The 106,688-nt window shown below is 58.3% G+C and overlaps 1 protein-coding gene across 1 annotated transcript; it reads left to right on the top strand.

Moving 5' to 3' along the window:
* The first annotated feature begins 8,763 nt into the window (after positions 1 to 8,763).
* KCNB1 (potassium voltage-gated channel subfamily B member 1) lies at positions 8,764 to 105,907 on the top strand. Its single transcript, XM_062202391.1, has 2 exons — positions 8,764 to 9,330; positions 103,898 to 105,907. The coding sequence occupies exons 1-2, from the start codon at positions 8,764 to 8,766 to the stop codon at positions 105,905 to 105,907; spliced, it is 2,577 nt and encodes an 858-aa protein (XP_062058375.1).
* The last annotated feature ends 781 nt before the right edge of the window (positions 105,908 to 106,688 follow it).

Raw genomic sequence — 106,688 nt, 5'->3', positions numbered from 1 at the left:
AACGCTTCCCAACAGGACGTCTGCCCAGGAGGCGTGGGCAGAGAACTTGAGAGTGGGCTGACCTCTGGGCACCACTGGGTCCCTGTTGCCCTCAGGGAGGTTTTCACCTCCCCCGTTCCGTGAGACGGAATGGGAGCAGCGGCCCTTCTCTGCCCAGCACTCTGAGTTGTGACCGTCCTTTGGCCCTGGTTCTGTGCTTCACAAGGAGACGCGTCTGTGGGTTGAGCCCTTTGGGGCATAGTTGACAGAACGAGGACTCAGTCTGGCTTAGGTTAAAGGGGCATTTATTTCCTAGTTCACATAAGCTGGAACATCCAGTAGTGCCGCCTTCAGGCACGGCTGCATTCAGGGGCTCCAGGGACGTTTTCAGGACCTGGCATCTCCACCTCTGGGCTCCGCCTTCCCCTGTGATGGCTTCATTCCCGGGTAGCTTCTCCTCTCACGATGCAGAAAATGGTGATAAAGAAGGCCATGTGCCTTCGAATAACTTACCGTTTTTTTTTCAGTCAGGAAATAAAAATTCTAAATCAGGTATTGGGGCAGAGCCGGGGGATCGTGCCTCCGCGTGCCCGGTGCTCGGGCTCAAATCTACGCCAGGACCAGGAAGGAAATGTGACCATGGGACAGAGACTTGAGAGAGAGGAGAGCACACGCTGGCAGCTAACCGGATCCACTCAGAGCTCAAGAGGAGCCCCAGATCCGTATTTTTACATAAACTCCTCTGATGCTTCCATATTGACTCAAAATTTCAAGAACGCAGTCTGCCGACCACTGGCTCATGACCTCTGCTGCGCGGCCCTGACTGTTACCCAGGCAGCTGGACTCTGCCCGCACACCAGCCATTTCCTGTACAGCAGGAGTTGTCCCTTAATAACCAACCAGACGCTCTGTAGAGGAATAAAGACCCATGAGTGGCTACGTCTGCCCTCAAATAGACAGCAAAGAAGGGAGGCCTGGCCACGCAGGTGCACAGCCCCCTGCAAAGCCATCCCCAAAGAAACAGGATCTTATCAGCACCAGCGCGAGGGACTCAGCAAGTTCATGGGAAATGGAAGTAGAAGACCAGCTGATTTTGGTGAAAAGTTGTTTGTTGAAATCCATGCAGCTTCTCACCATATGCATTTCCAACGCACTTTTTTGTAAGAAAAGATTTACCTATTTATTTGTTTGAAAGACAGAGTGGCAGCCGGCGCCACGGCTCAATAGGCTAATCCTCTGCCTGCGACGCTAGCACCCTGGGTTCTATTCCTGGTCGGGGAGCCGAATTCTGTCCCGGTTGCTCCTCTTCCAATCCAGCTCTCTGCTATGGCCCGGGAGTGCAGTGGAGGATGGCCCAAGTGCTTGGGCCCTGCACCCGCATGGGAGACCAGGGGAAGCACCTGGCTCCTGGCTTCGGATCAGCGTGGTGTGCCGGCCGCAGCGCGCTGGCTGCAGCGGCCATTGGGGGGATGAACCAACGGAAAAGGAAGACCTTTCTGTCTGTCTCTCTCTCACTGTCCACTCTGCCTGTCAAAAAAAAAAAAAAAAAAAAGACAGAGTAGCAGAGAGAGAGAGAGAGGGAGAGAGGGAGAGAGGGAGAGAGGGAGAGATCTTCAGCTTCTGCTTCAATCCTTAAAGACCCGCAGTAGCTGGGCTGAGCCAGGCTGAAGCCTGGTGTCCAGAACTCCATTCAGGTCTCTCCCATGGGTGTCGGGAACCCAAGTACCCGAGCCATCACCTGCTGTCTCCCAGGCACATTAGCTGGAACGCTGGTTTGAAAGCAGAATAGCTGGGGCTGGAACCCAGACCCTCTGATACGGAGCTGGGCTTCCCGAACAGCAGCTTACCCAGCTGCACCACGAGGCGCACCCCTCCCATGAACCGTGACTTCCTGAAGTGCTCACACACAGACAGATCAACAGAGCAGAGTGATGACCTCGGGGAGCTTCATGTGACCAAGGAGGCCCCACAGACCCCTGGGGGCAAGGACAGATTAGTCAGAGATTTTCAGAAAACTCACTAACAGGGAAAAAGCAATCTAAACTCTCATGTAACTAATAAGTCATATAATTAATAAGTCATATAATATATGTCCTATAATTAATAATCAAAGAAGGGGAAGGGGATGACTCAGATGAAACTTTAAAAGCACACACTGTACAGCCAAAAGCAAATTACCTGGATCTCATTCAAAGAAAGGCTTTCTGTTTTACGAGGGTCACCATGGACAAAGTTAATGATAGGGGACGGAAAGGAGGAAGATATTTTCAAAGTCTAAAATCAGAAAGGGACTCAAAGTGTAGAATATGCAAAGCAGTCCAGAAAACCATGAAGAAAAAAACAAACAGGACCCAGTGGAAAAATGGGTGATTACGTGCACAGGCAACTTACAGAAGAGAACAGCACGCTGATGAACAGCGTCTCACGCATCAGTATCAGAGGCAGGCAAATCCAAACACCCTGAGTGTCACTCTGTACAAGCTGGACTGCCAAGCTCACACAACTGGATAATACCGGTTGGCAGGATGTGCAGCTGTGGAACTCCCAGGCACTACTGATAGCTGCAACCAGGATCAGGTCTGTGTAGCAGACCTGGCTGCACTTAGCTGAAAGAAGCACACACACATCCTAGGATGCATCCATTCAAAAGCTGCAGAAATCCTTTCCTTAAAATTTTATTAACTTATTTGCATTGTATTTGAAAGGGAGACACACAAAGAGAGTATGGGAGGGTGTTGGAGGGGTAGAGAGAGAGAGAGGTCTTCTATGTGCTTGTTCACTCCCCAGATGCCCACAACAGCCAGGTCTTTGTCAAGCTGAAACCAGGAACTCAATTCCTGGAGCCGTCACTGCTGCCTCCCAGGGTCAGCATCAGCAGGAAGCTGGAATTGGAAATGGAGCCAGGGCTTCAACCCAGGAACTCCAATATGGGTGTGTGACTCCCAGGTGGGTGTCTTAAGTGCTGTACCAAGTGCTCACCTCCCCAGAAGTGCCTTCTAAAAAATCTGTTTTATTTATGTGAAAGGCAGAGTTACAGAGAGGCAGAGGTAGAGAGAGAAATGTCTTCCATCCGCTGATTTACTCCCCAAATGGCCACAAAGGCCGGAGCTGGACCGATCTGAAGCCAGGAGCCAGGAGCTTCTTCCAGGTCTCCCACATGGGTGCAGGGGCCCAAACATTTGGGCCATCTTGTTGCTTTCCTGGGCCATAGCAGAGAGCTGGATGGGAAGTGGAGCAGCTGGGACTCGAACCGGTGCCCATATGGGATGCCGGCACTGCAGGCGGCAGCTTTACCCACTACGCTGCAGTGCTGGCACTTGTAGGTGCCTTCACAAAGTCGTCACACTGGCCAGAAGCCGACACGCAGGAGGAGGCTGTGGGTGCCTTCATTGTGGTGGCAGAAGTTTGGCGGTCACCCAGTTACCTTGCCGGGGGTGGACAGTGAAGAGGGGACACACAGCATCAAGGACAACCCTGCAGCTATTAGGAGCAGCAAACTGGTGTATCCACAGCAACGAGATGGATCTTAGAGAAGAATAAACAGAAGGAGCTCTGTAACACAAGGCACGGATGCAAGTTTAACAATGCACGCGGGGCGGGTGTCTGGCATAGCAGGCAAGACACCACTTGGGAGGTCCGCATGCCATGTCCGAATGCCTGGTTCAAGGCCTGCTTCTGCGCTGGATTCCAGCATTGTGCTCACACACATCCTGGGAAGCAGCAGGCGACGGCTCTAGTGTTAGTGTCTCTGCCACCCACATAGCAAACCCGGATTGAGTTCCAGGCTCCTGGCTTCAGCCTGGCCCAGCCAGCCCTGGCTGTTGTGGGTATTTGGGGGAGTGAACCAGTGGATGGAAGATTCTCTCTCTCTCGCTCTCGCTCTCGCTCTCGCTCTTGCTGTCTCTCTCTCTCTCCCCCTCCACTGTGTGTGCCTTTGCCTTTCCAATAAATAAAAATAAATAACACTTTAAAAGACTTGTTGGTTATTTAAAAAACCAGATACACACCCAACCCCCACAGTGTTTTCCAAGGACTCACACAAATGAGACAACACACAGTCAGTGCGCGTTGTAGCCCCCTGGAGGGAGGGTAGTAGGAGGCAGGCAGGGATAAAAGGGCACAAACAAATTAATAAAACGGCGGAGAGGAAGGGCATCCGGAAGGGCCCCGCGGACTGCAGAGGCTGCTCTGGCCCTCGGCGGCCGCTTGATTTCGGGCTGGGCCGAGAGGCTCCTATTCCGCCTCTGCCGACCACCCTCCAGCCAGGCACTGGGCAAGTTCTGTCTCTCGGAGCTTCGGCTTCCTCATCCGCGAGTTCCCCCGTCTGCCGTGAACCTCAGGGCTGTTTGCAGTGGGTTCTCAGCCAACCCTCGTCCCCTGCTCCTTGGCTCAGCAGAGCGGGGAAGGAAGGCACTTCTGGCCGTTCTCTGAGACAGACACTCATGCCCAGGAGTTTCCCGGTCATACAGTCGGGTGTTCCTCTCATCAGGAGACCTCTTGTGGAAATGCTCCAATCTCCTTAGCTTAGCTCCGCGGAGGGGTGGGCTGAGAGCCATGTCTGACCGCAGGAATGCCAGCCTGAAGCAAAAAGAAATCCAACTGCCGTGTCTCTCATGCTCCAACTCCAAACCACGGGAAAACCCCGACAGGGCTCCCTTAGAAATGCGGGCAGAGCCTGGCCATGCCTCCCCCTCTGCTCTGCCACCTGGAGCCCCACTGCCCTCAGCTGCCACCTGGCAAACGACACCAGCCTCCTCTCTAGCATTCCCGAGGGTGGTCTCCGTCTAACCCAGGGCAGCCTCTGCTGAGGACGTCTAAGGGCTCCCATCGCCCTCACTCAGACGAAAAGCCCGAGTCCTTGCCACACCCCCGTGAGCCTGCACGATCCCACCCTCCAATCACGATCCCTCCAGTGCCTCCATGCCAGCCACTCCCTTGTCCTGCTGTTCCTTAAGCACAACCCGTCCTCTCTCCTCCCCAGGGCATTTGCACCTGCTGTTTCCTCTGCCTGGAACTCCCTTCCCTCATTCTCTCCATGGCAGGTCTCTTCCTATCTTTCAAGTCCCTGAGAGGGCCTCCCTGACCATGCTGTGGTATGGCTGGCATCGGGGTCTCTGCACCCCATCAGGATGCACGTTCCCTTTATACCACTTGCCTGATCTGAAGCTTTTCAACTTAAGAACGCTTGCTCTATCAGCTGCCTGTCATCCTCCACTGGCCAAAGACTCAGGCCAAGGTCAAGGGCATCAGGTCACAGGTCTAGGTTTTAGTCTAAAGCCAGGAGCAGTCCTGGGGAGGTTTAAGCAGGCGAGACATGTGATCCCCCTGGATGACACGTGACAACGGTTCTGGTGGCCGTGGGGAGAGTGAGCTATAGGAGGCAGATCGAGAACAGTGAGGCCAGACGGGGGCTGCAGAGAGACAAGACTATGGTGTCTTGGATGAAGAGAGCAACAAGGGAAGTGAGAAGTGGACAGAGTGAAACTTTGTAACAGGGCTGGTGTTGCGGTGTGGTGGGTTAAACCTCTGTCTGGGACGCCAGCCTCCCACATCCCAGTGCTGGTCACCTGGCAACCCATCCGGCTCCCTGCTAATGTGCCTCAGAGACAGCAGGTGATGGCCTGAGCCCCCGAGTCCCTGACACGCACGTGGGAGACCCGGATGGAGTTCCTGGCTCCTGCCTTGGGCCTGGTCCAGTCCTGGCTGCTGTGGCCATTTGAGGAGTGAACCAGCAGACGGAAGATCAATCTCTCTCTTACTCTTTAAAGTAAATAAATCCTTTAACAATGACAATAATGGCATGTGCAACTGGATGGAAATGAAATCGCTTTATTTTAGAATTGGAGGAAAAGAGCCAGAGAGGGAAAGGCCTCATGGGAGGGCGCTGTCTTGTGCAGCTTCTCCCCTCCAGGGCAGGGGGCTCGCTGATGTGTCCCAGCCCCAGGGGAAAGACAGACGATGCGTAACAGGGGGCCCAACTGTGGCATCGTGGGGAGGCCTTGTCCACTTCTCCAGATGAATCTTCCCATTTTTTTTTTATTACTTTTCCATTTTATTTGAAAGGCGATGAGAGAGAGAGAGTGCTTCAATAGCCCTGCAGTAGCCAGGGCCAAGCCAGGAGCCAGGAGATCCATCAAGGTCTCCCTCGTGGGTGGCAGGAACTCAAGTACTTGCACCAACCCCTGGCGCTCCCGAGGGTGCCTGTTAGCGGGGAGCTGGAATCGGGAGTGGAGCCAGGACTCCGACTCGGGGCCTCTGATGCCGGATGCAGGCGTCCCAGGCAGCTTCGTGGTCACTGGGCCAACCACGGGCCCACTCTCGGGGTGTAAGTCGCTTCTGCGGTGACTCCACGACTTCCACCTCCCCCAGGAGACAGGTGCTCCCAGGGAAGAGCGGCCCTTCTCAGAGCCTGCAGGGCCTGGCACACAGGAAGCTTGCATGACCCCCTGTCCCGCCTTCCACGAGTGAGTGGCCCAATCACCAGGCTGTGTGAACCCGCTGGCTGCTCACTGCCCTTCCCTCCCCCTCGCAGCCATCACGCCCACTGCCCAGCTCCCCACTCTGGGACCCATAATTCCATCCTGGAGCCGGGTTTTAGGCTCAGAATGGAAGCCCACGAAAGCAAGGGCTGTTTAAAGCCGCCGTCCGCCCGGCCCGGCTCTCCGGCCCCCTCCTCAGCTTCCGCACTTCCCCAGAGCGCGTCCTGGTGCTGTCTGCCGCCTGTGGGCAGCTCAGCTCGCAGGGGCAGGACGTGGGTCTTTGCTCGCAGCCCCGTCTCCGACGCCTGCGTGGTGCCTTGCACGCCGTAGTTCTTAGGCTGGGCACTGGACGGAGGCAGCGGGACCGCGGCCGGGCTGCGGCTGCGGCCCAGGTGCTGAGGGCGGGACCGCGCTTCTGCCGGTGCGCGCCAGCCGCCGGCGCGCCCCGGCCGCTCCCGCAGCCCCGCCGGGCAAGCAGGAGTTAAGCGGCGTGCGCGCTTCCGACCCGCAGGTGGCGCCGTCCCGCCTCGGTGCCCGACTCCGCGCGCTCCGAAGTGCGGGACAGAATCGCAGCGCCGAGCCGGAGCTCAGCCCGACTTGTTGATCTCGCCCAGGCAGCCGCCGCCGCCGCCGCCGCCGCGAGGGCCAGAGGGGGAGGCGGCGAAGGAAGCGCCGCCCGCTCGCGGTCCTGCTCCGCGCGCCCCCCGGGCCCGCCCGCGCCCCTCGCCTCGGGGAGCGCGCCCCGGCCCCGCGGCGCCTGCAGCCCGGGCGCATTGCCTGCCCGGCCCGGGTAGGCCGAACCCAGCCCGGCCCCGGGACCGCCGCTGCCCGCGGGCGGGGGCGCCCGGGAGGCCGGGACGATGCGCGGCCCCTGGCCCCAGGAGGCGGCCGCCCTGGGGGTGAGTGTTGGGGCGGTGGCCCGCCGCGGGGGCCCTGGTGGTGGTGGTGGTGGAGGGGGGGACACGGGCCGGGGGCTTGCCTGCCGCGGCTCGGCCTGTTGGTCTGCCCGGGCTCCGCGGTTCCAGGCTGGGGGGTGGTGGGGCGGGCAAGGGCTGGGGCCTGGAGAGGCGCGCGGTCCGCATTCTGGGGCGAGGGCGCGTTCCCCACACCGCCGAGGGCTCGGGGGAACCCCCCGAAATCACCAGTGCCCGGCGGGAGGAGGGCGCATTTTGAAAAGGCCAGAACATTGAGCTCATTTCCCCGCCTCCCACCTCCCCCCACCCCTTCCGTTCCGAGCCGGAGGAAAGGCGCAGAAACCGGAGTTATAAAAAGCCATCACCAGAGAGGAGCGAGGAGGAGGAGGAGGAGGAGGAGGAGGAGGAGGAGGAGGGAGAGGGGGGGAGGGGGAGGAGGGGGCGGGGAAGGAGCCAGAGGAGGACGGAGCAGGCGGATCCTGCGGTAGAGTAGGGGGCGCAGAGGGAGGGGAGGGACCCAGGCCAGAGCCTGTGCGTCTTCACCGCTCACCTCGTTTCCGGAGCAACCTCGGGGGAGGGGCTCTGGTGGTATGGGGAGAGGGGTCGCCCCAGGACAGAGGGGCTGTCGTGAAGACCCCGTCCGTGGTGACCTCTGACAGGTGCACACCCCCAGGATTCCCCCAAACCCTTTATGGTTTAGGAAAAGCAAGCTCTCTGCCATCTCCCTACACTCCCCCCCCCTAAATTGTGATGATCTCGAATGGGGGTGTGTGCGCGGGGGGGGGGTTGGAAATGAGAACTCGTTTAAAAAAAGAAAGTTTCTCCTGCAGTGTCCCCGTCTCCCCAGTGCGGGGCCAGGTTCGGGACACGCCCGCTGGGGAGACCCACAGAGAAGCGAGTTTCAGCACTCGAAGGGGCGGACAGCGCCCCGGGCGGCCGGGTCGCGCCGGGGCTGCGGAAACCGGGGTGGGGCGTCCCCGGCTCCAGGGGCACCTCTTGGGGCTCTCTCCCCGCCCCCAAAGGCGGCCCCTCCCCGCGCGCACGGAGTGGGGCGGGCTTCAGCACCGGCGGGAAGGACAGCGCCCTGACGCCCTATCCACCCCCTGAGCCGCTTAAGCGCCGCGAAGGTCAAGGCCGGTGGGGACCCCGGTGCAGAGGCGGGGAGGGGCCGTGCCCCGCTCGCCGTGTGCTGACCCGCGTCCGCTTTCGCTTTGTGCCTCGCAGCCGTCGGGATGGAGGTGAGAAGACGGCCGTGACGCGCGCCCGCGCCCCGCCTGCACGCCAGCGGCCCGCAGCGCTCCCTGCCCCCCTCGCCCGCCGCAGCAGCGGGCCTTGCCGTCGAGTGACAGCGGCCTGGGGGGGCGGGGGGGGCGGGGGCGGCCGGACCAGCGATGCCGGCGGGCATGACGAAGCATGGCTCGCGCTCCGCCAGCTCGCTGCCGCCCGAGCCCATGGAGATCGTGCGCAGCAAGGCGTGCTCGCGGCGCGTCCGCCTCAACGTCGGGGGCCTGGCGCACGAGGTGCTGTGGCGCACCCTGGACCGCCTGCCCCGCACGCGGCTGGGCAAGCTCCGCGACTGCAACACACACGACTCGCTGCTCGAGGTGTGTGACGACTACAGCCTGGACGACAACGAGTACTTCTTCGACCGGCACCCGGGCGCCTTCACCTCCATCCTCAACTTCTACCGCACTGGGCGGCTGCACATGATGGAGGAGATGTGCGCGCTCAGCTTCAGCCAGGAGCTTGACTACTGGGGCATCGACGAGATCTACCTGGAGTCCTGCTGCCAGGCCCGGTACCACCAGAAGAAGGAGCAGATGAACGAGGAACTCAAGCGCGAGGCCGAGACGCTCCGCGAGCGCGAGGGCGAGGAGTTCGACAACACGTGCTGCGCCGAGAAGCGCAAGAAGCTGTGGGACCTGCTGGAGAAGCCCAACTCCTCCGTGGCCGCCAAGGTGAGTCTGGGGGCTGCGGGCTGCTGGCGGGACCAGGAGTGGGGGAGGGACTCTGGCCGAGTCCCCAGAGGTGAGTCCGGAGGGCATCGCACCCCTCCTCCTATCGCACCGTACGTTACACCCCTGCTTCGTTGGAGAACGTGGCTCGAGGATGGGTAAAGAGCTGCCACAGTGGAAACTAAGGGAGCACACGGAGAGAGGATGGAGGCTCGCTGGGACGGAGGAGCGCCCGGGTCCCCGTGACGTCCACCCCCAGGCTGGGGTGGGTTGCCCTGAGATTTTACTAGGCATCTCCCCAGTGAAGACCCCACTTTGCCCCGCGGAGGGAAGGCAGGCAGCTTGCGATTGTGCTTGTTGGATGTTGACATGCTGGCAGGTAGTTTTAAGGTAAGGGAGAACCCAGGCAAAGGGACTCTGTTGGGTGGGTGTGGCCATGCCAGTCGCATGCTGTCCTCAGTGGATGCCCATGGATGGGGGTCATCCCCGTCTGGATTTATTCATCTGTTGGTTAGCTTATTCTGACAGTGGCTTGGTGCGGGTTGTACAGAGGCTCTGACTGTTGGGAGAGGATGCGGGTTTCACAGTAGGAGAGAAAAATGAGGCAGTGGGGGGGGGAGGGGAGTGACCATTCAGAGTGGGCTGCCAGGGGAGGGCAGTGGCTGGGGCTTCCCGGAGGCCACTGGGGGAGGAGCCACGGCTCTGAGTCAGGCAGGGGCTGAGGGGTGCTGGGAGAGACTGGGCCCCTGTCTTCGCGTGGCCATTGTGCTGGACACCGCGAGTCAGTGACAGCACAGTGCGTTCTGGGCTATCCCAGAGGCCAGGTGAGGCCCAAGGAGGGCCCGGGAAAGAAGAGCATTGATGTGGAAATCCAGAAAGACTAAGTTGGGGGGCGGAACTCGCTCTCTGAGAGTGCGGCCCAAAATGGGGGGAGGGGTGGAGTGGGGGACGCGTGCGCGTTCAGTCTCAGCGCGTGAGCCAGGCTGGCTCGGGTCCAGCCTGGCCTTGTGGTGGGGGCTCGGGGCTCAGTGGGCTTCTCCTGCGGCAGGTTACACCCCGAGGGGACGCAGTGGGGCCTCCAGCTAGGAGAGGCCCCTGGGAGGGGCTGTGGGAGGAGCTGGCCTGCGAGGTGGGGGGAGCACTTATGTTTCTTTTCTCCATTGACCCTAAAGAGGATGTGGAACTTCCTGTGCGTGGCTTCCTCCCCTGAGGCCATGGGCTGCAGTTGGTACATAATCCTGCCCAGGTTGGGCTCCTTCTTAAGAGCGAGCCACTCACCCTTAACCGGCTTAGGATCAGCAGTTTTAGTTTGCTATTTCCAGCCCCTGACACGGGTTCCCCCACTCCACATCCCACTTAGGCCCAAACGTGACTCTACCTCCTCCCCGTTCTGTCCCACAGCCCTGAGACTGGGAGGCGGGAGTGGGAGGGGCTTGCCCTCGCTGGGAAGAAGCAGGCGAGGGGCTGTGTTGGGTCGGCATCCGGCTGCAGAGCCTGGCGCTGGGGCTCTCCGGAGGCGCTGTACCGGAATAAGCAGCCGCCCTGCTCCCTTGGGTTAATCCGCTCTCAGGGACGAGCTCCGTGACCTCTCTGCGATCCCGGGCTGGGGCTGTCAGCTCGCATTCCCGGCAGATGGACCGCCCAGGGTTTTTTGCAGCCAGAGCTGAAAAGGGGAGGCAGGCAGGCTCTTTGGCTCTGGGCGTTGAAATCCTGGCTGGCGCCGATCACCTATGGTGCACAGGATGTGATAACACACATCTCCATAAACAGTGAGGCTCAGAGAGGCTAAACACCTTGCCTAAGGTCACACAGCAGGCAACGAAAGTGGCTCAGTGCCCTGCTCTCCCTCCCGCGATGATGAACTGCCGCAGGCTGCTTCTCCTCCCCCCTGCTTTCCACTCTTGCCCCCTGCAATCCATTGCCCACTCGGCAGCGGCAGCCAAAGTGAGCTTTTCACAGTGTGAATTGGACCACATTATTCACCTGCCTAGCATCCCCCGGAGGTTCCCATCATATCTAGAATGAAGCAGAGTCTTCGGCATGGTCCACGAGGGCCTGTGGAATCTGGCCTCCTGGGCCTGTCTGAGCTCACCTCTTCCACTCTCTGGTTCACTCGGTTTGGCCCCCATTGGCCTCTGCCGTCCCCTAAACTGGCCAGAGTTGTTCTACCCCCGGACCTTTGCACTGGCTGTCCCTGCTGCCTGGGTTCTTTTTCCAGATGGTCCCCACAGCCGCCCCTTCTCCTCATTCCTCACTGGAGCAGGTCCTGCTCCATTCCCCTGTCGCACAGGGTCTTTCCTGCATAGGCCTTCAGCACCTTTGGGAATACTGTTTGCTTCCTGTTTCTCTGGTTCACACCCACAAGAATGCGAGCGCCAGGAATTACAGTCGCTGCTCTGTTCCCAGCACCCACGGCACAGAGGCACTGCACCTAACTCCGTGTGGTGACGATGAATGGACCCAGCCATGAGTCAGTCACTTGGGGACCTGTCACTGCCTCCTCACTGTCCACCTGCGACCCAGACCCCTGTGCCGCCGGCCCCTACTTCGCCTGCCGTCCCCCCAGCCTGGGCGCCTCGCTCGCACGTCAGAACAGCAGGGCCCGGGGAACTTTGTCCAGACTGCAGATTGGGAGGGGTCAGTGGAGGATCATTTCTGGATGGTGTGGGGGCAAAACCGCCCATCTCTCGTTTGTTTAAGAGCAAGGGGGGGACCTGGGCTCCAGGCTCAGCCCTTCTGCCTCCCCAGTTCTCCTCTGTGGCCCCAGCATCTCACCTGCAAAATGGCATTGCGAAGCCCCCTTGCAAGGTCATCCCGAGGTCTTGTCGGTTAAAAGGTAGCTCAGTGCCTAGCGCATCACAGGCGGGGCTCGCTGGGATGAACGCCAAGGAGTGGAGTCCTTTTCCCCAAGCTGGGTGGGCTGAGCGGCCACAGGCCCTTTCTTTCTGATAGCGGCAAGCCGATCCCGTGAATAATTGATGGGCCGTTCTGGCAGCTGCGAGACAGACCAGAGCACCGGCCCTGGGCCTCACCGTCAGGGGAGCGAAAATCAAAACCCATTAGGCAAAGGCAGCGTGATTGATTCTTGTTTGGAGGACGGGGTCAGCCCCGTCGGGGTGGCAGGACGGCGGGCCGGGGCCACCACTGGGTTTCCGCTTTCCCGGAAAGCGTGTCGGCCTTTCTCAGCGGGAGAAGTCGCTTCCAAGGCCTGGCGTGGCTGCCTTCCCTGGAAAGGCCACAGGGTTAAAGCCCCAGACAACCGCTCCTCCGTGAGCCTGGCCCCGACCAGTGGTGGTTGGGATCCGCTCGCTCACCGAGATCCCTCCAGCAGCCCCTCGCCAGCGTGCCACTGCTTCAGGCAGCAAGTAAGAGACGAGAAAACTCGAAGGCGCTTCATAAAGGAGGGAGACGCGTCCCCTCCCACAACACGGGGCTTCACGTGGCTGGATCGAGTTGAATGAGTTCAGTGATGCCATCAGGATTCTAGACTCTTTCCATCCCTCAGCTCCGCCAACTCCGGCAGTTGGCTTGGTTCTCAAGCTGGCTGCCTCCTGGTACAAGGCGGCTGCCTGGTTCCAGCCTCTAGTGCAGACACAATGAGGTCCAGCGCATGAAGCAGGACATGCCCTCCGATGAGCCATGTTCTTCTTCTGAGAGGAGAGCTTTCCCCAGGAGCCCCTAGCCGACTTCTTTTTAAATCCAAAATCATCAGGTCACACCCTCACGCTCTAGCCGCAGGGGAACCCGGGATGGCAAGTGTTTGGCATTTGGGGCGTGGATTTGATGAGTGCTGTGGAGATGTTTTTACACAAGAGGAGTGGAGACTCGGGTGCCGTCACTGACCCAAGCTCACACGGCCCCCCGCTCAGGAAGTGATTGTTGAAGGAACGGAAATGGCAGAGGCAGGATTTGAACCCAAGTTTGTGTGGCTCCTAAGCCTGTGCCTCCGGGTCCTGGAGTTTCGGGTGGGTGAGCCAGCTCCGGGCCTAGGCGAGCTCACTGCCCGCACGCAGCCCTTGGGGCCGTTTGGACGACTCGGTGAGATTTCAGATGGGAACACAACTTGCACCGGGAAGGCGCTTTCCTGAGGAAGAATTATTCTTGCCGTAGCTCTTATTATCCCTGTGTCCAAAGCGGGGCGGCCCACTGTTAGGGGCAGTGGCCAGGCTTCTGCCTACACAGATCTGTTTGAGAGTCACCTCTGAAGCTCAACTGCCAGGGGTCCTTTCCCGTCTCATCAAGGCTCGCCAGGAACGTGACCTCGGGCAAGCTCCTCTGAGTCCCAGCTCCCTCATCCGGGAAATGGGACTGATCATGGGGGCAGCCGTGGAGGGCCGCTGGGGAGGAGTCCTTGGCAGGAGCACCTCATCCTGAAAATGGTGGTGTGGCTGGGGCTGCATCGCTGAGCCCCTCTCAAAGCTGCAGCACCGGCCACCCGCGTGGACGGCAGCGTGGGCTCACTGCCCCATGGTGCTTTGGGATTTCGTGTCTCTGGGGGGATGAGGCTTCTGCTTCCTGAGCTGGGGGGATGCGGGGACCAACTCGGAATCCCTGGCCCCGTCAGTGCTCTGGGCTGGCCACACATCTGTCAATCCAGGTGCCTGTTTTAGCCCATGGAAATCCTAGGAGGACCTTCCAGAAGTTCATGGAAAAGGTGTATTGTGAAAGACGTAGGCATGGGTTTCAGAATTTATTTTGCAAAATTAACTTCCCCTGAACTTTGTGGAGCCCCCTTCCCATGGCAATGACTCGGAGTCCTGGCTGTGGGGTCACAGGGATGTGAGTTTGAATCCCGCCATCTCTTTTCCTGGCTGAGAACTTTGTACAAGCAGCTGCGTCAGCCATGGCCTCCTAGCCTGAGAGTGAGGGTGGGGATAAAGCCCACCCCACAGGGTGGTCGGAAGGGGTCAGTAGGGGAACGCACGTGTCGGGCTGAATCCCAGGGCCCCATTGAGAAAGGGCAGCCCACAGCAGGGGCCCAGGCTGCTTCGTGACTTGCCTGTCTGTGAGAGATCAGGGACCAGCCCCAGGACTTCTGACTCCACCCCCTGCCCCCATCCAGGCTCAGGGATCTTCTCCTTGCTCCGGGAGAATTGACCGTGATCGTATCTTGCCAGCTGGTCTCTCCAGGGTTTTGAAAGGCTTTGATGGGCTGGAGAAGGAGAAAATGCTTAGTAAGGAAAAACGCTGGCCAAAAAGGAGCAGTTTGACCAAAGCTTAATTAACTGGAAGAGAAGAAGCACGCATTAGGCACCAACTCGATACCCAGCACTTTGTGCACTGCCCATCATCGACAGCGTTGTGGACGGGCACCCTGATCTTAGAGCCGGATCGTCCGCTCATCATGTGGTTTGGGGCCACCCGCTGCGGCGTCCTGGGCCCTGGTTCCTTGAGCCAACAGCAGTCCCGGGCAGCAGCAGCACTTGTTCTGCCACGTGAGCACTTAGAACTGGGCCAGGCACAGAAAGCCCTCAGCCACTGTCCGGTTGTTTTCTGTTTTGTAATTGTCATCACATGGGCTCCTTTGCAAGGAGTGATTGTTCTTATCACGCGAGGCCTGCGTGGTGTGAGCCTAGCGGCCAAGAGAGTCCAGTGGAAGCAGGGAGCTTGCGCCCGTCCTGCCCCCCTGGCCGGGGCGAGGGGAAGGTGTAGACGTACTGTGCTCCTCCTTCTTTTCCCTGTCTCACGTGTCTCCTCTCCCACCAGGGGTTTCTGGGATGACTTCCCACACAAACCGCTCGTACTCAGATCCTTGTCTGAGGAGATGGCCATGGAAAAACCTTCCAAAGAGCTGTGCAAAACTTCATTTCACCAGCCGGTTCTGGTGTTGTGGTGAAGCTAAGGAGGTGTCTTACCGCCAAGCCCCTGTGAGGGATTGCCTTCAGACAGGAAATGCTGGAGCCGGCTGGCTGGTGCCATCAACAGCCACAGCGACAGCACCACTCTGAGCACCGGTCCACAGCCGGCACCGTGCACAGGGTCTTCAATGCACTGCCGTGTTGGATTTCCACGGTCTCCCTGTTAAGGAGGCATCATTATCCTCATCTCACAGTTGAGGCCCAGAGAGGGGAAGTGGTTGGCCCAGGGTCACGCAGCAAATGGGAAGGCGAGACGGATGCTACCCAGGATTCCCTAACCGCCAAGTCCATGACTTTGGCCTCCAGGAAGTGTGGAGTGAGGTCCAGGATGCCGTCCCCAGGGCTGGGGAAGCACGGAGAGGTGACACATCTGTCCCTGGCTCCCAATCCAGCCTGGCTTTGCCCCCAGAGGCTGCTGGATGGGGCTCTTAGAGATGCAGGTTTAGCACCGGGCAGGGTTTTCACAGAACAACGAAATGCTTGAGGTCTACAGTCTCCCTAAGGTGGGGCACTCCTGGTGTTCGTGAAGTGGACATGACCAGGTAGGGCTGGGGCCAGGAGGAACACCCTAGCCCCCATCTGGGGGGTGCGGGGGTCAGGGTGTTAACACCCAGGGTGCCAATTTTCCTTATATGCCCCCCAGATACCAAGGAAGACATGGTGTTGACTTGTGAGACGTCTCCCGTATCCGGGTGTGGTCAGGGCTCAAGCCGTGCCTTTGCTGCTTCCTGGCTGTGTGGCCCCAGAGGTACCCTCTCCTCAGTGAGACCTCACAGGGCGGGGCTCCCAGCCCTGGCTGCGCACTGGGCTCACTTCCGCTTGGAAAACGCCCAGGCCTGGGTCCCTCGGCTGAAACACAGCCCCTGGGAGGTTTTCTAGAACTTAGGGTAAGATACACACAACCCAAACGTCAGCATCGCGACTGCTGTCATCCTCTGGTTCAGGAGAGTTAAGCACAGTCACACTGCCGTGCCGCCAATTCCAGAACTTTCCACCTTGCAAAATGGAAACTCCGTCCCCACGAAACACCTGCCCATTCCTGCCCCAACCTTGTCGTCCAGCCTTCTGCTTTCTGTCCATGAACTTGACTCTTCTGTGAGTGGAATCACAGCCCTTTTGTGACCTTTTGTGACCAGCTCATCTCAGTGTCGTGTCCTCAGGGTTCACCCGTGTTGTAGCGTGTGTCAGAATTTCCTTCCTTTTCAAAGGCTATGCAGAGGCCACATACGGTTCACCCGTCCATCCGTCGATGGGCACTCGATTGCTTCTTCCTTCGGGCTGTTGTGAGCGATGATGCTGTGAACATGCGTGTGCAAGCGTCTCTTCAAGCCATTGCTGTCAGTGCTCTGACTGTGCACCCTGACACGGAACATGAGCGTTCTATTTTTAATTTTTTGGGGGAACTCCTTGCTGTTTTCCTAGTGGCTGTGTTATTTTGTGTTCCCGTCAACAGCGTATTGGCGTTCCAATTTCTCCATAGCCTTGTCAATATTTATTATTTTCTATTTGGGGTTTTAGTATATATATACATATATATATATATATATATATATATATGTATATACACACACACATTAAATTTTTATGTATTTACTTGAGAGAGAGAGAGAGAGTGCATGTCCATCTGCTGGCTCAGCTCCCAAGTGGTTGCAATGGTCAGGGCTGGGCAGGGCCTGGGACTGAGAGCCAGGAGCACCGTCCAGGTCCCCCATGTGCATAGCGGAAGCCTTCACCCCTGCTTCCCAAAGGGCTGTGTTAGCAGGAAGCTGGAGTCAGGAGCTGCAGGCGGGAATTGAACCCTGGACCCTGATGTGGCACCTGGGCATCCGAACAGTTGTCTCAACCACTGACCAAGCTCCTGCTCCCGGTTTCTTTGTTTGTTTTGTTTTCTAGAAATTAATTTCCAAAATGGCAGACACACCACACTACAGAATTTTATTTTTTAAAAAAAGATTTATTTATTTATTTGAAAGGCAGAGTTAACAGAGACAGAGAGGGAGAGACAGAGAGAGAGAGAGAGAGAGAGAGAGAGGTCCACCAACTGCTGGTTCACTCCCGAAATGGCCACAGCAGCCAGAGCTGGGCTGATCCGAAGCCAGGAGCCAGGAGCTTCTTCCGGATCTTCCGTGTGGGTGCAGGGGCCGAGGACGTGCGCCATCCTCACTGCTTTCCCAGGCGCATTAGCAGGGAGTTGGGTTGGAAGTGGAGCAGCCGGGATTTGAGCCGGCGCTGCAGGAAGCCCGTCCTCGGGGGTATGATCTGCATCTCCCTGATGGCCCCATGCCTGTTGGCCGTTTGTCTGTCTGCTTCAGAGAACGGCCTGCTCGAGTCCTTTGCCCATCTCCGAGCTGAGTGACTTGGTTTTTCTGCCTCTGTGCTGTCTGTGTCGGTTCTCTGTTTTCGGGACTCGACCCCCATGTCAGATACAAGATTTGCAAATACACCCTCCTGCTCCCCAAGTCCCCTTCTCAGTCTGTCGATGGTGGCCTTCGAGGCACAGGGGTCTTATCTTGATGAAGTCTGATCTGTGCATTTTCTCTTCTGTTATCGATGCGTTTGGTGTCACATTGCCAAATCCATGTCATGACGCCTCTGTCCAGTGTTTTTCTTTTTTTAAAGATTTATTTTTATTTATTTGAAAGACAAAGTTACAGAGAGAAGTAGAGACAGAGAGAGAGGTCTTCCATCCGCTGGTTCACTCCTCGGTTGGCCACAATAGCCAGAGCTGCACTGATCTGAAGCCAGGAGCCAGGAGCTTCTTCCCGGTCTCCCACACAGGTGCAGGGGCCCAAGCACTTGGCCCATCTTCTACTGTTTCCCAGGCCACAGCAGAGAGCTAAATCGGAAGTGGAGCAGCTGGGACTTGAACCAGTGCCATATGGGATGCCGGCGCTGCAGACGGCAGCTTTACTCCTGTTTTCTTTTAAGAGTTTCAGAGCTTCTGAGCTTCCCTTTTGATCTGTGGTGGAGGGTGGGTGGGGGGGTTAAGGGACCAATTGCTTTTCTTGGCGTGTGGCTGTCCCATTTCCGAACACTGTGCTGTCCTGAGTGTTCTGGGCAGCCCTGGAGAGCCCAGCCACGGAGGACGGCCGTGGGTTGCTGAGGATCAGAGCCGTGTGGTGCGTGGTGCTGGCACCCACTGTACCCACGGTTGTCATTGTTGGCAGCAGTGGACAGCCCCCAGCACACCCAGCTCTGTGCCACCCTTCCTCTTCCACACGTGCGAGGGAGTGACACACACGAGTGATGCGTCCAGAACCGGACCCCTTCTCAGCACCTCCCTGCCACCTCCCTGCCCCTCCTGTGCTGCCGGGACTCCCGCGGGAGGTGCCTCCTGTCGGCTGCTCCCGCCACCTGCCCCGTGGTCTCCCCACTCCCCCCCACCCCGCTCAAAGCCCTCCTGGGCTCCCATCTCAGAGAAAAACCCAAATCCCCAGCCTGGTTCCCCAGCCCTCTGATCGGCATCTCCCTTCTCTCCCCAGCACCATCCCCACCAGCCTCCGCCCGCAGGACCGCCCGGCTCTTCCTGACCCCCAGGGCTCCCTCCTGCCCGGGGCCTTTGCACGGCCGTTCCCCTGCACCGTCCAGGTCTTAGCTCGAATGCCCTTCTCAGCAAGGCTGGCCCTTAGCCCTGGCCCGGCCCCACAGCATGGCGCTGCTCAGCCATGTCGTCCTGTCTCTCCCCCACCGGACAGAAGCTTCGAAGGGCTGGGGTTTTGTCTGTTCCCTGTCGTGGTTTCGGTGCCTGGATCAGTGCAGTGGAGCAGGACTGGAGATGTGTGCTGTGTGAAGGATGTTGTCCGAGGATACGATGTTGGGAAAGGATTTTCTTTACAAAGTCGGGGCCTCCCGCTGTCGCACCACTGGACACCCGATGCTCCGCCGCCACCCTGGCCACGCTCTCCGTGAGGAAGGTGCCTGGTTTTCCGGCCAGTCTGGCCCTGGACCTTAGCACGTGTGATGAGTGGGGACAGACAACTCTTTGCTGGTGGCAGGGCAGTGGCGGGGGTGCTGTCCAGTGCCCTGCAGGGTGGCAAGCAGCACCCTGGCCCCCACGCACTGCCTGGTGCCTGGAATGGGCAGAGAAGTTAGGGGTGCCCGGCTGCCCGGGATGCTGCATTTTCCAGGCAAGGGGAGATGAGGGCTTGGAAGTGGGTGACGTAGGTGAGTCAGAGGAGGGTGGCTGGATGGGGGATGTGTGTGCCGTGGGGGCAGGGCAGTCCCTGGGAAGCCACAAACCCCTAGCCTCCATCAGTGGCCACAGATGCCCAGTCTGTTTAATGGGTCTTGGCCCTGGCTGATCTTGAGCTGTGAGTTCTTGGGTCAAGTGGCTCTGTTTCCTCATCTGTAAAATGGGTCTAATCCCAGCTCTGGTCATAACGAACAATAACAACCAAACCAGGGGACTTCAAAAAGTTCATGGAAAATGGAACCAAAAGATAAGCTGGTTTGGGTGCAAAATAACTTGGCAGTCCATGCGTGGATTCATCCTGTGAACCTCTTGAAGATCCCTCGTGTAAGAGCTGGAACGGACGGACTGAGCGCCGGGCTCTGCCCTGGGTGCTGGGGACACAGCAGAAGACCAAGCAAAGACCCCGGCCCCGTGGCACTGATATCCAGGAGGTGAGGGGGCAGAGCGGGGATGAGACTTTGCTTTGGAGCCGTTGACTCTTAGAGACGCAGACGGACGCGTCTGCTGGGGGGAGAAATGACAGGGCCTGGCAGGTGGTGCTGGGCGGGGTTGGCGGCAGAGGGGGCGGGGCTTGGGGCGGGGCTAACAGGGTGCTCAGGAGAGGTGCCAGTCACACAGAGACCTGCAGGGAGGGGTGTGTGGACATCGCAGGTGGGGAGAGAGCCGCATGTGCTAAGACCCCGGGGCAGACTCAAGGACCGTTCAGGTGGCCAGTGTGGCCAGAGCGGAGTGAGGCCAAGGGAGGCGGGGAGGACGCGAGGTCCGAGGGGTGACCCTGTGGGCCACTCGCAAGCCTTGGTCTTTCCTTGGAGCCCCTGAGCCTCCGCCCTGGCCTCCCTGCCTCCAGCACCCTCTGCAGGGCACCCAGAGCCATTTTCCACGGATGTGATCAGCTCCTGTCAATCACCCACTCCCAGGAACTTCTGTGGCTCTGGCCGCCCCGGGGTAAGGGCTGAGCTGCTCAGCCCAGCCTTGAGGACCCAGCCAACCTCCCCCACCCCCATTCAGCTCCTCTCCTTCCCTCTGAGACCAGCACCCCCACCTTTCTGCCTTCCCCCCGGTTCTGCAGCCCTCCCTGGTCCTGCACCCACTTTCCCCCACCTGCCACCTCCTCCCTGAAGCCTTCTTTGACTGCCACCACCACCCACACCCACTTCCCTCCCCAGGGCTCCAGAACCCTGACATTCAGACCTGGAACAGCAGTGGCAAATCGCGCACATTAGGTTGTGAGTTGTTCTGCGGATGCCAGGCCTGGCCTACAGGGAGAGACGAAGGCGCTCGGCCCGCCTCCCCGGTTCAGCGCCCAGCTCAGCCACTTTGGAGCCGTGTGTCCTTTGGGGGAATGGCTTCACTTCCCTGGGACTACAGTTCACCTGCCTGAGATTTCGGGAGCCTCACAACAACCGTTGATACCGTGACAGTTCTGTGTGAGGTTACTCTTGCAGTTCTGTGCTAGCAAACGTTTGCTGAGTGAATACATGAGCACACGGGACGATCTTGTGACGTTTGGTCTAAGGAGCCTCCCGAGTGTAGCCTCTCCTTCTACCTTCCTTGTCTCTCACCCGCCTGCTACCTAAGCACTCGCTGTCTGCGCTCCATTCACAGAGGGGAGAAACGATGAACTTGGACACATGAGATATCCCCTCCCACACCGGCCACTCCACCCTTGCTCCACGGTGAGACTGGTGTCTACCGTAACGGCTCACCGTGGGCTGGGGGCAGACACCGGCTCTGAGCGGGTGACACTGCCTCGGCTGAGTCTACACCGTCATTGCCTCCGCCAGGTAACGGACCTGGAGTCAAACCGCACCTAAAAAGAAACTGTCACGGTTCACTCATTGCAACCCACGGCCCGTCTCTGAGTGTTTCAAGGCCGGTGCTTCGGGGGAGGAGGGGCTTGACCTTGACCTTGGCCAGCCTCTTGGAGTCTGTAGACCCAACTGTAGCAAAGAGGGAGCTGGAGATGGCCCCACAGTGACGGATGAGAAGCAGAATGAGGGTGGAGCAGAGGCTGGTGGGCCAGCCTTCCTCTTTTTTAAAAAATTTATTTATTTACTTGAAAGCCAGAATTATAGACAGAGAGAGGAGAGGGAGAGACAGAGAGAGGTCTTCCATCCTCTGGCTCACGCCCCAAATGGGTGCAATGGCTGGAGCTGTGCCAATCTGAAGCCGGGAGCCGGGAGCTTCTTCTGGGTCTCCCACATGGGCAGGGGCACAAGGACTTGGGCCATCTTCTACTGCTTTCCCAGACTACAGCAGAGAGCTGGATCAGAAGAGGAGCAGCCGGGTCTCAAACTGGTGCCCATATGGGATGCCGGCATTGCAGGCGGTGGCTTTACCCGCTACGCCACGGCGTCAGCCCCCAGCCTTCCTCTTGCCCATCGCGTGTCTGCAGTCACCACCGTCCCCTTAAAGAGGTCGGCTGCTCTCTCTCCTTTGCGGCAGTGGCCGTGTGTGCCCGTTTGTCCCCTGCGCTAGTGGCCGAGTTGGATCAGCCCATCCCTCCCGTCCTTGGGACAGTGTTGTCCACGTGGCTTCCTCTCTAGGTGTCTCCGGCCCGTCCAGCCTCACGAGGGCTTGTGCGCCTGCTTCCGGGACCTGTTCCAGGGCTGCTTGTTGTTCCTGGGACAAACACGTAGGGTGCGTTCCTCTAAGCCAGGCGTGGTGCCGGGTGCAGGAGAAGCCACCGTGTATCTGTTAGCCAAGATGCTTTTGGCTGCAAGTGACCGAAGTGTGGCTCAAAGGGATTTCAGCAAAGATCTAACTGAAAAGCCCTGGGTCAGATACGGCTTCAGGTCCGATGGGATCCAGGCACATAAACGTGGCGTTAGGTCTCAGGCTCAGCAGGATCCGGGCTGCTTCCCACAAGCCCCTGCGTGCCCCGGTCTCTCAGCAGGGCCTGGGTCACCTGTCCACGGGGTGGGACAGACAATGGCAGAGAAGTGATTCTCCCAGGAAACATGGGTGCGCCGCCACCAAGAGAGGGGAGGAGAAAAATCGTCCCCACGTTTCTGTCCCGCTGGAGGGAGAAAGGCTTTCAACCAACGGAAGGGACAGTCACAGCGAGTGCACGTGTGCTCCGTGCGGCAGAGCCGGGTGCGTGGCCAGAGCTGTGGCCGCGGCGGGATTCTCTGGATCCGAGTCCTCCTGAGCCGCCGAGGCACTCTGTCCGCCCCTCTCGTTGTGTTCTAGTTCCTTCTCAACTCGCCTCATCATCGGCCCAGAGTAAGCTGGACGCTCCCCAAGCCTGGGACGGGGTCCGGCTCATTCCTGTGTCCTAACACGGGCGGGTGGGCTGTGTGATTTGTTAACAGAGTTTTACTGGAGCGCAGCCCGGCCCTGTCGTGGACAGCTGCTGGGAGACACGTGGCGCCAGGCTTAAAACACGCGTGGTGTCCAGCCCTTTGCGGGGAGGGTTTGCCACCTGGGTTCTGAGGTTGTCTTCAGGCTTGGTGCTGGGAGGGAGCAAGGGAGACACTAGCCGGGTGCCCTGTGCACGGCTCTGAATCTCTCTGGGGCCGCTGGGGCCATGTGTGACCGGGCCAGCCAGCTCCCCCCTCACGCTCCTGGTCCCAGCCGTCCAGCACCCCCTCAGAGGGGCCCTCCCTGGCCTTGAGTGGCCTGTTTGGACCGGGTGGCATTTCTGCTGTGTCCACGATACAATGCCTCTCTGCTGTGGTCTGAGTTCAGGCCGCCCCCGTCTACGCCAGCATCTCCCTCCCGTCCACACCAGCGTTTCCCTCCCGTTCTGGGAGGGGAGGAGCTCTGGCTTCTATGTCATCCCGACACTGCCTCGCGTGCACCACAGGACCCTGGGCAGACCCTGCCTCTCTTCGGCCTCAGCATCTTCATCTGACAATGGGCATGATGGTGTCACCCAGCAGGGCTACCGGAAAGACCAGGGGACTCACCTGAGCTTCTGCGCCCTCGCCACCAGGCTGAGCGCAGTGGCTCTTTCCTTCCCCCTGCCTTTGCTCAGAAAAGCCCTCCCCACACCTCACCTTAACCCAGCCCCTGATGCAACTGTGCGGGCTCGGACTTGTCCAGGTTGGCTGTGCCCTGGAGTAGCTGGGGGAGCCAGGGGTTAGACCCTGCCCCCGCCATCTCCATCACATGCCCCCATTCTCTGATGGGCACCGATGCTTCTCTCTAGGGTGCCACTGCCAATCCCTGCTGTAATGTCGGGATCCTTGCTGGCCTCGTGGCTGGGAGGGCTGGCCGAGCAGAGGGCTGGTGTAGCAGGCACCCAGGGCGCTGGAGGGGAAGCCCATGGTGGCCATGTGATCGAGACCTGCCACAGCCGGCATCCTGGAGGGTGGACAGCTGGACATGGGGGCCCATGGTCAGCCCTGGGTGGGCAGGGAAAGGTCCCAGCCAGAGGAGGGACGATGACCTGATTGACTGGACTGGCCATGGGAGGTGAGGCCACAGACTTAACGAGCAAAGTAAGTAGGGCAGAGGTCAAGTTCTCGGGAAGCGTCTTAGCGTCCTGGGGCTCAGTCACTGACCCCCGATAGTCCTTCTCAGGTGGAGGAAGCCGATACTGTGGCCGGAGGCCTGAGCCTTACGGGGGAAGGCCATTGACCAGGAGCCCATTAGCCGCTTCTCCAGGGACGTCGCCCCTCCCCACGCGATCATCAGACCAGCAGCTGGGTCTTTGCAGCTGTCAGCTGCTCCCTCAACTCCAGGACCTGTCTTTGGGCCAGAGCCTGCCTGTGCCAGGGCTGACACTGGCCCTGGAGGTGCTGGACCCGGCTGGGCCCCCTCCTGGACAGCAGTCTGCACACGGCCCAGGGGGTGGCAGGGCGGGAGGTGGTGGTCTTCGCCCTGCTGAGCCCCCATGGCACAGCAGTGAGCTAAATGCACTGACGTTCTTAAAAGTGGAGTTATTTTCCCTTTATAGGAGGAGGGGGAGAGAGAGTGGAAAGAGAGAGAGAGAGAGAGAGAGAGAGAGCTCCCGTCTGCTGGCCCGCTCCCCAAATGTCTGCAACAGCCAGGGCTGGGCCCGCCCGAAGCCAGGGACCACTTACTCAATCCGGTCTCCTATGCAGGTAGCAGTGACTCAAGTACTTGATTGTCCCCTGCTGCCTCCCAGGATGTGCGTCAGCGGGAAGTGGGGTCAGGAGCAGAGTGAGGGCTCCAGCCCAGCAATCCGATCCGGGGCACGGATGTCCCAGGCAGCGTCTTAATGCACCAGGCACCCGCCCCATAAAAGCACTTTTTGCACTAAAGCAAATAAGCACGTAAAACTACAGGGAGGTTTTCCAGACTGGCTGAGGGGGTCACTGGGGGCACAGTGTGTTGGGCTGGAGCCCCTGGCAGGGCCAGCTGCAGATGTTGTGGGTGCAAAACAGAAGGAAAATGCAGCCCCTTGTTCAGAAGTGGGAAGATGGCGGCGGCCGAGCGCTAAGCCGGCTGTGGAGCCCTCCTAAGGTCACTCTGTGCATGAGGCCGTGAGACCAGCCCTGCCCTGGGCACAGTGACTCCGATGCCCCTCGGTCCCAGGGAGTCTGCCCGATAAAAGGGCCCGTCGTGCTTCTGCCCAGGGACACGGGGGCCAGAGCCAGGGGGCCACAGGGGCCAGGCAGGCAGTCAGCAAGGGCAGTGGCAGCAGCCAGCTCAGTGGGAGCGCCCGTTCACTCCCGGCCTCAACCTCACGGAGAGCAGCAGGGAGGGGCGGGGCCCGTGGAAGCTGGGGCGCACGGTCGAAGTTCCCGGCCCAGCCAGCAATCTTAGTTTTCATCTGAGACCTCTCAGTTTTTCAATGTTGGAAAATAATTTTAAAACATTAGAAACACTTGGATGGGCCAAGCAGAACCTGTCTGGGGAACACATGCAGTCTTTGTCTTTTTTTTTTTTTTTTTTTAATTTATTTGAAAGGCAGAGTTATAGGGAGAGAGATAGATCTTCCATCTGCTGGTTCACTCCCCAGATGGCTGCAATAGCCAGGGCTGGACCAGGCTGAAGTCAGGAGCCAGGAGCTTCATCCGCATCACCCACGTGGGTTCAGGAGCCCAAGCACTTGGGCCATCCCTTGCTGCTTTCCCAGGTGTATTAGCAGGGAGCTGGATCGGAAGTGGAGCAGCCAGGACTTGAACCAGCGGCCACAGGGGATGCCGACACTGAGGCAGTGGATTCACCCACTATGCCGCAGCGCCGGCCCCCAGGGGTTCAGGTTTTGATTCAGATTCAGATGACTATGAGTGGGAGTCATTCTGGCCTCTGAGGCCCTCCCACCCACAAGTGGGGAGAGGGCAGAAGCCACAGGTGTCCTGTATGAGGGTTCCCCAGAGAAACAGACTCAGTAAGATAGATAGAGGATAGGTCCATAGATAGGTAGATAGATGGATGTTGATTTTTTTTGAAGATTTATTTTATTTATTTGAAAGGCAGAGTGACAGAGAGAGAGAGAGATCATCCATCCACTGGTTCACTCCCCAGATCATCCACTGGTTCACTCCCCAAATGGTCACAATGGCTGGAGCTGGGCCAGGCCAAAGCCAGGAGCCAGCAACTCCATCCTGGTCTCATATGTAGGTGCAGGGGCCCAAGCACTTGGGCCATCCGCCACTGCCTTCCCAGGTGCGTTAGCAGGGAGCTGGATTGCAAGTGGAGCAGCCGGGACTCAAACCAGTGCTCTGATATGGGAACACCAGTGTCACAGGTGGTGGCTTCATCCACTGGACCAAAATGTTGGCCTGAGACTGACTGATTTGTTTGACGAGGAGCTGGGTCACATGATTATAGAAGCCGAGAAGTCCCTGAGTCTGGAGACCTAGGGAAGCCGGTGATGTAATTCAGTCCAGTCCAAAGCCCTGAGGACCAGGGACCCAGTGGTGGCCGTCCCAGCCCCCGGCAGGAAGAGACCGTGTGCCCATTCCACAGGCAGCAGGGCCACAAACGACTCCACCCCCACCTTGTACATTCAGCCCCTCAGCAGAGGGGGCGACGTCCACCCACCGTGGTCTACCTTGTCCACCCACAGCCACAGCCAGAGGAGGATCACCGGCCACCCCGGCACAGCCACCTTGCACACGATATCACCCATCCCATCCGTCTCCCTTTGCTAATTCCTGGCATCGGGCAGCGCCCAGGGCGGCAAGTTCTTCTTGCATGAATGACTGTCCCACCAGGTGGGCCTTGGTTCCCGCCACCAAGGCAGTTTGTGCCTGTGGATGTCCACATGAGTTAGGGAAATTCAAGGTAAAACCTGGTGCGTTCCAACCAGAGCGGTCCTGAGTCATCAAACTGGATTGACTCCAAGCCCCAGCTCCTCATCCGGAAAATGGAAATTATAGATTCCTGGGTGGTCCGGAGAGTGGAGTGAGATAAAGCAGTAGAGCCCTCGGCCAGGGGCCTGCGTGCAGGGTACCCCATACTATGGGCCGCTTCGTCTTCATCATCGCCTGGGCATGGGGCTGATGGGGGGGGCTGTGGGCCCGTGGAAATTCTTGAGTCAGACTGAGCTGCGCAAGCTTGCAGGGAGCCTGGGCTGGCTGGCCGCGGTTCTCAGGTGAGCTTAGGGTGCCCAGATTCTGGGCTTCAGACCATCGTGCGAGGTCTCAGCTGTGGGGTCAAGGTCGGAAGGCGCTGTCTGCGGTCAGAATCCTGAGCTCTGTTATCGGACCCGAGGAGTTTGTGGCTGGAGCCTGACTGAGGCTCGGGCAGGCAAGGTCAGAATGCTGGCGATCCAGGCTGGGTCATGTGCAGAGCCGGAATTCTGAGGGCCACGGTCAGGGCACTTGGGCAGCAGTCACAATGGGGGTGCTGGCCCACACGTCCTGAGCGCTGGTGTCAGAGTCCCAACTCTTTTTTTTTTTTTTAAAGATTTATTTATTTACTTAAAAAACAGTTATAGAAACAGACAGAGGAGACGTCTTCCATCCAATGGTTCACTCCCCAAATGGCTGCAACGGCCAAGGCTGGGCCAGGTTGAAGCCAGGAGCCAGGAGCTTCATCCTGGTCTCCCACATGAATGGCAGGGACCCAAGCACGTGGGCCACCCTCCACTGCTTCCCCGGGTGCATTAGCAGGGAGCTGAATTGGAAGTGGAGCAGCCGGGATCCCAACCGGACTAGGGCATCTTGCCGCCTCTCTCCCGGCCCCCTCGGCCTCCCAAACCCACCCTTTAGGGCTCTGCCTGCCCAGCCCTCCCCTGACTGCCCGAATGAGATGCCATTCCCTCCCTGCTGGGCCCTGTGCTTCTCAGGAGACTCCCATGGTCACTGCTGTTTGGTTCCAGACTTCATCACCCTGGCGCAACCGTCCCTGAACTGGGGTGCCTGACAAGGGGCGTGGCCGGAGCCCCTTCCCTTTCGCTCAGAAAAACCCAGACTTTGGCTGCTTCTTCCAGAGGCCAGCTGTCCTAGCTTGGGGCGGGAGAAGTTCTGTCGCCTGTCCCCTCAGTTACCTGGAGCCCTCCACAGTTCAGGCTGAGCCTTACAGATGTTAACTCATGGGGCTGTCACCCCGCCCTATGTGATCCCATTTTACAGACAAGGAAACTGAGCCCCAGAGAGGTGAAGCAGCACATGCAAGGGGCAGCTAGGAGGTGGCAGCGCGCTGTTCCCCCGCATCTCTCCCGCCTCCCCTCCCCATCTTCCTTCCCGCCCCCTCCCACCTGCCTCTCCCTATTCTGCTCAATGACTCCAACCCCCGAGGCAGAGAGACCCCCAGTTGTGGGGACGTTTTGTTGTCCTTTCCAGGCTGCAAAACCCCAAGGGCAGTGGACTTTTTCACATCTGTGGGTAAGGGAGGGGGAGGCAGGGAAGTGTGGGGGTCTGCAGAACGGGGTGGGGGGCGGTAAGTCTCACTGTGGCCCCCAGGGCTCCGTGGGGCCAGGCCCTCGTCTCCTGCTGCCATCGCCAGCCACGTGGGTCTCACACTCCTCCACTCCTTCCTGCCTGGGCCTTTGCACATGCCGCTGCCTTGGCCTTCTCCACGCAGTTATTGTCTTCCTCATCCTGAAGCTCCCAGATCAAATGTCACCTCCTCCGGGAAGTTGTCCCCACTCTCCACATAGGTCAGATTCCCCAGGGGTGGGTTTTCAGGGATCCGTGTGCCTCTCTTAGATGCCCTTGGTTCCTTTTGTAGTTTCTCAGAGGTGCCGCTGTTGTCCAGTGGCACCTGCCTCCCTGTGTCTCCCCACACCCAGCTCCCTGCCGTCTTCCCTGTCAACCGCCGTGGAATTCTGTGCACAAATGGACGAGTTAATGAATTCAGACGCTTGGCAAAGATGGCGGAAAGCGAACGTCAGAGCGTCTGGGTGGGAGGGGGCGAGAGGGCCCGAAGGGGCTTGCCATCCACCGGACACGCAGGGCCCTGGGTTCTTGGCCGGACTCCGGTTGTGTGATGGTGGCTGACGCCTCCCGTCAGCCCTGCAAAGCTGCCTGCGTGGATCCGACGTTATGGGGTGCCAGTGAGCTTCACTGAAGCAAACCCCACAGATGAAGACTCCAAACCCAGGAAACAGAAGTTCTGAGGGAGGCTTATAAATGAGGGATTCCAGCAAATTCTCCCGAGATCCGGCTTCCTTGGGAGCTGCGCCGCCTTTGGGGGCAGCTGAGTGTGACACAGATCCCGGCTGCGGCCTGGTGCCTGTGGCCTCAGATCGGTCGCCCCCTCTCAGCGACGTCTCCTCCAAACCGCCATCCATTGGAGACCTCCTTTCCCAGCCCTGCCAGCCGAAGCCCCGCGTCGGCGAGTTGGACACTCTCAGGTCATGTAATCCTTCCTCTTTTTTTTTTTTTTTTAAGATTTATTTATTTGAAAGGCAGAGTTACAGAAATACAGAGAGAGGTCTTCCATCCGCCGATCCACTCTCCAAATGGGCACAATGGCCAGAGCTGGGCCAGGCCAAAGCCAGGAGCCAGGAGCTTCTTCTGGGTTTCCCACATGGTGGCAGGGGGAGCCCAAACACTTGGGCCACCATCCACTTCTTTCCCAGGCCATTTGCAGAGAGCTGGATTGGAAGTGGAGCAGCTAGGACTCGAACCAATGTCCATATGGGATGCTGGCATCGCAGGCCACGGCTTTACCTCCTACGTCACAACCCTGGCCCACTGATCCTTTCTAACCTATCCCTGCGGTTGGGGGCGGGGCCAGGGCAACAGCTTGGGTCCCAGGCTGCGATGCAGTCCAGGGGAGACACCTGAAAGAGGATTTGTTGAATCTTCTTCAAAATAATTCATTTATTTTACTTCACTCAATCTGTTTCCAGTGGAGATTTGTGACCCTGCAGCAATGGTGCCATTTGCCGTAAATCACGCTGTAAACTTCCAGGCGGATGCCCAACACTGTTGTCTCGCTGGTGTGAGGGAAGCGCTCCAGTCCTGTTAGCTTTGTTCTGGGACAAACAAGTTGCAGGACTGGAGTGAGCCGAGCCTTCCTGCTCACTGGGTCTGGCCCTGCACGGGACCCCAGGCTTGCCTGCCCGTGGGGATCTTAGCACCCATCCATTTCCCCCGTCTCGACATCTCCTGGGAGCCATTCCTGCCTTCCCTGCCCACCCATCCTCTCCCTGTTGCATCTCTGTGCAAACCCCAAGGCCCTGCTTCCAAAGCGTGGACACACTCCAGCTTCTCGTCACCCCCCGGGCACTCCAGCTTCTCGTCACCCCCCGGGCACTCCAGCTTCTCGTCACCCCCCGGGGACTCCAGCTTCTCGTCACCCCCGGGGACACTCCTGACCCGAGTCAGCCCCTCGATCTGTTAAGATGTATTTATTTATTTATTTGAAAGGCAGCATTACGGGGAGGGGGGAGAGAGATCTTCCATCTGTTGGTTCACTCTCCAAATGGCCACAAGGGCCAGGGCTGGGCCAGGCCGAAGCCAACAGCCTGGAGCTCCATCTGGGTCTCCCATGTGGGTGCAGTGGCCCAAGCACTCGGGCCATCCTCCGCTGCTTTCCCAGGTGCATTTGTAGGATCAGAAGTGGAGCAGCCAGGACTTGAACTTGTATGGGATGCTGACGTCACAGAGGCAGCTTACCCCTCTGCACCACAGCCCTCTGCCCCTTTGTCCTCTTTTATTTCTTTAAGATTTTAAGATTTATTTATTTATTAGAGAGGGAGAGAGAGAGAGAGAGAGAGAGAGAAAGATCGATCGATCCTCCATCTGCTAGTTCACTCCCCAGGTGGCTGCAGCCACCAGTACTGGGCCGGGCCAAACCCAGGAGCTGGGAGCTTCCTCCGGGTCTCCCACATGGGTGCAGGGGCCCAAACACTTGGGCCGTCTTCCACTGCTCTTCCCAGGTGACCAGCAGGGAGCTGGATCGGAAGTGGAGCATCCAGGAACTGGTGCCCATATAGGATGCCAGTGTCACAGGCGTTGGCTTTACCAGCCACACCACAATGGCGGCCCCGTCCCTTTGTCTTAAAGGGCCAGAGCGTAAACAATTGAAGTTGGCAGGCATGATCATCATTTAGGAAATAACCACTCAGGGGCCGGCATTGTGGCACAGTGGGTTAAAGACCCAGCCTGCGGCTCTAGCATCCTATATGGGCGTCGGTTCAAGTTCCGCTGCTCCTCTTCAAATACAGCTCCTCGCTAAAGCGCCTGGGAAAGCAGTGGAGGATGGCCCAAGTGCCTGGGCCCCTGCAACCATGCGGGAGACCCAGAGGAAGAAGCTCCTGGCTCCTGGCTGCGGATCAGCCCAGCTCAGCTCCGTCCATGGCGGCCATTTGGGGAGTGAACCAGCAGATAGAAGACAGAAGAATCTGTCTCTACCTCTCCCTGTAACTCTGTTTCTTTCAAATGAATAAAATAAATGTTAAAAAAAAAAAAAAAGAAGAACCATTCAAAACTGTGAAGTCACTTGTTTGCTGAAGTAGCCCGGTGCCTGGCACCCGAGGGAGCTTCATGGACACTTGGCAATGACAGGAGTCACTGCTCCGCCCCAAATCTCGGTTCCCGTGTGCAGACTCACCCACCCGAAAATGCCGAGTTGACAGCTTTTCTGCCCGCTGTGGAGTGCGGTGCCCAGAGGAGGGGGTTGCAGCGTGGCAAGGGTGAAGTTGAAGTGCAACCTCCTCTTGGCATTGCTCAGGCCCGGAGGGCCCAGCGCCTTTTGCAGCGGAGCTGGGGGCTGCACGCCAGGCCCTCGCCTTCCCCCAGGACCTGTCTTCAGTCCTTGGTCCCCCGCCTCCCCTTCTCCCCAGATCAGGTGTCAGCGTCCTCCACAGCCTGTCCTGGGCCCCCTGGGAGGCCCGGGAGAACGCCTCGTCTTTCTTCACCTTGTAACTTCATATGCCCAGCTCTGCCCTCGAGCCCGCCGCCCTGCCTTCCCAAGGGCCTGTCTGCCTGGAAGCTATGATTCCGAACTCCACCCTCGGGGCCCTGCAGCTCCAGCTGCCGACAGACGTAATGAGCACGGCCTGCAGGCTGCGAGCCGAGCCGGAGCAGTGTCTTTTCTTCTTCTTTATTCAGTGCTGCCATGGAGCGGGTGGAAACGCAATGTTGGCTCCCCTGTCTTTCCCCTTCCTTCTGGTATTGCCTGCAGTCGGCGAGATGTAGCAAGTGATGAATCAAAGCAGTAAGACGGCAGCCAATGTGCTGGACACTGGAGGAGCCTCTCCTGTACCCCACTGACCAGCAGGTGCACCCCACCAGCACCGCTGAGACCTGCCGGCTGCCCCTGCCTACAACTGCCCAGAGGGTGACAGCCTGTGGCAGCCTCCCAACCGTCACAGGCAGCCTGTAGCAGGTGGCCCACTGAGTTAGGGGCACAGACCCTTAGGTGAGAGCAACTCTGAAGCACAGAGCACAGTCTAGGGCCCCCGGGGGATCCGGCCGCAGCCAGGCTGCAGCCGCGTTAGCATCCTCACTGCCCTGTGCTGCCTCCCATCCTCCCTGGCTCCTGGAGGCACCTCCTCAATGCATCCCATGCATGAGGCCGGTCGCCGTCCTGATCGGCGTACTTAAAACTGACAGCCATGCCCGCGTGCCCGGGCTCAGAGCCTCCCCCATCTCCACCCTGTCCCCACAGGCGGAGACTCCAGGCCTCTTCCATTGCCCTTGCTGGACTGAGGGGTCGGGCTTCCCTGACTTGGTGGGGACGAGGGCCAGAGGGGGCTACAGGCCGAGCGTTGGTTCGCAAAGCGCTTTTAAAACCGGCCCGGCCCCGCCCCGCTGCCTGCCTCGCTGGCTGGCGCGCTCCCCGTGCCCAGTGTGAAAGCCCTGGCAGCCGCTGCCCGAGGTTTAGCTTGGCAGCCTTCCGCTCTGACCTTGGATGGTTTAATGAAGTTGAGAGGGACTCCGTGCCAGCTCCCCATTAGCGTGGGCTTTGAGAGCGCGTCCGGTGCTGCTCAGGTCGGGAGGCAGAGAGAGCGATCCGGGAAGGGGAGTCCAGGGTAGCTCCGACGGCGCTAGGACGCCATGTGACCTTGGACAGGTCACTCTCCCTCTCCGCGTCTCGGCCCCTCCCAGCTCCCTGCTCTGCCCATTCACTGGGAAAACACTTGCTGAGTGCCCAGCGTGTGCCAGGCGCTCTTCCAGGTGCCGGGGCCTCAGCGGTAGCAAAACCAAGAAGCTCCTGCCTGGGGAATAGAATGTCCCATTGGGGGAAGAGAAGAACGTGTGATCTGGGTTCGCGGGAGGCGGGGAGTTGTTCCCTGACCTGTGGTTTGCTTGTCTTTCGCTGGCGCACAGTAACTGCAGATGTGCACCAGGCAGAGCGTGATGTTGTGACGTGCGTGCACCCCGTGTGGTGGCCACATCAGGATAGTTTACATCCCCGTCCCCTCAAGCGTTTACTGCCTCTCTGGTGAGGACTTTCAGCGTCCTCCCCCACAGTGCAGTACAAGGGCGGAACGGTTGCTCCCGTCTCTCTGTGGCTTCGCACCTGCTGGCCCGCCCTCCCCACGTGGAGGTGGCCATGTTCAGAACAACCGGGCAGGCTCTCGTGGCATTTCTGTCCGAGTGCCTGGTTCATTTCACGTGGCACCCCGTCCTCGAAGTTCTCCGTGTGGCTGCGATGGTCTGAAACGCTGGAGAGCGCCCATTGCGCATGTAGCCTTCCTTGGTCCGCTCATCTGTCGACGGACACTTAGTTGTTCCCACTTCTTGGCGACTGTGAACGGTGCTGGAGTGCAGATGTGTCCCGGGCAGATTGGTATCCCCCAGCAGTGGGATGGCTGGATTGTAGGGTAGATCCATGTTTAAGTTTTAAGGCATCTCCGTACCGTGCTCCATAATGGCTTTACTAATTGACATTCCCACCAGCAGGGTGTAAGGGTTCCCTTTTTAAAAAATCTATTTATTTGGCCGGCGCCGTGGCTCAGTAGGCTAATCCTCTGCCTTGCGGCGCCGGCACAAAGGGTTCTAGTCCCGGTTGGGGCACCGATCCTGTCCCGGTTGCCCCTCTTCCAGGCCAGCTCTCTGCTGTGGCCAGGGAGTGCAGTGGAGGATGGCCCAAGTTCTTGGGCCCTGCACCCCATGGAAGACCAGGAGAAGCCCCTGGCTCCTGCCATCGGAACAGCGCAGTGCGCCGGCCGCAGCGCGCCTACTGCGGCAGCCATTGGAGGGTGAACCAACGGCAAAAAGGAAGACCTTTCTCTCTGTCTCTCTCTCTCACTGTCCACTCTGCCTGTCCAAAAAAAAAAAAAAATCTATTTATTTGAAAGGAAAGAAAGAGAGAGAGAGAAAGAGAGAGAGAGAGAGAGAGCTGGTTTACTCCCCAGATGGCCATAACAGCTGGGGCTGGGCCAGGAGCCAGAAACCCCATGGGGGTCTCCCACGTGGGTGGCAGGGACCCAAGTACTTGGGCCATCACCTGCTGCTGTTCCAGGCACATTAGCAGCAAGCCAGATCGGAAGGGAAGCAGCTGGGACTTGAACTGGCATCCACATGGGATGGCGGCATTGAGGCTTACTCCACAGTGCCACAGCGCCAGCCCAAAGGGCTCCCCTTTCCCCACCCACATCCTCGCCAACACGTTTGTCTTTTAGACAATAGCCGCTCTAACTAGAGTGAAGTGGCCATTGACCTGGGGCCTCCGTCTCCTCGTCTGGAAACGTGGTGTTTGAGGCATCAGTAAGATTTTGTCAACATTCTCTCTCTCTCTCTCTCTTTTTTTTACTTGAGAGAGTTACAGACAGAGGGAGGGAGAGACAGAGAGCAAGAGATCTTCCATCTGCCGTTTCACTCCCCAGATGGCCACAGTGGCAGAGCTGGGCTGATCCGAAGCCAGGAGCCAGGGGCTTCTTCTGGGTCTCCCACAGGGGTACAGGGGCCCAAGGACTTGAGCCATCTTGTATGGCCTGCTTTCCCAGGCCATAGCAGAGAGCTGGATCGGAAGTGGAGCAACCGGGACTCAAACTGGCGCCCCTATGGGATGCTGACACTGCAGGTGGAGGCTTAACCCACTATACCACAGTGCTGGCCCCAACATTCTTGGTAGTAGAAACATCTACCACTTATTATGCACCCACTGTATGGCTGGACTCTCCATGAGGGAGGACGCTGAGCCATGCTGGATTCAGATCCCAGCTGTCTGCCCTGCCACCTCCTAACTGCATGGCCTGGGAGAGCTGCTGGGTTGCCGTGTGCCCAGGCTCCTTCCCCGTGTGAGGGGAGCTGACCATCCCCGTTTGCAGGGTCACTGGGAGGACAGCATAGGTTGGGACTTGCACAGCCCTGGGAACAGCGCCTGCCCCACAGCAGGTGCCCGAGGCAGAGGCGTTATCGTTATGGTGACAAGGGCGGCGCTCATCCCATTTCACGAGGAGCAACTCTTGCCTGAGGTCAGCCAGGACCTGCAGCCAGGGGAGCTGAAGGGGAGTGGAATGAGCCCCCTGCACCCCCATTAGCCACCTGCACCTGGAGAGGGTGGGCTGAACCGCACACCCAGGCCAGGGGGTTGTTTTTGTTCTATTTGAAAGGTAGAGAGAGTCAGAGACAGAGACAGAGAGAGATCTTCCACCCTAATACCTGCCATAGCTGAGGCGGAACCAGGCCCAAGCAGGAACCAGTCGCTCAGTCCAGGTTTCCCAGGTGCCAGAGACGCAGGCACCTGCTGCCCCCAGGGACGCACATCAGCAGAAGCTGGAGTCAGGAGCAGAGCCGGGGCTCGAACCCGCGCTCTCTGGACTAGGGTGTGGTGTCCCAGGCCTGCAGCGCCTTAACCGCCGCACCCAGTGCCCACCCTGAGGAAAAAAAAAAAAAAACTTTTCTAAGTGTGTGTGACTGAGCGTCCATGCACCTGTGTGCACCGTGTATGGCTGCCCGCGCCCGGTCGCACCCCCCCGGGCAGGTGTATCCGGAGAATGGCTCCATTTCTCTGAGCTTCAGGAAGAGGCACAGCTAAAGTGAGAGAAGTCAGAGCAGCCGTTGCCTCCAGGGCTGTGGACTCCAGGGGGCCCGAGGGGCTGTGCAGGGGATAGGACGTCCTGTGCCCTCCCTGAGGCGGTGGCCACACAGGTGTGAGTCCACGGATCTAAAGGCTTCGTCTGTGCACGCTGAACACTTCAAACCTGTGCGTCTCATCGTGTGTAACTTACGCCTCAGTAAATACAGCGGCACCAGCAACGACTAATCAGTAAGAGACGCCATTCAGTGAAGGCTGCCTATCCACACGCCGGCCACTGCGCCCACGCCCTGCGGGTGCACTGTGGTTCAGTCCTCACAGAGCCCCACGCCGTGTGGCTGTGCATACATACACGCGTGCACCCAGTCCCGTGTGTACGTGTCTGGCACTGCTGCTGAGCAGACTGCTGGGGGGTCTGCACGTGTGCACTGATTTTCCCCCACCTGGGGGCCTAAGCAGCTTCTCTGGGGAGTGCATGTGTGTCCAAGGTTATGCCCTTGGGACGAGCTGCCCACTGGAGCACTTTCCCCCGGAGCTTTCCCCCGGAGCATGCATGAACCGAGCTCCCCGCGCTGTGCTGGCTGGCAGTCAGATGCCCACGGCGAGCACGCAGGGCCCTGGTGTGCGCAGACGAAGCAAGCACTGTTATCAGCAAGTAATAGCTGGGATTGTGGGCCAGGGAAGGGAGGGGCCGCACGGGCACCGGGCAATTAGCATCGCTAAAGGGAGGCTTGGCTGAAGGCAGCTGATTTGCAGACAGGGGACATGGCCGTATCCGCCAAGTGCGGCAGTCACGGAGCTCGGAACGAGGAGCCCCCCGAGGAGCTGGAGTCGAGCGGCTCTTGGCTCTGGGCCCTGCCCCGGAGGAGCTCACACTTTAAAGAGAGTGACTGTCATTCAGCCCACGCTGGCCCTGCTCTATCTCGTCTGCTCCCTCTGAGCCGGGTTGGCCTCGCGAGCTGGGGTGGACATGGAGGCTCAGAGAGGGTGAGCAACTTGTCCAGGCCAAACAGCCGGTTGGGCACTGACCCAGGAACGGGTTTTGGGTTTCTGATCTTGTAGGCATTGTGGGTCTCCCGACACCGTCAGTCATTCACAAAAGAGCTTTCCTGCCCCCCACCCCCAAGATTGATTTATTTGAAAGGCAGAGTGAGAGAGAGAGAGAGAGAGAGAGAGAGAGAGAGAAAGCTTCCATCTGTTGGCTCACTCCCCAGATGGCTGCAACAGCCAAGGCTGAGCCAGGCAGAAGCCAGGAGCCAGGAGCTTCATCTGGGCTTTCCATGTGGGTGCAGGGGCCCAGGCACTTGGGCCATCTCCCACTGCTTTCCCAGGTGCATTAGCAGGGAGCTGGATCAGAAGTGGAGCAGCCAGGACTTGAACCAGTGCCCATCTGGGATGCCAGTGTTGCAGGCAGTGGCTTAACCTGCTGCCCTGGCACCCTCACAAAGAGCTCTCATGATTTTTTTGCCATTTCCTTTTACCAAAGGTACTATTATTTCTTAGTATTTTCCCTTTAAGCAACTTACTTTTTAGATTTAAACGTTTATTTTTCAAAGGAACCACCATTAATGGAAAACCAGGGTTGGGTACCCATAAACTGAGGTAGGGTGATCAGCCGTCCCTGCTGCCTTGGCCTGGGACTGGGGTGGTTTGTGGATGGAACTTTCCATTTGAGGATGGCAGGAGGGCATTTGGCCTGGCTATTAAGATGCCTGTATCTTGTATCAGAGGGCCCAGGTTCAAGTCCCAGCTCTGATCCCAATTCCAGCCTCCTGCTGATGCTCAGCCTGGGAGGTGGCAGGTGATGGCTAAAGTTGCTGAGTCCTTGACATCTATGTGGGAGACACCCCCCCGCCAGCCCCGCCCCAAGACACAGAGCCACTAGCATGGGAGAGCACCTGTCTCCCTGCTGTCCCTGGGAGAGTGCCAGGGTTTACTCTGATTGGCCTGATTTGGGTCACATGCCCAGACTGAGCCAATGGTTGCTTCTAAAAGAAGGCGTAGTTCTGATTGGTCAGTCCTGGAGCCAGAGGCGGGGCCAGCATCACCCAAACCAGAAGGCTTGGGAGTGAGTTTGTTACCATGGTTTGTTACCCTGCCCCTGCAGGAGCCATCTCCTGCTCTCCCCAGCCTGGCTTCCGGTCTGCCTCCCGTTCCCTGTGTCCCTTCCCTGATCTGGTCCCCAGAGCGTCGGCCAGGCTCTGCCACTGTGAGGCTGGGGTCGGTGGGGTGGCTGCTGCCGTGGGCTCCTGGCGCTAGCCCAGAGGAGGGTGAGGATACGGCAAGCTAGGGAGCCTGATGAAGAGAGCGTGGGACGCGTCCCAGCCCTGAGACGGTGGGGAGAACATAGGAACTGCCGAGAAGGATCCCAGTGGGGTTCACAACTGGCAGAGGGTCTGTGGGGCACAAGACGGCCAGATCGGACTGGCAGAGGCCACCCAGGGCCTTTATTGGGTAACATAACCGAAGAGTCTGGATGAGGCAGGGTGGGCGTCAGGGTCCTGATGTCCTCGCAGTGTCCATGGCTTCCTCCGCCTCGTCCTCCCCTGGGGGTCCGTCTCGCCCTTGGACACAGATGGAGCAGGTCCGACTCCACACCTGGTACCCCGCCAGCCAGCGAGAGAGGGCTCCCCGCATTCCCAGCCTCTGTCTCTGAAGTCAGCGAGCTGGCGTAGTGCAAGTCGCAGGAGTAGCCCCACAGCTGGCAGAGGCACGGGGCAGGGGGCAGGGGCCGGGGGGGGGGAGCCCCAGGGAGCCCCCAGCAGAGCAGAGAGGCTGGGAAGGGAAAGTGCATGCTGGGAGTGGTGGTTATGATCTGGGGAACGAGACCGTGATGTTGACACTCACGCCTCTCGGGGGTGCCACCTAGGAGGGCGCTGCCGTGCAGGAAGAGGGGGCTGGTTCCACGTGGGTGTCGCCCTGAAGCGGAACTGAAATCCGCCCTGGCCTGGGTCTCTCTAAGGCCTGGGGAAGGTAATACTAATGCTGTTAGGAGAAAGGACAAGCACTCATTGCACTCCTACCACGGGCTACATTTGCCCATCACGTCTACCTGGGAAAGTGAGTTCTGCCACTGTTGTCATTTTTCAGATGGGAGAGGTGAGGCAGAGAGAGCCCAGGTGGCTTGCCCAGGACCGCCGCCCGGAAGCAGTACAGTGGGCACGCAGAGCTGGCTCTGGACACCTGCATTCAGTGTGCACCTACTGTGTGCTAAGAGCTCCCCCCTCTGCCGTCTCTTCCTTGAGGGGCCTTGGCTCTGCCCGTGGGAGGGGCTGTTCAGGGGGAGTCTGGGATCCCTCCCTGGCCGGCGGGAAGGGTCTGTCTCCCAGGCCACCCTTGCTGCCAGGGGCTCTGTGACTTCTCCTTTGCTCTTTCTCTCCGCAACCTGCTCCCCCCCCCCGCCTCTGGCGTTTTCTGGCCTGGCACCTCCACAGTGGCAGCCTGGAACCTTCCAGGTCCCTGGTACCCAGCCCTGGGCCTGGATGAGGAGGTCCGTTCTGCAGACTCCCGGCCTGTGTCTCCCTGGGCCTCAGGGCTCGGTCCCACCCCCAGCTGCCCCTTCTCAGGCCCCTCCCCAGAACTGGTTTTGTGCCAATGTTTGGGCTGCTACAGCCCTGGCCAGGCTCGAAAAAGGAATTATTTCTGTCTCCTGCATAGTTCTCAACCCAATTCCCAAAATGGGAAGTGGCCTGGGAGGGCCTCCCCGCCCCCACTGCCATGGAGGAGGGAGGAAAGGAGAACTTGGCAGAGCTGGGAGACACGGGGGGGCCTAAGCAAACAACTCCACCCCTCACCCCCCAAACATACGCTCACACAGGGCCCCTTCTCGGATCCTGCAGCCTGCAGAGGGAGGCCAGGCGCTTCAGAGGGTGGAGGGGGTGGCCCCTGGGGCGGGTGCGTGGGGGACTATGTTACGGAGGGGGAGGCCCAGCTCCCGCTGGGGGATGGGCAGCCGTCCCCCCCCCCGGCCATGCTTTGCTGGGCACTGTCCCACCTCCCCCTGGTGCTTCCCTGATGGCTGAGGGCTGGGGTCCGGGCACTGGGAGGGCTATTGAGGCACTCAGATGCACCTGCTCTGGTTCCCAGCTCTACGCTGTCTGGGTGTCCGTCGCGATGACCGTGACGGGGCAGGCGGGACCCAGCTGCCACTGTGCAACCATGTGAATTGTCCACTGCCAGGCTGGCTGGCTGGCTGCTTACCTGCCTGCCTGGGTGGACGTCTGACTGTGGGGGGCCAACCTGTTGTCTGCCTGTCTGTCCGCCTGGCACTAGTAGTCCCCAGCACGTTGCTTTTCTGCCCATCTCCTTGTCCTGTGGCCTTCTGAGCATCTCGCCGCCTGCCTGGGTGTCCGACCCACCTGTCTCTGGTCTGTCCGTCTGTCATCCAGGGTATTTGGCCGGTTGTAGTTGGAGCGGTGACTAAGGCTTCCTGTCCATCCCCTGTCTGATTGAGCGACAGCTGAGCTGTCACCATAGCTGACAGACAAGATGACTGACTGCTCAGTGACCAGGAAAGCTGTCCATCCATCGCCCCCTCTGTCTACCCATGTGCCTGTCTCTGGCTGCCGGACAAGATGGAGGACATTCCGGCCGAGCCCGCTGCGGTCTGACCTGTGACTCCCCCAGCCAGGTCACAACTCACAGGCTGTCCTGGGTGGAGGGAGGGGCACAAAGGACACCTACCAGGGGCACCTGTGCCCAGCCTCGGCTGCCAGCCTCTACCCTGTTTCCACGCCACAGCTTAGGTGGGTACAGGCGCTTGTACTCGTGGGTGGGGGAGGGGCAGCCCATTTTCAGGGGGCAGCATCCTTCCCCCAGGAGGCCACAGGCCCCTGTCCTGGTGAGAGGGGCCCAGCTGGGCCCCACCATCCCTCAGGCCCCGGGGCGGCAGTTACAGTCTCTATGCCCTGCCACTGGGACACTGGCTCAGAGTCCGCTTCCTCCCCCCCAGCCTGCAGAAGGAGGCTGGACCTCGGAGCGAGCAACGCGCCAAGGCAGGGGGCCTGGCCATTCCCACCGTGGCTCTGCCTCCGGGTGACAGAATTCTGCCGGCTGCTGGCAGGCTGCGCCCCTGCCCCCAGAGGCCGCCGCGTGGTGGTGGGGGGGTGTTATTGCAGGATGAGAGAGAAGGAGAAGGGGGGGAGCATTTGGAGGGGTGTGGCAGCCTCTGAGTGGGAAGGGGCCGCCCTGGAATTTACTCTGCCTAACTCACACCTTCCTGGTCTCTCCTGTGCCTCTGTGGGTCCCTGCGACGGTCACTGGGGGTGGCAGGCTAGAGAACCCCTGCTCAGGGCAGTGGAAGGACTGATGGCCAGGGCTGGGCCAGGCTGAAGCTGGGAGCCTGCAGCTCCATCCAGGTGTCCCACATGGGTGCAGGGGCCCAAGCACGTAGGCCACCTTCTGCTGCCTTCCATGCACGTTAGCAGGGAGCTGGATCAGAAGTGGAGCACCCGGCGCTTGAATCAGCACCGTGTGGGATGCTGGCATTGCAAATGGCGACTGAACACCCTGTGATACCACGCCGGCCCCTTCTCTCTCATTTTTAAATAAAATTTATTGTTTTATTTGAGAAGCAGAGAGACAGAGAGAGCTCCTGTCCTCTGGTTCATTCCCCAAATGCTGGCCCAGAGGCAGGAGTGAGAATCACAACCCAGGAGCCCAGGTGCTCGCGCTGCCGCCACAGTGGGGAGCTGGAGTCCAAGCGGAGCCGGGACGTGGACCCCGGCACCTCGATGTGGAGTGGGGGCGTGTTAGCCGCCAGCCCACAGGCCTGGTCCTCTTTCTCCTTTTCTTGATTCAGTCTTCAGACTCCGTCATCACGATGAATGCCTGCACGCACTGAGTCTGAGTCTAACAGGTCCACAGGGCGTTGAACAGGAGCAGGAGAGCTCACTCCGCGGCTGCAGGCTGTGGGGCGTCTTGGCGGAGTCTTCCCGTGCTGGCAGACTCCTGTGCCTGTCCCAGCAGCTTGTGGAAATAGGACTTGATGTCCCCACTGCTGTGTCCCCTCTGTTGTCTGCTATGTCTGTGCCCACTGCTGAGAAGGGCGCCTGCAGGCGGGAGCCGCCCTACGAGGAGGTGCTGGGAGTTGAACTCCGTCCCTGATCCCAGGGTGGTTGTGTTCTGCACCTTCCTTGGCAGCTGGCCTGCTCCCTCCGTCTCAGGGGCCGCCTCGTCCTCCGTGCCGTGGGCGGGCCACGCTGCGTGAGCTGCTCCGGGCCGTCCCTGGTAGCGTTGCTCTCCGCCCGCAGTGCTGCCGCCTCACCCGGGATTCCCGCCTCAGCTCTGCAGGGGTCGCCTCTGGTTTTGTGCCCAAGGTCGCACAGCCGACCTCCAAACTGGCTTCGCCACCCACGGCTTTTCCTTTGCTGCGTTTGCCCCTTGCCGGCCTCAGAGGCACAGGGTGTGGCTCTGGTCCTCTGGGCCCTGATCTGTCTCCCTGGAACCTGGGCTGGGTTTGAGAGGGTAGGAAAGAGGCCCCAGATAGACCCGGCGTCCGTTCCTCCAGGACCATGTTAGGTCGGGTGCTTCTTGGCTGGTGGGGGGTGGGGTTTGAGCCCCAGAGGACACTTGGCGATGACCGAGACATTGTTGGCTGGTGCACCCCAGGGGTGACATTGGCATCTACAGGGTGGGAGCCTGCGATGCTGCTAACCCCACAGGGCACAGGCCCGCCTCCCCCCAGCCGAGTGGCCCAGCCCAGAAGGTCAATGGGGGCGGGGCAGAGAAACACTGGGTTCAGGGTGCAGACCCCAGAGACCTGTCCTGGCCACGGGTGAGTTGTTCAACCTCTCTGTGCCTCTGCCTCCTCATCTGGGAGATGGGGAGAACAGGCCACTTCCCCAAGACGTGTGTGTGTGTGTGCTGTGTCTGTGTCTGTGTGTGTCTGTGTGTGTGTGTGTGTCAAGCCCTTTGGGAAGTGCCCGACAGAAGTCCAAGGTTGGAATCTTCCACCTTGAGCCTGGGTATCATGGAGCGGTGACCACAGGGCACCTGCCCAGCCTCCCCCCAGGGAGTGCGACCGCGGGTCACAGATGGACATCAACCCCCGGGACTCTGCTGGCCTCTGCCTGCCCTGGCAGGGAGGAAGAACCTCGCAGGAGCCGGTTTCCTTTCGGGGTCTGAAAACCAGACACGCGGAATCTCAAGAGGCTCAGAGCAGCCCCCCTAAGCTGTTGTTCAGCAGACAGGGAAGCCTGGGGCTGGAGAGGGGGCAGGGAGCAGGACCTGCTCACACAGCAGGGGAGCGGCAGCTCTGAGCTGGCCGCCAGCTCCGCCCCGGGCTGGACTCCCTACATCCCAGCCCAGCCCCAAGGCGGAGGGGGGCGTGGCTGCATCTCCGCAGTCCAGCCCGCCTGGGAAGCGACATCGTGCAGGCATCCACAAGCACAGCTTCGACAGCAGCCAGGCAGACCCTGATGCAAATCCTCCTCCCTCCAGGTACCTGTGCGCGTGGGACCTTGACCCGCAGCCTCGGCACAACGGCCAGTGTCCGGGCTTGTTGTCGCGGGGCTTGGCGGCAGGGGTGGCTCCTCACACACGAGGCTGCTGGCCCGTGCGTCGGCCAGTAGTGCAGTTTGACAGCATGGACGGCACCTGCCCTTACGTCCAGCCCTTCCCCTTCTGTAGCTGCTCCGCCCACACGGGGAAAGAAACAGAGACCCGGCTGGTCAGAGCAGTTGTGTTTGCAACAGCGTGCAGCTCAGGACTACCCTGATGTGTTCCGGGAAGACTGGCTGAGGGCCCAGGGGGCCTGTGTCCAAGGTCTTGGACTCGTTCTTGCAAGTTCGGGGCAGCACGAGTAAGAAGCCCCGAGAGAGATCACTGAGTGCACCCAGCATTGGTGCGCTTGCTAACGAGCTTGGGCATCTTGCTTCTTCCTGCTGCCCCGCGCGGAGTATGTGGCTGGGATCCTCATGGTCTCAAGGTGGCTGTTCCACCTCCGGCCATCGGGTCTACATTCTGGCCAGGAGGAAACACAAAGGGAAAAGGACAAAAAGAAAAGTAAAAAGACACACAAGTGTTCTCTTCTAAGCCTTTGACTTTTTGGGTGGCGTGGAAAAGAATTTCCTCCCCAGCGTTGCACCTGTATCTCGTTACACAAGACTGAGTCACCTGACTGTTCCTCGCTGCCACGGAGTGTGGGCATGGCAGTGCTCTGATCTGGGCACCTCGCCACCTGAGCCAAAGCGGAGTTCTGTTAGGAGGAGGAGGCGGGGGCCGGCTGTTGGGCAGGGACCCAGCAGTCTCCCAATGAGAGCCCGTCGCTGGCAGGACCCACAGGAACCTGGGAGCAGGGGCGAGCCGAGTGACAGGAGATGGTGCAGGAGGGAGAGCCCCGTTTTAACCGTGTGCCCTTCTGTGCTTCTGTAATTTTCAAACTCTATGCATGTATTACCCTTTTAAAAATAACATAATTTATGCCACAGTGCAGTTTTTAAAAAAGCAATGCATACAACGTGCCTGGAACATAAGACGCGCTCGACAAAGCTGGCTCTGCCTCGTGTGAGAATTCTCCTGTGCTCCAGCTACGTCGCGTGACCTTGGGCCTAGCTCTTCGTCTTTCTGTTTCCAGTTCCTTCCCGGGAGTGTGATGGGATGCAGACAAACCCTGTTCTGGCGGCTGCCAGGAGGGTTCCTCCCAAGGGCCTGTGTGATGGAGGCGATGGCTGCATTTGAAAGGCAGAATGACAGAGAGAGAGAGAGAGAGAGAGAGAGGGCTCTTCCATCTGTGGGTTCACTCCCCAAATGGCTGCAACAGCTAGGGCTCTGCCAGGCAAAGCCAAGAGTCAGGAACTCCATCCAGGTCTCCCGGGTGGGTGCAGGGACCCAGGCACTTGGGCCATCCTCCACTGCCTTCCCAGGTGCATTAGCAGGGAGCTGGATTGGAAGCAGAGCGCCCGGGACTGGAACTGGTGCTCCGTGTAGGATGCCTGTGTTCAAGCAGCAGCTTAACCTGCTGAGCTACAAGGAGCCCAGAGGTGGCTTCTTAAGACCTTTTGAAATGGAGGAGCCCTGTGGTGTGTGGGTGGGTGGGGCCAGGGCTTCCCGGAAAGGGAGTGACCTCCCACAGCCCCCTTCCTGTCAATCATAAGGCAGCGGCGCCAGCCTGTGCCAGGCCCCGTTCAAAGCGCTTTCACGTGCATGGGAACAACGTTACCATGGTGTCTACCCCATCCCCATTTTGCAGACTGGCAAACCGAGTCTTCAGTTGATGGTGCCAGGAGGACATGTTTGGGGGGGGGGGCTGACTTCTTCTTGGAAATTGCTGGTGGAGGCTGAGCTGAAGTCCAGATGGGGTCAGGACGTTTGGATGAGGGGCTGGAAGCAGCTCGGACCCTGAGCCTGCGAGTTCCCGGGCGTTTGTGGAGCTGCTGGGGAGGTGCCGTGGGTTGGGGTTTGCAGTTGGAGATCGTTGGGGGTTCAAAGACGGTTCATTCTACACACTTGGGACATGGGACACCCACATCCCGTTTCCGATGAGTTCAAGTCCCAGCTGCCCCGTTGGCCACCAGCTTCCTGCTAGTGCATCCTGTGAGGCAGCAGGTGGGGCTCAGGCACCAGGCCCAGCCCTGGCTCCTGTGTGTGGTTGGGCAGAGAACCAGCAGATGAAAGAACTCGCTGGCTCTCTCTCTCTCTCGCTCTCCTCTGTCACCCTGCCTTTCAAGTAGATGAAAATAAATCAAACGTTTTTCTGAGCAGACTGTGTATTAGGTAGGAAGCCCCCCTCCGCCCCCAGCTGACATCTGGGTCAAGTCAAACGGGGCTGAGACTCCCTGCAGGGCGCAGGGCAGTGGGGAAGCTCTGGGGAGACGTGGGTGGGACCTGCTACAGCGCTCACCTGGGTCTCATCCCCGCCCCACACCTCCACCTTCACCCCACGTCCGCTCATCACTCACAGCCACTGGGGTTCTGCCCGTTGAAACCCAGAGGTCGATCCTCTTCTGCTCAAAGTCCTGCATGGCTCTCCCTTGCTCTGCACCTGCGGGAGCCACGGCTCCCACCATGGCTCCCCAGGCCTCACCGCCTGCCACCCTCCCTCTGGTTCCTTTTGCGTCCGCCGCACTGGCTTGTTGCTCCCACCTCGGGGCCTTTGCACTTGCTGTCTCTCCTGCTCTCCAGCTAGATATCTGTTACTCCCTCAGTCTTATCATGCCAGTTTCTTTTTTTCTTTTTTTTTTTTTTTGACAGGTAGAGTTAGAGAGAGACAGAGAGAAAGGTCTTCCTTTTCCGTTGGTTCACCCCCCAAATGGCTGCTACAGCTGGTGCGCTGCGCTGATCAGAAGCCAGGAGCCAGGTGCTTCCTCCTGGTCTCCCATGCAGGTGCAGGGCCCAAGCACTTGGGCCATCCTCCACTGCACTCCCAGGCCACAGCAGAGAGCTGGACTGGGAGAGGAGCAACCGGGACAGAATCCGGCGCCCTAACCGTAACTAGAACCCGGGGTGCCGGCACCGCAGGCAGAGGATTAGCCAAGTGAGCCGCAGCGCCGTTCATGCCAGTTTCTTTTCAAATGTTACCTCCTCAGAGCGGCCGTCGCAGACCACAAAGCCTCTCCCCCACCTTCTCATGCAGCTCCAGCCCTGTCCAGCCCCTATCCCCTGCCTGCCTTATTTTACATCGCCATCAGTAAAATTAATTTTTTAAGACTGATTTTTTAATTTATTTGAAAGGCAGAGTTAGAGAGAGAGAGAGAGAGAAGTCTTCCATCCACTGTTTCACTCCCTAAATGGCTGCAACAGCCAGAGCTGGGCCTATCTGAAGCCAAGAGCTTTTTCCGGGTCTCCCACGTGGGCCATCTTTTACTGCTTTCCCAGGCCATAGCAGAGAGCTGGATCGGAAGAGGAGCAGCCAGGACTCAAACCAGCTCCCATATGGGATGCGGCACTGCAGGCAGCAGCTTTACCTGCTACACCACAGCGCTGGCCCCCATTTTTTTTTTTTTTTAAAGATTTATTTATTTATTTGAAAGGCAGAGTTACAGAGAGGCAGAGGCAGGGGGAGAGAGAGGTCTTCTAGCCGCTGGTTCACTCCCCAGATGGCCACAACAGCCGGAGCTGGGCCAGTCTAAAGCCAGGAGCCAGGAGCTTCTTCCGGGTCTCCTACGGAGGTGCAGGGACCCAAGGACTTGGGCCATCTTCTACTGCTTTCCCAGGCCATAGCAGAGAGCTGGATCGGAAGCACAGCATCCGGGACTCAAACCGGCGCCCATACGGGACACTAGCCCTGCAGGTGATGTCTTTATCTGCTACGCCACAGCACCGGCCCCTGCACTTTCATTTTTAAAGTTTATTTATTTATTTTTATTGAACCACTGGCCACACCCCCCAAATGCCCACAACAGCCAGGGCTGGGTCAGGCTGAAGCCAGAAGCTGGACCCCACCTCCCAGTCTCCCCTGCGGGTCAGGAACCCGGGCAGCCGAGCCGTCACTCGTGGCCTCCCGAGCAGTCACTCATGGCCTCGCGGGGCGCATGTCAGCAGGAAGCTAGGTCAGAAGCGGAGGCGAGGCGCGCTCCCAGGCCGTGGGGGAGGGGCGGCTGCTCTCCGCCCTCGCCAGCACTTGGTGGTCTCTCGGTCTCTTCAACGCAGCCCTCCTGGTGAGGGGGAGGTGGGGTCCCACTGCGGTTTTGGTCTGATGGCTGATCACAAGGATTGTGTGGGGGAGCATATCGAATGAGGTGCTGGCAGGTGAGGGGTCTGTGTGGCTGAAGCCCCCTCAGTGGCCGGCCAGACTGGGACAAGGCTGAGGCCTGGAGCCCGGCTGGGCCCCCCGGGATGTCCTCGAGGCTGGGAAGCCTCGCAGGTGGGGCCAGACGGCCAGGCCAGGCCTCCATGCGGGCGTGGGTGGCTGGTGGCCCTCTGGGCAGGAAAGCGCCAGTGGGTACCACGTCAGACACCGCTGGCCAGCAGTTGGCAGCTGCAGCCAGCTTGCAGGCCACGCAGCAGGAATGGACATCGCTGCGCCGGCCCCACTGAGCCGTTGTGGCCGATGCCTCTCCCCACCTGCTCCTCCGCCTCTGCAGGGGCTCCCGGGGAGGGCGGGGAGGCTCAAAGAGGCGACTTCCTGGGCCTGGGCCGCCCAGCTTCATTGCCCACCTTGCGGAAGTCCGTGTTCGTCCTACAAAAGCCAAGTGAGAGTCTGCCACGCGTGGAGCTAACTCTGGAGGCCCGCGGGGCCTGGGACAGTGTCCCTGCCGCCCCCAGGGAGCTCAGCATCGGGTGGGGGATGGGGTAGAAGCAGGAAAGGAGAGCTGAGTGACGGGCGGGGGGCGTGCGCGTTCAGACGCCAGCAATCGCAGCACCAGGTGCTACTGTAGTGTTTGCTAAGGGTCAGGAACTGTGGGAAGCGCGTGGCATAGAGGGAGGGGCAGCCAGGAAGGCAGACCACGCTACCCCACCCCACCCCACCCCACCCACGCTTCTTGGTCCTTGAATTCAAGGAAAACGAGGATGAAAGCTGCAGGGGCGTGCTGCGGAAGGGAAAGCAGCCAGTGCAAAGGTCCTGGGGTGGGAGCGGGCTGGGTAGATCCTAGGGAGCCAGGGTGGTCGTGTGGAGTGGGCGAGGGGAGGGCAGGGTTTAGCAGGTGTGGGTGTGGATCTGAGGCTCGGCCCCTCCAGCTCACACAGGCAGTGGCAGAGGCCAGGTTCCAAAATCCATCTCAGGACCACAGCCCAGTGCTCCCAGGGTGTCTGCTCCTTTCTCTCCGTGCTGCTCCCTGCCTCATTCCCAGGTCGCATCCCTCAGGGGTCCATGCGACACGTGACCCCCTCCCCCACCCCTTCCCTCGTCCCAGCGCTGCCTGCTTGCTGATTGGGTGCCCTTCCTTGGAAAATGACTTCCACCCCCTCCTTGTCCACCTAGGAGGGGTCAGGACTGAGAACCCCACCTGGCTATCATTGTGTTCAGTTTATTGTCAGTCTTGGCCTGTGGTTTATCTCTGGGTCCTGGCCTGTGGTTTATCTCTGGGTCCTGGCCTGTGGTTGCAGGTGGGAGTGCTAAGGCCAGCGTTGCCTGCAGGCGGGGATGGGTCTGTCTGGAGGCAGCTGGAGGAGGGAGGAGAGAAAGAGGCCCGGGGCCCAGCCCCCTGGTAAGGAGTGTTGGGCTCTGACCAAGCAGCAAGCCTGGCCCAGTGTTCTGTATCCACCCCCCACCCCCACCCCGCCATGGGGGACAGAGCCCCGCTGACGTCAGTGGCCCAGAGCATGAACTCGCTTGTTGGCCACCTGCCGTGGGCCAGGCCCTGTGGCTGCGAAAGTGGAATCGGGGAGAATCCAGCTGAGGCAGGCTCCCTGCCCCCTGCCCTCCTGCCCCCAGGCGGGCGCCAGGCATTGCCTTGGGGGTGCCCCCGTGCACTGTGATGGGATTCAGAGCCCCCTCCTTGTTTTTGCACCCAGCCCAGCGCCTTTCCCTTTGGTGCTGAGTTCTGCATCAGGTCCCGGCTGACAGGGAGCGGGCAGGCCACTGTCAGGCGCTTTCTTGCTGTTTGATCTGTCCTGTAAGCAAATGCCCCTGAGTTTTCTCCAAGGCCGAGGACAGCATCTACCCTTCGAGGAACCCAGCAAGAGGGGAGCGTGGGGGTGAGCGTCCCCTAGGGCAGGAGGCAGGCAGGTCCTGCTCCCGGAGCGCTGCTGTGTGTCCCAGGCTGTCCCTGGTGTTAAATCACTCGGGGTGGCTGGGGACGCACCGTCTCTGTGCAAGGTGGTGGAAGGCAGCGGCAGGTGTTTGAGGTCCTAAGGCTGGGGGAGGGGGCTGGGGAGGGGGCAAGAAGCAGGTTCTCAGGCCCTGGGCACTTTTGTCTTCCTCTGTGACAACCACGAAGTGATATTTTATAGATTAAAAAGCTGATCACGGTAATGTGACCCTACCGAGGCATTGTCTTCAGTCCCAGAGTTTTTTTTTTTTTTTTCCCCCTTTCTAATGACAAAGGAAGTGAAAGCCTTGGCCAGGGAGACGCTGGAGGTGTTGGGTCCCAACTCCGTGTCCCTTGTTCTCAGTGGCGAGGGCAGGCCTGGCGGGCAGTGGGGAGAGGAGGAGGATGAGAAAGAGAAGAGGAGGAGGAGGAGGAAGGGAAGGGGCTGCTTCCCACCCAGAGCTGTCGAGATCTACGATGACGAAGCGTGAGGGGCACCAAGCACTTGAACTTCGTGCTGTCTCTGGCTGCGCACCCGGCCTCACTTCCCCACTCCTGCCATGCCCAGGACCTGGAGGCTTTGTCCGTCACTATCACCAGGAGACGGGCTGTGCCATGCCCATGGCCCGCCACCCCCTGTCCCCCTGGACTTGTCCTTTCTGCTTTATCTCATCCCCTTGGGGGCCACGCCTGGCGTGCAGCTGGCGGCTGGGACCTTTTGCTGTTATTTACTCCAAGGAAATTGACCCTTAATTTACAAGGGCATTATAAGCAATACCAGGTGATCATGGCCATTAATATTTATGGGTTGGCTCTCCCAGGAGGGGGCCTGGGTGCTAATTGGCCTTCCTCTCTGTGCCTCTTTTCTGGTCGAGGCTTCTGATCTCCTGCGGCTGCTCTGGGCTTCAAAGAGGAACGCGCCCACCCGCCCCAGGCCTTTGCTTCTTTCGGGCTGATTCTCTCGCTTCGTTCCTCTCTTGCCTGCTGACTCCGTAAGCAGGCCCATGCGTGGTGCGTGGGTACAGGGGTGTGGGGGTGGCTGGGAGAAGAGCTGGGGTCCTGGCTGCACGGGCTGCGAGGAGGGGCCGTGCTTCTGCCCAGAGGAAGTGGAGAAGGGAGGCTTGCAGCGATGTGTGTGTGAGCCCAGAGAGAGGGCCCTGGCGCGCACGCCCACGCCTTCCTCTGGCTGCAGTCCAAGCGCTCTGGCCTTTTTATATCAGATGGAATCTAACCCAGCACCCAGGGGAGTGTGGGGGCATCTGCTTTCGGGGCCCTGCTTGGAGGAGACAGGTCCCACCACACTCCTTGGCTTTGGGGGTGCCTGGGCCCAGAAGGAGGTATTTCAGGTAGAAGATGCTGTTGCCATGGGAACCAAGGCACTTGTTTCCCAGGGAGGGGGCAGTGTCCCGCCTGTGGTCCCTGGGGCCCTTGCCCACTCACACGGTGCCCCGGCAGCCGGGGCTGGGATGCCACTCAGGGCCGGGCAGGCCTTGTACGTGAGTGACGTGCTAGGAGGGCACTGGGGTGAGACGGGGCCCTCGGTCCTGGGGAGGGAACAGGCGCCGCCCAGCACCGGTCGCCATGCCGGGAAATGGGCACGAGATGGCTGAGCGTTTGACTTGTTTCTGTACTGGTGATTTGCGAGGTGGGCGAAGAATGCAAATCATCCAGCAACGGGGAGGCCACACCTCCCCAGGGGCCGGCCGCACGCGTGGGCACGTCACTCCCCACTCTCGGAGGGGCAGCCCCACTCGGCGTCCTCCTGGGCTGCTGGGGCAAACAGAGACAGCTCGGAAAGGAGGTGGGAGGTGAGAAGTGTCCGATTCCCAAAATAGGCTCGGAGCCGGGGAGGAGAAACCGGGCTCTGCTGGTTCCCGTGTTGAAATGCTCGCTCGGGGTTGACAACAGCCTAGGACAGGAGCACGTGGAGTCGGCCTGCGCCTGCCCCCAGCTCACTGAGCGGCTGACCTGGGACCACGCGCCCTCTCTGTGCCGGAGGCTCCCCATCCTCACAAGGCGAGGACCGAGCCACTCTCTGGGGTCTCTAGCGCTGTCACAGTCCTGTGCTTGTTTCACGATCACTGTCCCCAGCAGTCACTGAGGCTCCCAGGAATTTCTGGAGTTAGGATTTCATTGTCCAGTGCAGGCTGCCGTCTCCATTGCAGTCACTTCTTTAACGACAGTATGTTGGGCACTGTGGGGACAGGAATGAAAAAGCGAGGACAGAGGAGGTCCCTGCCCCCGGAAGAGGCAGGAGGGATGGAGGGGGCTCCTGAGTTTCCAGGTTGGTGTGGCTGTGTGCCTGGCAGCTTGGCCAGGGTCCATCCTGCACAAGTTAGCTGAGTAGCACGCCCCCCCGGAAACCCCCTCCCCCCACAACCTCCCTTGCCCCCCCAACGCCACCTGCTGCCCCAGTGAGTCAGGCTTTGGTGCTGATTGGTCTAAGGCAGGATTTCTCAACCTTGGCACCATCGTCATCTGCATAACTCTCTTGTGGGCAGTGGAGGGGGCTGCTGTGTGCCTTGCAAAAATCACCCCCAGCTGGAACCATTGGTCTGATGGGTTTAAACTGTCACCTGTGATGCTGGCATCCCCTGTGAGCTCCAGTTCGAGTCCTGGCTGCTCCACTTCTGATCCAGCTCCCTGCTAATGCACCTGGGAAAGCAGTGGAGGATGGCTTAAGTCCCTGGGCCCTGCACCTGCATGGGAGACACAGAGGGAGTTCCTGGCTCCTGGCTTCAGCCTGGCCCAGCCCTGGCCATTGCAGCCATTTAGGGAGTGATCCAAAGGATGGAAGCTCTCTCTCTCTGTAACCCTGCTTTTCAAATAAATAAAATAAATGTTAAAAAAAAAAAAAAAACCTGCTGGTCAGAGGCAATCATGGCAGCCCCATGTTTTGCTGTTGTTGACCTGGGGGTCGGCCTGCAACGCCGCCCATCCAGCAAGCTGGGAGGGCCTGTGAGCGTTCCTCCCTCTCTGATGGAGCTGAAGCCCCGAGAGCTGTGTGCCCTTGGGCAAGTCACTGCACCTCTCTGAGCCTCCCGGATGTCAGTGAGCTCACGAGTGGTTCCTTTTCTTGTCTTTCACTAGGGTTTATTGGAGGCCTACCTGGAGGAGGCATCCTGCAGAATCCCCAAACTTCCAGGGGCTGAGGCATTCTCCACGGGGCGCCCAGGGAGACAGCATGTGTGACAGTCCCCTGTCTACAACTCCATTGCCGTGGAAACACTTCTCTCGGCTCTCTTAAAAAGCGGTTGGGTTGGGGTAGGATGCACATGCCGTACAACTCACCGCACTCCGGAGTGTGTAGCTCGGTGGTTTTGAGTGAATTCAGAGTCGTGTGACTGTCGCCGGTTTCTCTTTCTCATTTTAGAACGCTTGGCCCACCCCGAGAAGAAATCCCGTGCCCGTTAGCGCCACTCCCATCCCCCTGCCGTAGCCCCTCGTCGGTCTGGTGCTGGTCGTTCCCGTAATGGGATCACGCGCTATGTGACCTTCGTGTCTGAGCGTGACCTCAAGGCTCCCCGTGGGGCACCGTGTCCGCTCCCTGGCCACACCGCGTTCCATTATCCACTCATCGGTTGTTGCACATGTGGCTTGGTTCAGTTCTCGTGGTGATGCACCTACGAGTGGCATCATTTAACATTTCAAAGAATTGCTCTTCTTTTTTTTTTTTTTTTTAAGGTTTATTTTATTTGTTTGGAAGGCAGAATGAGAGAGAGAAAGAGAGAGAGAGAGATCTTGCATCCTTTGGTTTACTCCCCAAATGCCCTGGCGAGGCTGAAGCCAGGAGCCAGGAACTCCATCCGGGTCTCCCACATGGGCGGCAGGAGCCCAAGCACCTGGGCCGTCTTCCGTTGCTTCCCCAGGTGCATTAGCAGGGAGCTGGATGGGAGGTAGAGCAGCCAGGACTCGAACCAGTTTTGTGACATGGGATGCCAGTGTTGCAGGCAGCGGCTTAACCTGCTGTCCACAGCGCCGGCCCCAGACCGCTCTTGTGGCCTCCATCTCCCGCCTACCAAGGTCAGAATTGGCTTGTGGCCTTCCAGAAGAGTCTTGGGAAGCCCCTGCCTGCAACGGGACGGTGGGGCCTGCAGCCCTGCCCCCACCCTTCCAGACTGGGTGAGCTCAGGCAGGCAGCACCTCCTCTCTGAAGCTCCGCTCCCCCCTGCCCTGCAGCCACCAGGACAGGGTGAGGCTGAGAGGAGAACCGTGACCGTGGCCAGCGAGGGGGCGCTGGGCGTGAGGACTCTGTCAAAGCCGGAACAGCAGCAGAGGATTCCTTCGCCTGATTGCCGGGCACTGAGTTAGGTGCTGGGACACAGTGGAGACGGCGGGAGTCGTGGGACACGCCCACTACCATTTTCCATCAGCGACTGTGGCAGATGCTCTAGCATCCGAGCTAACCATGCTTCCTCTCTTTTTTTTTTTTTTTAAGATTTATTTATTTACTTGAAAGTCAGACTTACACAGAAAGAGAAGGAGAGGCAGAGAGAAAGAGAGAGAGAGAGGTCTTCCATCTGCTGGTTCACTCCCCATATGGCCACAATAGCCAGAGCTGTGCCGAACCGAAGCCAGGAGCTCCCTCCCAGTCTCCCACTCGAGTGCAGGGGCCCAAGGACTTGGGCCATCTTCCATTGCTTTCCCAGGCCACAGCAGAGAGCCGGATCAGAAGTGGAGCAGCCGGGACTTGAACCACCACCACCCATAGGGGATACCGGCACTGCAGGCGGGAGCTTTACCTGCTCTGCCACAACGCCGGCCCCCGTGCTTCCTCTTCAAGCCTCGGTTTTACCACCTGTCAGGTGGGTGGCCTGGATCCACCTGGGCGCCGTGGAGTCTCCTAAGGTTCCCAATTCCAGGGCCTAAGAGGATGCGCGCCTCCCAGCTGCTCGGAGGAGGGCCTGGCCCTCTGGGCTGGCCGAGTGGCCTGGGAGGAGCTGCCTTCCTCATCTTCCTCACCTCCTCATTTGCGTGCTGACCCCAGTGGAACCCAGCCCGGGGTGCAGACCTGGCTGCTGGGCCCCCCGGGGAGAACAAAGATGGAGGCAGCGGCCGGAAATACACGGAGGGAGCCCTGCTCTTGTTCCCTCCCTGAAGGGTGAACGCCCAGGAAGCTCTGTCCGCACCGCAGAGTGGCGGAGCAGCTGGCTAAAGGCTTCCCCCTCCTGCCCCTGTGTGACCCCAGCCTGGGGTGCGACCCCCAGAGAACCCGAGTCAGGCTTCAGGTCAAGGACGATTCCCCCTCCTGCCTTCCCACCACTACCGACTCTGATCATGTCCTGCCCTTCCTCCAGAGCCTTCTGTGGCTCCCCACTACCCTCCACGTAGTCGGAGTAGATTAGCGAGGCCTGCAACCCCTCCAGACTCGGACCCCAAATGGCTCTGGCTGGCCTCTTCCCACCCCACACTACTTATCCACACCCCAAGACTGGCTCTGCATTTTCACACTTCTAGGCCTTTGCTTACCCAGAGCCTTCAACTAGAGCAGCCGGGTTAGTCCAAAACCTCAACTCTGATTGTCCCAAGAAAAGGGGCTGGGGGAGGGGCGTTGTGGTGCAACACTTGAGACGCCCACCCCGGTATCAGAGTGCCTGGTTCAAGCTCCGGCTCTGCTTCTGATCCAGCTCCCGCCAATGCGCCTGGGAGGCAGCAGAAGATGCCCCAAGCACTTGGATTTTCCTACCACCCATGTAGGAGACCTGGGTGGAGTTCTCGGCTCCTGGCTTTAGCCTGGTCAAGTCCTGGCTGCTTGGGGCATTTATGGAGTGAACCAGCAGATGGAAGCTCTCTCTCTCTCTGTCACTCCCTGTCTCTCTGTGTGTCATTCTGCCCTTGAAATAAGTAAATAAGTCTTTTTTTTTAAGGGGTAGAGGGAGGTTGACTGGCTCATGTAACCTGAAGACTCTGGGTCTCACAGCTTCAGGCATGGCTGAATCCAGGTGCTCAGACTGCGTTGTGAGGTTCCCAATTCCCTCCGTCTCTGGACCTTCTCCCTTTGTGCTGGCTGTGCCCCCACTGAATCCCCCGAGTGGAGGCAGAGAAGGCTTCCAGTAGCCCCAGGCTGACGCCCAAGCCACACAGCAGCCCCTGGGGGCATCGGTTTTACTCCAAGAGCCCTGGGACTGACATCCCCGGGCCTGGACTGTGCCGGCTGCTCACCTGGACCACTCGCAGCGGTCGTGAACGCCAGACTCTATCCGGCCGGGTGTGGGCCGCGTGCCCCACCTGGAGCCGTTTCCTGGGGACCGGAGGAAGGACGGTTTACAGGGCGCTGCTGCAGACACAGCGTGCGGGGACGCTGATCGGTGAGAAACGGAGTCTGCAATGACTCCCAGAGCCTCTGTCTACACTCAGTCAATGCCAACCGGAAGCAGATCTCACCAGGCCACAGATGTCCTGGGGGTGATGGGTTAGTCACCGTCACCCTGCAAAATAAAAACCTTGACCCTTGGGGCTGGTGCTGTGGCGCAGAGGGTTAAGCTTCCACCTGTGATGCTGGCATCCCGTATGGGCGCCGGTTCCAGTCCCGGCTGCTCCACTTCTGATCCAGCTCCCTGTTTAATGCCTGGGAAAGCAGTAGAAGATGGCCCACGTGCTTGGGCCCCTGCACCCATGTGCGAGGCCCAGAGGAAGCTCCTGGCTTCGGATTGGCACAGCTCTGGCTGTTGCAGCCTTTTGGGGAGTGAACCAGCAGATGGAAGACCCCTTTCTCTCTCTGTCTCTCCCTCTCTCTGCCTCTCAAGTAAATAAATAAATCTGTAAAAGAAGAAAACTGCGCGTGAAGCTTTATCTGAGACCGCCTTTTTTTTTTTTAAGATTTTATTTATTTATTTATTTATTTGAGAACTAGAGTTACTGACAGTGAGAGGGAGAAACAGAGAGAAAGGTCTTCCTTCCATTGGTTCACTCCCCAATGGCCACAATGGTCGGAGCTACACCGATCCAAAGCCAGGAACCAGGAGCTTCTTCTGGTTCTCCCACACGGGTGCAGGGGCCCAAGGTCTTGGGCCATCTTCTACTGCTGTCCCAGGCCATAGCAGAGAGCTGGATCGGAAGAGGAGCAGCCAGCACTTGAACCGGCACCCATATGGGATGTTGGCACCACAGGTGGAGGATTAACCTTCTGTGCCACAGCACGGTTTCCTAGCAGAGACTTGGTGGTTGGCCCAAGGGGTGGGCTCTCTGTCAGGGCCAGAGGCTGGGTGTGCCGCCTCAGTGCCTGCCGCTGTGTCCTGCTTGCCAGGCCGGCTGGGAAGCGCTGCGCTGGGTGTCGCTGTGCACCTGACTTCCCTGAGAGTCTGTGTCTCACAGGGGGCCTGAAGCAAGGAGCGGCCCCTAACGGCTGAGCCACACTGCCTCCTCCAAGACTGGAGAGCTGGGTTGCAGGCTTGGAGATTCTCGGGGGCTGGATGTGGTCCCTGGGGAGTGAAGAGGGCCACAGGGTGCCTTGGGCAGCCTGCAGGGCTCCTGCCCCAGCCAGCGAGGTGCAGCTTGGGTCTTCCCGTGTTTCAAGATAACTTGAAAATTGGGACTTTGGCTGGCGCCGCAGCTCAATAGGCTAATCCTCCACCTGCAGCGCCAGCACACCGGGTTCTAGTCCCGGTCGGGGCGCCGGATTCTGTCCCAGTCGCTCCTCTTCCAGGCCAGCTCTCTGCTGTGGCCCGGGAAGGCAGTGGAGGATGGCCCAGTGCTTGGGCCCTGCACCCGCATGGGAGACCAGGAGAAGCACCTGGCTCCTGGCTTCGGATCAGCACAGTGTGCCAGCCGCAGTGGCCATTGGGGGGTGAACCAACAGAAAAAAAGGAAGACCTTCCTCTCTGTCTCTCTCTCACACTGTCCACTCTGCCTGTCAAAAAAAAGAAAGAAAGAAAAGAAATAAAATTGGGACTTTGAAATGAAATCTCCCAAATGTGTCAACATGAACAACTAATTCGGTTTTTTTGAAACGCTACTCAGATCAGACAAAAGCGGATCTGCATGCCGGCTCTGACTTGCAGGCTGCTAATTTTCAGCTTCTCTCTCCTTGCTACAGGCTGGGGAAACTGAGTCACGGGTGTATTTTTATGTAATCGATGTATTTGGCCTTTACCCTTGAGGCTGGATGGGGTGCCTCCCCCTGGCGTGATCTGACAGTGTCTCTCAGTGAGGGAGTCAGGCTGTGGCATCCTGGGGGAAGAACTTTCTAGGCAGACCGAAGAGCAGGTGCAAAGGCCCTGAGGCCAGAGAGCACCTGTACCTTCTAGGGATAGCAACAAGGCTCGCGGTGCAGGGTGGAGGAAGGGGGGAAGGGCGTGGAACCAAGTCCGGTTCTGCAGAATGGACAACGGAGAGGACAACGGATAAATGAATGAATTTGTGAATGGATGGAGGAGGAATCCCACACCGCCCTCGCTGGGCTGTTCATATTTGCTGTGGGTGTAGCTGATTCATGCCAGGTTCTGAAGTCTCCGGAGTCATTCTCGGAGGTGATCTGTGGCTGACATTCCCAAGTCACCGTCGATGTTGTCGTGTGCTGGGGAGGGGTCTCCGTGAGAGCGGGTAAAGGTGCGAGAGACCACCTGAGAACGAAGGCAGAAACACATGGCGCTCCCCAGAGTGCCTATCAGGTCAGGAGTGCTCCTCTCGGCTCCCCAGGGCCCCGGGCCTCTGTAGAGGGCTGCCACCCATGTGAGCCCATGAGATGTCCTGTCTACAAGCCTCCCAACCTCCGCCAGCCCCTGGCGACCCCAGCATGGGTGGCCGAGCCCCAGGCCTGCTTCCTGTCCTCCGCCGGTTTTCTGCCTTGGTTCAGGCGCTGGCGTCCCAGCTGCTGGCAAGAGACTCGGGTGGGGTTGCCATGGCGACCCTCCGGCATGGATTCCCAGAGATGCTCCTGCCTCCTCTTGGGCCTGCCGCCGCTGATTGCCGTGCGAGAGCGTGACTCACCGTTAAATATATCACGGGCGTCCCAAATTGGCTGCTCAGCCCCAGCAGCCGGATGCGGGGACAGGGAGCCTCGGGGCGTGTGGGCTCGGGAGGCTGTGTGCTCCCAGCACTGCCCATCTCCTACCTGTTCCCCGCCCCTTCCCCAGTCGGGGTGAGTTTCCATCCTGGCCCTGTTACTTGCTAGCTGTGTGACCTTGCGCAAGCTTCAGGTTGGAAGCCTCAGCGTCCTCATCCACAAAATGGGTCTGGCGTGAGCACCGACCGTCAAGAACTGAGAGGAGTCTGAGGTTTCGCCCAGCCGGCAAGCCCGCAACTCAGGCCGCCACAGCCTCCTGCAGGCTGGCGGGAGACACGCGATCCCTGGGTCAGAGGCAGAGGACCTGTCACTCCCAGCATGGCAGGCAGCCGTCAGCTCTCCTTGCCCCCACCCCCCACCAAGGGCCAAGCCAGCAATGTGAGGCAAGCGAGGTGCAGATCTGTGACACGGCTGAGGACCCCAGAGCTTAGGAACTTCTGGTCTGCAGACCTCGGCCGTAGCCCCAGAGGGAGGTGTTGTCTTGCTTATGCTGGCTGGGGAGCCGCTGTAGCTTGCCCTGTCTGCTTTCTCTACCTTCACAGACTGTTTGCTTGCAGACACCCTGGGAAAGGTCAGCCAGAACCAGGTGCTCAGAGTCCCTCGCTCAGAAGACGTGGCCGGGGTGGGGGACATGGGGCACACAGGTTGAGGCTCTGCTTGGGTGGGCTGCCAGCATCCCATATTGGAGTGCCAGGGGCTGAGTCCTGATTCCTGCTAATGCACACCCTGGTGGCAGCTGATGGACAGCCCACACGGGAGACCTGGATGGAGCTCCAAGCTCCCATCCTCAACCTGGCCCAGCCCTAGCTGTTTCAGGCATTTGGGGAGTGAATCGGTGGATGGGAGATCTCTCTGTCTCTGTCTTGCTCAATAAAAAAAAAAAAATGAAATAAAAATGCAAAAAGACACACAGGCTTTGCGAGACCTGTGGAGAACTGTCTGCCCCACGGCTTCCTAGCGCAGCTGGGAGGAGCCGGCCACCGTGCACAGGTCGGGGGCTTTGCCCAGTGCCCAGCGTGGAATAGGCAGCTCCTTAGCATGAGCAGCTGTCATAGCTGTCCTCAACTTTCATCCCTCTCCCACTCGTAGGATGTCAGAGGTCTGCTCCAGGATTCGCCCAGTTAGCTAAGACTACCCATGGCTCCTCTTCTTTTTGACCAGCATGCACCCTTTGCCCCATGACGTATGCACAACCCCGTGTCTCCTCCCTCTGACTTTCCTCTTTTTTTTTTTTTTTTTTTGACAGGCAGAGTTAGTGAGAGAGAGAGAGACAGAAAGAAAGGTCTTCCTTCCATTGGTGCACCCCCCAAATGGCCTCTATGGCTGGCACGCTGCACCGATCCGAAGCCAAGAGCCAGGTGCTTCCTCCTGGTCTCCCATGCAGGTGCAGGGCGCAAGCACTTGGACCATCCTCCACTGCCCTCCCAGGCCACAGCAGAGAGCTGGACTGGAAGAGGAGCAACCAGGACAGAATCTGGCGCCCCAACCGGGACTAAAACCCAGGGTGCCGGCGCCACAGGCGGAGGATTAGCCAAGTGAGCCGCAGTGCCAGCCTGACTTCCCTCTTTAAAAAAAAAAAAAAAAAAAAAAAAAGCTTTACAGAGAAATGTGCCACACCATGAATTCATTTTAGGAGGACGGTACAACTCTACGCAGAGGTGTGCAGCCACAGACACTACCATCCAGCCTCAGAACAATCTACACCCACCTCCCTCCCCTCCACCCAGGCCCAGCCAACCGCTCGTCTCCTTTCTCTGTGGATTCGCCTCTCCTGGGCTTTCCAGAGAAGCAGAGTGAGGCACAGCACTGGCCATCGGGGTCTGGCTGCCCTGAGCTCCCCGGTTCTGAGCTCCAGCCAGGGGAGTCCGCTCCATTTCCTCGCTGAGTGCCGCTCCACGGCTCGCATACTTTAGCAGCTGCCTTCGCTGTGCACTGACAGGATTCCCGGGAGAAGCGCCTGGGAAAGCCTCGTGCACCCTCAAGTGCGGACCGGCATGGACCGGCGTTGATTGGCACTGCTTGGCCGGCTCCCGCGGTGCGCCCCGGGCCAGCGGAGTGCCTCGCCCCGTCCTCGGGGCCCTGTGGGGCATTCTCGCTAATCTAAAATAAGAGAGAGGGACAGTTTGGCAGGCAGAGCTTTGGAGGCTTTGAAAATCACATGAGAAACCCACTTCCCTGGAAAGCAGGCGAGGAGCCAGCCGGCGCCCCACTCCAAGAAAAGGGGCGTCGCCCAGACTTCTGGGGTGGACCCTCCCTGCCTCCCCCAGTGCCATCTCCATGGCAGCCCACTCCATAAATAAAGGGGAAGCAGAGCGAAGGAGAAGGTTCTGGAACCTTCTGCACAGGGCCCTTCTTTCCTCTGAGAGTCCCAGGAGGACGACAGCTATCCGCTGATTCCGCGCTCCGTGGAAGACATCCCCAGGCCGAGTGATGGGAGGACCACCCTCCTCCAGCCTCACGTGGCCCTGGCTGTGAGGGACCTGGCGGTTTCTTGGGTTCAAGAGCAGGGAGGTGCTGGAGACAGTCTCCAGCATTCTGGCCGGAGGAGCTGGAGAGATGGGGGCGCGCCAGCCCGGGAGCCTTCCTGGTTTCTTGACCCTCCTTCACATACTCCCGCCCTGCCTGTGGACCGCGGGTCCCTGCAGAGGCTCGGAGAATCCCTTCCGAATCGAGACGATGTTCCGTCTCTGTGCAATCCCCACCCTGTGTCAGCGGCTCCAAACACAGGCGATCGTTGATTTTGCTTGAGAATCTGCAGAGTGGACAGGTGACGTCAGCAGGGTGGGGGTGGGGCTCCACAGGGGCTCCCTTGCATGGCTGGAGAGGGTCCCCGTCTGGGAGTGGCCTGAGTCTGCTCCCGGCCTGGCATTGAAGTTCGAAGAGCGATGGGAACAAGATGGGCAGTGAGAGAGGCTGACCCGACGCTAGCGCTGTGTCCATTCCGCCACATTCTATGGACCAAGGGATTGCCGAATCCAGATCCAAGGAGAAGAGCTGTGAGCCTCACCTCCTACTGGAGTGCCAAAGGACGTGGGAGTGATCTCCTCCGTTTTTATTTGTTTATTTGAGAGGCATAAGGAGAGAAAGAGAGGGAGAGAGAGAGAGAACACGCACTCCCATAGGCTGGTTCACTCCTCCAACGTCTGCGACGGTCAGGACTGCCGACCAGAGCCCAGAGCCCAATCCAGGTGTCTCCCACGTGGCTGGCAGGGACTCACCTGGCAGTCACCTCAATCTGCTGCTGAGTCAGGAGCGGAGCCAGGACTCGAACCCAGAGCTTCCAAACTGGGATGCAGCGTCCCAACCATCATCTAGGCTGCTAGGCCCTTCGCTGGCCCCGTGGGAGGGAGAGTGCGAGACTCACGTAGCTGGCAAGTTCATGGCGTGGAAGGGGATCAGCAGGTGTGGGAGAAAAATGCTCTGTGCATACATCAAGCCCTACAGGCTTGTCCCGGAACACAGTGGAACTTCATGGTGGTCACAGCTGCTTTGGCCAAATGTCATTTGTCTCTTGGGCCAGATGTGAAGCAAGTCCCTAGCCTGTCTGTCCCTTGCCTTGTCCCCCAAGGGGCTGTGTCCTTGGAAACCTAGGCCTCCTTGCCAGCCTCGCCATACGTCTTCTCAGATCCAAGCAGACCCCAGAGTGACTCAGCAGTGCCCTGCGCACAGCGCTGCGCCCGGGCCCTGGGGCAGGTGCATCGGTAGAAGGCAGAGGACGTTTGCAAACACATCTCCCTCACTTTCGCCAAAGCTTTTACGAGAAAAGGGCCAGCGCTCTCTGGATGGCTCCCAGGAACACTTGGACAGCGAGTCCTGCCCTCAAGCTGACCCCTGGGCGGCCACCTTTGTTCTCGGATGACCCAGAGGCCTTGTTTCTGGGCCCGGCCGGTGGGCATCTTAGCCATGAGCAGTGAGTGCCACTGTCCAGCGGGGATCTTTCCGTGGGTTCCGAGTGAAAAGATCAGAGTTTCCGGCTCCCTCTACAGATTTCCCTCTGCGCTCCAGACATTGTCGCTCTGTGTGTCTGACAGCCTTGTGGAAGTGGATTGAGATGCACTGACGAATGGTATTGTCCCTGCAGTCTCCCGGACAAGCACGCGGCCAGCTCTCCCGCTGCCGTGGAGGCTAGGGATGCATTCTTGGAGACAGAGTTTCTGAGCCCACTGGCCTGCTCAGAGTCCCAAGGAGGCTGCAGACCTAGAATCCCTCCATGTGTTCTTGCAAGAACTCTTTGTTGAGTACCTACTGCACACCAGCCCCTCGCTAGGCGCCGAGGACACAGCAGTTTGGAGGTGGGACAAAGACCCTCTCTGTTCGAGAAGTATGCGTTCTAGAAGGGCAAGAACGGTGCACAAATAAGATCCCATGAGACATTTACTATCTCCCTGTAGACAAACGTGTTAGGATTCACGTTACAGGTGCTTGTGTTGATGGGGGTGGGGACGTTTGAAAGAGAGCAGTCAGGGTGGCGTAGCGGGTAAAGCCGCCACCTGCAATGCTGGCATCCCATACGGGCACGAGTTCAAGTCCCGGCTGCTTCACTTCTGATCCAGCTCTCTGCTATGGCCTGGGAAAGCAGTGGAAGATGGCCCAAGACCTTGGGCCCCTGCACCCATGTGGGAGACCTGGGAGAAGCTCCTGGCTCCTGGCTTCAGATCAGCTCAGCTCCGGCCATTGCTGCCATCTGGGGAGTGAACTAGTGGATGGAAGACCTGGGAGAGCCGTTCCGGGGCCATGACATTGGAGCCGAGATCTGAAAGAAGCGAGGGAAAGAGGCTGGCCTGTGTCTGAGGGTGGAGTGTGGGAGGCACACGGAACACAGGGGCAAAGGCACCGAGGCTGCGGCACAGCTGATGCCTCCCAGGGGCAGCCAGGTGGCCGGTGTGCTGGCAGGGGAGCAAGCAGGAGGAGAGTGGAGGGGCCTGAGGAGCTGGGCCACGCAAGGCCGTGTGGCCAGACGAAGGACTGTGGCTTTTGTCACGGGTACACTGAGACGCACAGGGTGCTTTGAGCCCAGTGGAATGAGTGGACCTGACGTGGGTTCTACTGGAATCCCCAGATGGGAATGGAGTGGGGCAGGCCGGAAGCAGGAAGACAGTGAAGTGCAGCTCCCGCGTGGACGGTGACCTAGCCCAGGACAGGCGGTGGGGCAGGGAGGGGTGGGCACATCCCAGGTACCTCCTGAAGCCAGACCCCAGGTCTCGCTGATGCGCCAGACATTCTGAGACCCCCTGCACGGCTCCCCTGTCACCAGGATCCTCGGCCTGCGGTCCACTGGCTGCCACCCACCTGGCGAGAAGGTGTCTCCTTTCCATGCCTAGGCTAGGGCCACCCTGGCTGCCCCAGGCAGGAGCCCCTCCCCGTGTGGGACACTCCCCAGCTTTGTGACCCCTCCCCACTCGGCTGCAGCCTCCCTGTCTGTGAGTGGGAATAGGAAAGTGCACATCCCCAGGGTGGCCGTGCGAACCAGGGGCCATCAGGCTTGGGCGCGAGCTGTGATAGCAATGATGGGAGACACTGACAAACAGGCTGGCTCCATGCACGTCATTGAGGGGGTCGTTTTGTCATTTCTGCCAACCCAGGGGCCTTTGGGAAGCCTTGACCTTGATTGAGCTCAGTCCACGACCATGGCTAAGTCAATATCTGTCACTCAGGTACAGCAGCTGAGAAGCGTGGGCTCCATGTCAGCTGGGGAGGGCTCCCAGCTCGGCCCTCGGACGTGTTGTTGCTGGACAGGGCAGCTTCGGAGCAACGGGTCTGGCCCTGCAGGCTGGGGCCTCTGCTCGGCCGCGTTCCCAGGGGCAGGCCAGGCCCTGCCTCTGTGCCCTGTGCACTTTGTCCCTGTCTCCAGGGATCGACACTCTTCCCGAGAAGTCAGACTCCCGGTCCCCGTTCTTAGAGCCCCCACGTCCTCCCCCAGCCCTAGGAGAACTGGAACAGGGTCCCTCGGGCCGAAAGAAGCCTGGGAGCCTTCCGGTGGTTTTTTTTTTTTTTTTTTTCAGACTCCTGGAATATTAATTTAGGGAAACAAACAAATAAAAAAGAAAACAGCTCTCGAGATGTAGCACACTGGAAAAAATCAAGTGCAGCAGGTTCAGGCTCTTCCTCTACGGGCACAGAATGACAAGGACTCAGAGCGGGAGGCCCACAGGTGGCCCCAGGGCCGAGGCCATTTCTTTCAGCTTTATTTGTTCAAGTCATGGAGCGATGCGGTGAGGCAGGCCCGGGCAGTATGGTTGATGAATGCAGTCTCTTCTCGCTGCCGTCACTCTGTCGCTGTTTGTGTACATAACCCACTTAGAGATAAGGCCAGCGTGCTAAAAATACTGGCTTTTTTTGAATAGGTAATATATTTTCCTGGTATGAAAGTCAGAGTGTTCAAAAAGATACACAGTGAAAAGCCTTCCCCGTCTGGTCCCTGGCCACCCAGGCCCCTTCCCAAAGGCAAGCACAGCGACTGATTTCTTGTGATTCCTTCCAAAAAGTGTGAATTCCCAAGTCAGGAGACCCACAGGGTGCCCACGCTTTTTCCTCCGGGTTGTTGAAATGGAAGCTTCTTCCCTACATTGTCGCACCCTTGCCTGGCTTGGGAACAGCACACCTCGGGAGTGTGGCCTCCCTATGCAGACGGAGCCACCTGCAGTCTTGTTTGAAGCTGTGTAGTATTCCGTCACGCAGATGGCCTGCTGTCGACCTGACTGTCCCCTGGGGCTTGTCTCTGAACTTATTATTATCTCATTCATTGAGTGACAGGGAGACAGAGCGAGAAAGCAAGAATGAGAACGAGAGAGAGAGAGAGAGAGAGAGAGAGAGAGAGAGAGTGCTCCCATCTTCTGGTTCATTCTCAAATGCCCGCAAAGGCCAGGGTTGGGCAAGGGGCAAACCCGGAAGCCGGGAACGCAATCAAGTCTCCCCGTGGGTGGCAGGAACCCAACTGCTTCAGCCCCGCGGCTGCTTCTCGGGCTCTGCAGTGGAGGAAGCCGGAGTCAGGACCCCGAGCGGGAGCTGCAGCCAGGCCCTCCAATATGAGCTCAGGCATCACACCATGTCTCCAACGCCAGGCTCAACGTGGCCTGTCTCCCGCTCCTCTCTGCTTCCGTCTCCCCGCTCCTCTCTCTCCCCTCCCCACCTCCTCTCTCCTGCTCTCCCTCTCCCCTCCCCCCTCCCGCTTTCCCCCACTCCCTGATTGAACCTCTCTTCCCCCTCCCCCTCCTTCCCCCTCCCCTCCTCTCTCCTGCTCTCCCCCGCCCCCTGAGCACACCTCTCATCCATCTTCCCCCTCCCCCCCTCTTTTCCCTCCTACTCTCCTCTGCCCCCTGAGTGCACCTCTCTTCCCCCTCCCCCTCTCCCCACCTCCTCTCTCCAGCTCCCCTCCTCCCCTCTCCCCCTCCCCTCCCCCCCACTTTCCCCCACCCCCTGAGTGCACCTCTCATCCATCTTCCCCCTCCTTCCTCCCTCCCCCTTCCTTCCCCCTCCCACTCTCCTCTGCCCCCTGAGCACATCTTTCTTCCCCCCCACCTGCTCTCTCCCACTCCCCCTGCCCCCTGAACGCACCTCTCATCCATCTTCTCTCCCTCTCCCCCTCCCCTCCCCTCCCCCTCCTTCTCCCTCCCCCTCTCCCCCTCTCCTCCTTCCTCCTCCACCCTCCCCTCCCCTCCTCCTCTCTCCCACTTCCCCCATCCCCTGAGCGCACCTCTCATTCATCTCCCCTCCCCCTCCTTCTCCTCCCTCCTCCCCTTCCCCTCCTCTACCCTCTCCCTCCTCCCCCCTCCTCCCCCCTCCCCCTCTCTCCCACTTCCCCCATCCCCTGAGCGCACCTCTCATTCATCTCCCCTCCCCCTCCTTCTCCTCCCTCCTCCCCTTCCCCTTCTCCTCCCTCCCCCTCCTTCTCCTCCCCTCCCCCCTCCTTCTCCCCTCCCCCTTCCCCTCCCCTCCCCTCCCCCTCTCTCCCACTTCCCCCGCCAGCTGAGTGCACCTCTCATCCATCTTCTCTCCCCCTCCCCTCCCCTCCCCCTCCTTCTCCCTCCTCCTCTCCCCCTCCCCTCCTTCCTCCTCCTCCCCCCTCCTCCTCCCCTCCCCTCCCCCTCTCTCCCACTTCCCCCGCCCCCTGAGCGCACCTCTCATCCATCTCCCGGCTCCGCTGCCCTGGCGCCCTTCCCTAGGCACCACTCATTATTTTAATGAAACTCTGGGATGTGTTTTATGCACTTGACATCTTGCTTAGGGAAACCAAAAGAGGAGTTGCCAGGGGACCATGGAGAGGGCCGGGCCCCGCGCTTAAAGGGGCCTGAGGGCTGCTGGGCCCCATGCTCACCCATGGGTGCTGCTCCCTGGTCTGCAGCATGGGGTGCCGAACCTTCTGCCCTGGCCGGGTTTGCCGAGGGCTGAGAGTGACTAACGTGGTGCCTCTGAAACCGGGGTCCCCAAATCCATCCAGAGACAGTGAACAAAAAGAAGTGACTGAAGGCCTGGAAACCCCGGGCGGAGGGCCGGGGACTCCCAGATGGGGGGAAGGGTCCTTCCAGGGCGGCAAGGAGGCCTCTGGTGGGGCAGGGGGCGGGGCCACTGAGATCTGCGGAGACCCAAGGGAGGAGCTACCTGGCAGAACTGCAAAGGCCCTGAGGCAGGAACCAGTGTGAGTATTGGAGGAGCTGCAACGGTGAGGCTGAAACAGGCTGAGCTGGGGGCGGCGCTGAGCTGAGAGGTCCCAGGGCCCTGTGGGCCGTGGTGAGGTCACTGGCTTTATCCACAGGCAGAGCAGTGGCAGGATGCGGGTATGTCTCTAGAAGATCCTTCCAAGCGGAGAATGGACTAAGAGCCTGGAGGAAGGACGCAAGTCCTTGTGGGATTGCTCAGTGGACAGACCAGGGCGGTGAGGGCGGCGAGACGTGTGAGACTCCGGGTCTGTCCTGGAGGTGGAGCCCACCGCGTGTGCCAGTGGACAGAGAGGAGCTGGGCAGGGCTCCTGGCTGCGGCCTGGAGTCCGGGAGGGCAGAGATTCCCATTGCCCGAGCAGGGGATCCCAGAAGGAAGCAGGTGGCAGGGCTTGCAGAGCTCGGCTTGGCCTTGCTCCAATGGAGAAGCCCGCGGGACACCCCAGTGTCAGGCGAGCTCCTGCCACCCAGCCAGACCTGGGTGGAGCTGTCAGGTGGGCCCACCCGTGGCAGAGAGTGAGCCCACGGCCCTGCTCTGTCTGCCTGGGGCCTTCTGGGTCACCTGGACACAGGTCCCCCTCCTTCTGAGCCGGTCTGCCTACCCCCTTCTCCACACCCTGCTGCCCAAGAATACAGACAAGGAAATGAAGGGTCCCTCCCTCTCTCCCTCTCTCCCTCTCTCCCTCTCTCCCTCCCTCTCTCTCTCTCCCCACCAGTGCTTGTCAGATAGTTGGATGGACGAATGCATGGATGGCTATATAGGTGGGTGGATGGATTTATAAGTGGTGGATGGATGGATGGGTATATAGGTGGACGAATGGGTGGGTGGGTGAGTGTATTGTTGGATGGATGGATATATAAGAGGATGGGTGGATTTATAATCGATGGGTGTATGGATAGGTAAAAGGGTGGGTGGTGGAGGTGTGGATGGAAGGGTGGCTGAGTGGATGATGGTGGCAGGTGGATACATGGATGGTACATCGATGAATGACAGATGAACAAGTGAGTGAACAGATGACGGACGGATATACAGACAGAGTGGATAATTGCATGGATGGTCAGAGGGGTAAAAGAGAGAGAGGAATGAGAGAGGATTCACAGCTGGGGAGAGAAGGACAGGGAAGCAGAAATCACACAGGGAGCCACTCCCTTCTATTCATAGCGCATTGGTCAGAGCGCAGTCACACGGCCAGGGTAGCTGTGAGGCTGGGATGCAGCCACGTTTCCCGCTGACCGTCAGGGGCACTCTCCAGCCGTGACAGAGGAGAGAGGGGAGCCCAGGGGATGCACTCAGCCCGACTCGCTCCCCCAGCCCAGTACTTTTCCTTCCTAGCACTGACCGCGGTCTGGTCCGTCTCATGGACTTGTGTGCTGTCTGTCCGCCCAGTGTGCAGCCGAGCTCCGTGAGGACGGAACCCTGACTGTCACCGCACCCCCGGCAGAACAAATGAATGAACGCGAGTGCGTGCGCCACACATCCAGCTTGCGCTTCTGCCTTCCGCGCCACATTTTTTTCAGATTATTTTTGTCAACATCCGAGTGTGCCCAAGGGAGATGACAAACATGTGGCTGTCATCGCAGATGCTGTGCTGCTGAGGCCGCGAGTTCCTATTCTAGAAAAATACGAGTTAGCTGGATGTCATTTGGGGACTGACATGTCAAAATAATGCAGTAAAAATGCTAAACACGGATAGGAGAGACGAGCTCTGCGGCTCAGGTAGCTGGAAGCAGTCCGACTGAATCGCTGGGGCGTGCTTACCCTCAGCAAGTCGGGGCCAGGACTGCACAGGGCACCGGGGCGGGGCTCAGGGGAGCTGCGAGGGGGCTGATGGGGCCCAGAAGCCCCCTCCACCGTCTCTCCTGCCTGACCTAGGCTCATAAGAGGCACCACAGTCTGGTATTAGGAGATGAGGCCGTGGGCTTTTTTGTTTTGTTTTGTTTTTTTAAAGATTTATTTATTTATTTGAGAGGTGGAGTTACAGAGAGAGACAGAGACAGAGAGAGAAGTCTTCCATCCTTTGGTTCATTCCCCAAGTGGCTGCAATGGCCAAAGCTGGACCAATATGAAGCCAGGAGCCAGGAGCTTCTTCTGGGTCTCCCATGTAGGTGCAGGGGCCCAAGAACCTAGGCCACCTTCTACTGACTTCAGCGCCGGTCCCAAGGCCACTGGCTCTTGAAATGTGCTGTACAGCTGGCCTCTGGGTCTGTGGACTCCACTCCATGGATTCCACATTCACAGACTCAATCGACTGCAGATCAGAAATGTTTGGAGTGGGATGAACGTTTGGCACAGTGGTTATGAAGCCACTTTGGAGGCCAGCACTGTGTTGTTAAAGTCACCACCTGCAGTGCCAGCATTCCATATGGGCACCAGTTCAAGTCCCAGCTGCTCCACTTCCAATCCAGCACTCTGCTATGGCCTGGGATAGCAGAAGATGGCCCAAGTCCTTGGGCCCCTGCACCCTTGTGGGAGACCTGGAAGAAGCTCCTGGATCCTGGCTTCAGATCGGCGCAGCTCTGCCCGTTGCTGCCATATGGGAAGTGAACCAGTGGATGGAAGACCTCTCTCTCTCTCTGCCTCTGCCTCTCTGTTACTCTGCCTTTCATATAAACAAATAAATCTTTTTTTAAAAATGTATTTATGTATTTATTTATTTTGACAGGCAGAGTGGACAGTGAGAGAGAGAGACAGAGAGACAGAGAGAAAGGTCTTCCTTTGCCGTTGGTTCACCCTCCAATGGCCGCTGCTGCTGGCACGCTGCGGCCGGCGCACCGCACTGATCTGATGGCAGGAGCCAGGTGCTTCTCCTGGTCTCCCATGGGGTGCAGGGCCCAAGCACTTGGGCCATCCTCCACTGCACTCCCTGGCCACAGCAGAGAGCTGGCCTGGAAGAGGGGCAACTGGGACAGAATCCGGTGCCCTGACCGGGACTAGAACCCGGTGTGCCGGCGCCGCAGGTGGAGGATTAGCCTAGTGAGCTGCGGCGCCGGCCCTAAACAAATAAATCTTAAAAAAAAAAGATACCACTTTTGGGCGCCTGCTTCCCACTCTGCCGGGGTTTGAGTCCCGTCTCTGCGCTTGACTCCCTTCCTGCACCCTGGGAGGCAGCAGGTGACAGATCAAGGGGTCGATGCCTGGCACCCAGCTGGGAGACCTGGATGGAGTTCCCAGCTCCCAGCTTTAAGCCATCACCACACTGGGGAAGACAGCCAAGGGATAAGACCATCTGTGTCTTGTATCTCTTTACCTCTCAAACAAATAAGTAAATATTTGGGAAACAAATTGTATCTGTACTGATATGTACAGACTTTTGTTCTTGTCATTATTCCCTAAACAGTGCAACAACTCTTTGCAAGGTGTTTCCATTGCATTAGATGTTATAAGTCGTCTAGAGATGATTTTCAGCACATGGAGAAGCAGAGGCAGCTAAGGTGCCTGTGTCGCGCACCAGACCGCCTGGCTTCTAGTCCTAGCTTGGCCTTCGGAGTTCAGCTTCCTGCTACTGCAGGCCCTAGAGGCAGCAGGATGGCCCTCGGGTCATTGGGTTCCTGCTACTCCTGTGGGAGCCCTGGATCGCTCTCCCACTACTGGCTCTGGCCCAGCCCAGCCCACAACCACTGCAGGCATTTGCAGAATGAACCAGCCAATGGAAACTCTCTCTCTCTCTCTCTCTCTCTCTCCCTCTTTCTCTCTCTCCCCCCATTCTGCATCTCAAATAAATAAAAACAGTGAAGTATATGGGAGGATTGTGTGGGTCAGATGTAAGTGCTATGCATTTTTGTATCATGGGTTTGAGCACTGGAAGGCCGCGAGGGACAGCTGTGTACACATGAGCCCTGGGCTGCTTCACAAGGCCGTGCGGCACAGTGGTCCCTAACCCGGCTCCCGACCCCTGCCCAAGTTCGCAGCTCACGGCTTTCTCTTCCAACAAAGGCCAGAAGTCCACATGGATGAAAATAGCCACTGTGACTGCTGTGAGACCTCGCACAAGAATCTTAGTCTCTCTGAGCCTCCATCTCTTCATCTGAGAAATGGGCCATAGCACGCCCATCCCGTCAGGGTCTCAGGGAAGCTCCCAGGGCCCAGGTCATCTGGTGGTGACATTTTCAGGTGGTTGAAAAACAAGAAACAAATTACTCTGTGACTTGTGCACGAGACGTGCGATGCGCAGGTGTGTTGTGCGGTGGCTACGCCCCTTCGCTCACCAGTGGCCGAGCTCCTGTGGAGACCGTCTACCCTCAAAGGCTAGGATCCCTCCTGTCTGGCCCTAACCAAAAGAGCTTGCTGGTCCTGTCCAGAGGGCATTGCCTGGTGCCCAGAGAGGCTCGGTGTGTGCCAAATCCTTCCTCGGGCCCTGCGGAAGCCGCTGTGAGGATCAGAGCACTTATTAAGCACCAGTTGTATACTATGTCTGGGTGATGTATCCATCATCTCCTTTACAACACTCCCATTCTGTAGACAAAGAAACCCAGGAGCTCTCAGAGGCGGGGACAGAGCTGGTGACAGTACAGTTGGGGGGCCAATGCGGTAGGAGGGCCAAGCAGAGGCAGCAGCAGGTGCTGGGACCGTCCCAGCAAGTTGCCCACCTTCCGGAGTGTCCACCAGGATGTCCCAGTGTCGGGCTGGACAGGGCAAAGGCAAGCTCCCCAGGGAGCAGGGCCGCCAGCCCCAGCCTCCACGCCCACCCGTGTGACACCCGTGGGCAGTACTGATCTGATCTGGCGTCCCGAGGCAGCCAGTCCAAGTTCAGGCGGGCTGGAAGAGCGAGGCACCCGCGTGGTGTCGTCCCACTGTCGGGAGCACCCCACCGAGAACTCTTGGCTGCGGCTTCCGGCTCACAGCCAGGCCCCGAGGCTCTGGAGCTGTTAACTGCTGCTGTTGAGCTTCCATTTCTAACCTAATTGTTTGTTTATTTACACAGCCACTATCAGGGCCCTGGGCTTGTCTTTTTCTCCACTGTGAGCACCTTCAAGGTAATTATTCTTGCAAGCCAAGGAGGCAACACAGGGCAATAAGTGCTTCCCAGGAAGCCAGCAGCCCCTGGCTGAATCCACCGTGAAGACGGTGGACAGGTGGACACGGGCCAGCAGCCCCTGAGTCATCACAGAGGTTGCTTCTCCAAGTCTGATTTACGAGCGCTGGGTAACAGTCCCTTTCTTTCCCCGTCACCCCCTCACTGGTGCCTACCCACCCCTCACCCACCTCCTGGGTTAACCTCCACCTTCCTACCTCAAAGACGAGGCCATCATTGCCTTGGAATTCCACGGTTTCAGAGCCTCACTATTTAAAAGTTGGATTTCCAATGAGAAATGACTATTTGTTTAAATTTTTTTATTATTATCATTTTATTGGAAAGGCAGGGAGACAGAGAGAGATCTTTCGTCCACTGCTTCACTCCCCAAACTCTCCTAATGTCCAGGGAGGGACCAGTCCAGAGTCAGGACCTGGAACTCAGTGCGGGTCTCCCACATGGGCGGCAGGGGCCCAAGTACTCGAACCATCGCTGCTGCCTCCCAGGGAGCCCATCAGCTGGAAGCTGCAATTGAAGTAGAGCCAGGGCCCGAACCAAGTCCTCTAATACGGAGTGAGGCCATCTCAAGCTACATCTTTTTTTAAAAGATTTATTTATGTGAAAGTCAGAGTTACAGTGAGAGAGAGAGAGGGAGAGAGAGAGGCGAGAGATCTTCCATCCACTGGTTCACTCCCCAAATGGCTGCAAGGACCAGCGCTGGGCAAAGTCAAAGCCAGGAGCCAGGAGCTTCCTCCAGGTCTCCCACGTGGGTGCAGGTGTCCAAGCTCTCAGGCCGTCCTCCACTGCTTTCCCAGGTACATTAGCAGGAAGCTGGACGGGAAGTAGAGCAGTGGGAACTCAAACCGGTGCCTGTATGGGATGCCGGCGCTGCAGACGGTGGCTTAACCCACTGCTCCACGGTGCTGGCCCCTCAAGCTGCATCTTAAACCACTGTGAAACGCCTACCCTGACAAATTATTGTTTTTCTAAGTTTATAACAGTATATTGTTATAATTGTTCAATTTGATTTTTAATATTTATCTTATTTATTATTTGAAAGGCAGAATAATGGAGAGAGAGGGAGGGAGAAAGAGAGAGAGAGAGATCTTCTACTTGCTAGTTCATTCCCCAGATGTCTGCAACAGACAACTGGGCCCGGCCAAGCCAGGAGCCAGGAGCTCCATCCAGGTCTTCCTGGTGTGTGGCAGGAGCCCATGTGCCTGGGCCGGTACCCACTGCCTGCTAGGCGCATTGGCAGGAAGTGGATTGGAAGCAGAGGCAGAGTCAGGACTTGATTCCAGGCCCTCTGTCCCAGGCTGCTTTTTTTTTTTTTTTTAATTGACAAACAGAGTGGACAGTGAGAGAGAGAGACAGAGAGAGGTCTTCCTTTGCCGTTGGTTCACCCTCCAATGACTGCCACGGCCGGTGCACCACGCTGATCCGATGGCAGGAGCCAGGTACTTCTCCTGGTCTCCCATGGGGTGCAGGGCCCAAGCACTTGGGCCATCCTCCACTGCCTTCCCAGGCCATAGCAGAGAGCTGGCCTGGAAGAGGGGCAACCGGGACAGAATCCGGCGCCCCAACCGGGACTAGAACCCGGTGTGCCGGCGCCGCAAGGCGGAGGATTAGCCTGTTGAGCCACAGCGCCAGCCCCCAGGCTGCATTTTATTATTAGTTCTTGCTGCTTGAGCCTTGCTGGGCCTGATTCACACACCACACCACGCCTCATGATAGGTCCTTCAGTCGGGGAAAGCAGGAGTGTCTGTATAGGCCTCGGAGCCCTCTGTGGCCCGAGGCAGGCCCTGGAGGTCCTGGAACCTGCCCCCAGTGGGTGGGGAGGCCTGTGGGGCCTCAGCCTGTGCTGGCTCCTGGTGCTGAGGAAAGAGATCTGAACGCTGTGGTCCCTCCTAGTCCCAGGACTGGCGGTGATCACGCACATTGTATAAAAGTAGATGCTGTTTTATATCAGAATGGACCCATGTATTAAATTTTCAAAAGGCAGAATCACAGCAGGACTCAGAGACGCGCAGGTGACGACGCAGTTTCTGTGCCTGTTTCCAAACACGGAGCCGTAATGGAAAAGACTGGCTGACGCGATCACACGCAGACTTCCACGCGTGGGCAAACCCTGGCTCCCCGTGGTGGGGCGTTCCAAGCAATGAACAGGACAGCCATCAGCAGGGACGGGGCAAGGGCGAACGGGGCAGCTTGCAGAAGCCAGGATGGGCAAGGAGGGAGCTACAAGCCCTGGCCGATGAGATGCGAATGAACGTCGCCCTGCGATTCTGTTTTAGGATGGCGGACAGATGAAGCTGACGGAGAACGAGATCGGTGCACTCAGGCCGGCGACGGCGGCCGGAGGGGGGTGGGGGGGAACGCAGGTGCCCCTGCTGGCAGGTGGGGGTGCAGCCTGGAGGAACCTTCTGAAGGTTCGGAATCTCTGGGCCATGCAGCAGAAGCCTGTAGCCCAGGAATCTGGCTGCCAGGGCTTTCTGAAGTGTGTTATTCACCATGTTATCTTTAAATCGAGAAATTAGGAATATTCTAAACATCAGATCTGAGCAGATTGAACAGACGAGTGATGCATCCTGGCCAGATCAGCCCGAAAAGTAATCAGAAATCAATATTTATGTGAGAGACGTCAGATATTGTTAATTAGAGGAACTGCACATAGAATGAATCGTTCATGTATCTATGTATTTATAGTATACATGGAAAAATAGCTTAAAGGATATAAACGAAATATCTTATGGTGATTCTCTCTGAAGGGTGATATTGTAATCTGTTTTTTTCCCTTTTAATTCTTTTTTTTTTTTTTTTTTTGACAGGCAGAGTTAGACAGTGAGAGAGAGAGACAGAGAGAAAGGTCTTCCTTTCTGTTGGTTCACTCACCAACTGGCCACTACGGCTGGTGCTGCGCTGATCCGAAGCCAGGAGCCAGGTGCTTCTCCTGGTCCATGGGGTGCAGGGCCCAAGCACTTGGGCCATCCTCCACTGCCTTCCCGGGCCACAGCAGGGAGCTGGACTGGAAGAGGGGCAACTGGGACAGAATCCGGTGCCCTGACCGGGACTAGAACCCAGGGTACCGGCACCGCAGGGGAGGATTAGCCAAGTGAGCCAAGGCACCAGCCAAATTCTTTATATTTTTTTTTAAGATTTATTTATTTATTTGAAAGTCAGAGCCACACAGAGAGAGAAGGAGAGGCAGAGAGAGAGCGAGAGTGAGAGAGAGAGAGAGAGGTCTTCCGTCTGCTGGTTCACTCCCCAGTTGGCCACAATGGCTGGAGCTACGCCGATCTGAGGCCAAGAGCCAAGAGTTTCCTCTGGGTCTCCCACGCAGGTGCAGGGGCCCAAGGACTTGGCCATCTTCTACTGCTTTCCCAGGCCATAGCAGAGAGCTGGATCAGAAGTGGAACAGCCGGGACTTGAACTGGTGCCCATATGAGATGCTGGCACTGCAGGTGGCAGCTTTACCCACTATGCCACAGCACCGGCCGCTAATTCTTTATATTCTTTATTTTGTTTTTTTTTTCCACAATGCCCATGGAGAACTTGTGTAGCAACAAAAAAAAGAAAGAGCCCTCGGCAAAGAACTATTGATAACTTTTCAACATTTAAACTTGATCTTCATTACTTACTTCCCAAATGCCCACGACAGCCAGGGTTGGGCCAAGATGAAGCCCTGAGCCTGGAGCTCAGCTCAGGATAATCACATGGACAATAGGAGCTCAGGTACAGCAGCTGCCACCTCCCAGGGTGCATGTTAGCCAGACGCCGGATCAGGAGCAGGGCTGAGACTTGAACCCAAGGACTCCAGTGTGGGACGCAGGTGTCGCTGGCAGCTTCTTCTTCTTCTTTTTAAGATTTATTTTGTTTATTTGAAAGACAGAGTTACAGAGAGAGGTAGAGACAAAGAGAGAGGTCTTCCATCCACTGGTTTGCTCCCCAGATAGCCGCAATGGCCGGAGCTGCGCCGATCCAAAGCCAGGAGCCAGGAGCTTCTTCTGGGCCTCCCTCATGGGTGCAGGGTCCCAAGGACTTGGGCCATCCTCCACTGCTTTCCCAGGCCACAGAAGAGAGCTGGATCAGAAAAGGAGCAGCTGGGGGCCAGCACCACGGCTCACTAGGCTATTCCTCCGCCTGCAGCATTGGCACCCTGGGTTCTAGTCCCGGTTGGGGCGCCAGATTCTGTCCCAGTTGCCCCTCTTCCAGTCCAGCTCTCTGCTGTGGCCTGGGAGTGCAGTGGAGGATGGCCCAAGTGCTTGGGCCCTGCACCCGCATAGGAGACCAGGAGAGGCACCTGGCTCCTAGCTTTGGATCAGCACGGTACGCCGGCCGCAGTGGCCATTGGAGGGTGAACCAATGGTAAAAGGAAGATCTTTCTCCCTGTCTCTCTCTCTCTCTCTCTCTCTCTCACTGTCCACTCTGCCTGTTAAAAAAAAAAAAAAAAAAAGAAAGGAGCAGCCGGGACTCGAACTGGCGCCCATATGGGATGCTGGCGCTTCAGCCCAGGGCTTTAACCCACTGTCAGCTTTTTAACCACTGCACCAAATGCCTGCTTCTCTGCTGTTAACTTCCCCTCCCCAAAGTCCTTTAATTCTGATTTTCAAAACCGAAACCCATAAAAACATTTTGAAAAGCAAAAATGGCTTCCCGCCCTGCCACAGTGCCAACAATTTTCTAGCAAATATTTGTCTGAGCACCAACTACGTGCAAAGCCTTACAGAAAGTCCGCTGGGAAAACAGAGCCCAAGACGAGGCTGGGTCCTGGCTCCCAGGGACGACCTTGGGTGTGATGGTGGCGTCTGCTCCAAGACCATGAGAGGAGGCACTGGTTCGGAGAGTGGGAGAGCAGTGACTGGGACCCAGGGGTGAGATCAACCCGGGAGCATGTCTTGCGGGAGGAGGTGGTTTTGAAGCTCAGTTCGACGGATAACTAGAGGCGATGAGGAACCTTCCTCTTTGGCAGATTTCCCGGGGGGTGGGGGGGGTGGGGGGGTGGAACGGAGAGGGGCGGGGCGTGCCTCTAACCCTCCCCGCCATCAGCACAGCAGGTGTGCCGCACTCCACGGAGGCTCTGGACGGGCCACATGGGATCAGGGACAGGGCTGGAGGTCATCCCCGCCCTGCTGCGCTCAGAGCCCACCTGTGTGGCCGTCTCCCTGCCGCCGGGCCATTTTCCATTTCTCTGGGTAAAAATAGCTGTTTACCAGCTGCCCTGTGACCAGGTTTCCTAGGACGCCTGGAGGATGTGTGTGATGAAGCAGCGGCGCATAAACACAGCGCTCATTAGGGAAGTGGGGATCGGGCAGCCGCCCACCTGCTTGTTGGCAAGGCCCGCCCCTGCCTTCTGCTTCCCACATCACTGCTTTCTGGGGCCTGTGATCTAACCGATCGCATTTGGGGGCCTGGCGAGTTGAGGGTGGAGCGCTGCCTCCCCCTGTCTCATCAAGGCTAATGAGGCAGAGACTGGCCTTGGGGACACACCCAGACTCTGCACGGCAGGGCTGGGACGACCCAGGCGAGTGGGAGACCGTGAGTGCACAAAGCCAAGCTCATGTCATTGGCTGTGCCTTCTCCTCTTGGTCCCAGGCGGCTCAGCACAGCATGCTTCCTGATCCTGTCCATACCCAAATGTAGATACTGGGGTGGGCGTTCGGCTCAACCGTTAGGGTGCTGCTGGGAGCGCTCCTGAGTTCAAGTTCTGGCTTATCACTTCTCGCTAATAACACGCACCCTGGGAGGCAGCAGGCAGTGGCTCAAGTAGTTGGGTCCCTGCCACCCAACGTGAGACCTGGAATGAGTTCCCAGCTCCTGGCTTTGGCCTCAGACCAACCTCAGCTATTGCAGGCGTTTGGGGAGTGAACCAGAGGACAGAACAACTCTGTCTGTCTGTCTTCTGTCTCTTAAGTAGAATAAATAAAAATTTTTAAAAAAGAAATATTGACAAAGGTATATTTTAAAACTAAACATTTTGGGTTAATGTTGTGGTACAGCAGGTTAAGCCAATGCCTGCAATGCCAGATCCCATATGGCCATGGGTTCAAGTCTTGGCTGCTCCACTTCCAATCCAGTTCCCTGCTAATGTGCCTGGAAAAGCAGCAGAGGATGGCTCAAGTGATTGGGCCCCTGTTGCACATGTGGGAGACATGGATGAAGCTCCTGACCCCTGGCTCCTGGCTTTGTTCTGGCTCAGGCCTGGTCATTGCAGACATTTGTTGGTTCACTCCATGAGATCTCTTTCTCTTTCTTTCTCTCTCTCTCTCTTTCTTTGTGTGTGTGTGCATGTGCGTGTGTTTGTGTGTCTGTAACTCTGCCTTTCAAATAAATAAATAATTCCTTTAAAAAGGACGTATTTTGTTCATCATGGATGTTTTGGCATTAAATTTGATTTAAAAAAAAAATACCGAATTCAAATGTTACAAGGGACCCAGCCTTGCGAGGGTCTGAGTTAGTGATGTTTCAACTTGACAGTGGTTCAAAAGCAACATGCAGGGGTGGCCACTGTGGCTCAGGGATCAGGCGGGACTTGGCATGGCCGCCCCTATATCAGAGCACCTGGTTCGACTCTTGACCACTCCGTGCCGCCAACACAGCTTTCTGCCAATGCATCTGGGAGGCAGCAGATGATGGCCCAAGCACTTGGTCACTGCTGTGCACCTGGAAACCCGGATGGAGTTCCTGGCTCCTGGCTTCAGCCTGGCCCAGCCCCAGCTGTTGTGGCCATTTGAGGAGTGAACCAGCAGATGGAAGACCTCTCTCTCTCTCTCTTTCTCACTCTCTCTGCCTTTCAAGTAGGTGAAAATACATAAACAATTTTTAGTGGTGTGCAGGGAATGAGGCCGAGTTTTCAACCCCTGCCCTCTGGGAAGACTCAACCCCCACTCTCTCTTTACCTCTCCCCATTCTGCTCCCCCCTAGAGTAGTCTTCTCTACTTTAAAAAAAAAAAAAAAGCGCTATGCATTCCATAGAAACCGTAGTTTGAACTGTAAATTTGGGTCTTCACCTGGGCTAGTGGCGCATAGGGCAGTAGCAGCGGCCCCCACTCCCAGGCAGCCCCCGAGGAGAGCAGCAGAGACCCCATCGTGCCCGCCCATGGTAGCTCCTCAGGGCGGTTCCACCTGCGATATTGTCACCTGAGCAAGGGGTTTAGCAGATAATGGCCCCAGGGCCTGGGTTCCTGACGCGGCCCATGTGGGATACCCCGCGGGCTCCCTGGCTCCCAACTTCGGCCTGGCCCGCCCCGTAGTAGCCAGGAGTGTGCCAGACACCTGGATTCCCGAGCTCTCTGACATTGTCTTACATTGTGCACCCTTAAATATTCTCACTCTGGCCCCAGCCCCGCTGCCACTGAGCGGCTCAAGTTTTCCCCTCCGTGAAATGGGGATGTTACTATGAGGACACTTCAGAAAATTGGTGGACGAATAAGATGAAAAAAAAAAAAAAAAGCAGCACCGTGAAATCCACGCGCGGTATTCCCATGACGTGCACTTCCCATGAACCCTTGGAAAAGTGTCCTCAGAGCACGGAACTCAGCAATGGTTGTGATGTGTGGAAAGCGAAACCGCAAGTACTCTTGGCACTGGGGACGGGAGAAGACTTCACGACGCTGAACCGTTTGTGCATTGCGGGACATTCCTGATCCCTGGCTGACCCCAGCTAAAAGCCAGGACCACCTCCCACCCCATCACTATGACAACCAGAAATGCCTGCCCTCCCCCACTCTTCCAAAATGCCAGCCAGGGTTCAAGGTCACACAGGCCTGGGTTAAATCCGGGTTGTCATTTAGCTGTGTGCCCTTGGGCCAGTTCCTTAACTTCTCTGAGTCTCGTGTTTCCTTCACTTGTAAAGGCAGGACAACGGCATGACGTCAGGTGCATGGACGCTCCGTTTGTCCCCACTGCGTTGTTATTGTTGTGATGTTGTAGTCAAGGCATGCAATTCGGGGGTGCAAGGGAGTCGGTGACCCACGGAGGCAGTGGGGAGGGAAGGCAGGACTACCTGGTAAGAACTCTTGTTTGAACTGAACTGCAGTCACATAATTTAATTAGTTGCCAGCGTTAAGAAATTGGCAGGGTTCACCCCCAAAATCTAGATTTTCGCTGGGTTGTTTCTACTGAGAATTTGGAAAATGAGGCCTTTGCTCATGGAGCTGGCGGTGGCCGCCTTGGCACAGCTTCCTGGAGTGGCACTTCCTGCCTGGCCGCAGGCTGGCCGTGGTGGGGAGGGGACAGCACCCTCTGCACAGAACCGGAAGGAGGAGCTTTGAAAGGAAGCCTGGGATTGTAGGGGGGGCCGCTGGTGGAGGGTGGGGGATAAGACCGAGGTCCTGCAGGAATTCGCAGCCTCCAACTTGGCTGACAGAGCAGAGCTTTCTGTTTATTTAATTTTGAAAGCTCCTTGCAAATCGCTCAGAGCCTGGAAAATGAAAACATGCTAGGGAGGAGGCCCAGCAGCAGCCGAAACCCGGAGACCGGAGCTGTTCACTGCAGCGGGGAGTCCAGGGCAGGAGCCGAGTGAGGTCAGGGATGGGCACCAGGTCAGGGGACCACAGATCCAGGCCAGGCTCTGCCGCGGACCCGCCGAGCCCCCTCGCTTAGTCACTCCCCTCTGAGCTGTCTCTAGCCTGTGGCCTGGGAATGGACAGAAGCGAAAGGTTGTACCAGGCAGGAGTCATCTTTTCCATCACATCCCCCATTATGCTAGTATACAATAGGTGCTCAAGCAGGACTGTTTCTGTCATCACAGAACCGCGCAGCCCTTTGGCCAGCGGCAGGGGTCGGAGACAGCTCCAGGCCTCCACCTGGGCTGTGGGTGAATTCTCAGGGTGCGGATCAGATGTGGGCAAGAAAAGGAATTGCTGGGAAGAGCTTGGCACGCCCAGTTGAGAGCTGGGGTCCCTTGAAGGGCCGTGGAGACGTTAACCAGCTGGAGGAATCCTGGTCCCGAGCAGCCCCTGGGCTGGGGCTCCCACCAAGGAAAAGGCCACGCCAAGGTCACTTTATCCGTGGCAGCTGACAAGGGCCTATGGAAGAAAGTTGAACACAGGAGAGGAAGGGAGAGGGGGTGGGATGGGAAGACTAGGGCTGAGTGACAGGAGATGGATGGGTGGGGGGCGGAGGATGGGGTGGAAGGAGGGAGGGAGGAAATGCGTGGATGGAAAGGTGAGTGGATGGATGAGTGGAAGAAGAAAGGAAGGGGAGAAGAGGGTAGGAAGATGGGATGGTTGGATGGACGGACGGATGGGTAGACAGTTGAGTGAACGGATGCATGGATAGATGATCACTGGATGAATCTGAGAATGGCGGATGGATGGAAAGAAGGAAGGAAGGTAATGGACAGATGTCAGACAAATGGGTGAGTGGAAAGGTGAGTGGATGGATGAGTGGATAGAGTGGAGGAAGCCAGGAAGGGTGGATGGATGGACGGGTGGATGGATGGATGTGTGGACTGATGTGTGGATGGATGGATGGGGGTTGGATGGATGGATGGGGGGATGGATGGATGGATGGGGGGATGGATGGATGTGTGGATGGATGGATGGGGGTTGGATGGATGGATGTGTGGATGGATGGGGGGATGGATGGATGGATGGGGGGATGGATGGATGGATGTGTGGATGGATGGATGGGGGGATGGATGGATGGATGGGGGGATGGATGGATGGATGTGTGGATGGATGTGTGGATGGATGGATGGGGGGATGGATGGATGGATGGGGGTTGGATGGATGGATGTGTGGATGGATGTGTGGATGGATGGGGGGATGGATGGATGGATGGGGGTTGGATGGATGGATGGATGGGGGGATGGATGGATGGATGGGGGGATGGATGGATGGATGTGTGGATGGATGTGTGGATGGATGGATGGGGGTTGGATGGATGGATGTGTGGATGGATGGGGGGATGGATGGATGGATGGGGGGATGGATGGATGGATGGGGGTTGGATGGATGGATGTGTGGATGGATGTGTGGATGGATGGGGGGATGGATGGATGGATGGGGGTTGGATGGATGGATGGATGGATGTGTGGATGGATGGATGGGGGGATGGATGGATGGATGTGTGGATGGATGTGTGGATGGATGGATGGGGGTTGGATGGATGGATGTGTGGATGGATGGGGGGATGGATGGATGGATGGGGGGATGGATGGATGGATGTGTGGATGGATGGATGGGGGGATGGATGGATGGATGGATGGGGGGATGGATGGATGGATGTGTGGATGGATGTGTGGATGGATGGATGGGGGTTGGATGGATGGATGTGTGGATGGATGGGGGGATGGATTAATGGATGGATGGGGGGATGGATGGATGGATGTGTGGATGGATGTGTGGATGGATGGATGGGGGATGGATGGATGGATGGATGTGTTAATGGATGGGTGGATGGACGAAAAGAGTTGGATGGATGGATACATTCATAGATTGGTAAATGGATGGAAAAAAGGAAGGAAGGTGATAGATGTTAGGTAAACAGCCGAGTGGACGGGCTAGGGGATGGGTGGATAGGTGATGGCTAGAAGGAGGATACCAGGCAGGGGCAAGGTGGGAAGATGGATGGATGGACAGATGGGAGGGCAGGTGGGTGGGTGGGTGGTCAGATGGGCAGGTAGGTGGGTGGACAGATGGGCGGGTAGGTGGGTGGGTGGGTGGACAGGTGGGCGGGTAGGTGAATGGATGGGTGGACAGATGGGCGGGTAGGTGGGTGGGTGGGTGGACAGATGGGTGCGTAACTGGATGGGTGGATGAATAGAAAGAAGACAGGACGGAAGTAAACAGATGTTAGGTAAATAGACAGATGGAAGGCCAGGTAGAAGCGGGGAAGGAAGGAGGCCCAGCTCTGCCCCCAGACAGTGCCCATGAGTAAACCTTTACTGAGCAATTATTCTGCACCCAGCCCCAGGCCAGGCACTGCGGGATGACCCCTCCCCTGCAGGAGGTCCCTGCCCACCTGGGAGGCTCAGAGGTTGGTTTGGCTACCCAGGGGGTTCAGGTGGACGGCGAAGTCCGGGGCTGTCCCTCCCTTCTGTTCTGCCTGGGCTCCTTGTGAGGTCTCAGGACCCTGGGGGTCCCCCAGGATCACACCCCACGTGCGGCGCACACTTTCCTTGGAAACTCTCAGCACCATTTCCTCAACCCCCCGACGGGTAGGGGGCCAGTCTGCCCGCAGGCGGCTTCTGCGTTTCCCATCACTGTGAAGGCACTCGGGCACCCGCTTGCCCGCGGCGCGGGGCCACGGGGAGGCTCACTAGGGACCAAGGCAGGTTGGCGAGGGGTGACGTGTGGAGAGGCTCACAGGTGGAAGGGGGGGCGAAGTGGTGACAGCGGCCGGCAGGGAGGCGGTGATGGCCACGGCGGCGCGTGCGGGGAGGAGACAGAGCCTCGTGGAAGCAGCCACGCTGCTGTGATGGTCACGCTAGCTGGGGACAGGAGGGAAGGCAGGGGAAGGGTCCGATTCCAGTTGCAGGTGACAGAAATCCCACTCCGGTCGGCTGAGGCTGGAAGAGAAGGCAGGGCTGAGCTCTCAGCTCCCGCATCTGGCACGCAGTTTGGGCCCCGTCAGCGTTTGCAGAGTGAATAAATGAATGGCTGCCCTTGTCTTCTGGCCGTATCAGGAGGACTCTGGGGCAGCAGTGCACCCTCCAGGTTGGCTCGGGGAGGCGGGGGGAGGCTGCCCGCCCTGCTCCAGAGGTCAGCTCCCGGGGGTCTCAGCTTGAGCGGCCCTGGCCCACACGGGAGCATCGTCCCAGCCAAGGTCAGGCTAAAGCCAGCAGGTAGGACGGCCAGGCCCCAGATTACAACTCTGCTGCTTAGCCAGGATTAATACAGACACCATAGCCACGGCCGCGGCCCACGCCCGAGACGAGGCCCCAGGAGGGTGGGTCCCAGGCCACCTCTCTCCCTGCTGCTCTTCGGGCCCTCCTACCCCTGGGGAAGCCACAGGACCCAGCAGGCCCGGGCTCAGGCTGTAGACAGCGCAGCTGTGTCTCTGGGCTGTATTCACTCACGTTTGTCTGCTGTGTGCCAGGCCTTGAGTGCTGTGGTCTCTCACTCAGTCCCTCGGTGTGGCACAGCAGGGCGCATCTCTTTCTAAAATTCAGTGCCTCCATAGTGGCCAAGCCCCTGTCACGTGCCAGGCACGGGTCAAGCCATGGGGGATAGAGAAGGCGCCAAGCTGAGCCCTGCATTCAAGGAGAGTTCGTGCCCACTTTGGAAATGCACCTGCAGCTCCCTGCTCAGGGGACGGAGGGGGCAAGAAGGAAACCCGAGCCTCCTTCCAGGAGGAGGTGCCCAGCCCCAGAGTTGGCTGCTGGGAACCAAGCTACTTGGGGGAGAGAGAGAGAGAGAGAGAGAGAGAGAGCGAGAGAGCGAGAGAGAGCAGACCATGGAGACCATCTCTACCCAGAAACGTTTGTTGAGTGGCTGAGCGGTCTGCTGGTGCTCAGAGGCCTCCCGTAGCTCCCCCTGGCGCACAGGCTCTCGTCCAGACCGTGCAGCCCGGGCTCGCAGTCCCTGGTGCTCCTTACGCCACCCCCCCCCCGTCTCCTCCCCATCAGTCACCCAGGACAAAACCTGCCTCTCGGGCCCCTCACCACACACGCCCCAGCCGTCAGAGATGTGGCTGGTTTCGCCTCCGGAATACGCCATGAGCTTGTCTTCTCTGTCCCGACAGCCCCCTATCTTGCCTGGATGCTTGCATGGCCTCCCCACTTTGATTGCTGCCTCCTTCCCACCCCCTGCAGGCTGTTCCAAAACGCAGCTAGAGGATCACAAAACCTGCAGTCAGCTACAGCTGCCACAAAGCCCTCTGCGGTTCTCAGAGTAAAAAATCAGCTCTCCCGGGGCCTGCCTCACTCCTGTCGGCCACTCTTCCCCCTCCTCCTTGGTTCCAGGTCCTGTATGCCCAGCTATTCCCTGCCTCAGGACCTTTGCACCTGCTGTCACTGCTTCCTGGATCACCCTTCCCCACATCTTCACATGCCTGGCTCTTTTGCGTTCCTTGATCTCCACGCCCACATCTCCTCCCCAGAGAGGCCCTCCCACTTGTGCTGAAGCAGCCACCCCTCCCCTCCTGTTGGTTTTTCTCATCTCATAACTGTTTTATTGAAGCTTGGCAGGGCAGCTGCTGGAGACTAGGCAGGGGCTCCAGAGCCCTCCAGAAGCAGGAGAGATGGGGAGAAAACGCAGCCAGGGGTCCTAAGGGAGCAGCCACACTGGTCACTGCGGGCCAGGAAAAGCAGGCTCTGGGAGGGCAGGAGAGGGGTCAGGCCGGTGGAGTTTGCGTCCCCAAGTCCCTGGTTCTCAGCCCCCAGAGCCAGCGGCTGTTTGCCTGGCATGGTCTCATCTGTTGCCTCATCGCTGGCCACACTGCCGATGATTTATTCCTGGGCTCCCGAGCCCAGATCCCTGCAGCGGCCACACGGGCCTCGCCCCCGTCCTGCTCGGGCTGGGCGCAAGCCTCGGAGCTGCCACCCAGGAGCATGGCCCTGGCGGCGCGGGAGCTGACAGTTTGTCTGGAGAAGCTGCGAGCTGAATTTGCAGGGAAACCAGACGTCGGCAGTGGGTTCCCGGCGTGGGCTCCACTCCCTGCCCGTGGGTGGGGGAGCCCTGCGGCTCACACCGTCGCACCCCCCCCCTTCCCCGGGCACCAGCAGCCGGGCCGATGTGTGGGGATGCATTCTTCCCGTGCCTGATCTCGCTGCAGCCTGTCCCTTGTGTGAGGCATGCCCTAGCCCCCATGTACAGAGGGGAAGACTGAGGCCCAGAGAGAACACCGGCAGCCACGCTGGGCTCGCCTTCCGTCAGGGACTCATTTGCTTGCCCAAAAGCTGAAGCGGCTCCGGACCCTGTGTGTGGAGCCTGCACCTGCTGGGTCTGACGTCCCCGTCCAACCCTGCCCGTTTCATGCGGGGGTGACCAAGGCTCAGAGAGGCCGAGCCACTGTCTGGGGGCTCTCACTGGCAAGCGCCAGGACCGGAAGCCGACTTTGTCCCCTGTCCGAGTTTGCAGGCACATTCATAATCTCTGTGTGACGGAGCCTTGAGAAATTCGGAATCCGTGGTGCTGCGGAGGGCACCACCTGTGCAAGCTCCCACTAAGCGCAGATCCCAAGGAAGTGCTGGGGCGCTGGGCCCTCCCCTGGTTCCTCTGGTGGGCCCCAGGCCGGGAGAGTCAGGCTTGCAGGATTCCAGCAGGAATCGAGAATCTGACCAGCAGCCTGGGGCGCGCGGGGGTTCTGCCAGCTGGCATTTCTCGTCCGGTCCTCCTCTCCTCATTCCTTGGTCTGTGGATGAAGGGAACTGGCATTTGTTGAGGGCCTACTACGTGCCAGACACCTTCCTACGGCTCCACAGTGTGAGTCGGCCACTTCCTGGCCGTGGGAGGCGAGGAAAGTCTCTGCTCCGCCGTGCCTGAGCTGGCTCATCTGTAAGACTAAGTTGACGGCAGCCTGGCCACTTCTTGTTTGCAAGGCTCCAAACCCCAGCCCAAGCTGGCCTCGTGAAAACAAGGGGCATTCGCAGGGTGCCGTCCCTGGAAAGTCCAAAGCGGCTGGCTTCAGGAACGGCTGTGCTCAGGTGTCCGCGCAGAGCTGTCGGGAAGCCGCCTCTGGCTCCAGGCACAGACCCTCCGCGTCAGCGGCATGGGCGTTCTGGGGCAGAGTCTGTCCCGAAGCCCAGAGGGGGCCCTCCAGCCCCTACAGGCTCATACCCCAGTTGACAACAGCCCCTGGGAAAGAGCATCCCTTTCCCAATAGTTTCTTGAGTGCCCCAGGATGAACTCCAGTTGGCTCCCTTGAGCCATTGCCCACATCACTGAGCCAAACAGCAGGGCTGGGGGACAGTGTCCCACCCGGTGAGCTTGGGTCTCGTTCTCACTCCCTAGAACCAAGGGTCAGCGTGACCTGAGACGTGAGAGCAGGGGAGGGGTGACCTCTCTGTGTAACTCTGATTTCCAAATAAATAAATTAATTTTAAAAAAAAAGATTTTTCTTAAAGATTTATTTATTTGAAAGGCAGAGTTACAGAGAGGCAGAGGCAGAAAGAGAGAGAGGTCTTCCATCCCTGGTTCACTCCCCAAATGGCTGCAACAGCCGGAGCTACGCTGATCCAAAGCCAGGAGCCAGGAGCTTCTTCCGGGTCTCTCACATGGGTTCAAGAGCCCAAGGACTTGGGTCATCTTCCACTGTTTTCCCAGGCCATAGCAGAGAGCTGACTCGGAAGTGGAGCAGCCAGAACTTGAACTGGTGCCCATATGGGATGCCAGCACTGCAGATGGCAGCTTAACCCACTACGCCACAGTGCCGGCTCCCATTTGTTGAATTTTGAGTCCCTCCTGAGGTTGCCAAGGCAGGGTCAGAAGAAAGGATCTTGCCGGCCTTATAGGGCCCATGGGCCAGACGTCCCCTACCCCTGCCTAGGCGAATGATGCAACCGCTCCAAGCCTTGGATTCATCCTCTGAAACACGGAGGGGCTCAGAGAAGCCCCCCCTGGGGTGGCTGTGAGTCAGTGCTTGGGGAGCTTGCATACAGTAGGCGCTCAGTAAATGGTGGCTTCCACTCTCGCCGGCCTTCTCTCTGCGTGCATGCCTGGCCCGGCCCCACAGGGTCGACAGTCCTCCCCGCCACCACAGGCGCTCACCTCGGCCCGGAACATCACCTCCTCCCTTCTGTCCCACAGGAGCCGTCTCAGCCTCCAAGCCCAAGCCCAGACAATTCCTCTGTAAGAAGCCTCTGTTCCTTGGTACCTCAGCTTTCTGAACTGCAAAGTAGTTGGAATATAGAAGCAATAAATAGGTCGGTTATGTAAAGCAGTTGGCACCGTGCCTGACATAGTGATAAATCAATAAATATTAGCTGCTATTATTGTAGCATTATTTCCAGACATTTAGCTGCTAATTCAAGCTTGTATTTTCCTGTAGGGCCTTGCACAGGGTGTGTTCTCAATAAGCATATTGCATTTGGGTGGTCTGGTAGGTGTCATGGCTTCTAAATCCATATGTGCATACATCCAGCTGTCTATCCATCCACCCATCCATCTACCCATCCATCCAGGTCTCCATCCATCCACCCATCCCCCACCCATCCATCCATGCATCCATCTGTCCATCCATCCACCCATTCATCCCTGCATCTACCCATCCATGACTCCATCCATCCATGTATCCGTCCATCCATGTATCTGTCTATCCACCCATTCATCCATGCATCCATGTATCCCTCCACCACCCATCCATCCAAGCAGGTCTCCATCCATCTATCCATGTATCTGTCCATCCATCCATCCAGGTCTCCATCCATCCATCTATCCATCCAGGTCTCCATCCATCTACCCACCCACCCATCCATCCATCCATCCATTCAGGTCTCCATCCACCCACCCATCCATCCATCCATCCATCCACCCATTCATCCCTGCATCTACCCATCCATGACTCCACCCATCCATCCATGTATCCATGTATCCCTCCACCACCCATCTATCCATCCAGGTCTCCATCCATCTATCCATGTATCTGTCCATCCACCCATCCATCATCCATCCATCCATCCATGCATCCATCCATGTATCTGTCCATCCATCCATCCAGGTCTCCATCTATCCATCCATCTACCCACCCACCCATCCATCCATCCATCTACCCACCCACCCATCCATCCATCTGTCCATCCATCCACCCATTCATCCCTGCATCTACCCATCCATGACTCCATCCACCCATCCATGTATCTGTCTACCCACCCATTCATCCATGCATCCATGTATCCCTCCACCACCCATCTATCCATCCATCCGTCCACCCATCCACCCATCCACCCACCCATCCATCCAGGTCTCCATCCGTCCATCCATCCACCCATCCATCATCCATCCATCCACCCATCCATCCAGGTCTCCATCTGTCTATCCATCCATCCGTCCATCCATCCATCCAGGTCTCCATCCGTCCATCTACCCACCCATCCATCCATCCATCCACCCATCCATCATCCATCCATCCAGGTCTCCATCCATCCATCCGTCCGTCCATCCACCCATCCATCCATGTGTCCATCCCACTGACCAACCAGCCCACCATTCATCCATCCATCTGTTCATTCGTTTACTGCACCAGTTTTACTGAGTCTGAACCCCACACCGGTCTCTGTGCTGGGCAGCAGGGATCCAGCCTTGGATACAGTTCTCCCTCTCATCAGTGCTAATCCCGATCAGTGGGGAAGCAGACAGTAAAGTGGAGAAATGAAGCGACAAGATGACTGTAGGCTGTGACAAGTCACCAAGGACATAAAATGGCATAGCAAGGATGTGACCGGGGAGACAGTTAATTTGAATCAAGTGGCCGGGGACAGCGCCATGAGGATGGGATATCAGGGCCAAGAAGGATCCATTCCTAGAAAAATCTGAGAGGAGGACGCTCCAGGCAGAGAAACAGCAAGGGCAAAGGTCCTGGGGCAGGAGGGAGTTTGGCACATAGAGGAGCAGGCACCAGGGTCTTCACGAAGTTCATGGAAAATGCTTGTTATGAAAAAACTATGCAACTATTTAAAAAGTTGCTTACACCAGAATAAACTTATCTTTTAATCCCATGAGCTTTTTGAAGCCCCCATGAAGGCAGCCAGTGCGGCCAGGGGAGAGTGATGGTGTGGGCAGAGCAGAGTCATGGTCCCGGAGCCTGGGCCTTGCCCAGAGTGCGGCCAGAAGCTGCTCCAAGGAGGGTGACAAGACCTGGGCTCCACCCTAAAAAGATGGCTGTGACAGCGACCAAAAATTCCCGAGTATGCATCGGAGGGGCCGTCATTTCAGTCTTGGGAAAGTTGGCGAAGCCTGGCTGGGGAGGCAATGTATCTACTGAGCCCTAGAAGAAGTGAGAAAGCGAACTGGGGGCAAGGGGTGGGTGGGGCGGAGTGGTCTCCCCAGGCCAGGCCCAAGCAGCAGCGATGAGAAGGCGCTGGGCTCTCCCCTGACTGCCCTCCCATGGCGGGAAAAGCAGAGGCTCCCAGGGACCCGACCGGGGGGAAGGAGGAGGGTGGCGCTGGTTGGGGGCCCGGGAGCCCCTTGGGCTCTGTGGAGTGGAGCTGGTTTCCGAGCAGCTTAATCCGAATCCATTTCTGAGTAACTCACGAACCGGTTTCCTTTTGCCTCAGTGTTAATGTCAGTCAAATGGGTCAGCAGCGGTCCCGTGTGTAAGTCATGCTCTCTGTGACGCAGGGTCCCTGGGCTAAGCTCCGCTCTGCCGATTCAGGTCTGCGCCTGGCGACAAGACCGGGACAGCTTTGCACAAACTGAGGTTTTCCTGGTTTGTTCACTGCTGTATCCCCAGGAGCTGAAAGAGCAGGGGGCACATCACTGGATGAATGAATGAATGAATGAATGAAGTAAACCTTTATAAAAAGCTGATCATGCCGGTGTTACCATTTCCATTTTAAAGATGAGGAAACTGAGGCCCAGAGAGATGATGTTTCTCATGTAAACTTCAACATCCAGGGCAAGATTTGAACCTGGGTCTCGTTGATCCCACCCTCCTATCGGCCTCCCTCCAGGGAATACTACTACTGCTACTAATAGTTCATTGTGACAGCTCCCTCCACTAGAAAGGTCTTTTTTTTTTGGACAGGCAGAGTGGATAGTGAGAGAGAGAGAGAGACAGAGAGAAAGGTCTTCCTTTTTGCCGTTGGTTCACCCTCCAATGGCCACTGCGGCCGGCGCATCTCGCTGATCCGAAGCCAGGAGCCAGGTGCTTCTCCTGGTCTTCCATGCGGGTGCAGGGCCCAAGCACTTGGGCCATCCTCCACTGCACTCCCGGGCCGCAGCAGAGAGCTGGACTGGAAGAGGGGCAACTGGGATAGAATCCGGCGCCCCAACCGAGACTAGAACCTGGGGTGCCAGCACCACAGGCGGAGGATTAACCTAGTGAGCCACGGCGCCGGCCTAGAAAGGTCTTGTTCTAGTGAGCTGGCGTCTTCCTGCCGTGGTAAACAAACAGCTGGCACCCCCTGAGCCCTTTCTGCGTGTGGCACCATGTGCGCCGTCTCAACTGAATTCCCGTTTGATGACCCACAAGGTCAGGGCTCTGGTGATCCCCATTGCACCGATGAGCAGACCGAGGCTCGGAGAAGTTAAGAAACTTGTCCGAGGGACCAGGCCTGGAAAACCGGGCCGCAGGAATTAAAATGCAGGTCTAGACTTTTTAACCAATGTATTCTAGCACCTCCCTCCTGCTGGGTCTGCTCATTAGTTCTTTGTATTGTTTCTATTTTTTATTTGAGACATAGAGAGAAAGAGAGAGAGAGAGATGGGCGGACAGAAAGACAAACTAGAAGGCCGGCGCCGCGGCTCAATAGGCTAATCCTCCTCCTTGCGGCGCCGGCACACCGGGTTCTAGTCCCGGTCGGGGCTCTGGATTCTGTCCTGGTTGCCCCTCTTCCAGGCCAGCTCTCTGCTATGGCCAGGGAAGGCAGTGGAGGATGGCCCAAGTGCTTGGGCCCTGCACCCGCATGGAAGACCAGGAGAAGCACCTGGCTCCTGGCTTCGGATCAGCGCGGTGCGCCAGTCGCAGTGTGCCAGCCGCGGCAGCCATTGGAAGGTGAACCAACGGCACAAGGAAGCCTTTCTCTCCGTCTCTCTCTCTCACTGTCTTGTCAAAAAATAAAAATTAAAAAAAAAAAAAAAAGACAAACTAGAGGGGCCAGTGCTGTGGCACAGCAGGTAAAGCTATCGCCTGCAATGCCGGGATACCATACGGGCACCGGTTTGAGTCCTGGCTGCTCCACTTTCTATCCAGCCTGGGAAAGCAGTAGAAGATGGCCCAAGTGCTTGGGGCCCTGCACCCACGTGGGAGACCCAGAAGAAGCTCCTGGCTGCTGGCTTCAGATGGGTGTGGCTCTAGCTGTTGTGGCCAACCGGGGAGTGAACCAGTGGATGGAAGACCTCTCTCTTTCTCTCTCTCTCACTCTCTCTCTCTCTCTGCCTCTCCTTCTCTCTGTGTGTGTAACTCTGCTCTGATTTTCAAATAAATAAATGAATGTTTGTGGAGGGGGGGGAGACAAATTGGAGCTCACATCCGCTAATTCCCTCCCCAGATGCATTCAACACTCAGGGCCGGGCGGGGCTCACACCTGCAGCAACAACACAACCCAGCCCCCCCCCCCCCCCTCGAGGGGCAGGGACCGATCACCTGGGCCACCACTGCCTCCTCCCAGGTGTTGCTTTAGCAGGAAGCTGGGAGCCGGGAATCAAGCCCAGGCCTCCGCTGTGGGGCTCAGGGCCTTAGCCAGCATCTTAATCCCCAACCTCACTGTCACCCCAGCCGCTTTTTCTTTCTTCTTTTTTTTTTTTTAATGATTTATTTATTTACTTGAAAGGCAGAGTTACAGAGAGGCAGAAGCAGAGGGAGAGAGAGGTCTTCCACCTGCTGGGTCACTCCCCAGATGGCTGCAACGGCCAGAGCTGTGCCGATCTGAAGCCAGGAGCCAGGAGCTTCTTCTCAGCCTCCCACGCGAGTGCAGGGGCCCAAGCACTTGGGCCACCTTCCACTGCTTTCCCAGGCCATAGCAGAGAGCGGGATCGAAAGTGGAGCAGCAGGGGCTCGAACTGGCACCCATATGGGATGCCGGCACCGCAGGCTGTGTCCTCACCCGCTATGCCACAGCACCAGCCCCACCACATTCACTTTTAAGTCTCATTTATTCTTCCTCTTTCCTGTGTTGGACGCGGGGGTTCATTGTAAAAGAGAGTGGATGGCAGTCCGTATCACCAAGAGTCTTCCTGATCATTGCGGTCTTTTTTGGCCAACTTCTCGTGGATCTGACGGCAGCTTCATTGCTCTTAACCTTGGGTGTGGCTGTCAGGGGGCGATCCTGCCAGGAGGAGGCCAGGTTCAGCCGCTGCCTCGACACTCACCTGCGCTCGCCTGGCTGCCGCCTCCTCCAGGCCGGTGGGCCCCAGCTGGGTCTCCGTCAGTCACTGTCCTTGTTCGGGAGGACTGGGGAGGTTAAACCTAGAAACCAAAGTCTGTCCTCTGACTTCCCGGGTGGATCCCTGGGAATCCACGAGCTGATGCTAAGTAACAAACCAAGCTGACTTTGCAGAACTCCCAGCCACTCTTCAGTGCGTCTCTGAAAGTGGTGCTGCCACCCCCATCCAGAGCCCCCCCTTGAGCCCATGCTGCCCCCACCCAGGCTTCTCCCAACCCCCCGAGCCCCCTGAACCCACACTGCCCCCACTGGGAGCCCCAGAGCCCCCTGAGCCCACACCGCCCCCCGCGGGAACCCACGTTGCCTCCACCCGGAGCCCACGGGCAGAGTGAGTCACGCAGCTCCTCCTGACTGCCTGGAGGAAGCCGGCTCCTGCAGGGGCCCAGGAAGGAGAACCCCGCGCAGGAACGCTGGAAGTCTCCTCTCCACGCAGAGCGGGAGCCCTGCAGCGCCGCGGTCCACGAAGAAGGGCAGGCTCCCCCCCAGTCCCGCTGCCCGGGGCTCCCCCACATCCCCCCGGCTGCCTGATGCTCACAGGGTGCAGTGCGCCTGCCCTGACCTACGGATCAAACACCAGGGATGCTTGATCGTCTTCTTTTTGCATTAGACGATAGAAAGGCCAGTGATTGCTCTGTGCACCCCAGTGTACCGTGTCCTGCCCACCTCAACGCTGGGGAGTGTCGCCTTGGCCTGTTGTGAAACATTTTCCGGGTTTCAAACCCCTACCTGTGTCCAGGCGGGTGTGGATCAGAGACCAGCTGTCGAGGGAGGAGCAATGTGTAGGACTCCTGGGTGCAGGCATTTGAGAGCAAGTGACCGCCTGTGCGTGGAGCCCACACGTGGGGATGGCAGAGGCGCTAGGCACCTGAGTCACACTCGGAATATCCACACCTGCCGTAGATGTTGCCTGAGAATGACCAGAGATGTGGCGACACCTGCCTGAGGGTGCCCAGCCCGAGCTAGAGAGCAGGTCTCCTGACCGCCCCCGGGGCCCCCGGCCCTCCTGTGAGTCTCGAGAGACCTGGCTGTGGAGTGGCAGGGCCCTGCTGTTGAGCCACGCGCGAGCGCCTCTCTGTCGATGGGCCTTGGCCAGGAACCGGAGCTCTGGCTCTTGTCAGGGACGGCCACTCTGAGAGCCGCCATGCCGACTCGGGCCGGAGGCGGGCCCAATCCTGCCACCCCAGGGCTGGCTTCTGGGAGCCGCCCGGCCACCTTGCTTCGCAGAGACTGGCCTGGCTTCTCCCCAGCAGAACTGCAGCTTGCACGGCGCGGTGACGAGAAGGCTGTGATACCAGGAGTCAGTGGTTGGGCAGTTGAGCTGGTCGGGAAGGAGAGGGACAGCCTTCCTGGAAAAGCGATGCTTGAGCCGAGCTAAGATGGGTGAATCGGAATCAACCAGGCAGCGGGAACAGCACGGGCAAAGGCCCTGTGGCACGAAGGATGCTGGAGGCTGGAGCCTGTGGGGGCCGACGAAAGGCCAATGTGTCTGAGACGAGAAAGCAGAGAGCGAGGGAGAAGAAGGTGAGGCCGCAGCCACAGGCAGCGTGGTGCCTAAGCTGCTGCCATGGTGACGCCCCGGGACACAGAGAACAAGACAGGACTCAGCAAATGTGATCTGTCAAGGGCCAGCCTAGGGCTGGGTTAGCGTCCATCTCAGATCCGGGAGAGGTCTCCAGCTCCGCCCATCCCATCCCAGCTGCTCCCACCCCAACCCAGCCAGCAAAGGACCTCCATTGGCCAAACTTAATCACACGGCTGCAGCTACCTACAAGGGAAGCTGGGAAATGTAGTCTTCATCATGGCTAGCCCTGGGTCCCACTGCGCCCCGTGGCCGTACAGGAAGGAAGGAGTCTCTCCAGGGTCTCTCTAGTGACCTTTGCCATAGTTGACGTGGTGGGCCAGCTGGCTCTGGGGCCAGGAAGCCGTCTGTTAGCAGCGGCCCTGTTGGGAGCTGCTGGTGGCGTGGGGATGGGTAGTGGTGGTGCAGGTGGAGAGAACGGAGCCGAGGCAGAGATGCGCCTGAATAACTGACTGGATTTGACCATGGAGTAGACACAGGGGCTAAGGGTGGGGAGCGGTGTGGGGAGTCAGACCCCCGGCTTGTGCAGCGAACCCAGAGCTTGGCTGGGGAGGTCCTCCCACCTTGTAGCAGGTCGGCGAGTGGCCCATGCCTCATGATGGTATCAGGCGGGTCCGGGCTGGCAAACCCCGCTGCCCGCCGAGACCGACGGTTAAGGAAGAGGGTGGGGCTCTGCAGCCTGGGGAGCCCGCGCTGCCCACCTGCAGCCTGTCGTTGCCCTGGGGAATGCTAGTCGAGTTGAGACAGCATCTGCTTTTCCAAGGGAATATCAAAATGTGGGTGTTTATGTGGCAACCTCCTGATTAGCTAGCTAAACACAAGGACATTTTTGGCCCTGGGAATCCTGGGTTATAATAGCGGGGGCTCCCGGGAGTGCCCTCACACCCCTCTTTCCTCCTCCAACTGAACCCCTCTGCCTTCCTCTGTTATCCAAGCGCAAAGCCCGGATTCCTGTCCCTTTGTGCCCACAGCGCCCCCTGCAGGCTGCTGACTCCTGTTTCTCACCTACACCCCACCACCAGTGTCCCCCTACCCCCGCCTGGAGGGGAGGCGGACAAACCCTCAGCCTGCTCCCAATCCCCTTAATCGGATCTGCGCCAGTGACCCTTCTAATTAAAACTCCCCGGCTGTCGTCTCCCCGCAAAGCTGGGGGAAGCGGAAATGCCATAAAAGGAGTGCGGGGGGTGATGCTCCCGAAGCTGCCTGGTTGTGTCCTTGAGAACAGCCCGGGGCGGCCACAGCCCTGGGGACCCCACTCCCCTCTCTGAGCTCCTGCATTCACCAGCCACGTAGGGAGTGCCCACGCTGTGCTAGGCGCTGGGACACCGGGGAGAACGAGCTAGACCCGGCCCCGGCCCCCGTGGAGCTGGCCTTCTCCTGTGGGACAGAGACAAGGAAGCGATTCCAACTCAGCGAGGTCGGTGCTGTGATGCGAGACACTGCAGAGCTGTGGGAGCCCGGGGAATGGGCGGGCCCAACCCAGACCGCAGGGTCAGAGGAGACCCCCCCTGGAGCAAGCGACTCCTAAGCTGAGGCCTGAACAGGGAGCAGAAACCAGCCAGGAGCAGTGGTCAGGGGTGGAGGAAGGGCAGGGGTGAGCAGCCAGGTGGTGCAGCCTGGGAACTGTAAGTTCTTTTCTGTTGCTTGATTTGCCAAGCCCATCCCTGCCACAGGGCCTTTGCACATGTTCTGCCTGCTGCTAGACCATTCAGATAGGCTCATCCCTAAGTGTGAGCAGCCAGCCACCTCCCGAGAGAGGCCTGCCCTGACCACCCCACCTCACACGGACACCCCCAGGGCTGCTCTGCTGGTCCCCTGGCTTGTTTTTCTGGGGACAGGCAGCACGTGGCACCCCCTGACATCACCATACTGGATTGTATGCTTCTCGCCTGCTCCCCCTGCTCGTTCAAAGAGGCCAGGGACATTCTCTTCCTTGTTCACGCTGCAGCCCCGGAACTAGCACAGCACTTCGCACGTGCTCCATACACACAGGCCAACTAGACGCAAAGGCCGGGAGCCTCTTTGTGAGCGTGGGGAGCCGTGGCCGGGTTCACAGCAGAGCCGTGTCCTGCCCAGAGCCCTGCTGCTCTCCTGTGGCCTGAACAGTGGGGCGCTGTTGGTGGAAAGCAACTTTTACGTAACTTGACTGAGGCTTCTACACACCGTAGAGTCCGTGCAACGCCGGCGTGTATTGGAAAGGTTTTTAGTCGATTTACTAAGTTGTGCAACCATCATCCTAAACCAGTTCTAGAACATTTTTCATGATCCCGATGACATGCCTCATGGCCATTAACTGCTAATCCCTATCCCCACCCTGGCAAGGCTAAGCTACTTTCTGTCTCCACGGATTGGTTTATCTGAATGTTTCATCTAAATGGAATCAGATAATGGGTGGCCTTGTGAGTCTGGCTTCTTTCACCGGGTGCCGCATATTCGAGGCTCGCCCGTGCTGCGACACGGGTCGGTCCCGAGTGAATGACACCCCACGGCACGCACACACCAGATTGTGTGTGTAGCCACCAGCTGATGGACACTTGGGCGGTTTCCGCTCCGTGGCTGCTCTCGTCAGGTTGCTGTGCACACACACGTGTGTCTGAGAAGCACTTTGCAAGCCCTAAACACCAGGTGCGGCTCTCAGCTTCCCGCAGCGTCTGGAGTGACAAGAGGCAGGGCAGTGTGCAGCCGTGGTGACAACAGTCCTGGGTGTCCCTGGGATCCACAACCACAGCTGACCCCAGGATGGGGGCCCCGGCTCCTGAACACCACCCTGGGCTCCTCCACCTGCCCCCCACTTCTCCAGGGGACCAGAACCCCCCGACCATTGCTGCAGACAGGTGGGCTCCAGGACCCAGCGCCTACTCCCAGGGAGGGAATTTGAGGACAGACTCCCAGTCCCAGATCCTGGCTCCTGACTCGACTTCCCGGGTTCCTGGAGTCCTGCCTAAACCCAATTGGGCTCGGATCCCAGGAAAGCAGAGGCCCTGTCAGGGCCTGAGCTGGGGCTGGGAGGACTCCCGGGTGGTGGCTCGGATCTAGAGCTCATCCCAGAGACCAGATCAAGAGAGTCCACCCAGGCCCAAGGGCTGTGTACAGGCCACCTGCTGCCTTAGGCAGGCTCTGGGGTCCGCAGACCACTGCCGGCCTCACAGCAGCCCAGGGGTTGTGGGTGGGCAGACACTGCCAGCTGCATGCCACTGTAGTCACAGTATCCAGCTGGTGGCTCACTTGCCTTCATTTCCATTCGAGAGATACGGAGATGGAGGCTCAGAACGGGGGAGCGACTCTTCCAAGGCCACACAGCTGGGGACAAATAGCGCTGGGCTCAAGTTCAAGTCCAAAACCAGCTTATAAATAAACACAATGCCGTGGAGTCGTGCGAGCAAGCAAGGCCAGGGTTCCTGTGCCCCTGATTGCTCTTAGGGCCCAGGACGTCCTTGAAGCCTCACTGCAGTCCTCCGGGCAGGGACACTGAGGCACGCTTGCAAGTTCTGCGGGCAGGAAATGCGGCCCTGACCTCAAGGGCTTCCGTGGGTCTGGAAGAAAAGGCGATCTTGCAGAGGGGACCGGGCGGGGCGGGGCGGGGAACATCCACGCTGTTGTTCCGCCCACCGAGAGGGAGGCCTGGCACTCTGTATCCTCCCACCCAGCGTCAGCAGCAGGTGCACCTCCCCCAGGACCCGCAGGGGCTCCCCCACGTTTCCCCTTTCCTAGTCATCTTCAGGCTGAGGGGTGGCAGGGGGAGGGCACACTCTCAGGTACGGAGGGGGTGCCCGCCTTGGAATAACAGGCCCCAAGGACCGTACAATAGCTGTGTGCATAATTCATGCATCTGTCGGCAGAACATCAATTATGCGGCCTTCCCTGCAGTTGTCTGGGGTTAGAAACTGGAGCAGGCTTCCCCTGCCGGCCTCTGGGGGAAACGGGAGCTCCCGGCTCTTAAAGAAACAGACTCCTCCCAGGAGTCTTCTCCCTGGGGCGCAGGCGTCCTCCGGCCGGGAGCCTGAGACCCCAGCTGGAGCAGCGCCCCACAGGGCTCAGCCAGAGCCCCACAGCTACGTGGCTCCCCCACCTTAACCGGCGAGGGGCTGCCTCCTGGCAGACCCTAGAATCCCACAGCCTTGGTGCTGGGGACATTCGGGCATGGTTGTTCTCGGGGGGCGGGGGGATTGGAGGACGTTGAACAGCTCCCCTGGCCCCGTCCCTGCTCCTGTTGTGAACTCAAAACTTCCTGCAGAACTGGCCTGGTGTCTGCTGTGGCCAGAACTGCCTCCCCGGGGTGGGGGCTGGCGCTGTGGCACAGGGGATTAACCCACCGCCTGCGATGCTGGCATCCCTTATGAGTGCCTGTTTGAGTCCCTGCTGCTCCACTTCCCATCCGGCTCCCTGCTAATGCGCCTGGGAAAGCAGCAGCAGGTGTCCCAAGTCCTCGGGCCCCTGCATCTGTGCGGGAGACCCGGATGGAGTTCCAGGCTCCTGGCTTCAGCCAGTCATAAGGCCAGCTGGGGAATGAACCAGCAGATGGACGATCTCCCCATCTCTCTGTAATGCTGTGTTTCAAATAACAAAATAAATAAATCTTTAAAAAAAAAAAAAACACCCCCAGTGCAAAAACATGGGTGTATCCTGATGTCCCAAATAAAGAAACTGAGGATCTGAGCCGAGATTCCAAGCCCAGCGCCCACACCCCTAACCCAGCGTGGCAGCTCCTGGGGGTGTTTGGTGCAGTGGCTAAGATGCCGCTCGGGATGTCCACATCACACACAGGAGTGCCGAGTTCAAGGCCCGGCTCCACTTCCCCTTCCAGCTTCCTACCAGTGCATGCCTTGGGAGGCTCAACCCACCCACAGGGAGACCTGGACTGAATTCCAGGCTGCTGGCTTTGCCCTGACCCAGTTCTGGCCATTGCAGGCTTTTGGACAGAACATCCTTATCTGTCTCTCTGCCTTTCAAATACAAGAAAGATAAATAATTAACTAATTGAAACAAAACAAAACAAACCACACAGGTCAAAAGACTTTGAGAAAAACCTTTAGAAAGAAAATTTTCCAGGGCCAGCGCTGTGGCATAGCTGGTAAAGCCACCGCCTGCAGCATCCCATAAGGGCACCGGTTCAAGTCCTGGCTGTTCCACTTCTGATCCAGCTCTCTACTACAGCCTGGGAAAGCAGTAGAAGATGGCCCAGGTCCTTGGGCCCCTGTGCCTGCGTGGGAGACCCAGATGAAGCTCCTGACTCCTGGCTTCAGACCGGCGCAGTTCCAGCTGTTGTGGCCATTTGGGGAGTGAACCAGCAGATGGAAGACCTCTCTCTCTCTCTCTCTCTCTCTCTCTTTCTCTCTCTCTCTCTCTGCCTCTCCTTCTCTCTCTATGTAACTCTGACTTTCAAATAAATAAATAAATAAATCTTTAAAAAAATTTTCCGAAGAGTGAGCTGCCAAGACATTTTATTCCAACAATCACACATTCATGTTGGTGACTATTTCGTCCGTATATCATATTATTTCCCAGGATAAGACTAAAATAGAAGCGAGCGGGGGCGGGGGCAGTTCTACCATCCGGAAGAGCCAAATCTGAGAGCCAGAGTTGTCCAGCGCGATGTCGAGACAGTAGTGATTGGTTTGGGAACACACACATTCGTGTGGCAAATGACACAGAAAAGCAAAGGCCCAAGGAGCATATTCTACCTGGTGCTACTCCGTGGGGTGGGAAGGACCCCCAGGAAGTCCCTGTGTCCTTGCTACCTGCCCGGTCCCTGACCGTGAGCGGCGGCTCGCAGGTGTTCCCCTGCTTATGCGCATCAACGATGTCTAACCCAGGTCTCTTGTACGAATCAGCGATCTCACGATCTCACGTTGGGACGTGGTTACAGAACTTCCCTTTCTCTGCAAACGCAGACCAAGACATGAAGACCTAAAACCTGTTTGTTTGTTTGTTTGTTTGTTTGTTTGTTTTTGACAGAATTAGACAGTGAAAGAGAGAGACAGAAAGGTCCTCCCTCCATTTGTTCACCCCACAAATGTCCGCTTTGGCCAGAGCTACGCCGATCTGAAGCCAGGAGCCAGGTGCTTCTTCCTGGTCTCCCATGCACCCGGGCCATCCTCCACTGCCTTCCCGGGCCACAGCAGAGAGCTGGACTGGAAGAGGAGCAGCCAGGACTAGAACTGGCGCCCATATGGGATGCCGGCGCCGCAGGCAGAGGATTAACCAAGTGAGCCATGGCGCTGGCCCCAAGCTGTTTGTTTTTAAAACCTGGGCATATTGGCCATGACCGTAAACATCAAGACATTGGGAGAGCAGCTGAGGTCCAGGAAGCAGTGAGTTGGCCCAGAAGGGCACCGGGGCTCCCACCGCGTCTGGGCTGTCCCCAGTGCCTCGCACGTGAGAGATGGCCAATGCCGGTTTGCCAAATCAAGCACTGAATTCTGGTCCCAGCCCTTCCATGCACAGATCCATGAAGCAGCCACACCAAACAGCAGTGCCTCTCAGGTGTCACACCCTGGGCTACTGCTGGGGGACAGAGCTGAGTCTCCGCACCAGACCCGTCCCCCAGCACTGGGCACATGGGTGTGTGTGCGTGGAGGCTGAGTGGTCTGGGCTGACCAGACGGTGGAGGGCTGAGATTTTTGTTGTGATGATGGCCGGCATTTATTAGATGCCCACTGTGTACTGCTGGCAGCGGTGCTAGGCTCTGCGTGTGTCAACATGTCTCGTCTTCATGCCAGCTCTCTAAGGTAGATCCTGTTATTATCATCCCATCTTACAGATGGAGAAACTGAGGCCAAGAGAGATTAAATAGCTTGCTCAAGGTAAGAGAGTGGCAGAGGCCGGCGCCGTGGCTCAACAGGCTAATCCTCCTTTTGCGGCGCTGGCACACTGGGTTCTAGTCCAGGTCAGGGCGCCGGATTCTATCCCGGTTGCCCCTCTTCCAGGCCAGCTCTCTGCTGTGGCCAGGGAGTGCAGTGGAGGATGGCCCAAGTGCTTGGGCCCTGCACCCCATGAGAAACCAGGAGAAGCACCTGGCTCCTGGCTTCGGAACAGCGCGGTGCGCCGACTGCAGCGTGCCAGCCGCGGCGGCCATTGTAGGATGAACCAACGGCAAAGGAAGACCTTTCTTTCTGTCTGTCTGTCTGTCTCTCTCTCTCTCTCTCACTATCCACTCTGCCTGTCAAAATTAAAAAAAAAAAGAATGGCAGAGCTGGGGCTTGAACCCCAAGCAGCCCAGGCTCTTCACTGCTGCCGTGACTCCAAGGTGCTGACTCCTCCCCTCTACCTGTTCCCCTTATTCTCCGGCTTCTCTCTAGAAGCTTCTGTTTAATGCTTTCCTCTCCCCTACAACCTGGGGGACACTTGCTCAGGGCTGGGCTGGTCCAAGCCTGGATTCTGCCTGACCCGTTAATTCGGGGGCTCACCTTCCCATAATCCACTCACCCCCTGGATCCCTGACCTCAGACTCCCAAAGAATAGGGCTCAGATTGGGTTTTCTGCCCCCGCCCCCCGGGCCAGTCAGTGCAAACCAGGGTCACATGGAACACGCACGGCGGCCAGGCCCATGCTGTGGGACGGGGCAGGGTAGGAAAGGGGAGATTTTCTGAAAATGGAGAAGTGTTGGGCGACCCAACAGGGACGTGGTTCTAAGGTTTGGGTTCTTGGCCTGAGGGGGCTGGAGATTATTACACAGAGAATAATGTGACTGGGCTTGTGCTTTGGAAGAGAGACCCTCAGAGCAATTTATTACACCTGCTTGCCTCCCGTGTAAGTCTTCGGATTGTCTGGATTCCACTCACGTCAACGGACATCCATCAACACCTGTCTCTGTACCCAGCCCCCTTCCTGGTCCAGGGGCCTCAGAGGTGGCTAAGCCAAGGCCTTTGGCCCCCAAAAGTTCACAGTTCCCATCGGGAGTGAGTAAGGTGGATCCAGGATGTCTGCCTCCCCCAGAAGCTACCTGCAAAATCTTACGTTTCTGAGCACTTTTCTAGAAAAAGGTCGTTAGCTTGCATCTGATTTTTTAAAAGATTTTATTTATTTATTTGAGAGGTAGAGTTACATATAGTGAGAGGGAGAGAAGGAAAGGTCTTCTATCCACTGGTTCACTCCCCAATTGGCTGCAACAGCCGGAGCTGAGCCGATCCAAAGCCAGGAGCCAGGAGCTTCTAACAGGTCTCCCACACGGGTGCAGGGGCCCAGGGACCTGGGCCATCTTGTGCTGCTCTCCCAGGCCATAGCAGAGAGCTGGATTGGAAATGGAGTAGCCAAGACCGGAACCGGTACCCATATGGGATGCTGGCACCACAGGTGGAGGATCAACCTACTGTGCCACAGCGCCAGCCCCTCATCTGATTTTTAACACATCCTTAAGAGTCCATGCTCAAGGGTCAGGTAGACCTGGGTTAAAATCCTGGCTCTAGATGGCGCCGTGGCTTAACAGGCTAATCCCCCACCTTGCGGCGCTGGCACACCGGGTTCTAGTCCCGGTTGGGGCACCGGATTCTATCCCGGTTGCCCCTCTTCCAGGCCAGCTCTCTGCTGTGGCCAGGAAGGCAGTGGAGGATGGCCCAAGTCCTTGGGCCCTGCACCCGCATGGGAGACCGGGGGAAGCACCTGGCTCCTGGCTTCGGATCAGCGCGATGCGCCAGCCACAGCAGCCATTGGAGGGTGAACCAACGGCAAAAAGGAAGACCTTTCTCTCTGTCTCTCTCTCTCACTGTCCACTCTGCCTGTCAAAAATTTAAAAAAAAAAAAAAAAATCCTGGCTCTGCCACTTAGTAGCAGTGGAAGTCAGAGCTCCCTCCTCTGTCCAATGGAGCTAAGATTGCTGATGCTTTAGTGGGATCAATGTCAGAATGAAACAAGCTTATCCTCAGAACATTGTCATGAAAGCGGTTCTGCACCCCATAACTATTATGAACCACTGCGCTCCAGCAGGAGGCAGACTGTGGTCTGTAGGTCAAATTCAGCCCACTGTTTTTGTAAATAAAGTTTTATTGACACACAGCTATGCCCATTCTCTTATGTGTTATCCATGGCCACGTTTGTGCTACAGCTGCAGGGTGGGATAGTTGCAACGGAGAATACAACAGGCGCCAAAGCCGGACCCAGTCACTGTGTGGCCCTTCCTAGAGAAAGCCTGCCAATGTCTGGGCTTGTTGGTCAACTTGAACTTAGTTTCTCTGGGCCTCAGTTTTCTCATTGGCACAACCAACAGATTGGAAGAAACTACCTTTCCCGCTCACCATTTGGTCATTGATTGACTACGAGACGTGCTCTTGAACGCCAGGAGTCCCTGCAGACCCCGGGTGTCGGGGGGCCCGTCCTGTTGGCGGTTAGTAACTGAGCCCCTCTTTTCTACCCGCAGATTCTGGCCATCATCTCCATCATGTTCATCGTCCTCTCCACCATCGCCCTGTCCCTCAACACGCTGCCCGAGCTGCAGAGCCTCGACGAGTTCGGCCAGACCACGGACAACCCCCAGCTGGCCCACGTGGAGGCCGTGTGCATCGCGTGGTTCACCATGGAGTACCTGCTGCGCTTCCTCTCCTCGCCCAAGAAGTGGAAGTTCTTCAAGGGCCCGCTCAACGCCATCGACCTACTGGCCATCCTGCCCTACTACGTCACCATCTTCCTCACCGAGTCCAACAAGAGCGTGCTGCAGTTCCAGAACGTCCGGCGCGTGGTCCAGATCTTCCGCATCATGCGCATCCTGCGCATCCTGAAGCTGGCGCGGCACTCCACCGGCCTCCAGTCCCTGGGCTTCACCCTGCGCAGGAGCTACAACGAGCTGGGCTTGCTCATCCTCTTCCTCGCCATGGGCATCATGATCTTCTCCAGCCTCGTCTTCTTTGCCGAGAAGGATGAGGACGACACCAAGTTCAAAAGCATCCCGGCCTCTTTCTGGTGGGCCACCATCACCATGACGACTGTGGGGTATGGAGACATCTACCCCAAGACTCTCCTGGGGAAAATTGTAGGGGGGCTCTGCTGTATCGCCGGGGTCCTGGTGATTGCTCTTCCCATCCCCATCATCGTCAACAACTTCTCCGAGTTCTACAAGGAGCAAAAGAGGCAGGAGAAAGCGATCAAGCGCAGAGAGGCTCTGGAGAGAGCCAAGAGGAACGGCAGCATCGTATCCATGAACATGAAGGACGCTTTCGCCCGCAGCGTCGAGATGATGGACATCGTGGTGGAGAAGAATGGGGAGAATCTGGCGAAGAAGGATAAAGTACAAGATAACCACTTGTCTCCCAACAAGTGGAAGTGGACAAAGAGGACCCTGTCCGAAACCAGCTCAAGTAAGTCCTTTGAGACCAAGGAGCAGGGGTCCCCTGAGAAAGCCAGATCCTCGTCGAGTCCCCAGCACCTGAACGTGCAGCAGCTGGAAGACATGTACAACAAGATGGCCAAGACCCAGTCGCAGCCCATCCTCAACACCAAGGAGGCAGCGGCACAGAGCAAGCCAAAGGAAGAACTGGAAATGGAGAGCATCCCGAGCCCCGTGGCCCCTCTGCCCACTCGCACCGAGGGGGTCATCGACATGCGGAGTATGTCGAGCATCGACAGCTTCATCAGCTGTGCCACGGACTTCCCTGAAGCCACCAGGTTCTCCCACAGCCCCCTGGCTTCCCTCCCCACCAAGGCTGGGGACGGCGTGGCCCCAGAGCTGGGCTGGCGGGGAGCCCTGGGCGCCAGTGGGGGCCGGCTCGTGGAGGCCAACCCCACCCCGGATGCCAGCCATGGCTCCGGTTTCTTCATCGAGAGCCCCAAGAGTTCCATGAAAACCAACAACCCCTTGAAGCTCCGAGCACTCAAAGTCAACTTTATGGCTGGCGAGCCCGGTCCACTCCTCCCCGTTCTGGGGATGTACCATGACCCTCTGAGGACCCGGGGGGGTGCTGCGGCTGCTGTCGCCGGCCTGGAGTGCGCCACACTCTTGGACAAGCCTGTGCTGAGCCCAGAGTCCTCCATCTACACCACAGCGAGTGCGAGGACACCCCCCCGGTCGCCCGAGAAGCCCACAGCAATAGCATTCAACTTCGAGGCAGGCGTCCACCAGTACATTGATGCTGACACAGATGACGAGGGCCAGCTGCTCTACAGTGTAGACTCCAGCCCTCCCAAGAGCCTCCACGGGAGCGCCAGTCCCAAGTGCAGCGTCGGGGCGAGGTCAGAAAAGAACCACTTTGAAAGCGCCCCCTTACCCACCTCCCCGAAATTCTTAAGGCAGAACTGTATTTACTCCACGGAAGGGTTGACTGGAAAAAGCCTCAGCGGCCAGGAAAAGTGCAAACTCGGGAACCACATCTCCCCCGACATCCGCGTGTTGCCAGGGGGAGGAGCTCACGGGAGCACTCGGGATCAGAGCATCTGAACCACCCCCCCGCCCACCCGCTGTGGAGGGGAGACTGTGGCCACGGGCCAGAGAGGAGGGGCTTTCCTCTGACCTGCCATAGAGCTTTTCTGCTTGAACTCTGATGCAGAAAAGCCCTGCAGAGCCCCCAGAGAGGAGAGAGGAGCCTCCCGAGACACCTGCTGGGACCTTGAGAGCCGTGACAGGTGCATGGGTATGACGTCGGCCAAGCCATGGGGTGTAGCACCTCCTTGTCACACAACTCCACTGCCCCCAAAGGGGGACGACACGTGTGGAACTCACAGCCACCACCACCACCATGCGTGACCAAGGCCACCGACTCCCAGCCTTCTCTCCTGCCTTTTCATCACCCTCCTGGCTTCCGCCAGAGAAGAACGCTGGAACGAGGGGCTGGGGTTGGTGTTGTTGGCCACTGCGGCGTTGGGTTTGCCCAGCCAGCTCTGGGAACACCGGTCTGCGAGCTCCTGGATGGATCCTGCTGTTACAAGGCTCCAGGGAATTCTTGTGGCATGGGGAGATCTGCGCCATAAACCACCATGCCAGCGCAAAACCGTTACTCAATTGTCTCACTGGCTTCCATCTTCCCGTAGCGCCTGAGGTTTCATTTCGAAATGTCATTAGGGGGAGCTGCACCACTGTGCTCAACCTGTACTCAATTCTGCCATCCTCCTGCGGTCTGGGAGGGAATCAGAAGGCGGGCGCTCAGCCAACAGGTTGAACTCGGAGTGTTGCTTTTGGATGCTGACAGGAAAACACTTCCTGACGTCGCTAGTGTGGACTC

The sequence above is a fragment of the Lepus europaeus genome, chromosome 10, assembly GCF_033115175.1.
Source record: "Lepus europaeus isolate LE1 chromosome 10, mLepTim1.pri, whole genome shotgun sequence".
NCBI lineage: Eukaryota > Metazoa > Chordata > Mammalia > Lagomorpha > Leporidae > Lepus > Lepus europaeus.
Note: the sequence above shows the minus strand (reverse complement) of the source record. Positions and strands in the feature narration are given on the sequence as shown.

Bases quoted from the DNA above. Each gene is read 5' to 3' on its own strand.
- KCNB1 (XM_062202391.1), top strand. From the start codon at position 8,764: ATGCCGGCGGGCATGACGAAGCATGGCTCGCGCTCCGCCAGCTCGCTG. The intron at 9,331-103,897 runs GTGAGTCTGGGG...TTCTACCCGCAG, and splicing joins ACTCCTCCGTGGCCGCCAAG to ATTCTGGCCATCATCTCCAT.